The 117,511-nt window shown below is 44.8% G+C and overlaps 4 non-coding genes and 30 pseudogenes across 4 annotated transcripts; all 34 read left to right on the plus strand.

Annotated features, from left to right (window-relative positions):
• The first annotated feature begins 3,788 nt into the window (after nt 1–3,788).
• On the plus strand, nt 3,789–3,908 carry LOC141266870 (5S ribosomal RNA). Its single transcript, XR_012320891.1, has one exon. It is a non-coding gene; the product is annotated as a 5S ribosomal RNA (ribosomal RNA).
• A 7,626-nt stretch (nt 3,909–11,534) lies between these two features.
• On the plus strand, nt 11,535–11,654 carry LOC141267291 (5S ribosomal RNA; annotated as a pseudogene).
• A 941-nt stretch (nt 11,655–12,595) lies between these two features.
• On the plus strand, nt 12,596–12,714 carry LOC141268231 (5S ribosomal RNA; annotated as a pseudogene).
• A 620-nt stretch (nt 12,715–13,334) lies between these two features.
• Nucleotides 13,335–13,454, plus strand: LOC141269349 (5S ribosomal RNA; annotated as a pseudogene).
• Nucleotides 13,455–26,229: 12,775 nt separating this feature from the next.
• LOC141269057 (5S ribosomal RNA) lies at nt 26,230–26,349 on the plus strand (annotated as a pseudogene).
• A 922-nt stretch (nt 26,350–27,271) lies between these two features.
• On the plus strand, nt 27,272–27,391 carry LOC141267831 (5S ribosomal RNA; annotated as a pseudogene).
• Nucleotides 27,392–28,012: 621 nt separating this feature from the next.
• Nucleotides 28,013–28,131, plus strand: LOC141269749 (5S ribosomal RNA; annotated as a pseudogene).
• Nucleotides 28,132–29,050: 919 nt separating this feature from the next.
• LOC141266740 (5S ribosomal RNA) lies at nt 29,051–29,169 on the plus strand. Its single transcript, XR_012320766.1, has one exon. It is a non-coding gene; the product is annotated as a 5S ribosomal RNA (ribosomal RNA).
• Nucleotides 29,170–29,790: 621 nt separating this feature from the next.
• LOC141268160 (5S ribosomal RNA) lies at nt 29,791–29,910 on the plus strand (annotated as a pseudogene).
• Nucleotides 29,911–39,167: 9,257 nt separating this feature from the next.
• Nucleotides 39,168–39,287, plus strand: LOC141266989 (5S ribosomal RNA). Its single transcript, XR_012321008.1, has one exon. It is a non-coding gene; the product is annotated as a 5S ribosomal RNA (ribosomal RNA).
• Nucleotides 39,288–52,746: 13,459 nt separating this feature from the next.
• LOC141268981 (5S ribosomal RNA) lies at nt 52,747–52,866 on the plus strand (annotated as a pseudogene).
• A 938-nt stretch (nt 52,867–53,804) lies between these two features.
• LOC141269389 (5S ribosomal RNA) lies at nt 53,805–53,923 on the plus strand (annotated as a pseudogene).
• A 621-nt stretch (nt 53,924–54,544) lies between these two features.
• Nucleotides 54,545–54,664, plus strand: LOC141270265 (5S ribosomal RNA; annotated as a pseudogene).
• A 943-nt stretch (nt 54,665–55,607) lies between these two features.
• Nucleotides 55,608–55,726, plus strand: LOC141267141 (5S ribosomal RNA). The gene has a single exon (XR_012321155.1). It is a non-coding gene; the product is annotated as a 5S ribosomal RNA (ribosomal RNA).
• Nucleotides 55,727–56,347: 621 nt separating this feature from the next.
• Nucleotides 56,348–56,467, plus strand: LOC141268794 (5S ribosomal RNA; annotated as a pseudogene).
• Nucleotides 56,468–65,424: 8,957 nt separating this feature from the next.
• Nucleotides 65,425–65,544, plus strand: LOC141267458 (5S ribosomal RNA; annotated as a pseudogene).
• A 941-nt stretch (nt 65,545–66,485) lies between these two features.
• LOC141267530 (5S ribosomal RNA) lies at nt 66,486–66,604 on the plus strand (annotated as a pseudogene).
• A 620-nt stretch (nt 66,605–67,224) lies between these two features.
• On the plus strand, nt 67,225–67,344 carry LOC141268302 (5S ribosomal RNA; annotated as a pseudogene).
• Nucleotides 67,345–68,273: 929 nt separating this feature from the next.
• LOC141269189 (5S ribosomal RNA) lies at nt 68,274–68,392 on the plus strand (annotated as a pseudogene).
• A 7,375-nt stretch (nt 68,393–75,767) lies between these two features.
• LOC141269329 (5S ribosomal RNA) lies at nt 75,768–75,887 on the plus strand (annotated as a pseudogene).
• Nucleotides 75,888–76,826: 939 nt separating this feature from the next.
• On the plus strand, nt 76,827–76,945 carry LOC141268238 (5S ribosomal RNA; annotated as a pseudogene).
• Nucleotides 76,946–77,566: 621 nt separating this feature from the next.
• Nucleotides 77,567–77,686, plus strand: LOC141269123 (5S ribosomal RNA; annotated as a pseudogene).
• Nucleotides 77,687–83,364: 5,678 nt separating this feature from the next.
• LOC141269642 (5S ribosomal RNA) lies at nt 83,365–83,484 on the plus strand (annotated as a pseudogene).
• Nucleotides 83,485–85,207: 1,723 nt separating this feature from the next.
• Nucleotides 85,208–85,327, plus strand: LOC141269516 (5S ribosomal RNA; annotated as a pseudogene).
• A 943-nt stretch (nt 85,328–86,270) lies between these two features.
• LOC141268072 (5S ribosomal RNA) lies at nt 86,271–86,389 on the plus strand (annotated as a pseudogene).
• Nucleotides 86,390–92,004: 5,615 nt separating this feature from the next.
• LOC141268630 (5S ribosomal RNA) lies at nt 92,005–92,124 on the plus strand (annotated as a pseudogene).
• Nucleotides 92,125–93,053: 929 nt separating this feature from the next.
• Nucleotides 93,054–93,172, plus strand: LOC141268934 (5S ribosomal RNA; annotated as a pseudogene).
• A 1,750-nt stretch (nt 93,173–94,922) lies between these two features.
• LOC141270318 (5S ribosomal RNA) lies at nt 94,923–95,042 on the plus strand (annotated as a pseudogene).
• A 941-nt stretch (nt 95,043–95,983) lies between these two features.
• Nucleotides 95,984–96,102, plus strand: LOC141269209 (5S ribosomal RNA; annotated as a pseudogene).
• Nucleotides 96,103–96,723: 621 nt separating this feature from the next.
• On the plus strand, nt 96,724–96,843 carry LOC141269732 (5S ribosomal RNA; annotated as a pseudogene).
• A 7,635-nt stretch (nt 96,844–104,478) lies between these two features.
• Nucleotides 104,479–104,598, plus strand: LOC141269488 (5S ribosomal RNA; annotated as a pseudogene).
• A 933-nt stretch (nt 104,599–105,531) lies between these two features.
• Nucleotides 105,532–105,650, plus strand: LOC141270254 (5S ribosomal RNA; annotated as a pseudogene).
• Nucleotides 105,651–106,270: 620 nt separating this feature from the next.
• LOC141269373 (5S ribosomal RNA) lies at nt 106,271–106,390 on the plus strand (annotated as a pseudogene).
• Nucleotides 106,391–107,319: 929 nt separating this feature from the next.
• On the plus strand, nt 107,320–107,438 carry LOC141270329 (5S ribosomal RNA; annotated as a pseudogene).
• The last annotated feature ends 10,073 nt before the right edge of the window (nt 107,439–117,511 follow it).

The following is a 117,511-nucleotide window of genomic DNA, read 5'->3' on the forward strand; positions in this document are numbered from 1 at the left end:
ATTTACTCATCTGTCACCTTCACTCTGACATTCACAGATCTGTTCAACTCAAACATTCCACATATGAAGTTTTATATATATATATAAATATTTAACCCAAAATTGTTGTATCCCAATTTATTAATGCGCATTGCCATATCAATTGAATATCTTTATATTTCTTTGAATATTCCCCAAGTACATATTATATAATATGAGAGTAAGTCACTGGAATTTCAGACACTTGAAAAAACTCTTGTCTTTGATTCTTTTTTCACTGGCTGCCCGGTCTTAAGTTACATCAGTTGAAAATAGAATGAATGGGATCCTATACTATTAGCTCAAAGTTCAAAGGCCGCAGCTGTCACACGTCATGCTGTAAAGCTACTTTAATTTGCACGAACACTTCATGCACAGAAAATATTAGCAACACAAAAGAATTAATAAGTATTACATATATATTATAGTTCAACTAGATATATTGTTATTATTTTAAAATGTTATACACATAAAATCATGCATTTTTTTCACTTCCTGTGTGAATAAAGAAATAAATCCATTTTAGAGTTCTTTGATCAAATCCTGCTTTGGAATGAAAACTCTAAGGAAATATAAGAAAATAAAATTAAATATCAAATTCATACAGAAACAGAATTATTTAAATATCTTATACATATATTGGTTGATTCTAATGTAATTCAAAATATTGCTACTTAAATTTGTATATATGAAGTTCTAATTTATTAATTAATATATATATATATATTTTATAAACGTATATATAAATACAATTATACGCAATCTCTACTTAGACAAGTGTACATATATATATATATATATATATATATGAACTATTAGAAACTATGTAACTACAATTTTACTGTATAAGATTATAAATAAATATTGAGACACTGTATTACATTTTGATACAACATTATAATTACAGTTTTTCCTTAGCCACCCCCTAAACCAAATCTTCTGTCTCTCTCAAATATCTCCAGGAACGCCCTATTTAGGAAAGACATTTTTCTATCCTTCAAAACCTCAGAGAACTGCCTGTTCTTCTGTCCACATTCCATGACGTCACTGTGAGTTGGTCGTCTCACCTGTCTCTGTCCATCAGTTTCAGCCATTTTCCTTTTTAGAGAATCACAGTTCTGACTGAGAATTAACTCATTCTGTGGAGAGATGGATCTTTGCACTGGCTGATATGGCTTATAGCATATATGAAATCTTCTGTGTATTTGATAGAGTTCACTATGGGGATGACTCAGTCTAGGAGAGTTTGATATTGGCTTTTGGTAAGATTTTACCTTTCCTGGTTTTATAAATTTAGCTTGATTTATTTTCTTTTCACGATTCTCATGTTTTCTAACAAAATCCAGCATCTGCGCACATTCAAATAATGAATTTTTTTGTGATGCCATAACTTGGGAAACTGAATTTAGGAATTTGAATTTTTGTACAAAAGTTGTTATCATATGTTGTACTTTTCCATTTTTGATGAGAGCTTTGTACAACCGTTCAAATATGGACATGAATGTATATGTACATTCCTTCCTACCAATCCTTAGTTTCTGCAGATCTTCTATGTTGGGAAAATCCTTTGTGACACAATAAATCAAATATCTTAATCTGTCCGAATCATTTTCCCATCCATTAGGATAGTCATTTTCACAGGGCATTAAATGTAAACGTCTGGACAAGGTCACAGGAATCCATATTTTAAATAATTGATTCCTCTCCTCATTGAATAAATCAAACTTATCAGAGAAGCTCTCAAATGTCTCTGAATTTCTACAGGCATGGATTTTGACATCATATTTTGGCATGATTTTGTATAATTTCAGCAAATTTTTCCTTATTTTAATTTGGAGTTGAGCCTGGGTAATTCCAGAATTCTCTGATATTTTTAGTGGCTCTTGTACGTCCATTCCTCCTACGTCACTCACGTCTCCTCCCACATCACCTAGTATATCGGTTTCTCGTATGTCAGTCATGTCTCCTCCCATGTCAGGTTTCTCTATGTCCGTCTCTTGGTCAGACCCAAGGTCACCTTCAGTTACAGACACATGTCTTACTTCTTGTTCATTTTCCACATTACAGTCAGAATCAGTATCACCGTCTGACACTTCTACACTATTTTCCTGCTTAGAAATCTCTAACACAAGACTATGAAAAAAATCTACCAAATGTAGAATATTTCTCAATTTCTGTTTGTCTCTATTTACCAATTTAGAAGTTAACTGTAAATTCTGCAATTCACATTCTTTGTATAAACTGAGCCACAAAACTTCTATGTCATCTCCTACATTAACTTTGAAATTAATATTACTTTGTTTAGCAAAAGAAGAAATTATATCCATATTTTGCTTACCTTAAGATTCCTTGGCTTCTCTTTATCAGCACGTCCTGTCTTCAGTTCGTCTGATTCTTTTCCTGTGTGATTCTGTTCCTTGTTAGTACCTCTGCTTCCTGTCTTTCCTCAGTCTGTAGGTCCTTTCTGCTTCTCGTGACAAACTAGTGAATTTACTGACACGTGAACAACAGCTGTTCAGCTCGTCAGGACTCCCCCCTTGTTCACGGAAGAAATTCACTTACTTAATTTAAAAAACAAAAAAACAGGACTGGCTGGCTCACCATTGTAAAATAATACTCTTCCTGTATTATTTTTTTCTACTGAGGACTTCTCAAAGTATCAATATCTCGATATTCTTATAAAAAAATGTATCTATTTATTCTTGGATTGTCCATTAAAAAGAATCAGATTGCAGCAGGTACATAAAATAATTAGTTATAAAGTAATTGTCCATTTGTCCATAATTAGCTTAATTGTTGAGATTCACCCATCTTTCCTTGGATCCTGGCTGGTAAATCATGTCTTTGTCCAGCATGTGTCCAGGCCTACGTGTCATCTGCTTCTCAGCATGAAGATACTGTGTCTTGTGGGGTGGGCAGATCAAGAAAGCCCCCCCTTTCTGTACCATGGGCTTTTATAGCCAGTCATATGGACACCTGTTCTACATATGGTAGTGAACCAAAAATACACACACAAATAGTGCATGTCAACTAGACACGATGGCTGAGGCATAGAACTCAGAAAAATGATTATCGATTAACATTCCAAATGAATTTCCATAATTAACCATTTAACAGAGACCGCCTGGGAATGCCAGGTGCTGTAGGCTTTTGCTTTTTCCTTCCTTCCACCAGCAGGGGGCACTCTCTTCTATGCCTTTTTTCCATTCCCTTTCACAAGTGCACACATTCATTCTCTTTTCTTTTTTTCATTTGCTTTCTCTCTTGCGCTATTTCATCTCTGCAAAATACCAGCATCCTTCTGATCACTGTGGGCCTCCAGCATTGTTGCTTCTTTACTTTTAATACAAGGCTCCTTTTCACCAGGACCAGCGTCTCCCGCGTGGCTGGAGGCAACCACCGGTAACCCCAAGCAGAAGACCTTTGCAGGCAACACGACCCTCCCCCCTAAAGAGCAGCTGAAAGTCACTGGCAACCATCTCACCCTCTTCCTTCATTCACCCCTGGACGTCTCGCTCCGTCCCCAAGTTATGCGTCCAGCTTGCTCTTTCTGTCACATTACCGCGATGAAGGGTTTAGCCTGCAGGAGTCCCTGCGCCGAGACATTTTTGAAGACACCTGATGCGTCGGGTGAATCACTGCTAAACAAACCACACCTGTAGGGATGGCACAGCCTTTGCATGGACCCTTCAGAGCCCGCCCCGTCACGGCCAGATTGCTCGCCACCAAGCGATCCTGAGAAAGGCTGGCCGGGCGATGGATCAGACAGCGTCTACTGGCCATACCACCTTGGATACGCCCGATCTCGTCTGATCTCGGAAGCAAAGCAGGGCTGGGCTTGGACAGTACCTGGATGGGAGACCTCCTGGGAACACCGGGTGCTGTAGACTATTTTGATGACGTTTTGCCCTACTGCCCAGCTCGGCTAGCATGGAATGGCGCCTTGCCGGACACCGATCTTAAGTAACTTAGATGATGGAAGCCCCAAGGCCTCTGAGCCAGTTGGCAGCTAAGTACGCTACCCCGCCGCCTTCATGCAGGCCTGAAATCGAGCTCCTTGCCACGGCTAGGAGTGCTTATTGACTCCGCAGCTCGCCGTGTGGAAATGATGGCATTAAAAGCACCCGGGGACGTGAAGGGGCCAGGCTTTCAGCAGGTGCCCAGGGAAGGTTTTGGATGCCGGCCGCCTAGCGAGGGCCAGCAGAAGTAACATGTTTCTCTGCAAAGAAGCTTGTGTAACCAAGCCAGACGGCTGACAAAGAGCTAACCTCAGTGCAAGGAAGGTGCGGAAGGAATTGGGGAGGGGGGGTGATTCCTGCTAGGGCCCTGAAATCATAAAACAGGCAGGAGTGTCTGACGCATGGTGACGGAGAGGTTGTAGGGGCAGATAGGGGGTGTTGTCACGTGCAAGCACGTGTGCATGCTTGCTTGTGTGTGAGAGTGCGCTTCCTAGGTGTGGCGCGCTGCAGACAGTCAAAGGGATTGTTCCCTTTCATTAAAAGTTAATCCCTGGCTGCAGGCTATTAGAAAGCAACTAACCGCGCTCTACTCACCCTACCCGAGTCTACCGGTGAGTCTCGCCTCTGCTCCCAGCCTGTGGCATTGGCCGTGAAGCTGACGTTCCGTCGACAGCGCTGCAGCCGATCAGTGAGCTCAGCGGCTCTGATTGGGGCGTTGTGTCTACAAGACCTTTTAAGGAAGCCAGCAAAAAAATTGAAGAGAAGGGAAAGCACAAAAGGACCTGGTCTTGCTGAGCACTGGAAAGGGCAGCCGGCAGCCAGACGTCAAAGTAGAAATGCAGCAAGTGAGAGGCTTGTCTCTGCCTACGGCCACACCACCCTGAACACACCTTATCTTGGAAGCTAAGCAGGGTTGGGCCTGGTTAGTACTTGGATGGGAGACTGTAAAATAATACTCTTCCTGTGTTATTTTTTTTCTACTAAGGACTTCTCAAAGTATCAATATCACGATATTCTTATAAAAAAATGTATCTATTTATTCTTGGATTGTCCATTAAAAAGAATCAGACTGCAGCAGGTACATACAATAATTAGTTATAATGTAATTGTCCATTTGTCCATAATTAGCTTAATTGTTGAGATTCACCCATCTTTCCTTGGATCCTGGCTGGTAAATCATGTCTTTGTCCAGCATGTGTCCAGGCCTACATGTCATCTGCTTCTCAGCATGAAGATTCTGTGTCTTGTGGGGTGGGCAGAGCAAGAGAGCCCCCCCTTTCTGTACCATGGGCTTTTATAGCCAGTCGTATGGACACCTGTTCTACATATGGTAGTGAACCAAAAATACACACACAAATAGCGCATGTCAACTAGACACGATGGCTGAGGCATAGAACTCAGAAAAATGATTATCGATTAACATTCCAAATGAATTTCCATAATTAACCATTTAACATTTCCCCCTTTTTTGAGCATAAAAGGACTTTAACTGAAAAATCTCAAAAGAAGATACATTTATCAATCATTTTTTCTTTCCTTCTTCCTTGGCAATATCATTAAATTTCCATAATAATAATAATAGTAATAATAGTATCAACATCGGATTATTGTTATATAATGACGTGAATTCATGTTATGGTAAGCCGTGACTAATATTCATTTAATATGTATAATTATACTTCCCTATATCTAAATTGAAGCAATCGCGGGTTCAATCGTCATCATCTGATGTCATCGGGTCGTCGTCTCGTCTTCTTCTTGGTTCTTTTATAACACAGTCTTTAGATGAAAACTCCTTTGAAATAAATTACAGCATGTAGATATTGTACAGTCCATAATTGTGTTCATTATTGTTCTGTCCAAAACTGTACTCTTTATTAGAAAGATCATGTGTGTCAGTTGATAAGAAAACAAAGTCCATGGATGAAATGTAGCTTTAATATCTGTGCAGTGTCACCTGGACTTACGTTGGATCGTCTTTGGAATCTTCCGTGTGTCCGCACTGGTCTCGTGTCACTTTTGGAACAGATGTGACGTCTTTGGTCAGTAAAGCAAGGGTTAACTTGACACTTCCCTGCTTTATATAGCACCATAACCAGTACTCAGTCCTTTATATACAGGACACATATGCCAGGTATTACCTGTTCACCAGCTTTCATTGAAGCGTTGCAGGTGATAAGAAACCACTGGAACGTGATGAAACTTGAACACAACACAGTACATATAGGATCATCGTCCTCTGCCGTCCTGGTGATCAGTGGTGTGAATTGTATTGTATGTAATGGACTCAGTCTATTATAACACTCAGCATTCACACCTGTTACCTTCTGAGACGTCCGGATATCAGTTGCTTCTTCTTGTAACTTTTGAGAATCTCTTTGATTTATAAAAATTAAAAGTCTTTATTAAGATAGAATTCATAATTGCGATGTCTTGATTGAAGTCTTCATTCCCTAATCTGATACCAAATCTGGCAGCTTTTCCTAACCTATAATATCACAGCGTACCATAGCAATCAGTAATATCCATCTAATTATTATCAAAATATTAAAATAAATTATGTTTGGAATAATAAACAATAATAGATAATAATTCATTATCAATCAAGTTCTCCATATGATAGAACATTTTTATGTCATAGGTGTAATTACCTTTTCCAACCCATAGGTGTCAGTGTATATTGAAAAAACAAGTTTTTATATCTTTATTAAACCAATAATATCAAAGAATGTATACTCCTGAACCAAAATGAATAAATATATGAATGTATGAATGAATGAATGAATAAATGAATAAATGAATTGTTGTGTTTACTCAGAAAATGTATACATTTTTTTCCTTAGCAATATATATTTAATGAAGCAATACTCTTGTATTAGACATTACTTTATTAAATATTAATGTGTTTTCTCAATTGAGATATTGAACTGAAATAAAATCAAATGAGAATTAAAATATGAAAAAATAGAAAAATAAGAAGTATAAAGTAAGAATAAAATTTTAAAAATGAAAAATAAAATTAAGAGTAAAAATAAGAATAAAAATAAAAATAAGGCCTTTAAATTTTAATGACAAATGCAGAGTAATTATATTCTCCATAAAAAATACCCTTATAGCTCCATTATCTGGATGATTTCATATTTGTCATAACCTTGTACCACCAATAAATATTAAATTATGCAACTTTGCATGTAATACCCTTCTTAATTATACCATAGTACCTTATTATTATTTCTTCTTTATTAAAATGTGTGGAAAATAAGTATTGATCAAAAGTCATTATGTAATCAGGATCAAAAACACATTTTCCCCCTTAATACCAAAAATATTATTTATAAAATGTATGTATATATCAGAACTAAATTAAAAATAATTATTCTTCTAGAAATATTGTGCATAAATTTCATATCGATGTGTAGCATAGATTTGACTAAAGAGAGGTGTGTACCTATTTAGGTAACCATTAAAAATAATATTATAGTTATTCAAGAATATTATCATGTGGAAAATTATTCTAAATATAAATTTGCTTTGTAAACCATTTTGATGTGTGGTTGCCCTTATCCACTATTAGTTAAATCAAGAAATAATAATTATTAAAGAAATATAGAAATATATATATGTAGATAATACCTAATTATGTATTATAATTTCCTCAGAATTAAATATATTTTTGTACCTTCACATAAAGAAACATTTTTTTTTTTCAAACATACAAACATACGAGGCCTCTGTCACATCAATCACACTTAGCAGCTGCTGATTTACTCATCTGTCACCTTCACTCTGACATTCACAGATCTGTTCAACTCAAACATTCCACATAAGAAGTTTTATATATATATATATATATTTAACCCAAAATTGTTGTATCCCAATTTATTAATGCGCATTGCCATATCAATTGAATATCTTTATATTTCTTTGAATATTCCCCAAGTACATATTATATAATATGAGAGTAAGTCACTGGAATTTCAGACACTTGAAAAAACTCTTGCCTTAGATTCTTTTTTCACTGGCTGCCCGGTCTTAAGTTACATCAGTTGAAAATAGAATGAATGGGATCCTATACTATCAGCTCAAAGTTCAAAGGCCGCAGCTGTCACACGTCATGCTGTAAAGCTACTTTAATTTGCACGAACACTTCATGCACAGAAAATATTAGCAACACAAGAGAATTAATAAGTATTACATATATATTATAGTTCAACTAGATATATTGTTATTATTTTAAAATGTTATACACATAAAATCATGCAATTTTTTCACTTCCTGTGTGAATAAAGAAATAAATCCATTTTAGAGTTCTTTGATCAAATCCTGCTTTGGAATGAAAACTCTAAGGAAATATAAGAAAATAAAATTAAATATCAAATTCATACAGAAACAGAATTAATTAAATATCTTATAGATATATTGGATGGTACTAATGTAATTCAAAATATTGTTACTTAAATTTATATATATGAAGTTCTAATTTATTAATTAATATATATATATATTTTATAAACATATATATAAATACAATTATACGCAATCTCTACTTAGACAAGTGTGTATATATATATATATATATATATATATATATATATATGAACTATTATAACCAAGTAACTACAATTTTACTGTATAAGATCATAAATAAATATTGAGACATTGTATTACATTTTGATACAACATTATAATTACAGTTTTTCCTTAGCCACCCCCTAAACCAAATCTTCTGTCTCTCTCAAATATCTCCAGGAACGCCCTATTTAGGAAAGACAGTTTTCTATCCTTCAAAACCTCAGAGAACTGCCTGTTCTTCTGTCCACATTCCATGACGTCACTGTGAGTTGGTCGTCTCACCTGTCTCTGTCCATCAGTTTCAGCCATTTTCCTTTTTAGAGAATCACAGTTCTGACTGAGAATTAACTCATTCTGTGGAGAGATGGATCTTTGCACTGGCTGATATGGCTTATAACATATATGAAATCTTCTGCGTATTTGATAGAGTTCACTATGGGGATGACTCAGTCTAGGAGAGTTTGATATTGGCTTTTGGTAAGATTTTACCTTTCCTGGTTTTATAAATTTAGCTTGATTTATTTTCTTTTCACGATTCTCATGTTTTCTAACAAAATCCAGCATCTGCGCACATTCAAATAATGAATTTTTTTGTGATGCCATAACTTGGAAAACTGAATTTAGGAATTTGAATTTTTGTACAAAAGTTGTTATCATATGTTGTACTTTTCCATTTTTGATGAGAGCTTTGTACAACCGTTCAAATATGGACATGAATGTATATGTACATTCCTTCCTACCAATCCTTAGTTTCTGCAGATCTTCTATGTTGGGAAAATCCTTTGTGACACAATAAATCAAATATCTTAATCTGTCCGAATCATTTTCCCATCCATTAGGAGAGTCATTTTCACAGGGCATTAAATGTAAACGTCTGGACAATGTCACAGGAATCCATATTTTAAATAATTGATTCCTCTCCTCATTGGATAAATCAAACTTATCAGAGAAGCTCTCAAATGTCTCTGAATTTCTACAGGCATGGATTTTGACATCATATTTTGGCATGATTTTGTATAATTTCAGCAAATTTTTCCTCATTTTAATTTGGAGTTGAGCCTGGGTAATTCCAAAATTCTCTGATATTTTTAGTGGCTCTTGTACGTCCGTTCCTCCTATGTCACTCACGTCTCCTCCCACATCACCTAGTATATCGGTTTCTCGTATGTCAGTCATGTCTCCTCCCATGTCAGGTTTTTGTATGTCCGTCTCTTGGTCAGACCCAAGGTCACCTTCAGTTACAGACACATGTCTTACTTCTTGTTCATTTTCCACATTACAGTCAGAATCAGTATCACCGTCTGACACTTCTACACTATTTTCCTGCTTAGAAATCTCTAACACAAGACTATGAAAAAAATCTACCAAATGTAGAATATTTCTCAATTTCTGTTTGTCTCTATTTACCAATTTAGAAGTTAACTGTAAATTTTGCAATTCACATTCTTTGTACAAACTGAGACACAAAACTTCTATGTCATCTCCAACATGAACTTTGAAATTAATATTACTTTGTTTAGCAAAACAAGAAATTATATCCATATTTTGCTTACCTTAAGATTCCTTGGCTTCTCTTTATCAGCACGTCCTGTCTTCAGTTCGTCTGATTCTTTTCCTGTGTGATTCTGTTCCTTGTTAGTACCTCTGCTTCCTGTCTTTCCTCAGTCTGTAGGTCCTTTCTGCTTCTCGTGACAAACTAGTGAATTTACTGACACGTGAACAACAGCTGTTCAGCTCGTCAGGACTCCCCCCTTGTTCACGGAAGAAATTCACTTACTTAATTTAAAAAACAAAAAAACAGGACTGGCTGGCTCACCATTGTAAAATAATACTCTTCCTGTATTATTTTTTTCTACTGAGGACTTCTCAAAGTATCAATATCACGATATTCTTATAAAAAAATGTATCTATTTATTCTTGGATTGTCCATTAAAAAGAATCAGATTGCAGCAGGTACATAAAATAATTAGTTATAAAGTAATTGTCCATTTGTCCATAATTAGCTTAATTGTTGAGATTCAACCATCTTTCCTTGGATCCTGGCTGGTAAATCATGTCTTTGTCCAGCATGTGTCCAGGCCTACGTGTCATCTGCTTCTCAGCATGAAGATACTGTGTCTTGTGGGGTGGGCAGAGCAAGAGAGCCCCCCCTTTCTGTGCCATGGGCTTTTATAGCCAGTCGTATGGACACCTGTTCTACATATGGTAGTGAACCAAAAATACACACACAAATAGCGCATGTCAACTAGACACGATGGCTGAGACATAGAACTCAGAAAAATGATTATCGATTAAAATTCCAAATGAATTTCCACAATTAACCATTTAACAGAGACCGCCTGGGAATGCCAGGTGCTGTAGGCTTTTGCTTTTTCCTTCCTTCCACCAGCAGGGGGCACTTTCTTCTTTGCCTTTTTTCCATCCCCTTTCACAAGTGCACACATTCATTCTCTTTTCTTTTTTTCATTTGCTTTCTCTCTTGCGCTATTTCATCTCTGCAAAATACCAGCATCCTTCTGATCACCGTGGGCCTCCAGCATTGTTGCTCATTTACTTTTAATACTAGGCTCCTTTTCACCAGGAAAAGCATCTCCCGGGTGGCTGGAGGCAACCACCGGTAACCCCAAGCAGAAGACCTTTGCAGGCAACACGACCCTCCCCCCTGAAGAGCAGCTCAAAGTCACTGGCAACCATCTCACCCTCTTCCTTCATTCACCCCTGGACGTCTCGCTTCGCCCCCAAGTTACGGGTCCAGCTTGATCTTTCTGTCACATTACCGCGATGAAGGGTTTAGCCTGCAGGAGACCCTGCGCCGAGTCATTTTTGAAGACACCTGATGCGGCGGGTGAATCACTGCTAAACAAACCACACCTGTAGGGATGGCACAGCTTTTGCATGGACCCTTCGGAGCCCGCCCCGTCACGGCCAGATTGCTCGCCATCAACCGATCCTGAGAAAGGCTGGCCGGGCGATGGATCGAGCAGCGTCTATTGGCCATACCACCTTGGATACGCCCGATCTCGTCTGATCTCGGAAGCAAAGCAGGGCTGGGCTCGGACAGTACTTGAATGGGAGACCTCCTGGGAACACCGGGTGCTGTAGACTATTTTGATGACGTTTTGCCCTACTGCCCAGCTCGGCTAGCATGGAACGGCGCCTTGCCGGACACCGACCTTAGGTAACTTAGATGATGGAAGCCCCAAGGCCTCTGAGCCAGTTGGCAGCTAAGTACGCTACCCCGCCGCCCTTCACGCAGGCCTGACACCGAGCTCCTTACCACGGCTAGGAGTGCTTATTGACTCCGCAGCTCGCCGTGTGGAAATGATGGCGTTAAAAGCACCCGGTGCCGTGAAGGGGCCAGGCTTTCAGCAGGTGGCCAGGGAAGGTTTTGGATGCCAGCCGCCTAGCGAGGGCCAGCAGAAGTAACATGTTTCTCTGCAAAGAAGCTTGTGTAACCAAGCCAGACGGCTGCCAAAGAGCTAACCTCAGTGCAAGGAAGGCAAGGAAGGTGCGGAAGGAATTGGGGAGGGGGGGTGATTCCTGCTAGGGCCCTGAAATCATAAAACAGGCAGGAGAGTCTGACGCATGGTGACGTAGAGGTTGTAGGGGCAGATAGGGGGTGTTGTCACGTGCGAGCACGTGTGCATGCTGGCTTGTGTGTGAGAGTGCGCTTCCTAGTTGTGGCGCGCTGCAGACAGTCAAAGGGATTGTTCCCTTTCATTAAAAGTTAATCCCCGGATGCAGGCTATTAGAAAGCAACTAACCGCGCTCTACTCACCGTACCCGGGTCTACCGGTGAGTCTCGCCTCTGCTCCCGGCCTGTGGCATTGGCCGTGAAGCTGACGTTCCGTCGACAGCGCTGCAGCCGATCAGTGAGCTCAGCGGCTCTGAGTGGGGCCTTCTGTCTACAAGACCTTTTAAGGAAGCCAGCAAAAAAATTGAAGAGAAGGGAAAGCACAAAAAGACGTGGTCTTGCTGAGCACTGGAAAGGGCAGCCGGCAGCCAGACTACAAAGTAGAAAAGTAGCAAGTGAGAGGCTTGTTTCTGCCTACGGCCACAACACCCTGAACACGCTCGATTTCGTCTGATCTTGGAAACTAAGCAGGGTTGTGCCTGGTTAGTACTTGGATGGGAGCCTGCCTGGGAATACCAGGTGCTGTAGACTTTTGCTTTTTCCTTCCTTCCACCAGCAGGGGGCACTCTCTTCTATGGCTTTTTTCCATTCCCTTTCACAAGTGCACACATTCATTCTCTTTTCTTTTTTTCATTTGCTTTCTCTCTTGCGCTATTTCATCTCTGCAAAATACCAGCATCCTTCTGATCACCGTGGGCCTCCAGCATTGTTGCTTATTTACTTTTAATACTAGGCTCCTTTTAACCAGGACCAGCGTCTCCCGGGTGGCTGCAGGCAACAACCGGTAACCCCAAGCAGAAGACTTTTGCAGACAACACGACCCTACCCCTGAAGAGCAGCTCAAAGTCACTGGCAACCATCTCACCCTCTTCCTTCATTCACCCCTGGACGTCTCGCTCCGCCCCCAAGTTACGGATCCAGCTTGCTCTTTCTGTCACATTACCGCGATGAAGGGTTTAGCCTGCAGGAGACCCTGCGCCGAGACATTTTTGAAGACACCTGATGCGGCGGGTGAATCACTGCTAAACAAACCACACCTGTAGGGACGGCACAGCCTTTGCATGGACCCTTCGGAGCCCGCCCCGTCATGGCCAGATTGCTCGCCACCAAGCGATCCTGAGAAAGGCTGGCCGGGCGATGGATTAAGCAGCGTCTACTGGCCATAACACCTTGGATACGCCCGATCTCGTATGATCTCGGAAGCAAAGCAGGGCTGGGCTTGGACAGTAATTGGATGAGAGACCTCCTGGGAAAACCAGGTGCTGTAGACCATTTTGATGACGTTTTGCCCTACTGCCCAGCTCGGCTAGCATGGAACGGCGCCTTGCCGGACACCGACCTTAAGTAACTTAGATGATGGAAGCCCCAAGGCCTCTGAGCCAGTTGGCAGCTAAGTACGCTACCCTGCCGCCTTAACGCAGGCCTGACACCGAGCTCCTTGCCACGGCTAGGAGTGCTTATTGACTCCGCAGCTCGCCGTGTGGAAATGATGGCGTTAAAAGCACCTGGTGCCGTGAAGGGGCCAGGCTTTCAGCAGGTGCCCAGGGAAGGCTTTGGATGCCGGCCGCCTAGCGAGGGCCTGCAGAAGTAACATGTTTCTCTGCAAAAAAGCTTGTGTAACCAAGCCAGACGGCTGACAAAGAGCTAACCTCAGTGCAAGGAAGGCAAGGAAGGCAAGGAAGGCAAGGAAGGAATTGGGGAGGGGGGGTGATTCCTGATAGGGCCCTGAAATCATAAAACAGGCAGGAGAGTCTGACGCATGGTGACGTAGAGGTTGTAGGGGCAGATAGGGGGTGTTGTCACGTGCGAGCATGTGTGCATGCTGGCTTGAGTGTGAGAGTGCGCTTCCTAGGTGTGGCGCTCTGCACACAGTCAAAGGGATTGTTCCCTTTCATTAAAAGTTAATCCCCGGCTGCAGGCGATTAGAAAGCAACTAACCGCGCTCTACTCACCCTTCCCGGGTCTACCGGTGAGTCTCGCCTCTGCTTACGGCCTGTGGCATTGGCCGTGAAGCTGACGTTCCGTCGACAGCGCTGCAGCCTATCAGTGAGCTCAGCGGCTCTGAGTGGGGCGTTATGTCTACAAGAACTTTTAACGAAGCCAGCAAAAAAATTGAAGAGAAGGGAAAGCACAAAAGGACCTGGTCTTGCTGAACACTGGAAAGGGCATCCGGCAGCCAGACTTCAATGTAGAAAAGCAGCAAGTGAGAGGCTTGTCTCTGCCTACGGCCACACCACGCTGAACACGCCTGATCTCATCTGATCTTGGAAGCTAAGCAGGGTTGGGCCTGGTTGGTAGACCGCCTGGGAATGCCAGGTGCTGTAGGCTTCTGCTTTTTCTTTCCTTCCACCAGCAGGGGGTATTCTCTTCTATGCCTTTTTTCCATTCCCTTTCACAAGTGCACACATTCATTCTCTTTTCTTTTTTTCATTTGCTTTCTCTCTTGCGCTATTTCATCTCTGCAAAATACCAGCATCCTTCTGATCACCGTGGGCCTCCAGCATTGTTGCTTCTTTACTTTTAATACTAGGACCAGCGTCTCCCGCGTGGCTGGAGGCAACCACCGGTAACCCCAAGCTGAAGACCTTTGCAGACAACACGACCCTCGTCCCTGAAGAGCAGCTCAAAGTCACTGGCAACCATCTCACCCTCTTCCTTCATTCACCCCTGGACGTCTCGCTCTGCCCCCAAGTTACGGGTCCAGCTTGCTCTTTCTGTCACATTACCGCGATGAAGGGTTTAGCCTGCAGGAGACCCTGCGCCGAGACATTTTTGAAGACACCTGATGCGGCGGGTGAATCACTGCTAAACAAACCACACCTGTAGGGATGGCACAGCCTTTGCATGGACCCTTCGGAGCCCGCCCCGTCACGGCCAGATTGCTCGCCACCAAGCGATCCTGAGAAAGGCTGGCCGGGCGATGGATCGAGCAGCGTCTACTGGCCATACCACCTTGGATACGCCCGATCTCATCTGATCTCGGAAGCTAAGCGGCGTTGGGCCTGGTTAGTACTTGGATGGGAGACTAGTGTTGAGCCACCCCCGTAGTGTTCGAGTTCGGTTCGGTTCGTTGAACACCCGTGTGTTCGCCGAAATGTTCGTCGAACTGTTCGTCGAACACCTTCGTACACCGTTAAAAACAATGGCAGGCAAACAAAAACACATAGAAACACATAGAAAACACCTTCAAAGGTGTCCAAAAGCTGACAAACTGCTCAGAAGACATAACTAACACATGGAAAAGTGACAAGTACATATAGTCATGCGAAAATAAAAGAGGTGGAGGAGTAAAAGGAGGGGGAGACACAGATATAGGCATGTCATGCCCTTCTAAAATCCAAAAAGTGAGAAGCCGACACGGCCAGTCCGCTCCTGCCCGTGCCACCTCCGTGTCGCCGGGTTTGTGCCAGAGCCGCGGTGAACCCTGACGGCCAGCCCCCCTCCCCCAATACTGGTGCCTGTCCGCTGGTGGGTCGAGCGAGCCCCCCTGTGGTGGAGGCAGCTCTAAGCTTTTTAATTTAAATTGTCTCTCTAATTTGAATGAATACACTTTAAATCCATTTACAAGGATCTATTGGAGGGCAAGTCTCATGCCAGCAGCCGCGTAATTCCAGCTTCAGTAGCGTCCACTAAAGCTGCTGCAGTTAAAAAGCTTTTATAAGGATCGAGCTCGGCTGTCCACCGCAAGGCATCCTAATGCCAGTCCCAGCCCCTATGCCTTGGGGTGCCTCCTGATGCTCTTCACTAAGTATCCCATGGTCCCGAATCATTTCCTTTGAAAAATTTAAGTGTCTAAACTACAGGTGGTGTAGCTTGCTTAACAGCCGGGATAATCCGCTGACTAGCAGACACTTCTACTAGGCACAAAGTATTTCCTGGGCTAGATGCAGTTAAAAATTTGTAATTAGATACTCTCGTTGGATGCTGAGAAAGCATTCCATAGAGTCTCCTGGCACGCCATATATGATTCTCTTAAAAAGCTTGGGGTAGGGGTCTAGGGGACCCTTTTATAGCCAAAATCACGGCCTTGTATCGCAATACGTCACCTAGGCTGAAGATAAATGGAACTGTAGCACCCTGAGGGCTCGGTTGCTACAGACGTATTGCACCTCACCCAGAGGTGTGATATCTCACTCTCAGGTAAGGATGGAGTGTGGATCAGGACCCGACACCTGCATGCATTACACCACATTGCCGTGGGGCAGGGCGAACAATATGCCCCTGAGATGGGCACGACAGTCCCTGTCCCTGGCTGGAGTGGGGGGAGGGAACACTGAGGAAGGGGAACCCTGTAGTGCAGGAGCAGGGAGGAAGCAGTTCCTGGGTGCATTGAGAAGGGAGTATAAAAGGTGGGCACCATCTTAGTTCAGTGCAGAGAAGTCTGAGCAGAAGTGGCAGGGAGCAGGGGCTCTGCATGAGCTCTGCTCCGGAGGCGGGCCTAGTAACAGAGGCCCAGGCCTGGAAGAGGGAGAAGGAAGGAAGAGGAGCGGAGAAGGCTCCAGGAACGAGGAATGAAGGGATCCCAGGGGTGCGGACGGGCGAGTCGCCACCGCACGCCCGAATCCACCTGCGTGGAGGGGTCAGGCCAAAGGGGGAGACCGGTCCCCGAACTAGTGGAGGCAGGAAACGACCCTCAGCTAGAAACCGGAGGCTCTGACATTTTATGTGGCGCAGCCCCTCGCTACACCCGCTAGGAAGGCACCACATAGGGTCAGGGAAACTGGCGCCAAGTTTACCAAGAGGAGGCCCGAGGCAGCCGGACAGAAGTGTTGGTAAGAAAGGCCAGACAAAGGACACACAAAGGGGGTCCTGTGAAGTGCTCCAAAGTTATCTGGGAGTTGTCTGAGCCCCTCACCTGGTGAGCACAGTACGACGTGGGCAGCCGTTACCTGCAGACGTGGTCTGGATAATAAGAACTGTGAGTAAAGGCCCTGGACTGCATCACTGACTCCGTGTCGTTACTGCTGCTGCCCTTCACCATCACCCCCATCCTCCGCATACACTGCCCTGAGGCTATACTCCTCCCGTGGGGAGTTATGCTACGCTCTGCTGCACCCACAACACCAGCCTCAGCGGTCTGCCCTGTAGCAGCGGTTCACTCTGACCGCAATCCACGGGTGGCGTAGTCGGACATTTAAACATCAAAACCACATAAATAGTTCCGCCACTGGTTTGACCGCCCTGAGCCACGGAACCGGGTCGCCGCCACGAAGACTACAATTACCAGCATCCACCAAAAAGGGTCCGGCTCCGGGTGTCCCAAGGCCCAGGGGGTGCGTCAGAACATTTTCATCACCTTTCACAATCACCAATGGGACAAGGCAGGGATGTCCTCTGTCCCCTCTCTTATACATCCTAGTGACGGAGCACCTGCTCTCATCAATTCGCCATAACCCCAATATTAGGTGGATTGAGGTGGGAGGCACCGAGTACAAGTGCTCTCTATTTGCTGATGATGTCCTAGTATATATCACTCAATCACATATATCCATCCCTGCTGTTATGGCTGAAATAGATCACTTTGTTACATGGTCAAATTTTAAAATCAATGCAGCGAAGTCTGAGGCCCTCGATGTCTCCCTCCCCAAATCCATATAGGATTCCATCCAGTCCAACTTTCCCTTTGCCTGTCCCTCACAGGGTATCAAATACTTAGGAATTCCTATTCATAGAGACCTCTCCCATCTATGTTATCTTAATTTTGGGCCCTTTATTGAACAACTCCATACAGACCACGGTTGGCAAGTTAGAACTGTAAGATTCACTACGTGAACGGCTGGTGTTTTGTGGAAAAGCACATGTACACTGCGTTCAAAATTATTATGCAAAAAGTGTTTAGGAGTGATAAGGGAAGAATTTGTTTGTTTGTCAGTTAAACTCATTGATGGTGATGTGTGTCAGGGCTCTTTATATCACTGTAAGCAATTGCAGACACCTGTGCTAATTAGTTTGGCAGGTGTGTCCAATGAAAGGCAAGACTACTTAAGAAGGCTCTCTCACATTATTAAGCAGCCTACATTTTCTGCCAAAATGGGAAAGAAAAAGGATGTGTCGGCTGCTGAGAAGCAACAAATTGTGGAGTGTTTAGGTCAAGGCATGACTACAATCAACATTGTGCGATGATCAGGATGAAGTGTCTTGGCAATCAAGAAGTATGTAGCTGATTCACAGTACACACGTGTGCGTGCTGATAAGGGCAAATTGAGGACTCTTTCCTACAGGCAATTACGTCAGGTTGAAAGAGCAGCGGCCAAAAAGCCTTGTCATAGCAGCAGACAAGTTTTTGAAGCTGCTTGTGCCTCCAACGTCCCCCGAACAACAAGATGCAGGGTCCTTCAGAGGTTTGCAGCTGTGCATACGCCATCCTGTCGACCTCCTCTATCCACTTCACACAAGGAGAAACGGCTCCAGTGGGCCAAACATTACATGAAGACTGATTTCAAAACAGTTTTGTTCACGGATGAGTGCCGTGCAGCGCTCGATGGTCCAGATGGATGGAGTAGAGGATGGCTGGTTGATGGACACCCCACGCAAACACGGCTACAGCGCCAACAAGGAGGAGGTGGAGTAATGTTTTGGGCTGGAATCATGGGGAGAGAGATTGTCGGCCCCTTTAGGATCCCTGAAGGCGCTAAAGATGAACTCCATAATGTATGTGGATTTTCTCAAACAGCACTTCCTGCCATGGTTCAAGAAGAAGAACCGTGTATTTCACAGCAAGATCATTTTTCTGCATGATAATGCACCATCTCATGCTGCACATAAAACATCTGCATCTCTGGCTGATATGGGCATAAAAGGGGACAAACTTATGGTGTGACCCCCATGCTCCCCTGACCTCTACCCCATTCAGAACCTTTGGAGCATCATTAAAAGGAGTGTCTATGATGGCGGGAGGCAGTTCACATCTAAGCAACAGCTCTGGGAGGGTATTCTGTCCTCATGCAAAACAATTGAAGCAGAAACCATCCAAAACCTGACAAATTCAATGGACGAGAGAGTTCAGAAGCTCCTTTCGAACAAGGGGTCCTATGTGAATATGTAACATCACCTAGAATAAAGTTTTGAGTTGAAAACTGTTTGATTTCAGTTTCTAACAACCTGCTAATGCTTATAATTTCAAAAATGACCATTTTTTTGGTCTTTATTAAAATGAAAAGGTTGATCGAAAAGTTTGGGGGATCTAAGAGTGTGGCAACCCAGTAGTCATGATTACTTCGAATTCTGACAATATGAGGGTCATGCTGCAGGTAGTGCAGCAAGAAGGCACTTATGTGTCTTGCGCATCTCGGAGCCCCAAAATTATTTTCCGGGCTAGATGCAGCTAAAAATTATTTTTAATTTTAAATCTGGTGAAGCTTTAGTATAGATGGCCTAATAGGATCAGTGCTGCACACTGCTACAAAGCCCAAATTATTTTCCAGTCAAGATACAGATAAACATGATTAGTAATTTGAAAGCTTAAAACGGTTGGTAGGGTGATTTTAACCAATCATCAAGCTTTTACTCTCCCCAGGATGACACAGGGGTAGAAAAGTCGTTTCGGATCCATGATTTGTTCATCTTTATGAACGTGAGTCTGTCTACATTATCAGTGGAGAGCCGCGTGCGCTTATCTGTCAGCACACCACCAGCAGCGCTGAACACACGTTAAGACAGAACGCTGGCTGCGGGGCATGACAAGATCTCCAAGGCGTAAGTGGCTAGCTCCGGCCATTTATCCAGATTGGAAGCCCAAAAAGAGCAAGGGTCCAGTGACACAGTCATGGCTTCAATGTTTACTTGGAGATACTCCTGTACCATCGTCTCTAGGCGTTGACTATGTGTCAGACTTCTTGTCTCCTGTGGCCTTGCAAAGGATGGGCTAAAAAAGTGGTGAAATGATTCCGCAAAATTGATGTTACCAGCAGATACTGTGGTTCTGTTACGGTTTGAGTGCTGAACACTTGACGGTCCCACGGTTGGCAAGTTGGAACTGTGAGATTCACTACGTGCACCACTGGTATTTTGTGGAAAAGCACATGTAAGATTCTGCAACAGTCTCTGCTGATACTCCTGCATGCGTGCATCCCTTTCTATGGCAGGAATAATTTCTGCAAATTTACTTTTGTACCGGGGATCTAACAGTGTGGCAACCCAGTAGTCAGGATTATTTCTAATTCTCACAATTCAAGGGTCATGTTGCAGGTAGTGCAGCAAGAAGGCACTCATGTGTGTTGCGCATCCAGGAGCACCAAGTCCCTGTTGTATTGGTGGCGAGGTAACAATCATGCTTCCTTCCTCTGTCCTGTCCCCCCAACCTCGCACAACAGAAATGTGATCAAGGTCTCCCTCATCTGATGAGTCTTCCATTAGTTCGTCCTCCACTTCTTCCTGGGCTCCTGCACCTTCCTCACTAGTTTGGCTGCTACCATGCGCCCTGGTAAAACCATCTTCCCCACCCTCACATGCCTGCCGCCTTGGTGCTGCCGACCGTCTGGACCTTGCAGATGTTAGCCCTTCCGCATACAACTCCTCCTCCTCTACTTCCTCCACCTCCTCTTGTGCCACCACCTGACTCCGAATTCTGTTTAACATGTGCTCCAGCATGTAAATCACCGGAATAGTCATGCTGATAATGGCATCGTCAGCACTAAACATCTTCGTCGCCATTTCAAAACTGTGCAGAAGGGTGCATAGGTCCCTGATCTGAGACCACTCCTCCAGCGTGATTTGCCCCACCTCTGAATCTCGTTGGCCCAGGCTATACGTCAGAACGTATTGCACCAGGGCTTGTCGGTGCTGCCACAGTCGCTGCAACATGTGCAGAGTTGAATTCCACCGGGTAGGCACATCGCATTTTAGCCGGTGAAGTGGCAGGCCCAACGACTTCTGTAGAGATGTAAGTCGCTGAGCTGCGGGATGCGAACGGCGGAAGTGAGCACACAGCGACCGTGCCCTCTGCAGAAGGCCATCTAGTCTGGGATAGTGGGCTAAAAATTGCTGGACAACCAGGTTCAACACGTGAGCCATACAAGGCACGTGTGTGACATTGCCCCGGCGAAGGGCCGCACCCAGGTTTGCAGCATTATCGCACACGGCCTTCCCTGGTTTCAGGTCCAGTGGAGACAACCATTCATGAAATTGGTTCTCCAGAGCTGACCACAACTCCTCAGCTGTGTGACTCACATTTCCCAGACATTTCAATGTAAAAACCGCCTGATGACGTTGAGCCCTACTGCCAGCATAGTAAGGAGGTGTGCAGGATCCCTTCTGCGCAGTTAGAAAGCTTGTGGCATGACCAGACAGGCTTTGGGTGCAGGTGGAAGACCGAGAGGAGGTTGAGGAGGCAGAAGCAGTGGAGGGACTTTGACATAAAGAGGATTGATGCACAACTCGTGGGGACGGCAAGACTTGGACAGCAGCCCCTTGTCCTGCTGTCACCATAGTTACCCAGTGCCCAGTCAGCGACATGTAACGCCCCTGTCCATGCCTACTCGTCCAAGTGTCTGTGGTGAAATGCACCCTGTCACACACAGAGTTTCTCAAAGAAGCGGTGATGTTGTGTGCGACATGCTGGTGGAGCGCAGGCACACCTTTCTTTGAGAAGTAGTGCCGACTGGGCATCTGGTACTGGGGCACTGCGACGGACATAAGGTCTCGAAAATCCTCTGTGTCCACCAGGCGGAAAGGCAGCATTTCTGTAGCCAAGAGCTTGCAGATGGTGAAATTCAACCTCTTAGCTTTCTCATGGCTAGGAGGAAATGGTCTTTTACTTGTCCACATCTGAGGGACCGAGGGCTGGCTATTGTGCTTAGACGGGGTTGATAAGGGTGTCCCCGGCAAACTGCCGGTCTGTGAGGAAGATGCAGGTGGACATGTTAGGTTGCCTTGATCCAAAGGTGGTGCTATCGATGTCGGACAGCGCTCAACACCAGCTGGTGTTCCCAACTCCAAAGAAAATGATGACCTGCCAATCACGCTGGCTGTTGCGGGTAAAGAGGTGGCAGGTCTGCGCCCCAAAACAGGTGTGACTGCTGTACCCCCAGTCACAGAGGATGAAGAGGCCGCGGATGCACAAGATATGGCAGACGGTGGTTGGCCCGGCCGGCTAGGCCGTATTGTAGCACACTGAGCTTCCCACTGCAACTTATGCTTCATGTCCATGTGCCGGTTCATGCATGAAGTATTCAAACTATGTATTTTTTGGCCTCTACTTAGCTTTTGCTGACAAATGTTACAGATAACACGAGTTGGGTCATCTTTATCGATCTGAAAAAATGCCCAGGCTATGCAAGGCTTAGCACCCATGCGACCTGAAGAGCCACCACGACTTGTGGTGAGAGGCAGAGTTATGTTTGAGGATGCAGTTGTTGACGTGCTTTCAGTACTACGTCTCTGTCCAGGAAGGCGCAACCTGACCTCGTCGTGACTAGCATCTTCCTCCACCTCCTCTGCTGACCTCATCTCTTGGCTGACTGTGGGTTGACAGTAAGTGGGATCTCCAACCTCATCATCATCACCCTGTGTGTTATCATACCCGTCGTCCTCAGAGCCAACCTGTTCCTGCCCTGACAAAAAACTAAAGTTGTCGCTCCAATCAGGTATTTGAGTCTTATCATCGTCTTCCTCATTGTCTCCACCAACAGGAGTTACAATTTGGGAATGAGGGTCTACATTATGGTCAGAACCTTCTGCGTCTGGTCCTGGATCCGACTTATAAAGATTCTGGGCATCAGTGCAGATCATTTCCTCGTCTGGATTCACAGAAGCGCTGGAGTCGACCTCTGATTCCCAGGCTATAGTATGAGTAAACAGCTCTGCAGACTCAACCATCTGTTCTACCTCATACTCAGACGGGCAGCTGGAGATTTGGGAGCTGTGAGGAAGCAAGTGCGATTTGGGTGACACCTTTGAGGACTGGAGTATTTGTGATGTTGAAGTTGATGTGGAGGAGAGCCCACTTAAAGGAGCACTTGATATCCGTTGAAGCACCTGCTGTTTTTGTGCCTCATCTGGAATTTGTAGCGATTGGCGTGGCCGTAAGAAAGAGATCTTATCACATTGTCCGCTAAAAGAAGTAGACATTTTAGTTTGGCTGGAAGATGGTCTTTCTTCTGCAGATGTTACTGTTGCTTTAACACCTACCCCACGGACACAACCTTTTTTCCCCTTCCCAACACGCCTATTCCCCTTTCCACCAGCAGTAGGCCTTTTTCCACTCATTTTGGTGGTTAACTAATTGACAACTCTGGAGTTGTTTGCACAAAAAAACAATGGATGGTAACCGAGCAGAGCTGAGTGGCCAAACTGTGGTATTAGGCCAAAACTATTGGCTGGGTTAGATGCAGAAAAAAATTATATTCAATTTGCAACCTGATGGAGGTCAGTATAGATGGACTAATACAACAAGTCCCACACACAGCTAGAAGCCCAATATTTTTTCAGAGGTAGATGCAGAAAAATTATATTCAGTTTGCAACCTGATGGAGGTCAGTATAGATGGATTAATAGAACAAGACCCACACACAGCTAGAAGCCCAATATTTTTTCAGAGCTAGATGCAGAAAAAAATTATATTCAGTTTGCAACCTGATGGAGGTCAGTATAGATGGATTAATAGAACAAGACCCACACACAGCTAGAAGCCCAGTATTTTTTCAGAGGTAGATGCAGAAAAAAATTATATTCAGTTTGCAACCTGATGGAGGTCAGTATAGATGGATTAATAGAACAAGACCCACACACAGCTAGAAGCCCAATATTTTTTCAGAGCTAGATGCAGAAAAAAATTATATTCAGTTTGCAACCTGATGGAGATCAGTATAGATGGATTAATAGAACAAGACCCACACACAGCTAGAAGCCCAATATTTTTTCAGAGCTAGATGCAGAAAAAAATATATTCAGTTTGCAACCTGATGGAGGTCAGTATAGATGGACTAATACAACAAGTCCCACACACAGCTAGAAGCCCAATATTTTTTCAGAGGTAGATGCAGAAAAAAATATATTCAGTTTGCAACCTGATGGAGGTCAGTATAGGTGGACTAATAGAACAAGTCCCACACACTGCTAGAAGGCCAAATATTTTTTCAGAGCTAGATGCAGAAAAAAATTATATTCAGTTTGCAACCTGATGGAGGTCAGTATAGATGGATTAATAGAACAAGACCCACACACAGCTAGAAGCCCAATATTTTTTCAGAGCTAGATGCAGAAAAAAATTATATTCAGTTTGCAACCTGATGGAGGTCAGTATAGATGGATTAATAGAACAAGACCCACACACAGCTAGAAGCCCAATATTTTTTCAGAGCTAGATGCAGAAAAAAATTATATTCAGTTTGCAACCTGATGGAGGTCAGTATAGATGGATTAATAGAACAAGACCCACACACAGCTAGAAGCCCAATATTTTTTCAGAGCTAGATGCAGAAAAAAATATATTCAGTTTGCAACCTGATGGAGGTCAGTATAGATGGACTAATAGAATGATGCTATGCCCAAAAGATTTTACTTCACTAGGTGCAGTAAAAAAATTGGTATTCTATACACAGGTGGTATATCTTGCAACACAGATAGGCTACTCCACTGACTAACACACTCTGCAATAGGCCAAAAGGATTAGCTTTGCTAGATTCAGCCAAATGCTGTGAAAAAAACTTGCACAGCACTGGCACAGACCTGCCTGGCAAAAACTGATAGGAACTGATGTAACCTAGTCCTGAAAAGGACTCCAATTACAATTAGTCTTTACTCCCACAACCTATCTATTTAAGAGCACAGACCTGCCTGATAAAAGTCGTAGGAAATGCTGTAACCTAGTCCTTAAAAGGACTGCAATCACAACTATTCCCTACTCCCAAGCTATCTGTATATTTGTGCGAAAATTGGCTTGAAATTAACAAGGTATAGTGCACACAGCAACAGCGGTGCCGTCTAACACGCAGCTGCAGCAGTGAGAAAATGGTGGCGACGGGGAAAATGGCTTGGTCTTATAGGGCAAGGACATGTGACATACACTGCCAATGACACATGCCCTTGCTTGTGTGAAAAAAAACACTTCGCTCCGTGTGTGCGCTGCTGATAGGCTGACAGATTGCACCTCCCCACTGTAAATGAGGGAAAGAGAAAAAAAAATGGAGATCTTCATTGTTCCTGCAGAGATCCATCCCCTGCCCCTTCCCCCACCCCGCTGTACACTCAAACTGCGTATTAGCATTAATTTTCATCATTACTGAGAAAAAATCCAGTTATGATTTTGGTGCACGAACAGTTATCGAACATAACCTCGAACAGCCGAATTTTTCTCAAATTGTTCGTGTTCGCCGAACGGCTCGAACACCGCCCAAAACAGCTCGAATTTGAGATTGGCAAACAGTTCGAGTAGAACAACGCTCATCTCTATGGGAGACCACCTGGGAATTCCAGGTCCAGTAGGTTTTTTCTTTTTCCTTCTTTCCACCAGCAGGGGGCACTCTCTTCTATGCCTTTTTTCCATTCCCTTTCACAAGTGCACACATTCATTCTCTTTTCTTTTTTTCATTTGCTTTCTCTCTTGCGCTATTTCATCTCTGCAAAATACCAGCATCCTTCTGATCACCGTGGGCCTCCAGCATTGTTGCTTCATTACTTTTAATACTAGGCTCCTTTTCACCAGGGCCAGCGTCTCCCGCGTGGCTGGAGGCAACCACCGGTAACCCCAAGCAGAAGACCTTTGCAGGCAACACGACCCTCCCCCCTGAAGAGCAGCTCAAAGTCACTGGCAACCATCTCACCCTCTTCCTTCATTCACCCCTGGACGTCTCGCTCCACCCCCAAGTTACGGATCCAGCTTGCTCTTTCTGTCACATTACCGCGATGAAGGGTTTAGCCTGCAGGAGACCCTGCGCCGAGACATTTTTGAAGACACCTGATGCGGCGGGTGAATCACTGCTAAACAAACCACACCTGTAGGGACGGCACAGCCTTTGCATGGACCCTTCGGAGCCCGCCCCGTCACGGCCAGATTGCTCGCCACCAAGCGATCCTGAGAAAGGCTGGCCGGGCGATGGATCAAGCAGCGTCTACTGGCCATACCACCTTGGATATGCCCGATCTTGTCTGATCTTGGAAGCAAAGCAGGGCTGGGCTCGGACAGTACTTGGATGGGAGACCTCCTGGGAACACCGGGTGCTGTACACCATTTTGATGACGTTTTGCCCTACTGCCCAGCTCGGCTATCATGGAACGGCGCCTTGCCGGACACCGACCTTAAGTAACTTAGATGATGGAAGCCCTAAGGCCTCTGAGCCAGTTGGCAGCTAAGTACGCTACCCCGCCGAATTCCCGCAGGCCTGACACCGAGCTCCTTGCCACGGCTAGGAGTGCTTATTGACTCCACAGCTCGCCGTGTGGAAATAATAGCGTTAAAAGAACCCGGGGCCGTGAAGGGGCCAGGCTTTCAGCAGGTGCCCAGGGAAGGATTTGGATGCCGGCCACCTAGCGAGGGCCAGCAGAAGTAACATGTTTCTCTGCAAAGAAGCTTATATAACCAAGCCAGATGGCTGACAAAGAGCTAACCTCAGGGCAAGGAAGGAATTGGGGAGGGGGGGTGATTCCTGCTAGGGCCCTGAAATCATAAAACAGGCAGGAGAGTCTGACGCATGGTGACGGAGAGGTTGTAGGGGCAGATAGGGGGTGTTGTCACGTGCGAGCACGTGTGCATGCTGGCTTGTGTGTGAGAGTGCGCTTCCTAGGTGTGGCGCGCTGCAGACAGTCAAAGGGATTGTTCCCTTTCATTAAAAGTTAATCCCCGGCTGCAGGCTATTAGAAAGCAACTAACCGCGCTCTACTCACCCTACCCGGGTCTACCGGTGAGTCTCGCCTCTGCTCCCGGCGTGTGGCATTGGCCGTGAAGCTGACGTTCCTTCGACAGTGCTGCAGCCGATTAGTGAGCTCAGCGGCTCTGAGTGGGGCGTTGTGTCTACAAGACCTTTTAAGGAAGCCAGCAAAAAAATTGAAGAGAAGGGAAAGCACAAAAGGACCTGGTCTTCCTGAGCACTGGAAAGGGCAGCCGGCAGCCAGACGTCAAAGTAGAAAAGCAGCAAGTGAGAGACTTGTCTATGCCTGCGGCCACACCACCCTGGACACTCCCTGATCTTGTCTGATCTTGGAAGCTAAGCAGGGTTGGGCCTGGTTAGTACTTGGATGGGACACTGCCTGGGAATACCAGGTGCTGTAGGCTTTTGCTTTCTCCTTCCTTCCGCCAGCAGGGGGCACTCTCCTCTATGCCTTTTTTCCATTCCCTTTCACAAGTGCACACATTCATTCTCTTTTCTTTTTTTCATTTGCTTTCTCTCTTGCGCTATTTCATCTCTGCAAAATACCAGCATCCTTCTTATCAACGTGGGCCTCCAGCATTGTTGCTTCTTTACTTTTAATACTAGGCTCCTTTTCACCAGGACCAGCGTCTCCCGCGTGGCTGGAGGCAACCACCGGTAACCCCAAGCAGAAGACCTTTGCAGGCAACACGACCCTCCCCCCTGAAGAGCAGCTCAAAGTCACTGGCAACCATCTCACCCTCTTCCTTCATTCACCCCTGGACGTCTCGCTCCGCCCAAAAGGTACGGGTCCAGCTTGCTCTTTCTGTCACATTACCGCGATGAAGGGTATAGCCTGCAGGAGACCCTGCGCCGAGCCATTTTTGAAGACACCTGATGTGGCGGGTGAATCACTGCTAAACAAACCACACCTGTAGGGACGGCACAGCCTTTGCATGGACCCTTCGGAGCCCGCCCCGTCACGGCCAGATTGCTCGCCACCAAGCGATCCTGAGAAAGGCTGGCCGGGCGATGAATTGAGCAGCGTCTACTGGCCATACCACCTGGATACGCCTGATCTCGTCTGATCTCGGAAGCAAAGCAGGGCTGGGCTCAGACAATACCTGGATGGGAGACCTCCTGGGAACACCGGGTGCTGTAGACCATTTTGATGACGTTTTGCCCTACTGCCCAGCTCGGCCAACATGGAATGGCACCTTGCCGGACACCGACCTTAAGTAACTTAGATGATGGAAGCCCCAAGGCCTCTGAGCCAGTTGGCAGCTAAGTACGCTACCACACAGGTCTGACACCGAGCTCCTTGCCACGGCTAGGAGTGCTTATTGACTCGGCAGCTCGCTTTGTGGAAATGATGGTGTTAAAAGCACCCGGGGCCGTGAAGGGGCCAGGCTTTCAGCAGGTGCCCAGGGAAGGTTTTGGATGCCGGCCGCCTAGCGAGGGCCAGCAGAAGTAACATGTTTCTCTGCAAAGAAGCTTGTGTAACCAAGCCAGACGGCTGACAAAGAGCTAACCTCAGTGCAAGGAAGGCAAGGAAGGATTGGGGAGGAGGGGTGATTCCTGCTAGGGCCCTGAAATCATAAAACAGGCAGGAGAGTCTGACGCATGGTGACGGAGAGGTTGTAGGGGCAGATAGGGGGTGTTGTCACGTGCGAGCACGTGTGCATGCTGGCTTGTTTGTGAGAGTGCGCTTCCTAGGTGTGGCGCGCTGCAGACAGTCAAAGGGATTGTTCCCTTTCATTAAAAGTTAATCCCCGGCTGCAGGCTATTAGAAAGCAACTAACCGCGCTCTACTCACCCTTCCCGGGTCTGCCGGTGAGTCTCGCCTTTGCTCCCGGCCTGTGGCATTGGCCGTGAAACTGACGTTCCGTCGACAGCGCTGCAGCCGATCAGTGAGCTCAGCGGCTCTGAGTGGGGCCTTCTGTCTACAAGACCTTTTAAGGAAGCCAGCAAAAAAATTGAAGAGAAGGGAAAGCACAAAAGGACCTGATCTTCATGAGCACTGGAAAGGGCAGCCAGCAGCCAGACTTCAAAGTAGAAAAGCAGCAAGTGAGAGGCTTGTCTCTGCCCACGGCCACACCACCCTAAACATGCCCGATCTCGTCTGATCTCAGAAGCTAAGCAGGGTTGGGCCTGGTTAGTACTTGGATGGGAGACCACCTGGGAATACCAGGTGCTGTAGGCTTTTGCTTTTTCCTTCCTTCCACCAGCAGGGGCCACTTTCTTCTATGCCTTTTTTCCATTCCCTTTCACAAGTGCACACATTCATTCTCTTTTCTTTTTTTCATTTGCTTTCTCTCTTGCGCTATTTCATCTCTGCAAAATACCAGCATCCTTCTGATCATCGTGGGCCTCCAGCATTGTTGCTTCTTTACTTTTAATACTAGGCTCCTTTTCACCAGGACCAGCGTCTCCCGGGTGGCTGGAGGCAACCACCGGTAACCCCAAGCAGAAAACTTTTGCAGGCAACACGACCCTCCCCCCTGAAGAGCAGCTCAAAGTCTCTGGCAACCATCTCACCCTCTTCCTTCATACACCCATGGACGTCTCGCTCCGCCCCCAAGTTACGGGTCCAGCTTGCTCTTTCTGTCACATTACCGCGATGAAGGGTTTAGCCTGCAGGAGACCCTGCGCCGAGACATTTTTGAAGACACCTGATGCGGCGGGTGAATCACTGCTAAACAAACCACACCTGTAGGGACGGCACAGACTTTGCATGGACCCTTCGGAGCCCGCCCTGTCACGGCCAGATTGCTCGCTATCAAGCGATCCTGAGAAAGGCTGGCCGGGCGATGGATCAAGCAAAGTCTACTGGCCATGCCACTTTGGATACGCCCGATCTCTTTTGATTTCGGAAGCAAAGCAGGGCTGGGCTCGGACAGTACTTGGATGGGAGACCTCCTGGGAACACCGAGTGCTGTAGACCATTTTGATGACGTTTTGCCCTACTGCCCAGCTCGGCTAGCATGGAACGGCGCCTTGCCGGACACCGACCTTAAGTAACCTAGATGATGGAAGCCCCAAGGCCTCTGAGCCAGTTGGCAGCTAAGTACGCTACCCCGCCGCCTTTACGCAGGCCTGACACCGAGCTCCTTGTCACGGCTAGGAGTGCTTATTAACTCCGCAGCTCGCCGTGGGGAAATGATGGCGTTAAAAGCACCCGGGGCCGTGAAGGGGCCAGGCTTTCAGCAGGTGCCCAGGGAAGGTTTTGGATGCCTGTCGCCTAGCGAGGGCCAGCAGAAGTAACATATATCTTTGGTAAGAAGCTTGTGTAACCAAGCCAGACGGCTGCCAAAGAGCTAACCTCAGTGCAAGGAAGGCAAGGAAGGTGCGGAAGGAATTGGGGAGGGGAGGGGTGGGTGATTCCTGATAGGGCCCTGAAATCATAAAACAGGTAGGAGAGTCTGATGCATGGTGACGGAGAGGTTGTAGGGGCAGATAGGGGGTGTTGTCACGTGCAAGCACGTGTGCATGCTGGCATGTGTGTGAGAGAGCACTTTCTAGGTGTGGCGCGCTGCAGACAGTCAAAGGGATTGTTCCCTTTCATTAAAAGTTAATCCCCGGCTGCAGGCTATTAGAAAGCAACTAACCGCGCTCTACTCACCCTACCCGGGTCTACCGGTGAGTCTTGCCTCTGCTCCCGGCCTGTGGCATTGGCCGTGAAGCTGACGTTCCTTCGACAGCGCTGCAGCCGATCAGTGAGCTCAGCGGCTCTGAGTGGGGCGTTGTGTCTACAAGACCTTTTAAGGAAGCCAGCAAGAAAATTGAAGAGAAGGGAAAGCACAAAAGGACCTGGTCTTGCTGAGCACTGGAAAGGGCAGCCGACAGCCAGACGTCAAAGTAGAAAAGCAGCAAGTGAGAGGCTAGTCTCTGCCTATGGCCACACCACCCTGAACACGCCAGATCTCATCTGATCTTGGAAGCTAAGCAGGGTTGGGCCTGGTTAGTACTTGGATGGGAGACTGTAAAATAATACTCTACCTGTATTATTTTTTTCTACTGAGGACTTCTCAAAGTATCAATATCACGATATTCTTATAAAAAAATGTATCTATTTATTCTTGGATTGTCCATTAAAAAGAATCAGATTGCTGCAGGTACATACAATAATTAGTTATGAAGTAATTGTCCATTTGTACATAATTAGCTTAATTGTTGAGATTCACCCATCTTTCCTTGGATCCTGGCTGGTAAATCATGTCTTTGTCCAGCATGTGTCCAGGCCTACATGTCATCTGCTTCTCAGCATGAAGATTCTGTGTCTTGTGGGATGGGCAGAGCAAGAGAGCCCCCCCTTTCTGTACCATGGGCTTTTATAGCCAGTCGTATGGCACACCTGTTCTACATATGGTAGTGAACCAAAAATACACACACAACTAGCGCATGTCATCTAGACACGATGGCTGAGGCATAGAAGTCAGAAAAATGATTATCGATTAACATTCCAAATGAATTTCCATAATTAACCATTTAACATTTCCCCCTTTTTTGAGAATAAAAGGACTTTAACTGAAATTTCTCAAAAGAAGATACATTCATCAATCATTTTTTCTTTCCTTCTTCCTTGGCAATATCATTAAATTTCCATAATAATAATAATAGTAATAATAGTATCAATATCGGTTTATTGTTTTATAATGATGTGAATTCATGTTATGGTAAGCCGCGACTAATATTCATTTAATATGTATAATTATACTTCCCTATATCTAAATTGAAGCAATCGCGGGTTCAATCGTCATCATCTGATGTCATCGGGTCGTCGTCTCGTCTTCTTCTTGGTTCTTTTATAACACAGTCTTTAGATGAAAACTCCTTTGAAATAAATTACAGCATGTAGATATTGTACAGTCCATAATTGTGTTCATTATTGTTCAGTCCATAAACTGTACTCTTTATTAGAAAGATCATGTGTGTCAGTTGATAAGAAAACAAAGTCCATGGATGAAATGTAGCTTTAATATCTGTGCAGTGTCACCTGGACTTACGTTGGATCATCTTTGGAATCTTCCGTGTGTTCGCACTGGTCTCGTGTCACTTTTGGAACAGATGTGACGTCTTTGGTCAGTAAAGCAAGGGTTAACTTGACACTTTCCTGCTTTATATAGCACCATAACCAGTACTCAGTCCTTTATATACATGACACATATGCCAGGTATTACCTGTTCACCAGCTTTCATTGAAGCGTTGCAGGTGATAAGAAACCAGTGGAACGTGATGAAACTTGAACACAACACAGTACATATAGGATCATCGTCCTCTGCCGTCTTGGTGATCAGTGGTGTGAATTGTATTGTATGTAATGGACACAGTCTATTATAACACTCAGCATTCACACCTGTTACCTTCTGAGACGTCCGGATATCAGTTGCTTCTTCTTGTAACTTTTGAGAATCTCTTTGATTTATAAAAATTAAAAGTCTTTATTAAGATAGAATTCATAATTGCGATGCTTTGATTGAAGTCTTCATTCCCTAATCTGATACCAAATCTGGCAGTTTTTCCTAACCTATAATATCACAGCGTACCATAGCAATCAGTAATATCCATCTAATTATTATCAAAATATTAAAATAAATTATGTTTGGAATAATAAACAATAATAGATAATAATTCATTATCAATCAAGTTCTCCATATGATAGAACATTTTTATGTCATAGGTGTAATTACCTTTTCCAACCCATAGGTGTCAGTGTATTTTGAAAAAACAAGTTTTTATATCTTTATTAAACCAATAATATCAAAGAATGTATACTCCTGAACCTAAATGAATAAATATATGAATGTAGGAATGAATGAATGAATGAATAAATGAATGAATGAATTGTTGTGTTTACTCAGAAAATGTAAACATTTTTTTCCTTAGCAATATATATTTAATGAAGCAATACTCTTGTATTAGACATTACTTTATTAAATATTAATGTGTTTTCTCAATTGAGATATTGAACTCAAATAAAATCAAATGAGAATTAAAAAATGAAAAAATAGAAAAATAAGAAGTATAAAGTAAGAATAAAATTTTAAAAATGAAAAATAAAATTAAGAGTAAAAATAAGAATAAAAATAAAAATAAGGCCTTTAAATTTTAATGACAAATGCAGAGTAATTATATTCTCCATAAAAAATACCCTTATATCTCCATTATCTGGATGATTTCATATTTGTCATAACCTTGTACCACCAAAAAATATTAAATTATGCAACTTTGCATGTAATACCCTTCTTAATTATACCATAGTACCTTATTATTATTTCTTCTTTATTAAAATGTGTGGAAAATAAGTATTGATCAAAAGTGATTATGTAATCAGGATCAAAAACACATTTCCCCCTTAATACCAAAAATATTATTTTATAAAATTTATGTATATATCAGAACCAAATTAAAAATAATTATTCTTTTAGAAATATTGTGCATAAATTTCATATCGATGAGTAGCATAGATTTAACTAAAGAGAGGTGTGTACCTATTTAGGTAACCATTAAAAATAATATTATAGTTATTCAAGAATATTATCATGTGGAAAATTATTCTAAATATAAATTTGTTTTGTAAACCATTTTGATGTGTGGTTGCCCTTATCCACTATTAGTTAAATCAAGAAATAATAATTATTAAAGAAATATAGAAATATATATATGTAGATAATACCTAATTATGTATTATAATTTCCTCAGAATTAAATGTATTTTTGTACCTTCACATAAAGAAACATTTTTTTTTTTCAAACATACAAACATACGAGGCCTCTGTCACATCAATCACACTTAGCAGCTGCTGATTTACTCATCTGTCACCTTCACTCTGACATTCACAGATCTGTTCAACTCAAACATTCCACATATGAAGTTTTATATATATATATATATATATATATATATATATATTTAACCCAAAATTGTTGTATCCCAATTTATTAATGCGCATTGCCATATCAATTGAATATCTTTATATTTCTTTGAATATTCCCCAAGTACAAATTATATAATATGAGAGTAAGTCACTGGAATTTCAGACACTTGAAAAAACTCTTGTCTTAGATTCTTTTTTCACTGGCTGCCCGGTCTTAAGTTACATCAGTTGAAAATAGAATGAATGGGATCCTATACTATTAGCTCAAAGTTCAAAGGCCGCAGCTGTCACACGTCATGCTGTAAAGCTACTTTAATTTGCACGAACACTTCATGAACAGAAAATATTAGCAACACAAAAGAATTAATAAGTATTACATATATATTATAGTTCAACTAGATATATTGTTATTATTTTAAAATGTTATACACATAAAATCATGCAATTTTTTCACTTCCTGTGTGAATAAAGAAATAAATCCATTTTAGAGTTCTTTGATCAAATCCTGCTTTGGAATGAAAACTCTAAGGAAATATAAGAAAATAAAGTTAAATATCAAATTCAGACAGAAACAGAATTATTTAAATATCTTATACATACAGTGCCTACAAGTAGTATTCAACCCCCTGCAGATTTAGCTGGTTTGATAAGATGCAAATAAGTTAGAGCCTTCAAACTGCAAACGAGAGTAGGTTTTATGAACAGAAGCATAAATCTTACAAACCAAAAAGTTATGTTGCTCAGTTGAATTTTATTAAATTTTAAACATAAAAGTGTGGGTCAATTATTATTCAACCCCTATGTTTAATATTTTGTGGAATAACCCTTGTTTGCAATTACAGCTAATAATCGTCTTTTATAAGACCTGATCAGGCCGGCACAGGTCTGTGGAGTTATCTTGGCCCACTCCTCCATGCAGATCTTCTCCAAGTTATCTAGGTTCTTTGGGTGTCTCATGTGGACTTTATTCTTGAGCTCCTTTCACAAGGTTTCAATTGGGTTAATGTCAGGAGACTGACTAGGCCACTCCAACACCTTGACTTTTTCCCTCTTGAACCAGGCCTTGGTTTTCTTGGCTGTGTGCTTTGGGTAGTTGTCTTGTTGGAAGATGAAATTACGATCCATCTTAAGATCCTTTATGGAGGAGCGGAGGTTCTTGGCCAAAATCTCCAGGTAGGCCGTGCTATCCATCTTCCCATGGATGCGGACCAGATGGCCAGGCCCCTTGGCAGAGAAACAGCCCCACAGCATGATGCTGCCACCACCATGCTTGACTGTAGGGATGGTATTCTTGGGGTCGTATGCAGTGCCATCCAGTCTCCAAACGTCACGTGTGTGGTTGGCACCAAAGATCTCGATCTTGGTCTCATCAGACCATAGAACCTTGAACCAGTCTGTCTCAGAGTCCTCCAAGTGATCATGAGCAAACTGTAGACGAGCCTTGACATGACGCTTTGAAAGTAAAGGTACCTTACGGGCTCGTCTGGAACGGAGACCATTGCGGTGGAGTACGTTACTTATGGTATTGACTGAAACCAATGTCCCCACTGCCATGAGATCTTCCCGGAGCTCCTTCCTTGTTGTCTTTGGGTTAGCCTTGACTCTTCGGACAAGCCTGGCCTCGGCACGGGAGGACACTTTCAAAGGCTGTCCAGGCCGTGGAAGGCTAACAGTAGTTCCATAAGCCTTCCACTTACGGATGATGCTCCCAACAGTGGAGACAGGTAGGCCCAACTCCATGGAAAGGGTTTTGTACCCCTTGCCAGCCTTGTGACCCTCCACGATCTTGTCTCTGATGGCCTTGGAATGCTCTTTTTTCTTTCCCATGTTGACCATGTCTGAGTGCTGTTCACAAGTTTGGGGAGGGTCTTAAATAGTCAGAAAAGGCTGGCAAAAGAGATCTTTAATCCACACATGTGAAGCTCATTATTCTTGGTGCCTGAACTACTTCTTAATACTTTAGGGGGACCAAACAGAATTCTTGTGGTTTGAGGGGTTGAATAATAAATGACACTCTGAATTAACTTTTAACGTTTTAAAAAAACAAAAAAACAAAAAAAAAGTTGCTGCAGTGCATTTCCCACTTCCAGGCTGATCTACAGTACAAATGTCACAATGCCAAGTTAATTCCGCATGTGTCAACCACCTAAATCTGCAGGGGGTTGAATACTACTTGTAGGCACTGTATATTGGTTGGTTCTAATGTAATTCAAAATATTGCTACTTAAATTTATATATATGAAGTTCTAATTTATTAATTAATATATATATATATATATATATTTTATAAACGTATATATAAATACAATTATACGCAATCTCTACTTAGACAAGTGTATATATATATATATGTATATATATATATGAACTATTAGAAACTATGTAACTACAATTTTACTGTATAAGATTATAAATAAATATTGAGACATTGTATTACATTTTGATACAACATTATAATTACAGTTTTTGCTTAGCCACTCCCTAAACCAAATCTTCTGTCTCTCTCAAATATCACCAGGAACGCCCTATTTAGGAAAGACATTTTTCTATCCTTCAAAACCTCAGAGAACTGCCTGTTCTTCTGTCCACATTCCATGACGTCACAGTGAGTTGGTCGTCTCACCTGTCTCTGTCCATCAGTTTCAGCCATTTTCCTTTTTAGAGAATCACAGTTCTGACTGAGAATTAACTCATTCTGTGGAGAGATGGATCTTTGCACTGGCTGATATGGCTTATAACATATATGAAATCTTCTGCGTATTTGATAGAGTTCACTATAGGGATGACTCAGTCTAGAAGAGTTTGATATTGGCTTTTGGTAAGATTTTACCTTTCCTGGTTTTATAAATTTAGCTTGATTTATTTTCTTTTCACGATTCTCATGTTTTCTAACAAAATCCAGCATCTGCGCACATTCAAATAATGAATTTTTTTGTGATGCCATAACTTGGGAAACTGAATTTAGGAATTTGAATTTTTGTACAAAAGTTGTTATCATATGTTGTACTTTTCCATTTTTGATGAGAGCTTTGTACACCCGTTCAAATATGGACATGAATGTATATGTACATTCCTTCCTACCAATCCTTAGTTTCTGCAGATCTTCTATGTTGGGAAAATCCTTTGTGACACAATAAATCAAATATCTTAATCTGTCCAAATCATTTTCCCATCCATTAGGAGAGTCATTTTCACAGGGCATTAAATGTAAACGTCTGGACAATGTCACAGGAATCCATATTTTAAATAATTGATTCCTCTCCTCATTGGATAAATCAAACTTATCAGAGAAGCTCTCAAATGTCTCTGAATTTCTACAGGCATGGATTTTGACATCATATTTTGGCATGATTTTGTATAATTTCAGCAAATTTTTCCTCATTTTAATTTGGAGTTGAGCCAGGGTAATTCCAGAATTCTCTGATATTTTTAGTGGCTCTTGTACGTCCGTTCCTCCTACGTCACTCACGTCTCCTCCCACATCACCTAGTATGTCGGTTTCTCGTATGTCAGTCATGTCTCCTCCCATGTCAGGTTTCTGTATGTCCGTCTCTTGGTCAGACCCAAGGTCACCTTCAGTTACAGACACGTGTCTTACTTCTTGTTCATTTTCCACATTACAGTCAGAATCAGTATCACCGTCTGACACTTCTACACTATTTTCCTGCTTAGAAATCTCTAACAAAAGACTATGAAAAAAATCTACCAAATGTAGAATATTTCTCAATTTCTGTTTGTCTCTATTTACCAATTTAGAAGTTAACTGTAAATTCTGCAATTCACATTCTTTGTATAAACTGAGCCACAAAACTTCTATGTCATCTCCAACATTAACTTTGAAATTAATATTACTTTGTTTAGCAAAAGAAGAAATTATATCCATATTTTGCTTACCTTAAGATTCCTTGGCTTCTCTTTATCAGCACGTCCTGTCTTCAGTTCGTCTGATTCTTTTCCTGTGTGATTCTGTTCCTTGTTAGTACCTCTGCTTCCTGTCTTTCCTCAGTCTGTAGGTCTTTTCTGCTTCTCGTGACAAACTAGTGAATTTACTGACACGTGAACAACAGCTGTTCAGCTCGTCAGGACTCCCCCCTTGTTCACGGAAGAAATTCACTTACTTAATTTAAAAAACAAAAAAACAGGACTGGCTGGCTCACCATTGTAAAATAATACTCTTCCTGTATTTTTTTTTCTACTGAGGACTTCTCAAAGTATCAATATCACGATATTCTTATAAAAAATGTATCTATTTATTCTTGGATTGTCCATTAAAAAGAATCAGATTGCAGCAGGTACATACAATAATTAGTTATAAAGTAATTGTCCATTTGTCCATAATTAGCTTAATTGTTGAGATTCACCCATCTTTCCTTGGATCCTGGCTGGTAAATCATGTCTTTGTCCAGCATGTGCCCAGGCCTACATGTCATCTGCTTCTCAGCATGAAGATTCTGTGTCTTGTGGGGTGGGCAGAGCAAGAGAGCCCCCCCTTTCTGTACCATGGGCTTTTATAGCCAGTCGTATGGACACCTGTTCTACATATGGTAGTGAACCAAAAATACACACACAAATAGCGCATGTCAACTAGACACGATGGCTGAGGCATAGAACTCAGAAAAATGATTATCGATTAACATTCCAAATGAATTTCCGTAATTAACCATTTAACAGAGACCGCCTGGGAATGCCAGGTGCTGTAGGCTTTTGCTTTTTCCTTCCTTCCACCAGCAGGGGGCACTCCCTTCTATGCCTTTTTTCCATTCCCTTTCACAAGTGCACACATTCATTCTCTTTTCTTTTTTTCATTTGCTTTCTCTCTTGCGCTATTTCATCTCTGCAAAATACCAGCATCCTTCTGATCACCGTGGGCCTCCAGCATTGTTGCTTCTTTACTTTTAATACTAGGCTCCTTTTCACCAGGACCAGCGTCTCCAGCGTGGCTGGAGGCAACCACCGGTAACCCCAAGCAGAAGACCTTTGCAGGCAACACGACCCTCCCCCCTGAAGAGCAGCTCAAAGTCACTGGCAACCATCTCACCCTCTTCCTTCATTCACCCCTGGACGTCTCGCTCCGCCCCCAAGTTACGGGTCCAGCTTGCTCTTTCTGTCACATTACCGCGATGAAGGGTTTAGCCTGCAGGAGACCCTGCGCCGAGACATTTTTGAAGACACCTGATGCGGCGGGTGAATCACTGCTAAACAAACCACACCTGTAGGGACGGCACAGCCTTTGCATGGACCCTTCGGAGCTCGCCCCGTCACGGCCAGATTGCTCGCCACCAAGTGATCCTGAGAAAGGCTGGCCGGGCGATGGATCAAGCAGTGTCTACTGGCCATACCACCTTGGATATGCCCGATCTCGTCTGATCTCGGAAGCAAAGCAGGGCTGGGCTCGGACAGTACTTGGATGGGAGACCTCCTGGGAATACCGGGTGCTGTAGACCATTTTGATGACGTTTTTACCTACTGCCCAGCTTGGCTAGCATGGAACGGCGCCTTGCCGGACACCGACCCAAAGTAACTTAGATGATGGAAGCCCCAAGGCCTCTGAGCCAGTTGGCAGCTAAGTACGCTACCCCGCCGCCTTCACGCAGGCCTGACACCGAGCTCCTTGCCAAGGTTAGGAGTGCTTATTGACTCCGCAGCTCGCCGTGTGGAAATGATGGCGTTAAAAGCACCCGGGGCCGTGAAGGGGCCAGGCTTTCAGCAGGTGCCCAGGGAAGGTTTTGGATGCCGTTCGCCTAGCGAGGGCCAGCAGAAGTAACATGTTTCTCTGCAAAGAAGCTTGTGTAACCAAGCCAGACGGCTGACAAAGAGCTAACCTCAGGGCAAGGAAGGCAAGGAAGGTGCGGAAGGAATTGGCGAGGGGGGGGTGATTCCTGCTAGGGCCCTGAAATCATAAAACAGGCAGGAGAGTCTGACGCATGGTGACGGAGAGGTTGTAGGGGCAGATAGGGGGTGTTGTCACGTGCGAGCATGTGTGCATGCTGGCTTGTGTGTGAGAGTGCGCTTCCTAGGTGTGGCGAGCTGCAGACAGTCAAAGGGATTGTTCCCTTTCATTAAAAGTTAATCCCCGGCTGCAGCCTATTAGAAAGCAACTATCCGCGCTCTACTCACCCTACCCGGGTCTACCGGTGAGTCTCGCCTCTGCTCCCGGCCTGTGGCATTGGCCGTGAAGCTGCCGTTCTGTCGACAGCGCTTCAGCTGATCAGTGAGCTCAGTGGCTCTGAGTGGGGCGTTGTGTCTACAAGACCTTTTAAGGAAGCCAGCAAAAAAATTGAAGAGAAGGGAAAGCACAAAAGGACCTGGTCTTGCTGAGCACTGGAAAGGGCAGCCGGCAGCCAGACGTCAAAGTAGAAAAGCAGCAAGTGAGAGGCTTGTTTCTGCCTACGGCCACACCACCCTGAACCTGCCCGATCTCATGTGATTTAGGAAGCTAAGCAGGGTTGGGCCTGGTTAGTATTTGGATGGGAGACTGTAAAATAATCCTCTTCCTTTATTATTTTTTTCTACTGAGGACTTCTCAAAGTATCAATATCACGATATTCTTATAAAAAAATGTATCTATTTATTCTTGGATTGTCCATTAAAAAGAATCAGATTGCAGCAGGTACATACAATAATTAGTTATAAAGTAATTGTCCATTTGTCCATAATTAGCTTAATTGTTGAGATTCACCCATCTTTCCTTGGATCCTGGCTGGTAAATCATGTCTTTGTCCAGCATGTGTCCAGGCCTACATGTCATCTGCTTCTCAGCATGAAGATTCTGTGTCTTGTGGGGTGGGCAGAGCAAGAGAGCCTCCCCTTTTTGTACCATGGGCTTTTATAGCCAGTCGTATGGACACCTGTTCTACATATGGTATTGAAACAAAAATACACACACAAATAACGCATGTCAACTAGACACCATGGCTGAGGCATAGAACTCAGAAAAATAATTATTGATTAACATTCCAAATGAATTTCCATAATTAACCATTTAACATTTCCCTCTTTTTTGAGAATAAAAGGACTTTAACTGAAAAATCTCAAAAGAAGATACATTCATCAATCATTTTTTCTTTCCTTCTTCCTTGGCAATATCATTAAATTTCCATAATAATAATAATAGTAATAATAGTATCAATATCGGATTATTGTTATATAATGATGTGAATTCATGTTATGGTAAGCCGTGACTAATATTCATTTAATATGTATAATTATACTTCCCTATATCTAAATTGAAGCAATCGCGGGTTCAATCGTCATCATCTGATGTCATCGGGTCGTCGTCTCGTCTTCTTCTTGGTTCTTTTATAACACAGTCTTTAGATGAAAACTCCTTTGAAATAAATTACAGCATGTACAGTGCCTACAAGTAGTATTCAACCCTCTGCAGATTTAGCTGGTTGACACATGCGGAATTAACTTGGCATTGTGACATTTGTACTGTAGATCAGCCTGGAAGTGGGAAATGCACTGCAGCAAATTTTGTTTTTGTTTTTTTTTGTTTTGTTTTTTTTAAAACTTTAAAAGTTAATTCAGTTTGTCATTTATTATTCAACCCCTCAAACCACAAGAATTCTGTTTGGTCCCCCTAAAGTATTAAGAAGTAGTTCAGGCACCAAGAATAATGAGCTTCACATGTGTGGATTAAAGATCTCTTTTGCCAGCCTTTTCTGACTATTTAAGACCCTCCCCAAACTTGTGAACAGCACTCAGACATGGTCAACATGGGAAAGACAAAGGAGTATTCCAAGGCCATCAGAGACAAGATCGTGGAGGGTCACAAGGCTGGCAAAGGGTACAAAACCCTTTCCAAGGAGTTGGGCCTACCTGTCTCCACTGTTGGGAGCATCATCCGTAAGTGGAAGGCTTATGGAACTACTGTTAGCCTTCCACGGCCTGGACAGCCTTTGAAAGTGTCCTCCCGTGCCGAGGCCAGGCTTGTCCGAAGAGTCAAGGCTAACCCAAGGACAACAAGGAAGGAGCTCCGGGAAGATCTCATGGCAGTGGGGACATTGGTTTCAGTCAATACCATAAGTAACGTACTCCACCGCAATGGTCTCCGCTCCAGACGAGCCTGTATGGTACCTTTACTTTCAAAGCGTCATGTCAAGGCTCATCTACAGTTTGCTCATGATCACTTGGAGGACTCTGAGACAGACTGGTTCAAGGTTCTATGGTCTGATGAGACCAAGATCGAGATCTTTGGTGCCAACCACACACGTGACGTTTGGAGACTGGATGGCACTGCATACGACCCCAAGAATACCATCCCTACAGTCAAGCATGGTGGTGGCAGCATCATGCTGTGGGGCTGTTTCTCTGCCAAGGGGCCTGGCCATCTGGTCCACATCCATGGGAAGATGGATAGCACGGCCTACCTGGAGATTTTGGCCAAGAACCTCCGCTCCTCCATCAAGGATCTTAAGATGGGTCGTAATATCATCTTCCAACAAGACAACGACCCAAAGCACACAGCCAAGAAAACCAAGGCCTGGTTCAAGAGGGAAAAAGTCAAGGTGTTGGAGTGGCCTAGTCAGTCTCCTGACCTTAACCCAATTGAAAACTTGTGGAAGGAGCTCAAGAATAAAGTCCACATGAGACACCCAAAGAACCTAGATAACTTGGAGAAGATCTGCATGGAGGAGTGGGCCAAGATAACTCCACAGACCTGTGCCGGCCTGATCAGGTTTTATAAAAGACGATTATTAGCTGTAATTGCAAACAAGGGTTATTCCACAAAATATTAAACATAGGGGTTGAATAATAATTGACCCACACTTTTATGTTTAAAATTTAATAAAATTCAACTGAGCAACATAACTTTTTGGTTTGTAAGATTTATGCTTCTGTTCATAAAGCCTACTCTCGTTTGCAGTTTGAAGGCTCTAACTTATTTGCATCTTATCAAACCAGCTAAATCTGCAGGGGGTTGAATACTACTTGTAGGCACTGTAGATATTGTACAGTCCATAATTGTGTTCATTATTGTTCAGTCCATAAACTGTACTCTTTATTAGAAAGATCATGTGTGTCAGTTGATAAGAAAACAAAGTCCATGGATGAAATGTAGCTTTAATATCTGTGCAGTGTCACCTGAACTTACGTTGGATCGTCTTTGGAATCTTCCGTGTGTCCGCACTGGTCTCGTGTCACTTTTGGAACAGATGTGACGTCTTTGGTCAGTAAAGCAAGGGTTAACTTGACACTTTCCTGCTTGATATAGCACCATAACCAGTACTCAGTCCTTTATATACAGGACACATATGCCAGGTATTACCTGTTCACCAGCTTTCATTGAAGCGTTGCAGGTGATAAGAAACCACTGGAACGTGATGAAACTTAAACACAACACAGTACATATAGGATCATCGTCCTCTGCCGTCCTGGTGATCAGTGGTGTGAATTGTATTGTATGTAATGGACACAGTCTATTATAACACTCAGCATTCACACCTGTTACCTTCTGAGACGTCCGGATATCAGTTGCTTCTTCTTGTAACTTTTGAGAATCTCTTTGATTTATAAAAATTAAAAGTCTTTATTAAGATAGAATTCATAATTGCGATGTCTTGATTGAAGTCTTCATTCCCTAATCTGATACCAAATCTGGCAGTTTTTCCTAACCTATAATATCACAGCGTACCATAGCAATCAGTAATATCCATCTAATTATTATCAAAATATTAAAATAAATTATGTTTGGAATAATAAACAATAATAGATAATAATTCATTATCAATCAAGTTCTCCATATGATAGAACATTTTTATGTCATAGGTGTAATTACCTTTTCCAACCCATAGGTGTCAGTGTATTTTGAAAAAACAAGTTTTTATATCTTTATTAAACCAATAATATCAAAGAATGTATACTCCTGAACCAAAATGAATAAATATATGAATGTATGAATGAATGAATGAATGAATGAATAAATGAATGAATGAATTGTTGTGTTTACTCAGAAAATGTAAACATTTTTTTCCTTAGCAATATATATTTAATGAAGCAATACTCTTGTATTAGACATTACTTTATTAAATATTAATGTGTTTTCTCAGTTGAGATATTGAACTCAAATAAAATCAAATGAGAATTAAAAAATTAAAAAATAGAAAAATAAGAAGTATAAAGTAAGAATAAAATTTTAAAAATGAAAAATAAAATTAAGAGTAAAAATAAGAATAAAAATAAAAATAAGGCCTTTAAATTTTAATGACAAATGCAGAGTAATTATATTCTCCATAAAAAATACCCTTATATCTCCATTATCTGGATGATTTCATATTTGTCATAACCTTGTTCCACCAAAAAATATTAAATTATGCAACTTTGCCTGTAATACCCTTCTTAATTATACCGTAGTACCTTATTATTATTTCTTCTTTATTAAAATGTGTGGAAAATAAGTATTGATCAAAAGTGATTATGTAATCAGGATCAAAAACACATTTTCCCCCTTAATACCAGAAATATTATTTTATAAAATTTATGTATATATCAGAACCAAATTAAAAATAATTATTCTTCTAGAAATATTGTGCATAAATTTCATATCGATGAGTAGCATAGATTTGACTAAACAGAGGTGTGTACCTATTTAGGTAACCATTAAAAATAATATTATAGTTATTCAAGAATATTATCATGTGGAAAATTATTCTAAATATAAATTTGCTTTGTAAACCATTTTGATGTGTGGTTGCCCTTATCCACTATTAGTTAAATCAAGAAATAATAATTATTAAAGAAATATAGAAATATATATATGTAGATACAGTAATACCTAATTATGTATTATAATTTCCTCAGAATTAAATATATTTTTGTACCTTCACATAAAGAAACATTTTGTTTTTTTTCAAACATACAAACATACGAGGCCTCTGTCACATCAATCACACTTAGCAGCTGCTGATTTACTCATCTGTCACCTTCACTCTGACATTCACAGATCTGTTCAACTCAAACATTCCACATATGAAGTTTTATATATATATATATATATTTAACCCAAAATTGTTGTATCCCAATTTATTAATGCGCATTGCCATATCAATTGAATATCTTTATATTTATATACTGGATTTTGGCTGTTGGAGCTGAAAAGAGGACATCGGTAAACCAGGGGAGGAGTCCTGAGGAGATAATTTGCATATTCCCACTGCATTTTTGGGTAAGTGAAGAGTCTCCGCGAGCTCAAAGAACACTTGATTTTGGCTGTTGGAGCTGAAAAGAGGACATCGGTAAACCAGGGGAGGAGTCCTGAGGAGATAATTTGCATATTCCCACCGCATTTTGGGGTAAGTGAAGAGTCTCCGCGAGCTCAAAGAACACTGGATTTTGGCTGTTGGAGCTGAAAAGAGGACATCCTGCTACATGTTCACAGACTTGCCAGTGGAAAAGCCAAACTTCACATGCCAGAAATGCAAGCTTGTGTCCCTGTTGGAGGAGAAGTTGCGAAATCTAGAAGAGAGGTTAACTACCTTGAAAATCATTAAGGAAGGTGAAGAGTTCTTAGACAGAGCAGAATTATCTCTTCATGATTCAGAAAGAGAAGAAATTTGAACTGCACCTGACGAAACAGAGGAATGGAAGCATGGGACCCAGAGAAGCAGGAGGATCGAGAGGCAGTCAGAACCCATACTGCTCAGGAACCAGTACCAGGCTCTCACGCAGGAGAACCATGAAGAAATACAGCAAAATAAGACTTTGCCAGCAATGAATAACCTTGTAAGCCCTCAGAATCCTCCTGGATGGAAAAAGAAGAATGTTGTGAAGAAAAAACGGAGAGTGGTGGTCATGGGGGATTCCCTGTTAAGAGGAAAAGAGGCCGCTATCTGCAGACCAGACATAACCTCAAGAGAAATGTGCTGTCTTCCAGGAGCAAAAATTAAAGATGTGTCTGACAGGATATCAAGACTCTTCAGACCTACAGATCACTACCCATTCCTGCTAATACATGTGGGGACAAATGACACCGCAAGATAGGACCTGGAAACCATCTGCAGTGACTTTGAAGACTTAGGCAAGAAAGTGAAAGAATTGGGAGCGCAGGTGGTCTTCTCATCCATCCTCCCAGTGGATGGCCATGGAACAATGAGGTGGAATAAGATTCTACAGGTGAACAACTGGCTACGTCGATGGTGCCGTCAACAAGGATTTGGATTTCTGGATCACGGAATGAATTACCTATACGATGGACTACTTGCTAGAGATGGGGTGCACCTTACGAAGACTGGAAAACATGTATTTGGAAGTCGCCTTGCTACACTCATCAGAAGAGCTTTAAACTAGAACAATGTGGGAAGGGAAGCAAAAGGCCAGAAAAAGCCATACAGCTGACAAATACTATTGAGATCTCTGCTACTGGAACTGGAAAGGAAGAACAAAGACAAAACAATTTAAATAATAAAAATATGGGAGGAAGAGAAACCAATCACAAACTAAAATGTTTTTATACAAATGCACAAAGCATGGGCAACAAACAAGGAGAATTGGAACTACTAACGCAGGAAAAGGAATATGATGTCATTGGAATCACTGAAACTTGGTGGGACGATACACATGATTGGAATAAAAGGCTAAAAGGATACAACTTATTTGCAAGAAACAGACTTGATAAACGAGGAGGAGGTGTTGCATTGTATGTTAGAAAAGCGTATATCTGCACAGAGATTGAAGCTTCAGAGACTGGGAGTTCTGTGGAAACTGTTTGGGTAAGAATACAAGGAGAGAACAACGGAAAGGACACCATTGTAGGCATTTACTACAGGCCACCTGGGCAAGCTGAAGATATGGATGAACTCTTTATGTATCAAATGACCAAGTTCTTCAAAAAATATGACGTAGTGGTCATGGGAGATTTCAACTATCCAGACATTTGTTGGGAATCTCTGTCAAGTAAAACTAACAGGTCAAGCAAATTCTTATCCTCTCTTGCTGACAACTTTATCTTGTAGGGGAGAAAACAAGGGGATCTGCTACTTTGGATCTAATCCTTATAAACAGGGAGGAAATGGTTGAGGAGGTAAAGGTGGCTGGGACCCTAGGAGGCAGCGATCATGCTATTATAGAATTTTGGATAACTAGGGGAGGAAGACATGTGAAGACTCAAACTTCAAGGTTAGATTTTAGAAAGGCAGATTTTAAGAGACTCAGAAAGAGAATAGGAGGGATCCAATGGCTGGATGTCCTTAAGGACAAAAATGTCCAGGAAGGATGGGAAATTTTTAAAAATGAGATTCTCAAAGCACAATCATTAACAATCCCGAAAAGTAGGAAGAATGGGAAGCATTTAAGGAAACCAGGATGGATGAACACAGAACTTAAACACATGCTAAAAAGAAAGAAAGAAATGTTTATTAAATGGAAAGAGGGAGGCATATCTAAAGAAGATTATAATGCAGTCTGCAGATCCTGTAGGGCACGTATCAGGTTAGCTAAAGCTGACAATGAATTAATGCTTGCAAGAGATGTCAAAAGCAATAAAAAAGGATTTTGGGGGTATGTCAAAAGTAAAAGAAAAGTCAAAGATGCTATAGGATTTTTACAGGATGAAAATGGAGAAATGGTAAGAGAGGATGTTGAGAAGGCCGAACGTTTTAATTCTTATTTTGCATCTGTTTTCTCTCAGAAAGAAAATGTAACATCAACTGATCTCCACTGTCCTTTTAAAGGAATAGAGGAATCCAAGTTATCTGTAAACAGAAAGATTGTGAGGGAATATTTAGCTAACATAAATGAGTTCAAGTCTCCAGGTCCAGATGAATTACACCCCAGAGTACTGAAGGAGATCGTAGAAGAAATTTTAGAACCACTCTCCATAATCTTTGAAAATTCTTGGAGAACAGGAGAAGTCCCAGAAGACTGGAGAAGAGAAAATGTTGTTTCTATCTTCAAAAAGGGGAAGAAGGTGGACCCAGGGAACTATAGGCCGGTGAGTCTGACTTCTATACCAGGAAAGATCTTTGAACAAATTATTAAACAACATGTATGTAAGTACATGGATAAGAATGAAGTGATTAACCAGAGTCAGCATGGGTTTGTAACTAACAAGTCATGTCAGACTAACTTAATTTCCCTCTATGACAGAATCACTGACTGGGTGGATCAGGGAAATGCTGTAGATATAGTATATCTTGACTTCAGCAAAGCATTTGACAAAGTATCTCACACCATCCTTATTGAAAAAATGACCAAGTATGCAATGGACCAGGCAACTGCTGGTGGATTCATAACTGGCTTAGTGATCGGACTCAAAGGGTGGTTGTAAATGGCTTCACATCCAGCTGGATGAATGTCTCAAGTGGGGTACCACAGGGCTCCATCCTGGGACCTGTATTGTTCAACATCTTTATCAATGATTTAGATGAAGGAATTGAGGGTAAACTGATTAAATTTGCTGATGACACAAAGCTAGGAGGGATAGCTAATACTAGAGAAGAGAGAGAGAGGATTCAAAAAGACCTAAATAAACTGGAGCAGTGGGCAGCAACCAACAGAATGGTTTTTAACAGGGAAAAATGCAAAGTACTACATCTGGGCAATCAAAATGAAAAAACCATATACAGAATGGGAGGAATAGAGCTAAGCAACAGTACATGTGAAAAAGACTTAGGTATACTAATAGATCATAGACTGAACATGAGTCAACAGTTTGATGCAGCAGCAAAAAAGGCAAATACAATTCTGGGATGTATTAACAGAAGCATACAGTCTAGATCACGTGAAGTAATTATCGGTCTTTACTCCTCTTTGGTCAGACCTCATCTGGAATACTGTGTACAGTTTTGGGCACCACATTTTAAAAAAGACATAGACAAACTGGAGCAAGTTCAGAGAAGAGCGACCAGAATGGTGACTGGTCTGCAAACCATGTCCTATGAGGAACGGTTGCAGGATTTGGGAATGTTTAGCTTGCAAAAAAGAAGACTGAGAGGAGACTTAATAGCTGTCTACAAATATGTCAAGGGCTGTCACATTGTAGAAGGATGATCTTTATTCTCATTTGCACAAGGAAAGACTAGAAGCAATGGGATGAAACTAAATGGGAGGAGACACAGATTAGATATTAGAAAAAACTTTTTGACAGTTAGGGTGATTAATGAGTGGAACAGGCTGCCACGAGAGGTGGTGAGTTCCCCTTCAATGGACGTCTTCAAACAGAGGCTGGACAGACATCTGTCTGAGATGATCTAGTGAATCCTGCTTTGAGCAGGGGGTTGGACCAGATGACCCAGGAGGTCCCTTCCAACTCTACCATTCTATGATTCTATGATTCTATTTCTTTGAATATTCCCCAAGTACATATTATATAATATGAGAGTAAGTCACTGGAATTTCAGACACTTGAAAAAACTCTTGTCTTAGATTTTTTTTTCACTGGCTGCCCGGTCTTAAGTTACATCAGTTGAAAATAGAATGAATGGGATCCTAAACTATTAGCTCAAAGTTCAAAGGCCGCAGCTGTCACACGTCATGCTGTAAAGCTACTTTAATTTGCATGAACACTTCATGCACAGAAAATATTAGCAACACAAAAGAATTAATAAGTATTACATATATATTATAGTTCAACTAGATATATTGTTATTATTTTAAAATGTTATACACATAAAATCATGCAATTTTTTCACTTCCTGTGTGAATAAAGAAATAAATCCATTTTAGAGTTCTTTGATCAAATCCTGCTTTGGAATGAAAACTCTAAGGAAATATAAGAAAATAAAATTAAATATCAAATTCATACAGAAACAGAATTATTTAAATATCTTACACATATATTGGTTGGTTCTAATGTAATTCAAAATATTGCTACTTAAATTTATATATATGAAGTTCTAATTTATAAATTAATATATATATATATATATATATTTTATAAACGTATATATAAATACAATTATACGCAATCTCTACTTAGACAAGTGTATATATATATATATATATGAACTATTAGAAACTATGTAACTACAATTTTACTGTATAAGATTATAAATAAATATTGAGACATTGTATTACATTTTGATACAACATTATCATTACAGTTTTTCCTTAGCCACTCCCTAAACCAAATCTTCTGTCTCTCTCAAATATCTCCAGGAACGCCCTATTTAGGAAAGACATTTTTCTATCCTTCAAAACCTCAGAGAACTGCCTGTTCTTCTGTTCACATTCCATGACGTCACTGTGAGTTGGTCGTCTCACCTGTCTCTGTCCATCAGTTTCAGCCATTTTCCTTTTTAGAGAATCACAGTTCTGACTGAGAATTAACTCATTCTGTGGAGAGATGGATCTTTGCACTGGCTGATATGGCTTATAACATATATGAAATCTTCTGTGTATTTGATAGAGTTCACTATGGGGATGACTCAGTCTAGGAGAGTTTGATATTGGCTTTTGGTAAGATTTAACCTTTCCTGGTTTTATAAATTTAGCTTGATTTATTTTCTTTTCACGATTCTCATGTTTTCTAACAAAATCCAGCATCTGCGCACATTCAAATAATGAATTTTTTTGTGATGCCATAACTTGGGAAACTGAATTTAGGAATTTGAATTTTTGTACAAAAGTTGTTATCATATGTTGTACTTTTCCATTTTTGATGAGAGCTTTGTACAACCGTTCAAATATGGACATGAATGTATATGTACATTCCTTCCTACCAATCCTTAGTTTCTGCAGATCTTCTATGTTGGGAAAATCCTTTGTGACACAATAAATCAAATATCTTAATCTGTCCGAATCATTTTCCCATCCATTAGGAGAGTCATTTTCACAGGGCATTAAATGTAAACGTCTGGACAATGTCACAGGAATCCATATTTTAAATAATTGATTCCTCTCCTCATTGGATAAATCAAACTTATCAGAGAAGCTCTCAAATGTCTCTGAATTTCTACAGGCATGGATTATGACATCATATTTTGGCATGATTTTGTATAATTTCAGCAAATTTTTCCTCATTTTAATTTGGAGTTGAGCCTGGGTAATTCCAGAATTCTCTGATATTTTTAGTGGCTCTTGTACGTCCGTTCCTCCTACGTCACTCACGTCTCCTCCCACATCACCTAGTATGTCGGTTTCTCGTATGTCAGTCATGTCTCCTCCCATGTCAGGTTTCTGTATGTCCGTCTCTTGGTCAGACCCAAGGTCACCTTCAGTTACAGAAACGTGTCTTACTTCTTGTTCATTTTCCACATTACAGTCTGAATCAGTATCACCGTCTGACACTTCTACACTATTTTCCTGCTTAGAAATCTCTAACACAAGACTATGAAAAAAATCTACCAAATGTAGAATATTTCTCAATTTCTGTTTGTCTCTATTTACCAATTTAGAAGTTAACTGTAAATTCTACATTTCACATTCTTTGTATAAACTGAGCCACAAAACTTCTATGTCATCTCCTACATTAACTTTGAAATTAATATTACTTTGTTTAGCAAAAGAAGAAATTATATCCATATTTTGCTTACCTTAAGATTCCTTGGCTTCTCTTTATCAGCACGTCCTGTCTTCAGTTCATCTGATTGTTTTCCTGTGTGATTCTGTTCCTTGTTAGTACCTCTGCTTCCTGTCTTTCCTCAGTCTGTAGGTCCTTTCTGCTTCTCGTGACAAACTAGTGAATTTACTGACACGTGAACAACAGCTGTTCAGCTCGTCAGGACTCCCCCCTTGTTCACGGAAGAAATTCACTTACTTAATTTAAAAAACAAAAAAACAGGACTGGCTGGCTCACCATTGTAAAATAATACTCTTCCTGTATTATTTTTTTCTACTGAGGACTTCTCAAAGTATCAATATCACGATATTCTTATAAAAAAATGTATCTATTTATTCTTGGATTGTCCATTAAAAAGAATCAGATTGCAGCAGGTACATACAATAATTAGTTATAAAGTAATTGTCCATTTGTCCATAATTAGCTTAATTGTTGAGATTCACCCATCTTTCCTTGGATCCTGGCTGGTAAATCATGTCTTTGTCCAGCATGTGTCCAGGCCTACATGTCATCTGCTTCTCAGCATGAAGATTCTGTGTCTTGTGGGGTGGGCAGAGCAAGAGAGCCCCTCCTTTCTGTACCATGGGCTTTTATAGCCAGTCGTATGGACACCTGTTCTACATATGGTAGTGAAACAAAAATACACACACAAATAGCGCATGTCAACTAGACACGATGGCTGAGGCACAGAACTCAGAAAAATGATTATCGATTAACATTCCAAATGAATTTCCATAATTAACCACTTAACAGAGACCGACTGGGAGTGCCAGGTGCTGTAGGCTTTTGTTTTTTCTTTCCTTCCACCAGCAGGGGGCACTCTCTTCTGTGCCTTTTTTCTATTCCCTTTCACAAGTGCACACATTCATTCTCTTTTCTTTTTTTCATTTGCTTTCTCTCTTGCGCTATTTCATCTCTGCAAAATACCAGCATCCTTCTGATCACCGTGGGCCTCCAGCATTGTTGCTTCTTTACTTTTAATACTAGGCTACTTTTCACCAGGACCAGCGTCTCCCGCGTGGCTGGAGGCAACCACCGGTAACCCCAAGCAGAAGACCTTTGCAGCCAACACGACCCTCCCCCCTGAAGAGCAGCTCAAAGTCACTGGCAACCATCTCAACCTCTTCCTTCATTCACCCCTGGACGTCTCGCTCCGCCCCCAAGTTACGGGTCCAGCTTGCTCTTTCTGTCACATTACCGCGATGAAGGGTTTAGCCTGCAGGAGACCCTGCGCCGAGACATTTTTGAAGACACCTGATGCGGCAGGTGAATCACTGCTAAACAAACCACACCTGTAGGTACGGCACAGCCATTGCATGGACCCTTCGGAGCCCGCCCCGTCACGGCCAGATTGCTCGCCACCAAGCGATCCTGAGAAAGGCTGGCCAGGCGATGGATCAAGCAGCGTCTACTGGCCATACCACCTTGGATACGCCCGATCTCGTCTGATCTCGGAAGCAAAGCAGGGCTGGGCTCGGACAGTACTTGGATTTGAGACCTCCTGGGAACACTGAGTGCTGTAGACCATTTTGATGAAGTTTTGCCCTACTGCCCAGCTCGACTATCATGGAACGGCGCCTTGCCGGACACCGACCTTAAGTAACTTAGATGATGGAAGCCCCAAGGCCTCTGAGCCAGTTGGCAGGTAAAGTACGCTACCCCGCCGCCTTCACGCAGGCCTGACACCGAGCTCCTTGCCACGGCTAGGAGTGCTTATTGACTCCGCAGCTCGCCATGTGGAAATGATGGCGTTAAAAGCACCCGGGGCCGTGAAGGGGCCAGGCTTTCAGCAGTGCCCAGGGAAGGTTTTGGATGCCGGCCGCCTAGCGAGGGCCAGCAGAAGTAACATGTTTCTCTGCAAAGAGGCTTGTGTAACCAAGCCAGACGGCTGACAAAGAGCTAACCTCAGTGCTAGTAAGGCAAGGAAGGTGCGGAAGGAATTGGGGGGGGGGTCATTCCTGCTAGGGCCCTGAAATCATAAAACAGGCAGGAGATTCTGACGCATGGTGACGGAGAGGTTGTAGAGGCAGATAGGGGGTGTTGTCACGTGCGAGCATGTGTGCATGCTGGCTTGTGTGTGAGAGTGCGCTTCCTAGGTGTGGCGCGCTGCAGACAGTCAAAGGGATTGTTCCCTTTCATTAAAAGTTAATCCCCGGCTGCAGGCTATTAGAAAGCAACTAACCGCGCTCTACTCACCCTACCCGGGTCTACCTGTGAGTATCGCCTCTGCTACCGGCCTGTGGCATTGGCCTTGAAGCTGACGTTCTGTCGACAGCGCTGCAGCCGATCAGTGAGCTCAGCAGCTCTGAGTGGGGTGTTGTGTCTACAAGACCTTTTAAGGAAGCCAGCAAAAAAATTGAAGAGAAGGGAAAGCACAAAAGGACCTGGTCTTGCTGAGCACTGGAAAGGGCAGCCGGCAGCCAGACGTCAAAGTAGAAAAGCAGCAAGTGAGAGGCTTGTCTCTGCCTACGGCCACACCTCCCTGAACATACCCGATCTTGTCTGATCTCGGAAGCTAAGCAGGGTCAGGCCTTGTTAGTACTTGGATGGGAGACCGACTGGTAATACCAGGTGCTCTAGGCTTTTGCTTTTTCCTTCCTTCCACCAGCAGGGGGCACTCTCTTCTATGCCTTTTTTCCATTACCTTTCACAAGTGCACACATTCATTCTCTTTTCTTTTTTTCATTTGCTTTCTCTCTTGCGCTATTTCATCTCTGCAAAATACCAGCATCCTTCTGATCACCGTGGGCCTCCAGCATTGTTGCTTCTTTACTTTTAATACTAGGCTCCTTTTCACCAGGACCAGCGTCTCCCGCGTGGCTGGAGGCAACCACCGGTAACCCCAAGCAGAAGACCTTTGCAGGCAACACGACCCTCCCCTCTGAAGAGCAGCTCAAAGTCACTGGCAACCATCTCACCCTCTTCCTTCATTCACCCCTGGACGTCTCGCTCCGTCCCCAAGTTACGGGTCCAGCTTGCTCTTTCTGTCACATTACTGCGATGAAGGGTTTAGCCTGCAGGAGACCCTGCGCCGAGACATTTTTGAAGACACCTGATGCGGCGGGTGAATCACTACTAAACAAACCACACCTGTAGGGACGGCACAGCCTTAGCATGGACCCTTTGGAGCCCGCCCCGTCACGGCCAGATTGCTTGCCATCAAGCGTTCCTGAGAAAGGCTGGCCGGGCGATGGACCGAGCAAAGTCTATTGGCCATGCCACTTTGGATACGCCCAATTTCTTCTGATTTCAGAAGCAAAGCAGGGCTGGGCTCGGACAGTACTTAGATGGGAGACCTCCTGGGAACACCGGGTGCTGTAGACCATTTTGATGACGTTTTGCCCTACTGCCCATCTCGGTTAGCATGGAAAGATGCCTTGCCGGACACCGACTTTAAGTAACTTAGATGATGGAAGCCCCAAGGCCTCTGAGCCAGTTGGCCGCTAAGTACGCTACCCCGCCGCCCTTCACGCAGACCTGACACCGAGCTCCTTGCCACGGCTAGGAGTGCTTATTGACTCCGCAGCTCGCCGTGTGGAAATGATGGCGTTAAAAGCACCTGGGGCCGTGAAGGGGCCAGGCTTTCAGAAGGTGCCCAGGGAAGGTTTTGGATGCCGGCCGCCTAGCGAGGGCCAGCAGAAGTAACATGGTTCTCTGCAAAGAAGCTTGTGTAACCAAGCCAGACGGCTGCCAAAGAGCTAACCTCAGTGCAAGGAAGGCAAGGAAGGTGCGGAAGGAATTGGGGAGGGGGTGGGTGATTCCTGCTAGGGCCCTGAAATCATAAAACAGGCAGGAGAGTCTGACGCATGGTGACGGAGAGGTTGTAGGGGCAGATAGGGGGTGTTATCACGTGCGAGCACGTGTGCATGCTGGCTTGTGTGTGAGAGTGTGCTTCCTAGGTGTGTCGCGCTGCAGACAGTCAAAGGGATTGTTCCCTTTCATTAAAAGTTAATCCCCGGCTGCAGCCTATTAGAAAGCAACTAACCGCGCTCTACTCACCCTACCCGGGTCTACCGGTGAGTCTCGACTCTGATCCCGGCCTGTGGCATTGGCCGTGAAGCTGACGTTCCATCGACAGCGCTGCAGCCGATCAGTGAGCTCAGCGGCTCTGAGTGGGGCGTTGAGTCTACAAGACCTTTTAAGGAAGCCAGCAAAAAAATTGAAGAAAAGGGAAAGCACAAAAGGACCTGGTCTTGCTGAGCACTGGGAAGGGCAGCCGGCAGCCAGACGTCAAAGTAGAAAAGCAGCAAGTGAGAGGCTGGTTTCTGCCTACGGCCACACCACCCTGAACACGCCCGATATTGTCTGATCTTGGGAGCTAAGCAGGGTTGGGCCTGGTTAGTACTTGGATGGGAGACCACCTGGGAATACCAGGTGCTGTAGGCATTTGCTTTTTCCTTCCTTCCACCAGCAGGGGGCACTCTCTTCTATGCCTTTTTTCCATTACCTTTCACAAGTGCACACATTCATTCTCTTTTCTTTTTTTCATTTGCTTTCTCTCTTGCGCTATTTAATCTCTGCAAAATACCAGCATCCTTCTGATCACCGTGGGCCTCCAGCATTGTTGCTTCTTTACTTTTAATACTATGCTCCTTTTCACCAGGACCAGCGTCTCCCGCGTGGCTGGAGGCAACCACCGGTAACCCCAAGCAGAAGACCTTTGCAGCCAACACGACCCTCCCCCCTGAAGAGCAGCTCAAAGTCACTGGCAACCATCTCACCCTCTTCCTTCATTCACCCCTGGACGTCTCGCTCCGCCCTCAAGTTATGGGTCCAGCTTGCTCTTTCTGTCACATTACCGTGATGAAGGGTTTAGCCTGCAGTAGACCCTGCGCCGAGACATTTTTGAAGACACCTGATGCGGCGGGTGAATCACTACTAAACAAACCACACCTGTAGGGACGGCACAGCCTTTGCATGGACCCTTCGGAGCCCGCTCTGTCGCGGCCAGATTGCTCGCCACCAAGCGATCCTGAGAAAGGCTGGCCGGGCGATGGATTGAGCAGCATCTACTGGTCATACTACCTTGGATACGCCTGATCTCATCTGATCTCAGAAGCAAAGCAGGGCTGGGCTCGGACAGTGCTTGGATGGGAGTCCTCCTGGGAACACCGGGTGCTGTAGACCATTTTGATGACGTTTTTACCTACTGCCCAGCTCGGCTAGCATGGAACGGCGCCTTGCCGGACACCGACCTTAAGTAACTTAGATGATGGAAGCCCCAAGGCCTCTGAGCCAGTTGGCAGCTAAGTACGCTACCCCGCCGCCCTTCACTCAGGCCTGACACCGAGCTCCTTGCCACGGCTAGGAGTGCTTATTGACTCCGCAGCTCGCCGTGTGGAAAGGATGGCGTTAAAAGCACCCGGGGCCGTGAAGGGGCCAGGCTTTCAGCAGGTGCCCAGGGAAGGTTTTGGATGCCGACCGCCTAGCGAGGGCCAGCAGAAGTAACATGTTTCTCTGCAAAGAACCTTGTGTAACCAAGCCAGACGGCTGACAAAGAGCTAACCTCAGTGAAAGGAAGGAAAGGAAGGTGCGGAAGGAATTGTGGAGGGGGGGGTTGATTCCTGCTAGGGCCCTGAAATCATAAAACAGGCAGGAGAGTCTGATGCATGGTGACGGAGAGGTTGTAGGGGCAGATAGGGGGTGTTGTCACGTGCGAGCACGTGTGCATGCTGGCTTGTGTGTGAGAGTGCGCTTCCTAGGTGTGGCGCGCTGCAGACAGTCAAAGGGATTGTTCCCTTTCATTAAAAATTAATCCCCGGCTGCAGGCTATTAGAAAGCAACTAACCGCGCTCTACTCACCCTACCTGGGTCTACCGGTGAGTCTCGCCTCTGCTCCCGGCCTGTGGCATTGGCCGTGAAGCTGACGTTCCGTCGACAGCGCTGCAGCCGATCAGTGAGCTCAGTGGCTCTGAGTGGGGCGTTGTGTCTACAAGACCTTTTAAGGAAGCCAGCAAAAAAATTGAAGAGAAGGGAAAGCACAAAAGGATATGGTCTTGCTGAGCACTGGAAAGGGCAGCCGGCAGCCACACGTCAAAGTAGAAAAGCAGCAAGTGAGAGGCTTGTCTCTGCGTACGGCCACACCACCCTTAACATGCCCAATCTCATCTGATCTCAGAAGCTAAGCAGGGTCAGGCCTGGTTAGTACTTAGATGGGAGACTGTAAAATAATACTCTTCCTGTATTTTTTTTTTTCTACTAAGGTCTTCTCAAAGTATCAATATCACGATATTCTTATAAAAAAATGTATCTATTTATTCTTGGATTGTCCATTAAAAAGAATCAGATTGCAGCAGGTACATACAATAATTAGTCATAAAGTAATTGTCCATTTGTCCATAATTAGCTTAATTGTTGAGATTCACCCATCTTTCCTTGGATCCTGGCTGGTAAATCATGTCTTTGTCCAACATGTGTCCAGGCCTACATGTCATCTGCTTCTCAGCATGAAGATTCTGTGTCTTGTGGGGTGGGCAGAGCAAGAGAGCCCCCCCTTTCTGTACCATGGGCTTTTATAGCCAGTCGTATGGACACCTGTTCTACATATGGTAGTGAACCAAACATACACACACAAATAGCGCATGTCAACTAGACACGATGGCTGAGGCATAGAACTCAGAAAAATGATTATCGATTAACATTCCAAATGAATTTCCATAATTAACCATTTAACATTTCCCCCTTTTTTGAGAATATAAGGACTTTAACTGAAAAATCTCAAAAGAAGATACATTCATCAATCATTTTTTCTTTCCTTCTTCCTTGGCAATATCATTACATTTCCATAATAATAATAATAGTAATAATAGTATCAATATCGGATTATTGTTATATAATGATGTGAATTCATGTTATGGTATGCCGTGACTAATATTCATTTAATATGTATAATTATACTTCCCTATATCTAAATTGAAGCAATCGCGGGTTCAATCGTCATCATCTGATATCATCGGGTCGTCGTCTCGTCTTCTTCTTGGTTCTTTTATAACACAGTCTTTAGATGAAAACTCCTTTGAAATAAATTACAGCATGTAGATATTGTACAGTCCATAATTGTGTTCATTATTGTTCAGTCCATAAACTGTACTCTTTATTAGAAAGATCATGTTTGTCAGTTGATAAGAAAACAAAGTCCATGGATGAAATGTAGCTTTAATATCTGTGCAGTGTCACCTGGACTTACGTTGGATCGTCTTTAGAATCTTCCGTGTGTCCGCACTGGTCTCGTGTCACTTTTGGAACAGATGTGACGTCTTTGGTCAGTAAAGCAAGGGTTAACTTGACACTTCCCTGCTTTATATAGCACCATAACCAGTACTCAGTCCTTTATATACAGGACACATATGCCAGGTATTACCTGTTCACCAGCTTTCATTGAAGCGTTGCAGGTGATAAGAAACCACTGGAACGTGATGAAACTTTAACACAACACAGTACATATAGGATCATCGTCCTCTGCCGTCCTGGTGATCAGTGGTGTGAATTGTATTGTATGTAATGGACACAGTCTATTATAACACTCAGCATTCACACCTGTTACCTTGTGAGACGTCCGGATATCAGTTGCTTCTTCTTGTAACTTTTGAGAATCTCTTTGATTTATAAAAATTAAAAGTCTTTATTAAGATAGAATTCATAATTGCGATGTCTTGATTGAAGTCTTCATTCCCTAATCTGATACCAAATCTGGCAGTTTTTCCTAACCTATAATATCACAGCGTACCATAGCAATCAGTAATATCCATCTAATTATTATCAAAATATTAAAATAAATTATGCTTGGAATAATAAACTATAATAGATAATAATTCATTATCAATCAAGTTCTCCATATGATAGAACATTTTTATGTCATAGGTGTAATTACCTTTTCCAACCCATAGGTGTCAGTGTATTTTGAAAAAACAAGTTTTTATATCTTTATTAAACCAATAATATCAAAGAATGTATACTCCTGAACCAAAATTAATAAATATATGAATGTATGAATGAATGAATGAATGAATAAATGAATGAATGAATTGTTGTGTTTACTCAGAAAATGTAAACATTTTTTTCCTTAGCAATATATATTTAATGAAGCAATACTCTTGTATTAGACATTACTTTATTAAAAATTAATGTGTTTTCTCAATTGAGATATTGAACTGAAATAAAATCAAATGAGAATTAAAAAATGAAAAAATAGAAAAATAAGAAGTATAAAGTAAGAATAAAATTTTAAAAATGAAAAATAAAATTAAGAGTAAAAATAAGAATAAAAATAAAAATAAGGCCTTTCAATTTTAATGACAAATGCAGAGTAATTATATTCTCCATAAAAAATACCCTTATAGCTCCATTATCTGGATGATTTCATATTTCTCATAACCTTGTACCACCAAAAAATATTAAATTATGCAACTTTGCATGTAATACCCTTCTTAATTACACCATAGTACCTTATTATTATTTCTTCTTTATTAAAATGTGTGGAAAATAAGTATTGATCAAAAGTGATTATGTAATCAGGATCAAAAACACATTTTCCCCCTTAATACCAAAAATATTATTTTATAAAATTTATGTATATATCAGAACCAAATTAAAAATAATTATTCTTCTAGAAATATTGTGCATAAATTTCATATCGATGAGTAGCATAGATTTGACTAAAGAGAGGTGTGTACCTATTTAGGTAACCATTAAAAATAATATTATAGTTATTCAAGAATATTATCATGTGAAAAATGATTCTAAATTTAAATTTGCTTTGTAAACCATTTTGATGTGTGGTTGCCCTTATCCACTATTAGTTAAATCAAGAAATAATAATTATTAAAGAAATATAGAAATATATATATGTAGATAATACCTAATTATGTATTATAATTTCCTCAGAATTAAATATATTTTTGTACCTTCACATAAAGAAACATTTTTTTTTTTTCAAACATACAAACATATGAGGCCTCTGTCACATCAATCACACTTAGCAGCTGCTGATTTACTCATCTGTCACCTTCACTCTGACATTCACAGATCTGTTCAACTCAAACATTCCACATATGAAGTTTTAGATATACAGTACAGACCAAAAGTTTGGACACACCTTCTTATTTAAAGATTTTTCTGTATTTTCATGACTATGAAAAGTGTACATTCACACTGAACGCTTCAAAACTATGAATTAACACATGTGGAATTATATACTTAACAAAAAAAGTGTGAAGCAACTGTAAATATGTCTTCTATTCTAGGTTCTTCAAAGTAGCCACCTTTTGCATTGATGACTGCTTTGCACACTCTTGGCATTTTCTTGATGAGCTTCAAGAGGTAGTCACCGGAAATGGTTTTCACTTCACAGGTGTGCCCTGTCAGGTTTAATAAGTGGGATTTCTTGCCTTATAAATGGGGTTGGGACCTTCAATTGTGTTGTGCAGAAGTCTGGTGGATACACAGCTGATAGTCCTACTGAAAAGACTGTTAGAATTTGTATTATGGCTAGAAAAAATCAGCTAAGTAAAGAAAAACGAGTGGCCATCATTACTTTAAGAAATTAAGGTCAGTCAATCTGAAAAATTGGGCAAACTTTGAAAGTGTCCCCAAGTGCAGTTGCAAAAACCATCAAGCGCTACAAAGAAACTGTCTCACATGAGGACCGCCCCAGGAAAGGAAGACCAAGAGTCTCCTCTGCTTCTGAGGATAAGTTTATCCGAGTCACCAGCCTCAGAAATCGCAGGTTAACAGCAGCTCAGATTAGAGACCAGGTCAATGCCACACAGAGTTCTAGCAGCAGACATATCTCTTCAACTACTGTTAAGAGGAGACTTTGTGCAGCAGGCCTTCATGGTAAAACAGCTGCTAGGAAACCACTGCTAAGGACAGGCAACAAGCAGAAGAGACTTGTTTGGGCTAAACAACACAAGGAATGGACATTAGACCAGTGGAAATCTGTGCTTTGGTCTGATGAGTCCAAATTTGAGATCTTTGGTTTCAACCACCGTGTCTTTGTGCGACGCAGAAAAGGTGAACGGATGGACTCTACATGCCTGGTTCCCATCGTGAAGTATGGAGGAGGAGGTGTGATGGTGTTGGGGTGCTTTGATGGTGACACTGTTGGGGATTTAATCAAAATTGAAGGCATACTGAACCAGCATGGCTACCACAGCATCTTGCAGCGGCATGCTATTCCATCCTGTTTGCGTTTAGTTGGACCATCATTTATTTTTCAACAGGACAATGACCCCAAATACACCTCCAGGCTGTGTAAGGGATATTTGACCAAGAAGGAGAGTGATGGGGTGCTAGGCCAGATGACCTGGCCTCCACAGTCACCAGACCTGAACCCAATCGAGATGGTTTGGGGTGAGCTGGACCGCAGAGTGAAGGCAAAAGGGCCAAAAAGTGCTTAGCATCTCTGGGAACTCCTTCAATATTGACGGAAGACCATTTCCGGTGACTACCTCTTGAAGCTCATCAAGAGAATGCCAAGAGTGTGCAAAGCAGTCATCAAAGCAAAAGGTGGCTACTTTGAAGAACCTAGAATATAAGACATATTTTCAGTTGTTTCACACTTTTTTGTTAAGTATATAATTCCACATGTGTTAATTCATAGTTTTGATGCCCTCAGTGTGAATGTACAATTTTCATAGTCAAGAAAATACAGAAAAATCTTTAAATGAGAATGTGTGTCCAAACTTTTGGTCTGTACTGTATATATATATATTTAACCCAAAATTGTTGTATCCCAATTTATTAATGCGCATTGCCATATCAATTGAATATCTTTATATTTCTTTGAATATTCCCCAAGTACATATTATATAATATGAGAGTAAGTCACTGGAATTTCAGACACTTGAAAAAACTCTTGTCTTAGATTCTTTTTTCACTGGCTGCCCGGTCTTAAGTTACATCAGTTGAAAATAGAATGAATGGGATCCTATACTATTAGCTCAAAGTTCAAAGGCCGCAGCTGTCACACGTCATGCTGTAAAGCTACTTTAATTTGCACGAACACTTCATGCACAGAAAATATTAGCAACACAAAAGAATTAATAAGTATTACATATATATTATAGTTCAACTAGATATATTGTTATTATTTTAAAATGTTATACACATAAAATCATGCATTTTTTTCACTTCCTGTGTGAATAAAGAAATAAATCCATTTTAGAGTTCTTTGATCAAATCCTGCTTTGGAATGAAAACTCTAAGGAAATATAAGAAAATAAAATTAAATATCAAATTCATACAGAAACAGAATTATTTAAATATCTTATACATATTTTGGTTGGTTCTAATGTAATTCAAAATATTGCTACTTAAATTTATATATATGAAGTTCTAATTTATTAATTAATAGATATATATATATTTTATAAACGTATATATAAATACAATTATACGCAATCTCTACTTAGACAAGTATATATATATATATATATATATATATACATGAACTATTAGAAACTATGTAACTACAATTTTACTGTATAAGATTATAAATAAATATTGAGACATTGTATTACATTTTGATACAACATTATAATTACAGTTTTTCCTTAGCCACTCCCTAAACCAAATCTTCTGTCTCTCTCAAATATCTCCAGGAACGCCCTATTTAGGAAAGACAGTTTTCTATCCTTCAAAACCTCAGAGAACTGCCTGTTCTTCTGTCCACATTCCATGACGTCACTGTGAGTTGGTCGTCTCACCTGTCTCTGTCCATCAGTTTCAGCCATTTTCCTTTTTAGAGAATCACAGTTCTGACTGAGAATTAACTCATTCTGTGGAGAGATGGATCTTTGCACTGGCTGATATGGCTTATAACATACAGTATATGAAATTTTCTGCGTATTTGATAGAGTTCACTATGGGGATGACTCAGTCTAGGAGAGTTTGATATTGGCTTTTGGTAAGATTTTACCTTTCCTGGTTTTATAAATTTAGCTTGATTTATTTTCTTTTCACGATTCTCATGTTTTCTAACAAAATCCAGCATCTGCGCACATTCAAATAATGAATTTTTTTGTGATGCCATAACTTGGGAAACTGAATTTAGGAATTTGAATTTTTGTACAAAAGTTGTTATCATATGTTGTACTTTTCCATTTTTGATGAGAGCTTTGTACAACCGTTCAAATATGGACATGAATGTATATGTACATTCCTTCCTACCAATCCTTAGTTTCTGCAGATCTTCTATGTTGGGAAAATCCTTTGTGACACAATAAATCAAATATCTTAATCTGTCCGAATCATTTTCCCATCCATTAGGAGAGTTATTTTCACAGGGCATTAAATGTAAACGTCTGGACAATGTCACAGGAATACATATTTTAAATAATTGATTCCTCTCCTCATTGGATAAATCAAACTTATCAGAGAAGCTCTCAAATGTCTCTGAATTTCTACAGGCATGGATTTTGACATCATATTTTGGCATGATTTTGTATAATTTCAGCAAATTTTTCCTCATTTTAATTTGGAGTTGAGCCTGGGTAATTCCAGAATTCTCTGATATTTTTAGTGGCTCTTGTACGTCCGTTCCATTCTTTGTATAAACTGAGCCACAAAACTTCTATATCATCTCCTACATTAACTTTGAAATTAATATTACTTTGTTTAGCAAAACAAGAAATTATATCCATATTTTGCTTACCTTAAGATTCCTTGGCTTCTCTTTATCAGCACGTCCTGTCTTCAGTTCGTCTGATTCTTTTCCTGTGTGATTCTGTTCCTTGTTAGTACCTCTGCTTCCAGTTTTTCCTCAGTCTGTAGGTCCTTTCTGCTTCTCGTGACAAACTAGTGAATTTACTGACACGTGAACAACAGCTGTTCAGCTCGTCAGGACTCCCCCCTTGTTCACGGAAGAAATTCACTTACTTAATTTAAAAAACAAAAAAACAGGACTGGCTGGCTCACCATTGTAAAATAATACTCTTCCTGTATTATTTTTTTCTACTGAGGACTTCTCAAAGTATCAATATCACGATATTCTTATAAAAAAATGTATCTATTTATTCTTGGATTGTCCATTAAAAAGAATCAGATTGCAGCAGGTACATACAATAATTAGTTATAAAGTAATTGTCCATTTGTCCATAATTAGCTTAATTGTTGAGATTCACCCATCTTTCCTTGGATCCTGGCTGGTAAATCATGTCTTTGTCCAGCATGTGTCCAGGCCTACATGTCATCTGCTTCTCAGCATGAAGATTCTGTGTCTTGTGGGGTGGGCAGAGCAAGAGAGCCCCCCCTTTCTGTACCATGGGCTTTTATAGCCAGTCGTATGGACACCTGTTCTACATATGGTAGTGAACAAAAAATACACACACAAATAGCGCATGTCAACGAGACACGATGGCTGAGGCATAGAACTCAGAAAAATGATTATCGATTAACATTCCAAATGAATTTCCATAATTAACCATTTAACAGAGACCGCCTGGGAATGCCAGGTGCTGTAGGCTTTTGCTTTTTCCTTCCTTCCACCAGCAGGGGGCACTCTCTTCTATGCCTTTTTTCCATTCCCTTTCACAAGTGCACACATTCATTCTCTTTTCTTTTTTTCATTTGCTTTCTCTCTTGCGCTATTTCATCTCTGCAAAATACCAGCATCCTTCTGATCACCGTGGGCCTCCAGCATTGTTGCTTATTTACTTTTAATACTAGGCTCCTTTTCACCAGGACCAGCGTCTCCCGGGTGGCTGGAGACAACCACCGGTAACCCCAAGCAGAAGACCTTTGCAGGCAACACGACCCTCCCCCCTGAAGAGCAGCTCAAAGTCACTGGCAACCATCTCACCCTCTTCCTTCATTCACCCCTGGACGTCTCGCTCCGCCCCCAAGTTACGGGTCCAGCTTGCTCTTTCTGTCACGTTACCGCGATGAAGGGTTTAGCCTGCAGGAGACCCTGCGCCGAGCCATTTTTGAAGACACTTGATGCGGCGGGTGAATCACTGCTAAACAAACCACACCTGTAGGGACGGCACAGCCTTTGCATGGACCCTTCGGGGCCCGCCCCGTCACGGCCAGATTGCTCGCCATCAAGCGATCCTGAGAAAGGCTGGCCGGGCGATGGATCGAGCAGCGTCTACTGGCCATACCACCTTGGATACGCCCGATCTCGTCTGATCTCGGAAGCAAATCAGGGCTGGGCTCGGACAGTACTTGAATGGGAGACCTCCTGGGAACACCGGGTGCTGTAGACCATTTTGATGACGTTTTGCCCTACTGCCCAGCTCGGCTAGCATGGAACGGCGCCTTGCCGGACACCGACCTTAAGTAACTTAGATGATGGAAGCCCCAAGGCCTCTGAGCCAGTTGGCAGCTAAGTACGCTACCCCGCCGCCCTTCACACAGGCCTGACACCGAGCTCCTTACCACGGCTAGGAGTGCTTATTGACTCCGCAGCTCGACGTGTGGAAATGATGGCGTTAAAAGCACCCGGGGCCGTGAAGGGGCCAGGCTTTCAGCAGGTGCCCAGGGAAGGTTTTGGATGCCGGCCGCCTAGTGAGGGCCAGTAGAAGTAACATGTTTCTCTACAAAGAAGCTTGTGTAACCAAGCCAGACGGCTGCCAAAGAGCTGACCTCAGTGCAAGGAAGGCAAGGAAGGCAAGGAAGGAATTGGGAAGGGGGTGTGATTCCTGCTAGGGCCCTGAAATCATAAAACAGGCAGGAGAGTCTGACGCATGGTGACGTAGAGGTTGTAGGGGCAGATAGGGGGTGTTGTCACGTGTGAGCACGTGTGCATGCTGGCTTGTGTGTGAGAGTGCGCTTCCTAGGTGTGGCGAGCTGCAGACAGTCAAAGGGATTGTTCCCTTTCATTAAAAGTTAATCCCCGGCTGCAGCCTATTAGAAAGCAACTAACCGCGCTCTACTCACCCTACCCGGGTCTACCGTTGAGTCTCGCCTCTGCTCCCGGCCTGTGGCATTGGCTGTGAAGCTGACGTTCCGTCGACAGCGCTGCAGCCGATCAGTGAGCTCAGCGGCTCTGAGTGGGGCGTTGTGTCTACACGACCTTTTAAGGAAGCCAGCAAAAAAATTGAAGAGAAGGGAAAGCACAAAAGGACCTGGTCTTGCTGAGCACTGGAAAGGGCAGCCGGCAGCCAGACTTCAAAGTAGAAAAGCAGCAAGTGAGAAGCTTGTCGCTGCCTATGGCCACACTACCCTGAACATGCCTGATCTTGTCTGATCTCAGAAGCTAACCAGGGTTGGGCCTGTTTAGTACTTGGATGGGAGACTGCCTGGGAATACCAGGTGCTGTAGGCTTTTGCTTTTTCCTTCCTTCCACCAGCAGGGGGCACTCTCTTCTATGCCTTTTTTCCATTCCCTTTCACAAGTGCACACACTCATTCTCTTTTCTTTTTTTCATTTGCTTTCTCTCTTGCGCTATTTCATCTCTGCAAAATACCAGCATCCTTCTGATCACCGTGGGCCTCCAGCATTGTTGCTTCTTTACTTTTAATACTAGGCTCCTTTTCACCAGGACCAGCGTCTCCAGCGTGGCTGGAGGCAACCACCGGTAACCCCAAGCAGAAGACGTTTGCAGGCAACACGACCCTCCCCACTGAAGAGCAGCTCAAAGTCACTGGCAACCATCTCACCCTCTTCCTTCATTCACCCTGGACGTCTAGCTCCGCCCCCAAGTTACGGGTCCAGCTTGCTCTTTCTGTCACATTACCGCGATGAAGGGTTTAGCCTGCAGGAGACCCTGCGCCGATCCATTTTTGAAGACACCTGATGTGGCGGGTGAATCACTGCTAAACAAACCACACCTGTAGGGACGGCACAGCCTTTGCATGGACCCTTCGGAGCCCGCCCCGTCATGGCCAGATTGCTCGCCACCAAGCGATCCTGAGAAAGGCTGGCCGGGCGATGGATCAAGCAGCGTCTACTGGCAATACCACCTTGGATACGCCTGAACTCGTCTGATCTCGGAAGCAAAGCAGGGCTGGGCTCGGACAGTACTTGGATGGGATACCTCCTGGGAACACCGGGTGCTGTAGACCATTTTGATGACGTTTTGCCCTACTGCCCAGCTCGGCTAGCATGGAACGGCGCTTTGCCGGACACCGACCTTAAGTAACTTAGATGATGGAAGCCCCAAGGCCTCTGAGCCAGTTGGCAGCTAAGTACGCTACCACGCAGGCCTGACACCGAGCTCCTTGCCACGGCTAGGAGTGCCTATTGACACCGCAGCTCGCCGTGTGGAAATGATGGCGTTAAAATCACCCGGGGCCGTGAAGGGGCCAGGCTTACAGCAGGTGCCCAGGGAAGGTTTTGGATGCCGGCCGCCTAGCGAGGGCCAGCAGAAGTAACATGTTTCTCTGCAAAGAAGCTTGTGTAACCAAGCCAGACAGCTGACAAAGAGCTAACCTCAGTGCAAGGAAGGCAAGGAAGGCAAGGAAGGGATTGGGGAGGGGGGGTGCTTCCTGCTAGGGCCCTGAAATCATAAAACAGGCAGGAGAGTCTGACGCATGGTGACGGAGAGGTTGTAGGGGCAGATAGGGGGTGTTGTCACGTGCGAGCACGTGTGCATGCTGGCTTGTGTGTGAGAGTGCGCTTCCTAGGTGTGGCGCGCTGCAGACAGTCAAAGGGATTGTTCCCTTTCATTAAAAGTTAATCCCCGGCTGCAGGCTATTAGAAAGCAACTAACCGCGCTGTACTCACCCTACCCGGGTCTACCGGTGAGTCTCGCCTATGCTCCCGGCCTGTGGCATTGGCCGTGAAGCTGACGTTCCGTCGACAGCGCTGCAGCCGATCAGTGAGGTCAGTGGCTCTGAGTGGGGCGTTCTGTCTACAAGACCTTTTAAGGAAGCCAGCAAAAAAATTGAAGAGAAGGGAAAGCACAAAAGGACCTGGTCTTGCTGAGCGCTGGAAAGGGCAGCCGGCAGCCAGACTTCAAAGTAGAAAAGCAGCAAGTGAGAGGTTTGTCTCTGCCTACGGCCACACCACCCTGAACACGCTTGCTCTCATCTGATTTCGGAAGCTAAGCAGGGTCAGGCCTGGTTAGTACGTGGATGGGAGACCACTTGGGAATACCAGGTTCTGTGGGCTTTTGCTTTTTCCTTCCTTCCACCAGCAGGGGGCACTCTCTTCTATGCCTTTTTTCCATTCCCTTTCACAAGTGCACACATTCATTCTCTTTTCTTTTTTTCATTTGCTTTCTCTCTTGCGCTATTTCATCTCTGCAAAATACCAGCATCCTTCTGATCACCGTGGGCCTCCAGCATTGTTGCTTCTTTACTTTTAATACTAGGCTCCTTTTCACCAGGACCAGCGTCTCCCGCGTGGCTGGAGGCAACCACCGGTAACCCCAAGCAGAAGACCTTTGCAGGCAACACAACCCTCCCCCCTGAAGAGCAGCTCAAAGTCACTGGCAACCATTTCACCCTCTTCCTTCATTCACCCCTGGACGTCTCGCTCCGCCCCCAAGTTATGGGTCCAGCTTGCTCTTTCTGTCACATTACCGCGATGAAGGGTTTAGCCTGCAGGAGACCCTGTGCCGAGACATTTTTGAAGACACCTGATGTGGCGGGTGAATCACTGCTAAACAAACCACACCTGTAGGGACGGCACAGATTTTGCATGGACCCTTCGGAGCCCGCCCCGTCACGGCCAGATTGCTCGCTTTTATGCACACGCCCGGACTGACTGGCGTGAGTGGGAGTAGTGGTTCCACGGGACCATGAACTGGAGAGTGCCTGGAGGAGCGTGACTAAGTATCTGGCCGATCCGACCAAGGTGGCACGACGGCATACGACGCCAGTGCACCAAGGAGAAACCGGGCAGAGGGACCAGGTGCTACTCCAGGTCAAACTCCGGACACGGGGGTTGACCCACACAGGGATTACTGGAACAGGCAGGTTAGGCTGGCACAGACTGGTGGATATAAGCGAACACGGCAGGTATGCAGACGGGTGGATACAGGCGAGTATGCAGGCGGGGAGGTACTGGCCGAAAGGACGGGCTGGAGCACAGAGAGGACAAGACCCAGTACAGACTGGGTCACAGAAACAGAACCGCAGATGCAGTAGACAAAAACACAGCAGAGAGGGAATGCCCGAAGCGGTGGGCAAGAGCAGAGCAGGACGGGACTGCCGGAGCAGTGAGCGCAAGCAGAGCAGGACAGGACTGCCGGAGCAGCGAGCAGATGCAGAGCAGGACGGGACTGCCGGAGCAGCGAGCAGAAGCAGAGCAGGACAGGACTGCCGGAGCAGCGAGCAGATGCAGAGCAGAAACCGCAGGAGCGGCAAGCAAGGCAAGAGCAGAGTGGAAACCGCAAGAGCGGCAAGCTAAGCAGGAGCAGAGCGGAAACCGCAGAGCGGTAAACAAGGCAGGAGCAGAGCGGAAACCGCAGAGCGGTAAACAAGGCAGGAGCAGAGCGGAAACCGCAGAGCGGTAAACAAGGCAGGAGCAGAGCGGAAACTGCAGAGCGGCTAAGTAGGCAGGAGCAGAGCGGAAACCGCAGAGCGGCAAACAAGGCAGGAGCAGAGCAGAAACCGCAGAGCGGCAAACAAGGCAGGAGCAGAGCAGAAACCGCAGGAGCGGCAAGCAAGGCAAGAGCAGGGCAGAAACCGCAAGAGAGGCAAGCTAAGCAGGAGCTGAGCGGAAACCGCAGAGCGGTAAACAAGGCAGGAGCAGAGCGGAAACCGCAGAGCGGTAAACAAGGCAGGAGCAGAGCAGAAACCGCAGAGCGGTAAACAAGGCAGGAGCAGAGCGGAAACCGCAGAGCGATAAACAAGGCAGGAGCAGAGCGGAAACCGCAGAGCGGCAAACAAAGCAGAGCAGGGGGGACAGGGCTCTGTTCACACGGAACAGACAGGAAGAGAAAGGCAGAGCCAGATACCCACAGGGTACTTGCAGTGAAGTAGCGAGTGGACCACAAACTCACAAACGGGAGTACAGAGACAACAATCAGGAGTTAGGTACGAGTTCAGACTCTGCAGAAAAAGGAAGGGAACGGACATAGAGGCAAAACAGGTAAAGGATAGGAGAGAGTTCAGACTGGAACTGAGTGTACGGAGGAGACCGACACTGCAGTGGGATACAGGAGCGGGTCTGGGAATACGGCCCCCAGAGAGGCGGGACGAACAGGCAAGGAGCGTGTTCAGACAGGACAGACAAGATACAGGAGCGGGTCTAGGTAATCGGCCCCTAGTAGGCGGGAGGAACAGGCTAGGAGCGTGTTCAGACAGGACTGGAAATACAGCCTCCAGGAGAGGCAGCAGGCAAGAGTACACAGACAGGACTCAGTTCAGACACGGGAACTGATACCGCAAGGCAGGAGACATAGACAGGACTCAGTTCAGACACGGGAACTGATACCGCAAGGCAGGAGACAAAGACAGGACTCAGTTCAGACACGGGAACTGATACCGCAAGGCAGGAGACATAGACAGGACTCAGTTCAGACACGGGAACTGATACCGCAAGGCAGGAGACAAAGAACGGGACCTGGCACCTTCAGAGTGCAAGCACACACTGAATGAAACACTATGCTCAGGCAGGGATAGATGGGAGCAGCTGAGCTATATACCAGGTGACAGACAGCAATAGGCTAAGGACGCACAAGGGGTGTGACCCACAGCAGGTACAAAAAGCAGGAAGTGATCGGGCGCCGCCCTTAAGCAGCAGAAACAGACACAAACAGACAGCATGGAGGGAAGCCAGAAAGACATTCTGGACAGGAGATCAAGTGCGCGCTCTTGCACAGTGGGAGATGGTCCACTATGCAAGGACGCCGCCAGGTATGTTACAGTACCCCCCCCTTACGCCCCCTCTTCTTCAGGCCTGCCAGAATCTCCCGCAGGGAATTTGAGGGCCAATTCTTCCCTTCGAAGAGATCACTTCCACTGTCCACCGGAAAAACTGGTCTCCTCTGGGTAGCTAGGATGCTACCTCCCATCCAGCCACCCTTAGCAACAGACGAAATGGGTGGAGTACCAGGAACAGCACACAAGGAAGTCTCACTCCACATACATTCAGGGGGCATCCCAGAGGGTACAGGAGACAACTGGAAGTCCTCCACCGGGTTGGAGGGGGACAGAGACTTGGGGGTAATCTCTGCTTCGAGGTACATCTTGTCAAGCTCACAGGAAGAAATAGACGGGTTATCAGGTACAGGATGAGGAAAAGTCACTGCCTCTTTGTTATCTGGTGGTACCCCGGAGGATTCAGGAAACAACTGGAGGTCCTCCGCCAGGTCAGAAGAGTGCAGAGGCTCAGAGAAAACATCTGCTTCAGAGTACACAAGGTCGGACTCACTGGACGAAGCAGGCGAGGTATCGGGTACCGAGTATAGGAAAGTCTCTGTCCATTCACCACCAGGTGGCGCCCCGAAGGGTTCTGGAGACAACTGGCGGTCCTCCGCCTGGTCAGAGGGGTGTAGAGACTCACGGGTAACCTCTGCTTCAGAGTACACTAGGTCGGACTCACTGGACGAAGCAAGCGAGGTATCAGATCCAGGATATAGGAAAGTCTCTGTCCATTCACCACCAGGTGGCACCCCGAATGGTTCTAGAGACAACTGGAGGTCCTCTGCCTGGTCAGAGGGGTGTAGAGACTCATGGTTAACCTCTGCTTCGGAGTACACTAGGTTGGACTCACTGGATGAAGCGAGCGAGGTATCAGGTACAGAGTATAGGAGAGTCTCTGTCCTTTCGCTACCAGGTAGCACCCCGAAGGGTTCAGGAGACAACTGGAGGTCCTCTGCCTGGTTGGAGGGTTGTAGAGACTCGGGGGTAACTACCACTTTGGGGTACCCATTGTCAGGCTCACAGGACGAAGCGGACAAAGTATCGAGTACCGGGTGTAGAGAAGTCTCTCTCCATTTGTTATCGAGTGGTATCCCGGAGGATTCAGGAGGCAACAGGGGGTCCTCCACCAGGTAGTAGAGGTGCACAGACTCTGAGGTAACCACAGCTTTGGAGCATCCTTGGACATGCACACCGGTTAAAGTGGGTGAAGCATCTGATGCCGGGTGCAGGAAGTTCTCCTGTGTGGAGTCTGGATGGGCAGAAGTCTCTTAGGGCAGGAGAACTGGTGCACTACCCACGCACATTACCCGTTGGGGCTTCTCCGGGATACAGGGAGATGAAGCTTCAGTAGGGACTTCAAGGTTGGGGTCAGGAGGTCTCAGGGAGGACAGACCCTGGCGTGACGGCTTGCCTCTACGACTAGCACGTCTGGACTGCCTCTTGAGGTTGGGAGAAGTATTCCGGAAAGCGTAGTCACCCTGTGAGGATTCTGGGTGGGCAGTAGTCTCATTGGGCTGGAGGACTATTGCGCTACCCACACACATTACCCATCGGGGCTGCTCCGGGATATTGGGAAGTGAAGCTTCAGCAGGGGCTTCAGGGTTAGGGTCCTGGAAGACCACACGAAAGGCCACCAGAAAGGCCTGCAGGTCAAGGACGACAGGATCCCATGCTTCCCATAGGGGGGTGACCCATTTCAAGGCATCACCCGCTAGGTAGTCAATCATAAAGGCCACTTTAGCCCAATCGGAAGGAAAATAGAGAGGGTAGGCCTTAAAGTGTAGCATGCATTGCTCCACAAATGCACGACACTGTCTTGGATCCCCATAGTATCGTGGCGGATCCGCAGGAACGAGAGCTGATAGATCAATCTGGACGGTGCGTAATTCGCCTGGAACTCAGCTAAGGGAAAAAAAAATTTATCTATTTATTTTTAATACATGTATTCACTAGAAAACGTCTCAGAGAGCGAAGGCCGTGGGGCTCAACCGGAACCATGGCCTGAGCATGCTGTTATGCACATGCCCGGACTGACTGGCGTGTGCGGGAGTAGTGGTTCCACTGGACCATGAACCGGAGAGTGCCTGGAGGGGCGTGACTAAGTATCTGGCCGATGCGACCAAGGTGGCACGGCGGCATACGACGCCAGTGCACCAAGGAGAATCCGAGCAGAGGGACCAGGTGCTACTCCAGATCAAACTCCGAACACGGGGGTTGACCCACACAGGGATTACTGGAACAGGCAGGTTAGGCTGGCACAGACTGGTGGATATCAGCGAACATGGCAGGTATGCAGACGGGTGGATACAGGCGAGTATGCAGGCGGGGAGGTACTGGCCGAAAGGATGGGCTGGAGCACAGAGAGGACAAGACCAGGTACAGACTGGGTCACAGAAACAGAACCGCAGATGCAGCAGCCAAACACAGCAGAGAGGGAAAGCCCGAAGCGGTGGGTAAGAGCAGAGCAGGACGGGACTGCCGGAGCAGCGAGCGCAAGCAGAGCAGGACAGGACTGACGGAGCAGCGAGCAGATGCAGAGCAGGACGGGACTGCCGGAGCAGCGAGCAGAAGCAGAGCAGGACAGGACTGCCGGAGCAGCGAGCAGATGCAGAGCAGAAACCGCAGGAGCGGCAAGCAAGGCAAGAGCAGAGTGGAAACCGCAAGAGCGGCAAGCTAAGCAGGAGCAGAGCGGAAACCGCAGAACGGTAAACAAGGCAGGAGCAGAGCGGAAACCGCAGAGCGGTAAACAAGGCAGGAGCAGAGCGGAAACCGCAAAGCGGTAAACAAGTCAGGAGCAGAGCGGAAACCGCAGAGCGGCTAAGTAGGCAGGAGCAGAGCGGAAACCGCAGAGCGGCAAACAAGGCAGGAGCAGAGCGGAAACCGCAGAGCGGTAAACAAGGCAGGAGCAGAGCGGAAACCGCAGAGCGGCTAAGTAGGCAGGAGCAGAGCGGAAACCGCAGAGCGGCTAAGTAGGCAGGAGCAGAGCGGAAACCGCAGAGCGGCAAACAAGGCAGGAGCAGAGCAGAAACCGCAGGAGCGGCCAGCAAGGCAAGAGCAGGGCAGAAACCGCAAGAGCGGCAAGCTAAGCAGGAGCAGAGCGGAAACCGCAGAGCGGTAAACAAGGCAGGAGCAGAGCGGAAACCGCAGAGCGGTAAACAAGGCAGGAGCAGAGCGGAAACCGCAAAGCGGTAAACAAGTCAGGAGCAGAGCGGAAACCGCAGAGCGGCTAAGTAGGCAGGAGCAGAGCGGAAACCGCAGAGCGGCAAACAAGGCAGGAGCAGAGCGGAAACCGCAGAGCGGTAAACAAGGCAGGAGCAGAGCGGAAACCGCAGAGCGGCTAAGTAGGCAGGAGCAGAGCGGAAACCGCAGAGCGGCTAAGTAGGCAGGAGCAGAGCGGAAACCGCAGAGCGGCAAACAAGGCAGGAGCAGAGCAGAAACCGCAGGAGCGGCCAGCAAGGCAAGAGCAGGGCAGAAACCGCAAGAGCGGCAAGCTAAGCAGGAGCAGAGCGGAAACCGCAGAGCGGTAAACAAGGCAGGAGCAGAGCGGAAACCGCAGAGCGGTAAACAAGGAAGGAGCAGAGCGGAAACCGCAGAGCGGTAAACAAGGCAGGATCAGAGCGGAAACCGCAGAGCGGCAAACAAAGCAGAGCAGGGGGGACAGGGCTCTGTTCACACGGAACAGACAGGAAGAGAAAGGCAGAGCCAGATACCCACAGGGTACTTGCAGTGAAGTAGCGAGTGGACCACAAACTCACAAACGGGAGTACAGAGACAACAAGCAGGAGTTAGGTACGAGTTCAGACTCTGCAGAAAAAGGAAGGGAACGGACATAGAGACAAAACAGGTAAAGGATAGGAGAGAGTTCAGACTGGAACTGAGTGTACGGAGGAGACCGACACTGCAGCGGTATACAGGAGCGGGTCTGGGAATACGGCCCCCAGAGAGGCGGGACGAACAGGCAAGGAGCGTGTTCAGACAGGACAGAAAAGATACAGGAGCGGGTCTAGGTAATCTGCCCCTAGAAGGCGGGAGGAACAGGTTAGGAGCGTGTTCAGACAGGACTGGAAATACAGCCTCCAGGAGAGGCAGCAGGCAAGAGTACACAGACAGGACTCAGTTCAGACACTGGAACTGATACCGCAAGGCAGGAGACATAGACAGGACTCAGTTCAGACACGGGAACTGATACCGCAAGGCAGGAGACAAAGACAGGACTCAGTTCAGACACGGGAACTGATACCGCAAGGCAGGAGACATAGACAGGACTCAGTTCAGACACGGGAACTGATACCGCAAGGCAGGAGACAAAGAACGGGACCTGGCACCTTCAGAGTGCAAGCACACACTGAATGAAACACTATGCTCAGGCAGGGATAGATGGGAGCAGCTGAGCTATATACCGGATGACAGACAGCAATAGGCTGAGGACGCACAAGGGGTGTGACAAACAGCAGGTACAAAAAGCAGGAAGTGATCGGGCGCCGCCCTTAAGCAGCAGAAACAGACACAAACAGACAGCATGGAGGGAAGCCAGAGAGACATTCTGGACAGGAGATCAAGTGCGCGCTCTTGCACAGTGGGAGATGGACCACTATGCAAGGACGCCGCCAGGTATGTTACACTCGCCACCAAGCGATCCTGAGAAAGGCTGGACGGGCGATGGATCAAGCAGCGTCTACTGGCAATACCACCTTGGATACGCCCATTCTCGTCTGATCTCGGAAGCAAAGCAGGGCTGGGCTCAGACAGTACTTGGATGGGAGACCTCCTGGGAACACCGGGTGCCGTAGACCATTTTGATAACGTTTTGCCCTACTGCCCAGCTCGGCTAGCATGCAACGGCGCCTTGCCGGACACCGACCTTAAGTAACTTAGATGATGGAAGCCCCAAGGCCTCTGAGCCAGTTGGCAGCTAAGTACGCTACCCCGCCGACTTTACGCAGGCCTGACACCGAGCTCCTTGTCACGGCAAGGAGTGCTTATTGACTCCGCAGCTCGCCGTGTGGAAATGATGGCATTAAAAGCACCCGGGGCCGTGAAGGGGCCAGGCTTTCAGCAGGTGCCCAGGGAAGGTTTTGGATGCCGGCCGCCTAGCGAGGGCCAGCAGAAGTAACATGTTTCTTTGCAAAGAAGCTTGTGTAACCAAGCCAGACGGCTGACAAAGAGCTAACCTCAGTGCAAGGAAGGTGCGGAAGGTGGTGAAGGGATTGGGGAGGGGGGGTGATTCCTGATAGGGCCCTGAAATCATAAAACAGGCAGGAGAGTCTGACGCATGGTGACGGAGAGGTTGTAGGGGCAGATAGGGGGTGTTGTCACGTGCGAGCACGTGTGCATGCTGCCTTGTGTGTGAGAGTGCGCTTCCTAGGTGTGGCGCGCTGCATACAGTCAAAGGGATTGTTCCCTTTCATTAAAAGTTAATCCCCGGCTGCAGGCTATTAGAAAGCAACTAACCGTGCTCTACTCACCCTACCCGGGTCTACCGGTGAGTCTCGCCTCTGCTCCCGGCCTGTGGCATTGGCCGTGAAGCTGACGTTCCGTCGACAGCGCTGCAGCCGATCAGTGAGCTCAGCGGCTCTGAGTGGGGCGTTGTGTCTACAAGACCTTTTAAGGAAGCCAGCAAAAAAATTGAAGAGAAGGGAAAGCACAAAAGGACCTGGTCTTGCTAACACTGGAAAGGGCATCCGGCAGCCAGACGTCAAAGTAGAAAAGCAGCAAGTGAGAGGCTTGTCTTTGCCTACGGCCACACCACCCTGAACACGCCTGATCTCATCTGATCTTGGACGCTAAGCAGTGTCAGGCCTGGTTAGTACTTGGATGGGAGACAGCCTGGGAATACCAGGTGCTGTAGGCTTTTGCTTTTTCTTTCCTTCCACCAGCAGGGGGCACTCTCTTCTATGCCTTTTTTCCATTCCCTTTCACAAGTGCACACATTCATTCTCTTTTCTTTTTTTCATTTGCTTTCTCTCTTGCGCTATTTCATCTCTGCAAAATACCAGCATCCTTCTGATCACCGTGGGCCTCCAGCATTGTTGCTTCTTTACTTTTAATACTAGGCTCCTTTTCACCAGGACCAGCGTCTCCCGCGTGGCTGGAGGCAACCACCGGTAACCCCAAGCAGAAGACCTTTGCAGTCAACACGACCCTCCCCCCTGAAGAGCAGCTCAAAGTCACTGGCAACCATCTCACCCTCTTCCTTCATTCACCTCTGGACGTCTCGCTCGGCCCCAAAGTTACGGTTCCAGCTTGCTCTTTCTGTCACATTACCGCGATGAAGGGTTTAGCCTGCAGGAAACCCTGCGCCGAGACATTTTTGAAGACACCTGATGCGGCGGGTGAATCACTGCTAAACAAACCACACCTGTAGGGACGGCACAGCCTTTGCATGGACCCTTCGGAGCCCGCCCCATCACGGCCAGATTGGTCACCACCAAGCGATCCTGAGAAAGGCTGGCCGGGCGATGGATCGAGCAGCGTCTACTGGCCATACCACCTTGGATACGCCTGATCTCGTCTGATCTCGGTAGCAAAGCAGGGCTGGGCTCGGACGGTACTTGGATGGGATACCTCCTGGGAACACCGGGTGCTGTACACTATTTTGATGACATTTTGCCCTACTGCCCAACTCGGCTAGCATGGAACGGCACCCTGCCGGACACCGACCTTAATTAACTTAGATGATGGAAGCCCCAAGGCCTCTGAGACAGTTGGCAGCTAAGTACGCTACCCCGCCGCCCTTCACGCAGGCCTGACACCGAGCTCCTTGCCACGGCTAGGAGTGCTTATTGACTCCGCAGCTCGCCGTGTGGAAATGATGGTGTTAAAAGCGCCCGGGGCCGTGAAGGGGCCAGGCTTTCAGCAGGTGCCCATGGAAGGTTTTGGATGCCGGCCGTCTAGCGAGGGCCAGCAGAAGTAACATGTTTCTCTGCAAAGAAGCTTGTGTAACCAAGCCAGACGGCTGACAAAGAGCTAACCTCAATGCAAGGAAGTCAAGGAAGGTGCGGAAGGAATTGTGGAAGGGGGGGGTGATTCCTGCTAGGGCCCTGAAATCATAAAACAGGCAGAAAAGTCTGACGCATGGTGACGGAGAGGTTGTAGGGGCAGATAGGGGGTGTTGTCACGTGCGAGCACGTGTGTATGCTGGCTTGTGTGTGAGAGTGCGCTTCCTAGGTGTGGCGCGCTGCAGACAGTCAAAGGGATTGTTCCCTTTCATTAAAAGTTAATCCCCGGCTGCAGGCTATTAGAAAGCAACTAACCGCGCTCTACTCACCCTACCCGGGTCTACCGGTGAGTCTCGCCTCTGCTCCCGGCCTGTTGCATTGGCCGTGAAGCTGACGTTCCGTCGACAGCGCTGCAGCCGATCAGTGAGCTCAGCGGCTCTGAGTGGGGCATTCTGTCTACAAGAACTTTTAAGGAAGCCAGCAAAAAAACTGAAGAGAACGGAAAGCACAAAAGGACCTGGTCTTGCTGAGCACTGGAAAGGGCAGCCGGCAGCCAGACGTCAAAGTAGAAAAGCAGCAAGTGAGAGGCTTGTCTCTGCCTACGGCCACACCACCCTGAACACGCCCAATCTCATCTGATCTCAGAAGCTAAGCAGGGTTGGGCCTTGTATTAGACATTACTTTATTAAATATTAATGTGTTTTCTCAATTGAGATATTGAACTCAAATAAAATCAAATGAGAATTAAAAAATGAAAAAATAGAAAAATAAGAAGTATAAAGTAAGAATAAAATTTTAAAAATGAAAAATAAAATTAAGAGTAAAAATAAGAATAAAAATAAAAATAAGGCCTTTAAATTTTAATGACAAATGCAGAGTAATTATATTCTCCATAAAAAATACCCTTATATCTCCATTATCTGGATGATTTCATATTTGTCATAACCTTGTACCACCAAAAAATATTAAATTATGCAACTTTGCATGTAATACCCTTCTTAATTATACCATAGTACCTTATTATTATTTCTTCTTTATTAAAATGTGTGGAAAATAAGTATTGATCAAAAGTGATTATGTAATCAGGATCAAAAACACATTTTCCCCCTTAATACCAAAAATATTATTTTATAAAATTTATGTATATATCAGAACCAAATTAAAAATAATTATTCTTCTAGAAATATTGTGCATAAATTTCATATCGATGAGTAGCATAGATTTGACTAAAGAGAGGTGTGTACCTATTTAGGTAACCATTAAAAATAATATTATAGTTATTCAAGAATATTATCATGTGGAAAATTATTCTAAATATAAATTTGCTTTGTAAACCATTTTGATGTGTGGTTGCCCTTATCCACTATTAGTTAAATCAAGAAATAATAATTATTAAAGAAATATAGAAATATATATGTAGATAATACCTAATTATGTATTATAATTTCCTCAGAATTAAATATATTTTTGTACCTTCACATAAAGAAACATTTTTTTTTTCAAACATACAAACATACGAGGCCTCTGTCACATCAATCACACTTAGCAGCTGCTGATTTACTCATCTGTCACCTTCACTCTGACATTCACAGATCTGTTCAACTCAAACATTCCACATATGAAGTTTTAGATATATATATATTTAACCCAAAATTGTTGTATTCCAATTTATTAATGCGCATTGCCATATCAATTGAATATCTTTATATTTCTTTGAATATTCCCAAAGTACATATTATATAATATGAGAGTAAGTCACTGGAATTTCAGACACTTGAAAAAACTCTTGTCTTAGATTCTTTTTTCACTGGCTGCCCGGTCTTAAGTTACATCAGTTGAAAATAGAATGAATGGGATCCTATACTATTAGCTCAAAGTTCAAAGTCCGCAGCTGTCACACGTCATGCTGTAAAGCTACTTTAATTTGCACGAACACTTCTTGCACAGAAAATATTAGCAACACAAAAGAATTAATAAGTATTACATATATATTATAGTTCAACTAGATATATTGTTATTATTTTAAAATGTTATACACATAAAATCATGCAATTTTTTCACTTCCTGTGTGAATAAAGAAATAAATCCATTTTAGAGTTCTTTGATCAAATCCTGCTTTGGAATGAAAACTCTAAGGAAATATAAGAAAATAAAATTAAATATCAAATTCATACAGAAACAGAATTATTTAAATATCTTATACATATATTGGTTGGTTCTAATGTAATTCAAAATATTGCTACTTAAATTTATATATATGAAGTTCTAATTTATTAATTAATATATATATATATATTTTATAAACGTATATATAAATACAATTATACGCAATCTCTACTTAGACAAGTGTATATAGATATATATATATATATGTACTATTAGAAACTATGTAACTACAATTTTACTGTATAAGATTATAAATAAATATTGAGACATTGTATTACATTTTGATACAACATTATAATTGCAGTTTTTCCTTAGCTACTCCCTAAACCAAAACTTCTGTCTCTCTCAAATATCCCCAGGATCGCCCTATTTAGGAAAGTCATTTTTCTATCCTTCAAAACCTCAGAGAACTGCCTGTTGTTCTGTCCACATTCCATGACGTCACTGTGAGTTGGTCGTCTCACCTGTCTCTGTCCATCAGTTTCAGCCATTTTCCTTTTTAGAGAATCACAGTTCTGACTGAGAATTAACTCATTCTGTGGAGAGATGGATCTTTGCACTGGCTGATATGGCTTATAACATATATGAAATCTTCTGCGTATTTGATAGAGTTCACTATGGGGATGACTCAGTCTAGGAGAGTTTGATATTGGATTTTGGTAAGATTTTACCTTTCCTGGTTTTATAAATTTAGCTTGATTTATTTTCTTTTCACGATTCTCATGTTTTCTAACAAAATCCAGCATCTGCGCACATTCAAATAATGAATTTTTTTGTGATGCCATAACTTGGGACACTGAATTTAGGAATTTGAATTTTTGTACAAAAGTTGTTATCATATGTTGTACTTTTCCATTTTTGATGAGAGCTTTGTACAACCGTTCAAATATGGACATGAATGTATATGTACATTCCTTCCTACCAATCCTTAGTTTCTGCAGATCTTCTATGTTGGGAAAATCCTTTGTGACACAATAAATCAAATATCTTAATCTGTCCGAATCATTTTCCCATCCATTAGGAGAGTCATTTTCACAGGGCATTAAATGTAAACGTCTGGACAATGTCACAGGAATCCATATTTTAAATAATTGATTCCTCTCCTCATTGGATAAATCAAACTTATCAGAGAAGCTCTCAAATGTCTCTGAATTTCTACAGGCATGGATTTTGACATCATATTTTGGCATGATTTTGTATAATTTCAGCAAATTTTTCCTCATTTTAATTTGGCATTGAGCCTGGGTAATTCCAGAATTCTCTGATATTTTTAGTGGCTCTTGTACGTCCGTTCCTCCTACGTCACTCACGTCTCCTCCCACATCACCTAGTATGTCGGTTTCTCGTATGTCAGTCATGTCTCCTCCCATGTCAGGTTTCTGTATGTCCGTCTCTTGGTCAGACCCAAGGTCACCTTCAGTTACAGACACGTGTCTTACTTCTTGTTCATTTTCCACATTACAGTCAGAATCAGTATCACCGTCTGACACTTCTACACTATTTTCCTGCTTAGAAATCTCTAACACAAGACTATGAAAAAAATCTACCAAATGTAGAATATTTCTCAATTTCTGTTTGTCTCTATTTACCAATTGAGAAGTTAACTGTAAATTCTGCAATTCACATTCTTTGTATAAACTGAGCCACAAAACTTCTATGTCATCTCCTACATTAACTTTGAAATTAATATTACTTTGTTTAGCAAAAGAAGAAATTATATCCATATTTTGCTTACCTTAAGATTCCTTGGCTTCTCTTTATCAGCACGTCCTGTCTTCAGTTCGTCTGATTCTTTTCCTGTGTGATTCTGTTCCTTGTTAGTACCTCTGCTTCCTGTCTTTCCTCAGTCTGTAGGTCCTTTCTGCTTCTCGTGACAAACTAGTGAATTTACTGACACGTGAACAACAGCTGTTCAGCTCGTCAGGACTCCCCCCTTGTTCACGGAAGAAATTCACTTACTTAATTTAAAAAACAAAAAAACAGGACTGGCTGGCTCACCATTGTAAAATAATACTCTTCCTGTATTATTTTTTTCTACTGAGTACTTCTCAAAGTATCAATATCACGATATTTTTATAAAAAAATGTACCTATTTATTCTTGGATTGTCCATTAAAAAGAATCAGATTGCAGCAGGTACATACAATAATTAGTTATAAAGTAATTGTCCATTTGTCCATAATTAGCTTAATTGTTGAGATTCACCCATCTTTCCTTGGATCCTGGCTGGTAAATCATGTCTTTGTCCAGCATGTTTCCAGGCCTACATGTCATCTGCTTCTCAGCATGAAGATTCTGTGTCTTGTGGGGTGGGCAGAGCAAGAGAGCCCCCCCTTTCTGTACCATGGGCTTTTATAGCCAGTCGCATGGACACCTGTTCTACATATGGTAGTGAACCAAAAATACACACACAAATAGCGCATGTCAACTAGACATGATGGCTGAGGCATAGAACTCAGAAAAATGATTATCGATTAACATTCCAAATGAATTTCCATAATTAACCATTTAACAGAGACCGCCTGGGAATGCCAGGTGCTGTAGGCTTTTGCTTTTTCCTTCCTTCCACCAGCAGGGGGCACTCTCTTTTATGCCTTTTTTCCATTCCCTTTCACAAGTGCACACATTCATTCTCTTTTCTTTTTTCATTTGCTTTCTATCTTGCGCTATTTCATCTCTGCAAAATACCAGCATCCTTCTGATCACTGTGGGCCTCCAGCATTGTTGCTTATTTACTTTTAATACTAGGCTCCTTTTCACCAGGACCAGCGTCTCTCGCGTGGCTGGAGGCAACCACCGGTAACCCCAAGCAGAAGACCTTTGCAGGCAACACGACCCTCCCCCCTGAAGAGCAGCTCAAAGTCATTGGCAACCATCTCACCCTCTTCCTTCATTCACCCCTGGACGTCTCGCTCCGTCCCCAAGTTACGGGTCCAGCTTGCTCTTTCTGTCACATTACCGCGATGAAGGGTTTAGCCTGCAGGAGACCCTGCGCCGAGCCATTTTTGAAGACACCTGATGCGGCGGGTGAATCACTGCTAAATAAACCACACCTGTAGGGACGGCACAGCCTTTGCATGGACCCTTCGGAGCCCGCCCCGTCACGGCCAGATTGCTCGCCACCAAGCGATCCTGAGAAAGGCTGGCCGGGTGATGGATCGAGCAGCGTCTACTGGCCATACCACCTTGGATACGCCTGATCTCGTCTGATCTCGGAAGCAAAGCAGGGCTGTGCTCGTACAGTACTTGGATGGGTTAACTCCTGGGAACACCGGGTGCTGTAGACCATTTTGATGATGTTTTGCCCTACTGCCCAGCTCGGCTAGCATGGAACGGCGCCTTGCCGGACACCGACCTTAAGTAACTTAGATGATGGAAGCCCCAAGGCCTCTGAGCCAGTTGGCAGCTAAGTACGCTACACTGCCGCCTTCACGCAGGCCTGACTCCGAGCTCCTTGCCACGGCTAGGAGTGCTTATTGACTCCGCAGCTCGCCGTGTGGAAATGATGGTGTTAAAAGCACCCGGGGCCGTGAAGGGGCCAGGCTTTCAGCAGGTGCCCAGGGAAGGTTTTGGATGCCGGCTGCCTAGCGAGGGCCAGCAGAAGTAACATGTTTCTCTGCAAAGAAGCTTGTGTAACCAAGCCAGACGGCTGCCAAAGAGCTAACCTCAGTGCAAGGAAGGCAAGGAAGGTGCGGAAGGAATTGGGGAGGGGGGGGGTGATTCCTGCTAGGGCCCTGAAATCATAAAACAGGCAGGAGAGTCTGACGCATGGTGACGGAGAGGTTGTAGAGGCATATAGGGGGTGTTGTCACGTGCGAGCACGTGTGCATGCTGGCTTGTGTGTGAGAGTGCGCTTCCTAGGTGTGGCGCGCTGCAGACAGTCAAAGGGATTGTTCCCTTTCATTAAAAGTTAATCCCCGGCTGCAGCCTATTAGAAAGCAACTAACCGCGCTCTACTCACCCTACCCGGGTCTACAGGTGAGTCTCGCCTCTGCTCCCGGCCTGTGGCATTGGCCGTGAAGCTGACGTTCCGTCGACAGCGCTGCAGCCGATCAGTGAGCTCAGCGGCTCTGAGTGGGGCGTTGTGTCTACAAGACCTTTTAAGGAAGCCAGCCAAAAAATTGAAGAAAAGGGAAAGCACAAAAGGACCTGGTCTTGCTGAGCACTGGAAAGGGCAGCCAGCAGCCAAACGTCAAAGTAGAAAAGCAGCAAGTGAGAGGCTTGTCTGTGTCTTCAAAGTAGAAAAGCAGCAAGTGAGAGGCTTGCCAGTGCCTACCGCCAATCCACCCTGAACACACCCGATCTTGTCTGATCTTGGAAGCTAAGCAGAGTTGGGCCTGGTTACAAATTGGATGGGAGACCACCTGCAAATACAAGGTGCTGTAGGCTTTTGCTTTTTCCTTCCTTCCACCAGCAGGGGGCACTCTCTTCTATGCCTTTTTTCCATTCCCTTTCACAAGTGCACACATTCATTCTCTTTTCTTTTTTTCATTTACTTTCTCTCTTGCGCTATTTCATCTCTGCAAAATACCAGCATCCTTCTGATCACCGTGGGCCTCCAGCATTGTTGCTTATTTACTTTTAATACTAGGCTCCTTTTCACCAGGACCAGCGTCTCTCGCGTGGCTGGAGGCAACCACTGATAACCCCAAGCAGAAGACCTTTGCAGGCAACACGACCCTCCCCCCTGAAGAGCAGCTCAAAGTCATTGGCAACCATCTCACCCTCTTCCTTCATTCACCCCTGGACGTCTCGCTTCGTCCCCAAGTTACGGGTCCAGCTTTCTCTTTCTGTCACATTACCACGATGAAGGGTTTAGCCTGCAGGAGACCCTGCGCCGAGCCATTTTTGAAGACACCTGATGCGGCGGGTGAATCACTGCTAAATAAACCACACCTGTAGGGACGGCACAGCCTTTGCATGGACCCTTCGGAGCCCACCCCGTCACGGCCAGATTGCTCGCCACCAAGCGATCCTGAGAAAGGCTGGCCGAGTGATGGATCGAGCAGCGTCTACTGGCCATACCACCTTGGATACGCCTGACCTCGTCTGATCTCGGAAGCAAAGCAGGGCTGGGCTCGTACAGTACTTGGATGGGATAACTCCTGGGAACACCGGGTGCTGTAGACCATTTTGATGACGTTTTGCCCTACTGCCCAGCTCGGCTAGCATGGAACGGCGCCTTGCCGGACACCGACCTTAAGTAACTTAGTTGATGGAAGCCCCAAGGCCTCTGAGCCAGTTGGCAGCTAAGTACGCTACCCCGCCGCCTTCACGCAGGCCTGACACCGAGCTCCTTGCCACGGCTAGGAGTGCTTATTGACTCCGCAGCTCGCCGTGTGGAAATGATGGTGTTAAAAGCACTCGGGGCCGTGAAGGGGCCAGGCTTTCAGTAGGTGCCCAGGGAAGGTTTTGGATGCCGGCTGCCTAGCGAGGGCCAGCAGAAGTAACATGTTTCTCTGCAAAGAAGCTTGTGTAACCAAGCCAGACGGCTGCCAAAGAGCTAACCTCAGTGCAAGGAAGGCAAGGAAGGTGCGGAAGGAATTGGGGAGGGGGTGGGGTGATTCCTGCTAGGGCCCTAAAATCATAAAACAGGCAGGAGAGTCTGACGCATGGTGACGGAGAGGTTGTAGGGGCAGATAGGGGGTGTTGTCACGTGCGAGCACGTGTGCATGCTGGCTTGTGTGTGAGCGTGCGCTTCCTAGGTGTGGCGCGCTGCAGACAGTCAATGGGATTGTTACCTTTCATTAAAAGTTAATCCCCGGCTGAAGCCTATTAGAAAGCAACTAACCGTGCTCTACTCACCCTACCTGGGTCTACCGGTGAGTCTCGCCTCTGCTCCCGGCCTGTGGCATTGGCCGTGAAGCTGACGTTCCGTCGACAGCGCTGCAGCCGATCAGTGAGCTCAGCGGCTCTGAGTGGGGCGTTGTGTCTACAAGACCTTTTAAGGATGCCAGCAAAAAAATTGAAGAGAAGAGAAAGCACAAAAGGACCTGGTCTTGCTGAGCACTGGAAAGGGCAGCCGGCAGCCAGACATCAAAGTAGAAAAGCAGCAAGTGAGAGGCTTGTCTCTGCCTATGGCCACACCACCCAGAACACACACGATCTTGTCTGATCTTGGAAGCTAAGCAGGGTCAGGCCTGGTTTGTACTTGGATGGGAGACCGCCTGGGAATACCAGGTGCTGTAGGCTTTTTCTTTCCTTCCACCAGCAGGGGGCACTCTCTTCTATGCCTTTTTTCCATTCCCTTTCACAAGTGCACACATTCATTCTCTTTTCTTTTTTTCATTTGCTTTCTCTCTTGCGCTATTTCATCTCTGCAAAATACCAGCATCCTTCTGATCACCGTGGGCCTCCAGCATTGTTGCTTCTTTACTTTTAATACTAGGCTCCTTTTCACCAGGACCAGCGTCTCCTGCTTGGCTGGAGGCAACCACCGGTAACCCCAAGCAGAAGACCTTTGCAGGCAACACGACCCTCCCTCCTGAAGAGCAGCTCAAAGTCACTGGCAAACATCTCACCCTCTTCCTTCATTCACCCCTGGACGTCTCGCTCCGCCCCCAAGTTACGGGTCCAGCTTGCTCTTTCTGTCACATTACCGCGATGAAGGGTTTAGCCTGCAGGAGACCCTGCGCCGAGACATTTTTGAAGACACCTGATGCGGCGGGTGAATCACTGCTAAACAAACCACACCTGTAGGGACGTCACAGCCTTTGCAGGGACCCTTCGGAGCCCGCCCCGTCACGGCCAGATTGCTCGCCACCAAGCGTGTTACAACTCTCCTGTTAGGTTTTTTTTTGTTTTCTGGTCACATGACCATTTTGCCTATTTAATCCGGCTCCGTCCTCCTGGCTTTGCTGGACTTCATTTGTATTTACTACTGTTGAGCTAGCTTGTTGCTCTGTTGCCGTTCTCTGTTAGTTTTGCTAGGTCTTCTGACCCCTATGCCTTTTTGTTGTGTGTTTGTCTTTGACTGCTACTATTTCTGCTAGGAGGTGTCCAACTTTTCCCAGTCCCTAGATCTTGTAGGGATCCCTCCCTCACATCTATAGGTCTGCGTTCAGACTAGCCGAGGACTTTAGCGGGTCTGATCGCAGGATCAGGTTCCCGTTACATCATAGGGATCTAGTTTAGTTCTATTGTAGGGATAGATCTCCTTTCTTTCCATAGTCTCTGTAGCAGATCATAACAGTAATTCCAGCCATAAAAAAAAAAAAAAAAAAAATTTCTCTAAGGAAAGACCTCCAATTTTCCATCATGGTCTCGGTGCAAGATTTGTCTCAACGCTTGCAGGGACTCTCTCTGGAGGTGACCAAGCTCCAACAACACGTGAGTAGCTGTTCTGGAGCGCATTTTGTGGAACCTAAGGTATGTCTGCCTGATCTATTTTTTGGCAAACAACAAGATTTTTTTTTGTTTTAAAAATGCTTGTCTATTATATTTTCGTTTGAGACCCGGATCCTCTGGTGATGAATCACAGCGCATAGTGATCATAATGTCACTTTTGCGCAAAGATCCTCAGGGATGGGCCTTCTCTCTCCAACCTAGTGATCCGTGCTTTAGATCAGTGGATAGTTTTTTTTCTGCTTTGGCTTTGTTGTACGATGATCCTGATCGTGTCTCATCTGCTGAGTCTGAATTAAGACGTTTGAGGCAGGGATCAGGTAATGTGGAAAAATATTGTTCTCACTTCCGTCGGTGGTCTGCCCAGGTGGGGTGGAACGATTCTGCTTTGAAAAGCTTGTTTCTTGCAGGGCTATGTGAAAGGGTAAAGGATTTACTGATTGCTTATCCCACACCTGGAAACTTGCAGGAGGCAATGCAATTAGCTATACGGGTGGACAGGAGACTGCGTGAAAGGGTTAATGAGAGCAAATCCTCTGCTATGTCAGCTTCGAGTCCTGAGAGGTTCTGTGCTGACAATGGAGAGCCGATGGAAATTGGGGCGATGGCACCCCGCTCTCAGGAAAAAGACCGCCGACTTTCTGAAGGCTTGTGTTTCTATTGCGGAAATTCTGGTCATTTTATTAAGAGCTGTGTGCTTCGTAAGAAGAAAGAAAAAAAAATGGTCAGTCATGCTCGTATTGCCTGTTTAAATTCTAAGGGAGTATTCCTATCTGCCACTACTGCTGCTCAGGATGAATTAATTGAATTTCGGGTATTTGTGGATTATGGATCTACTCTGAATGTGATTGATGGGGGATTCTTGGAAAAACTTAGATTAGAACCTAAAACTTTGTCATCCCCTATTGCTGTGGTTTCTGTCGATGGCTCTCCCTTGAAGAGTGTTACTCACAAGGTCTGTGAACTTCCCCTCACTATAGATGGTATTCATCAAGAGAATTTGGATTTGGTGGTATTGGATAATTTGCCTTCTCCAGTAATATTGGGGTTACCCTGGTTAAAATTGCACAATCCTGTACTGGATTGGTCTACCAATGAAATTAAGTCCTGGAGCCCTAAGTGTTATGACAAGTGTTGTAACGGGCGCATTGCTGCTGTGGATAGAGGGGAATTGCCTGTACCTATTCAGGATTTTTGGAGAGTTTTTTCTGAGGAGGAGTCGCAGGTTTTGCCTCCCCATAGAGACTATGATTGTACCATTGAATTTGTCCCTGGCGCGACTCTTCCTAAGAGTCGTTTATTTAATCTTACTATTCCTGAAAGAAAGGCTTTGGAAGAATACATACAGACAAGCTTGGCCGCCGGTCACATTAGGCCTTCCAAGTCTCCTGTGGCTGTTGGATTTTTTTTTGTAAAAAAAAAAGATGGCGGTTTACGTCCTTGTCTGGACTTTCGTGAGATTAATAAAATTACTGTACGCAATCCTTACCCACTGCCATTGATTCCTGATTTATTTAACCAGTTTGTGGGGGCCAAGTGGTTCTCTAAAATTGATCTCCGGGGGGCATACAATTTGTTGCGCATGAAGGAGGGTGATGAATGGAAGACTGCTTTTAACACTCCTGTGGGTCATTTTGAGAATCTGGTTATGCCTTTTAGTCTCACCAATGCTCCAGCATTTTTTCAGAATCTTATTAATGATATCCTTAGACCTTTAATCGGCAAAAATGTGGTTGTGTATTTGGATGACATTTTGATTTATTCGCCGGATCTGGAGTCTCATTGGCGGAGCGTACGAGAGGTATTAAAGTTATTAATGGACAATTCGCTTTTTGCTAAGCTGGAGAAATGTGAGTTCGCTGTACAGAGAATTAGTTTTTTGGGCTACATTATCTCCAGTGAAGGTTTTGAGATGGACCCGGTTAAAGTTCAAGCTGTGCAGGAATGGCCTAGGCCTATTGGTTTGAAATCGATACAGAGGTTTTTGGGTTTCGCCAATTATTACAGAAAATTCATAAAAAAATTTTCTATTATTGTCAAACCGCTGACTGATCTCACCAGGAAAGGTGCTAATGCGGTTCAGTGGACTTCTGAGGCCATTGAAGCTTTTGTGTTTCTAAAGGAGAGGTTCACCTCTGCTCCCATCCTTATGCAGCCTGATGTGACTAAGCCGTTTTTGGTTGAGGTTGATGCTTCTTCGGTGGGGGTTGGTGCGGTGTTGTCTCAGGAAAACAAGGATGGAGTACATCCCTGTGCCTTTTTTTCAAAAAAATTTTCCGAGACTGAACCTAATTACGATATTGGTAATCGGGAATTGCTGGCGATTAAACTCGCATTTGAACACTGGCGTCATCTCTTGGAAGGTGCTGAATTTCCTATTCAGGTTTTCACTGATCATAAAAATCTGATCTATCTTGATGCTGCCAAGCGCTTGAATGCCCGTCAGGCTAGGTGGGCACTTTTTTTCTCGCGGTTTAATTTTTCCGTTACTTACATCCTGGGTACCAAGAATGTTAAAGCGGATGCTTTGTCTCGCAGCTTTTCTCCCATGGTCGGTGTTGAGGAGGAAGAGGAGACCATTTTACAAGAAGGTGTTGTGATTGCTGCTTTGGACTCCGTTTTGGAGGATGAGATTCTTAAAGCACAGGAGAATGCCCCATCTAACACTCCCCATGGGAGGTTGTTTGTGCCTAGGACCTTTAGGAGAGATTTGTTTGTTGAGTGTCATGAGTCTCGGTTGGCAGGTCATCCAGGAATTTCTGAGACCAAGAGACTTGTGGGTCACAGTTTTTGGTGGCCTGGATGGCAGAAGGAAGTCATTAAGTGGGTGCGCCAATGTACTGTGTGTGCAAGATCCAAGTCTTCGCATGCTCCTGCTGCGGGGTTGCTTTGCCCTCTGGAGGTTCCTAGTGCACCTTGGACACATCTGGCTATGGACTTTATTACTGACCTTCCTCCCTCTGAAGGTTTCACGGTCATCTGGGTGGTCGTGGACCGTTTTAGCAAGATGTGTCACTTGGTTCCCTTCATCAAACTGCCTTGCGCTAAGACACTCGCTAAGGCCTTTGACAAGGAGATTGTCAGACTACATGGTGTTCCTACTGACATTGTTTCTGATAGGGGACCTCAGTTCGTGGCTCGTTTTTGGCGTGCCTTTTGTGACAGGTTGGGAGTTCATTTGTCGTTTTCATCCGGATATCATCCTGAGTCTAATGGCCAGACAGAAAGGAAGAACCAGGATGTTGAGCAGTTCTTGCGTTGTTTTGTGGCAGACAATCAAGAGGGGTGGTCTGAGTTTCTGCCACTTGCTGAATTTGCTCTTAACAACCATACATCCTCTTCTGCTGGGTGTTCGCCTTTTTTTTGTTGTTCTGGGAGACATCCGTCTTTTGGGTCATTTTCCAAATTGGTTTCGGCTGTGCCTGAGGAGGAGAGTTTTTCCGGTGATTTGGAGAGAGTTTGGATGGATGTGCGTGGTAATCTTCAGGAGGCTAACAAAAAATATAAGAGGTACTTTGATAGGAAACGGCAAGAGGTTTTGTTTGCAGTTGGTGACATGGTTTGGTTGTCCTCTAAGAATCTGCGATTGAGGATTCCTTCTAAAAAATTGGGTCCCAAGTTCGTAGGGCCCTTTAAGGTACTTCAGATAGTTAACCAATCTGCTGTTAGGCTGGAGGTTCCTACGTCCTGGAGGATTAATCCGGTGTTTCATGTTTCTCTGTTGAAAAAAGCTGATGTGTCGGATGGTGACGCCTCTGCCACTGTTCCTCCGGTGGTGGAGGACGGGGAATATGAAATTTCCCGCATCCTAAATTCTAGACGGTATAGAGGGAGTTTGCAGTATCTCGTCGCTTGGAAGGGTTTCAGACCTGAGGATAACTCAGGGGTGAGAGCGGATTATGTTTCTGCCCCCAAACTTGTCCGAGCGTTTCACAGGAGGTTTCCTGGTAAGCCTGGGCCTAGGGGATCCGGAGAATTCTCTTAGAAGAGGGGGTACTGTTACAACTCTCCTGTTAGTTTTTTTTTAGTTTGCTGGTCACATGACCATTTTGCCTATTTAATCCGGCTCCGCCCTCCTGGCTTTGCTGGACTTCATTTGTATTTACTACTGTTGAGCTAGCTTGTTGCTCTGTTGCCGTTCTCTGTTAGTTTTGCTAGGTCTTCTGACCCCTATGCCTTTTTGTTGTGTGTTTGTCTTTGACTGCTACTATTTCTGCTAGGAGGTGTCCAACTTTTCCCAGTCCCTAGATCTTGTAGGGATCCCTCCCTCACATCTATAGGTCTGCGTTCAGACTAGCCGAGGACTTTAGCGGGTCTGATCGCAGGATCAGGTTCCCCGTTACATCGTAGGGATCTAGTTTAGTTCTATTGTAGGGCTAGATCTCCTTTCTTTCCATACTCTCTGTAGCAGATCATAACAAAGCGATCCTGAGAAAGGCTGGCCGGGCGATGGATCAAGCAGTGTCTACTGGCCATACCACCTTGGATACGCCCGATCTCGTCTGATATCGAAAGCAAAGCAGGGCTGGGCTCGGACAGTACTTGGATGGGAGACCTCCTGGGAACACCGGGTGATGTAGACCATTTTGATGACATTTTGCCCTACTGCCCAGCTCGGCTAGCATGGAACGGCGCCTTGCCGGACACCGACCTTAAGTAACTTAGATGATGGAAGCCCCAAGGCCTCTGAGCCAGTTGGCAGCTAAGTACGCTACCCCTCCGCCTTCACGCAGCCTGACACCGAGCTCCTTGCCACGGCTAGGAGTGCTTATTGACTCCGCAGCTCGCCGTGTGGAAATGATGGTGTTAAAAGCACCCGGGGCCGTGAAGGGGCCAGGCTTTCAGCAGGTGCCCAGGGAAGGTTTTGGATGCCGGCCGCCTAGCGAGGGCTAGCAGAAGTAACATGTTTCTCTGCAAAGAAGCTTGTGTAACCAAGCCAGACGGCTGACAAAGAGCTAACCTCAGTGCAAGGAAGGCAAGGAAGGAATTGGGAGGGGGGGTGATTCCTGCTAGGGCCCTGAAATCATAAAACAGGCAGGAGAGTCTGACGCATGGTGACGGAGAGGTTGTAGGGGCAGATAGGGGGTGTTGTCACGTGCGAGCACGTGTGCATGCTGGCTTGTGTGTGAGAGTGCGATTCCTAGGTGTGGCGCGCTGCAGACAGTCAAAGGGATTGTTCCCTTTCATTAAAAGTTAACCCCCGGCTGCAGGCTATTAGAAAGCAACTAACCGCGCTCTACTCACCCTACCCGGGTCTACCGGTGAGTCTCGCCTCTGCTCCCGGCCTGTGGCATTGGCCGCGAAGCTGACGTTCCGTCGACAGCGCTGCAGCCGATCAGTGAGCTCAGCGGCTCTGAGTGGGGCGTTCTGTCTACAAGACCTTTTAAGGAAGCCAGCAAAAAAATTGAAGAGAAGGGAAAGCACAAAAGTACCTGGTCTTGCTGATCACCGGAAAGGGCAGCCGGCAGCCAGACTTCAAAGTAGAAAAGCAGCAAGTGAGAGGCTTGTCTACGCCTACGGCCACACCACCCTGGACATCCCCGATCTTGTCTCATCTTGGAAGCTAAGCAGGGTTGGGCCTGGTTAGTACTTGGATGGGAGACTGCATGGGAATACCAGATGCTGTAGGCTTTTGCTTTTTCCTTCCTTCCACCAGCAGGGGGCACTCTCTTCTATGCCTTTTTTCCATTCCCTTTCACAAGTGCACACATTCATTCTCTTTTCTTTTTTTCATTTGCTTTCTCTCTTGCGCTATTTCATCTCTGCAAAATACCAGCATCCTTCTGATCACCGTGGGCCTCCAGCATTGTTAGAATCATAGAATCATAGAATCATAGAATGGTAGAGTTGGAAGGGACCTCCTGGGTCATCTGGTCCAACCCCCTGCTTAAAGCAGGATTCACTAGATCATCTCAGACAGATGTCTGTCCAGCCTCTGTTTGAAGACGTCCATTGAAGGGGAACTCACCACCTCTCGTGGCAGCCTGTTCCACTCATTAATCACCCTAACTGTCAAAAAGTTTTTTCTAATATCTAATCTGTGTCTCCTCCCATTTAGTTTCATCCCATTGCTTCTAGTCTTTCCTTGTGCAAATGAGAATAAAGATGATCCTTCTACAATGTGACAGCCCTTGACATATTTGTAGACAGCTATTAAGTCTCCTCTCAGTCTTCTTTTTTGCAAGCTAAATATTCCCAAATCCTGCAACCGTTCCTCATAGGACATGGTTTGCAGACCAGTCACCATTCTGGTCGCTCTTCTCTGAACTTGCTCCAGTTTGTCGATGTCTTTTTTAAAATGTGGTGCCCAAAACTGTACACAGTATTCCAGATGAGGTCTGACCAAAGAGGAGTAAAGACCGATAATGACTTCACGTGATCTAGACTGTATGCTTCTGTTAATACATCCCAGAATTGTATTTGCCTTTTTTGCTGCTGCATCACACTGTTGACTCATGTTCAGTCTATGATCTATTAGTATACCTAAGTCTTTTTCACATGTACTGTTGCTTAGCTCTATTCCTCCCATTCTGTATATGCTTTTTTCATTTTTATTGCCCAGATGTAGTACTTTGCATTTTTCCCTGTTAAAAACCATTCTGTTGGTTGCTGCCCACTGCTCCAGTTTATTTAGGTCTTTTTGAATCCTCTCTCTCTCTTCTCTAGTATTAGCTATCCCTCCTAGCTTTGTGTCATCAGCAAATTTAATCAGTTTACCCTCAATTCCTTCATCTAAATCATTGATAAAGATGTTGAACAATACAGGTCCCAGGACGGAGCCCTGTGGTACCCCACTTGAGACATTCATCCAGCTGGATGTGAAGCCATTTACAACCACCCTTTGAGTCCGATCACTAAGCCAGTTATGAATCCACCTAACAGTTGCCTGGTCCATTGCATACTTGGTCATTTTTTCAATAAGGATGATGTGAGATGTGTTGCCTCTTTACTTTTAATACTAGGCTCCTTTTCACCAGGACCAGCGACTCCCGCGTGGCTGGAGGCAACCACCGGTAACCCCAAGCAGAAGACCTTTGCAGGCAACACGACCCTCCCCCCTGAAGAGCAGCTCAAAGTCACTGGCAACCATCTCACCCTCTTCCTTCATTCACCCCTGGACGTCTCGCTCCGCCCCCAAGTTACGGGTCCAGCTTGCTCTTTCTGTCACATTACCGCGATGAAGTGTTTAGCCTGCAGGAGAACCTGCGCAAAGCCATTTTTGAAGACACCTGATGCGGCGGGTGAATCACTGCTAAACAAACCACACCTGTAGGGACGGCACAGACTTTGCATGGACCCTTTGGAGCAAGCCCCGTCACGGAGAGATTGCTCGCCACCAAGCGATCCTGAGAAAGGCTGGCCGGGCGATGGATCGAGCAGCTTCTACTGGCCATACCATCTTGGATACGCCCTATCTCATCTGATCTCAGAAGCAAAGCAGGGCTGGGCTCAGACAGCACTTGGATGGGAGACCTCCTGGGAACTTCGGGTGCTGTAGACCATTTTGATGACGCTTTTACCTACTGCCCAGCTCGGCTAGCATGGAACGGCGCCTTGCCGGACACCGACCTTAAGTAACTTAGATGATGGAAGCCCCAAGGCCTCTGAGCCAGTTGGCAGTTAAGTACGTTACACCGCCGCCTTCACGCAGGCCTGACACCGAGCTCCTTGCCACGGCTAGGAGTGCTTATTGACTCCGCAGCTCGCCGTGTGGAAATGATGGCGTTAAAAGCACTCGGGGCCGTGAAGGGGCCAGGCTTTCAGCAGGTGCCCAGGGAAGGATTTGGATGCCGGGCGCCTAGCGAGGGCCAGCAGAAGTAACATGTTTCTCTGCAAAGAATCTTGTGTATCCAAGCCAGACGGCTGACAAAGAGCTAACCTCAGTGCAAGGAAGGCAAGGAAGGTGCGGAAGGAATTGGGGAGGGGGGGGTGATTCCTGCTAGGGCCCTGAAATCATAAAACAGGCAGGAGAGTCTGACGCATGGTGACGGAGCGGTTGTAGGGGCAGATAGGGGGTGTTGTCACGTGCGAGCACGTGTGCATGCTGGCTTGTGTGTGAGAGTGCACTTCCTAGGTGTGGCGCGCTGCAGACAGTCAAAGGGATTGTTCCCTTTCATTAAAAGTAAATCCCCGGCTGCAGGCTATTAGAAAGCAACTAACCGCGCTCTACTCACCCTACCCGGGTCTACCAGTGAGTCTCGCCTCTGCTCCCGGCCTGTGGCATTGGCCGTGAAGCTGACGTTCCGTCGACAGCGCTGCAGCCGATCAGTGAGCTCAGCGGCTCTGAGTGGGGCGTTCTGTCTACAATACCTTTTAAGGAAGTCAGCAAAAAAATTGAAGAGAAGGGAAAGCACAAAAGGACCTGGTCTTGCTGAACACTGGAAAGGGCATCCGGCAGCCAGACTTCAAAGTAGAAAAGCAGCAAGTGAGAGGCTTGTCTCTGCCCATGGCCACACCACCCTGAACACGCCCAATCTTGTCTGATCTTGAAAGCTATGCAGGGTTGTGCCTGGTAAGTACTTGGATGGGAGACCACCTGGGAATACCAGGTGCTTTAGGCTTTTGCTTTTTCCTTCCTTCCACCAGCAGGGGGCACTCTCTTCTATGCCTTTTTTCCATTCCCTTTCACAAGTGCACACATTCATTCTCTTTTCTTTTTTTCATTTGCTTTCTCTCTTGCGCTATTTCATCTCTGCAAAATACCAGCATTCTTCTGATCACCGTGGGCCTCCAGCATTGTTGCCTCTTTACTTTTAATACTAGGCTCCTTTTCACCAGGACCAGCGACTCCCGCGTGGCTGGAGGCAACCACCGGTAACCCCAAGCAGAAGACCTTTGCAGGCAACACGACCCTCCCCCCTGAAGAGCAGCTCAAAGTCACTGGCAACCATCTCACCCTCTTCCTTCATTCACCCCTGGACGTCTCGCTCCGTCCCCAAGTTACGGGTCCAGCTTGCTCTTTCTGTCACATTACCGCGATGAAGTGTTTAGCCTGCAGGAGAACCTGCGCCAAGCCATTTTTGAAGACACCTGATGCGGCGGGTGAATCACTGCTAAACAAACCACACCTGTAGGGACGGCACAGACTTTGCATGGACCCTTTGGAGCAAGCCCCGTCACGGCCAGATTGCTCGCCACCAAGCGATCCTGAGAAAGACTGGCCGGGCGATGGATCGAGCAGCTTCTACTGGCCATACCATCTTGGATACGCCCGATCTCATCTGATCTCAGAAGCAAAGCAGGGCTGGGCTCAGACAGCACTTGGATGGGAGACCTCCTGGGAACTCCGGGTGCTGTAGACCGTTTTGATGACGCTTTTACCTACTGCCCAGCTCGGCTAGCATGGAACGGCGCCTTGCCGGACACCGACCTTAAGTAACTTAGATGATGGAAGCCCCAAGGCCTCTGAGCCAGTTGGCAGTTAAGTACGCTACCCCGCCGCCTTCACGCAGGCCTGACACCGAGCTCCTTGCCACGGCTAGGAGTGCTTATTGACTCCGCAGCTCGCCGTGTGGAAATGATGGCGTTAAAAGCACTCGGGGCCGTGAAGGGGCCAGGCTTTCAGCAGGTGCCCAGGGAAGGATTTGGATGCCGGGCGCCTAGCGAGGGCCAGCAGAAGTAACATGTTTCTCTGCAAAGAATCTTGTGTAACCAAGCCAGACGGCTGACAAAGAGCTAACCTCAGTGCAAGGAAGGCAAGGAAGGTGCGGAAGGAATTGTGGAGGGGGGGGTGATTCCTGCTAGGGCCCTGAAATCATAAAACAGGCAGGAGAGTCTGACGCATGGTGACGGAGCGGTTGTAGGGGCAGATAGGGGGTGTTGTCACGTGCGAGCACGTGTGCATGCTGGCTTGTGTGTGAGAGTGCACTTCCTAGGTGTGGCGCGCTGCAGACAGTCAAAGGGATTGTTCCCTTTCATTAAAAGTTAATCCCCGGCTGCAGGCTATTAGAAAGCAACTAACCGCGCTCTACTCACCCTACCCGGGTCTACCGGTGAGTCTCGCCTCTGCTCCCGGCCTGTGGCATTGGCCGCGAAGCTAACGTTCCGTCGACAGCGCTGCAGCCGATCAGTGAGCTCAGCGGCTCTGAGTGAGGCCTTCTGTCTACAAGACCTTTAAAGGAAGCCAGCAAAAAAATTGAAGAGAAGGGAAAGCACAAAAGGACCTGGTCTTGCTGAGCACTGGAAAGGGCATCCGGCAGCCAGACTTCAAAGTAGAAAAGCAGCAAGTGAGAGGCTTGTCTCTGCCTACGGCCACACCACCCTGAACACGCCCGATCTCATCTGATCTCGGAAGCTGAGCAGGGTCAGGCCTGGTTAGTACTTGGATGGGAGACTGTAAAATAATACTCTTCCTGTATTATTTTTTTCTACTGAGGGCTTCTCAAAGTATCAATATCACGATATTCTTATAAAAATCTATTTATTCTTGGATTGTCCATTATAAAGAATCAGATTGCAGCAGGTACATACAATAATTAGTTATAAAGTAATTGTCCATTTGTCCATAATTAGCTTAATTGTTGAGATTCACCCATCTTTCCTTGGATCCTGGCTGGTAAATCAAGTCTTTGTCCAGCATGTGTCCAGGCCTACATGTCATCTGCTTCTCAGCATGAAGATTCTGTGTCTTGTGGGGTGGGCAGAGCAAGAGAGCCCCCCCTTTCTGTACCATGGGCTTTTATAGCCAGTCGTATGGACACCTGTTCTACATATGGTAGTGAACCAAAAATACACACACAAATAGCGCATGTCAACTAGACACGATGGCTGAGGCATAGAACTCAGAAAAATTATTATCGATTAACATTCCAAATGAATTTCCATAATTAACCATTTAACATTTCCCCCTTTTTTGAGAATAAAAGGACTTTAACTGAAAAATCTCAAAAGAAGATACATTCATCAATCATTTTTTCTTTCCTTCTTCCTTGGCAATATCATTAAATTTCCATAATATTAATAATAGTAATAATAGTATCAATATCGGTTTATTGTTATATAATGATGTGAATTCATGTTATGGTAAGCCGTGACTAATATTCATTTAATATGTATAATTATACTTCCCTATATCTAAATTGAAGCAATCGCGGGTTCAATCGTCATCATCTGATGTCATCGGGTCGTCATCTTCTTGGATCTTTTATAACACAGTCTTTAGATGAAAACTCCTTTGAAATAAATTACAGCATGTAGATATTGTACAGTCCATAATTGTGTTCATTATTGTTCAGTCCATAAACTGTACTCTTTATTAGAAAGATCATGTGTGTCAGTTGATAAGAAAACAAAGTCCATGGATGAAATGTAGCTTTAATATCTGTGCAGTGTCACCTGGACTTACGTTGGATCGTCTTTGGAATCTTCCGTGTGTCCGCACTGGTCTCGTGTCACTTTTGGAACAGATGTGACGTCTTTGGTCAGTAAAGCAAGGGTTAACTTGACACTTTCCTGCTTTATATAGCACCATAACCAGTACTCAGTCCTTTATATACAGGACACATATGCCAGGTATTACCTGTTCACCAGCTTTCATTGAAGCGTTGCAGGTGATAAGAAACCAGTGGAACGTGATGAAACTTGAACACAACACAGTACATATAGGATCATCGTCCTCTGCCGTCCTGGTGATCAGTGGTGTGAATTGTATTGTATGTAATGGACACAGTCTATTATAACACTCAGCATTCACACCTGTTACCTTCTGAGACGTCCGGATATCAGTTGCTTCTTCTTGTAACTTTTGAGAATCTCTTTGATTTATAAAAATTAAAAGTCTTTATTAAGATAGAATTCATAATTGCGATGTCTTGATTGAAGTCTTCATTCCCTAATCTGATACCAAATCTGGCAGTTTTTCCTAACCTATAATATCACAGCGTACCATAGCAATCAGTAATATCCATCTAATTATTATCAAAATATTAAAATAAATTATGTTTGGAATAATAAACATTAATAGATAATAATTCATTATCAATCAAGTTCTCCATATGATAGAACATTTTTATGTCATAGGTGTAATTACCTTTTCCAACCCATAGGTGTCAGTGTATTTTGAAAAAACAAGTTTTTATATCTTTATTAAACCAATAATATCAAAGAATGTATACTCCTGAACCAAAATGAATAAATATATGAATGTATGAATGAATGAATGAATGAATAAATGAATGAATGAATTGTTGTGTTTACTCAGAAAATGTAAACATTTTTTTCCTTAGCAATATATATTTAATGAAGCAATACTCTTGTATTAGACATTACTTTATTAAATATTAATGTGTTTTCTCAATTGAGATATTGAACTGAAATAAAATCAAATGAGAATTAAAAAATGAAAAAATAGAAAAATAAGAAGCATAAAGTAAGAATATAATTTTAAAAATGAAAAATAAAATTAAGAGTAAAAATAAGAATAAAAATAAAAATAAGGCCTTTAAATTTTAATGACAAATGCAGAGTAATTATATTCTCCATAAAAAATACCCTTATATCTCCATTATCTGGATGATTTCATATTTGTCATAACCTTGTACCACCAAAAAATATTAAATTATGCAACTTTGCATGTAATACCCTTCTTAATTATACCATAGTACCTTATTATTTCTTCTTTATTAAATGTGTATAAAATAAGTAATGATCAAAATTGATTATGTAATCAGGATCAAAAACACATTTTCCCCCTTAATACCAAAAATATTATTTTATAAAATTTATGTATATATCAGAACCCAATTAAAAATAATTATTCTTCTAGAAATATTGTGCATAAATTTCATATCGATGAGTAGCATAGATTTGACTAAAGAGAGGTGTGTACCTATTTAGGTAACCATTAAAAATAATATTATAGTTATTCAAGAATATTATCATGTGGAAAATTATTCTAAATATAAGTTTGCTTTGTAAACCATTTTGATGTGTGGTTGCCCTTATCCACTATTAGTTAAATCAAGAAATAATAATTATTAAAGAAATATAGAAATATATATATGTAGATAATACCTAATTATGTATTATAATTTCCTCAGAATTAAACATATTTTTGTACCTTCACAAAAAGAAACATTTTTTTTTTTTAAACATACAAACATACGAGGCCTCTGTCACATCAATCACACTTAGCAGCTGCTGATTTACTCATCTGTCACCTTCACTCTGACATTCACAGATCTGTTCATCTCAAACATTCCACATATGAAGTTTTATATATATATATATATTTAACCCAAAATTGTTGTATCCCAATTTATTAATGCGCATTGCCATATCAATTGAATATCTTTATATTTCTTTGAATATTCCCCAAGTACATATTATATAATATGAGAGTAAGTCACTGGAATTTCAGACACTTGAAAAAACTCTTGTCTTAGATTCTTTTTTCGTTGGCTGCCCGGTCTTAAGTTACATCAGTTGAAAATAGAATGAATGGGATCCTATACTATTAGCTCAAAGTTCAAAGGCCGCAGCTGTCACACGTCATGCTGTAAAGCTACTTTAATTTGCACGAACACTTCATGCATAGAAAACATTAGCAACACAAAAGAATTAATAAGTATTACATATATATTATAGTTCAACTAGATATATTGTTATTATTTTAAAATGTTATACACATAAAATCATGCAATTTTTTCACTTCCTGTGTGAATAAAGAAATAAATCCATTTTAGAGTTCTTTGATCAAATCCTGCTTTGGAATGAAAACTCTAAGGAAATATAAGAAAATAAAATTAAATATCAAATTCATACAGAAACAGAATTATTTAAATATCTTATACATATATTGGTTGGTTCTAATGTAATTCAAAAATATTGCTACTTAAATTTATATATATGAAGTTCTAATTTATTAATTAATATATATATATATATATATATATATATATATATATATATTTTATAAACGTATATATAAATACAATTATACGCAATCTCTACTTAGACAAGTGTATATATATATATATATATATGAACTATTAGAAACTATGTAACTACAATTTTACTGTATGAGATTATAAATAAATATTGAGACATTGTATTACATTTTGATACAACATTATAATTACAGTTTTTCCTTAGCCACTCCCTAAACCAAATCTTCTGTCTCTCTCAAATATCTCCAGGAACGCCCTATTTAGGAAAGACATTTTTCTATCCTTCAAAACCTCAGAGAACTGCCTGTTCTTCTGTCCACATTCCATGACGTCACAGTGAGTTGGTCGTCTCACCTGTCTCTGTCCATCAGTTTCAGCCATTTTCCTTTTTAGAGAATCACAGTTCTGACTGAGAATTAACTCATTCTGTGGAGAGATGGATCTTTGCACTGGCTGATATGGCTTATAACATATATGAAATCTTCTGCGTATTTGATAGAGTTCACTATGGGGATGACTCAGTCTAGGAGAGTTTGATATTGGCTTTTGGTAAGATTTTACCTTTCCTGGTTTTATAAATTTAGCTTGATTTATTTTCTTTTCACGATTCTCATGTTTTCTAACAAAATCCAGCATCTGCGCACATTCAAAAAATGAATTTTTTTTGTGATGCCATAACTTGGGAAACTGAATTTAGGAATTTGAATTTTTGTACAAAAGTTGTTATCATATGTTGTACTTTTCCATTTTTGATAAGACCTTTGTACAACCGTTCAAATATGGACATGAATGTATATGTACATTCCTTCCTACCAATCCTTAGTTTCTGCAGATCTTCTATGTTGGGAAAATCCTTTGTGACACAATAAATCAAATATCTTAATCTGTCCGAATCATTTTCCCATCCATTAGGAGAGTCATTTTCACAGGGCATTAAATGTAAACGTCTGGACAATGTCACAGGAATCCATATTTTAAATAATTGATTCCTCTCCTCATTGGATAAATCAAACTTATCAGAGAAACTCTCAAATGTCTCTGAATTTCTACAGGCATGGATTTTGACATCATATTTTGGCATGATTTTGTATAATTTCAGCAAATTTTTCCTCATTTTAATTTGGAGTTGAGCCTGGGTAATTCCAGAATTCTCTGATATTTTTAGTGGCTCTTGTACGTCTGTTCCTCCTACGTCACTCACGTCTCCTCCCACATCACCTAGTATGTCGGTTTCTCGTATGTCAGTCATGTCTCCTCCCATGTCAGGTTTCTGTATGTCCGTCTCTTGGTCAGACCCAAGGTCACCTTCAGTTACAGACACGTGTCTTACTTCTTGTTCATTTTCCACATTACAGTCAGAATCAGTATCACCGTCTGACACTTCTACACTATTTTCCTGCTTAGAAATCTCTAACACAAGACTATGAAAAAAATCTACCAAATGTAGAATATTTCTCAATTTCTGTTTGTCTCTATTTACCAATTTAGAAGTTAACTGTAAATTCTGCAATTCACATTCTTTGTATAAACTGAGCCACAAAACTTCTATGTCATCTCCTACATTACCTTTGAAATTAATATTACTTTGTTTAGCAAAAGAAGAAATTATATCCATATTTTGCTTACCTTAAGATTCCTTGGCTTCTCTTTATCAGCACGTCCTGTCTTCAGTTCGTCTGATTCTTTTCCTGTGTGATTCTGTTCCTTGTTAGTACCTCTGCTTCCTGTCTTTCCTCAGTCTGTAGGTCCTTTCTGCTTCTCGTGACAAACTAGTGAATTTACTGACACGTGAACAACAGCTGTTCAGCTCGTCAGGACTCCCCCCTTGTTCACGGAAGAAATTCACTTACTTAATTTAAAAAACAAAAAAAACATGGATCACCATTGTAAAATGATACTCTTCCTGTATTATTTTTTTCTACTGAGGACTTCTCAAAGTATCAATATCACGATATTCTTATAAAAAAATGTATCTATTTATTCTTGGATTGTCCATTAAAAAGAATCAGATTGCAGCAGGTACATACAATAATTAGTTATAAAGTAATTGTCCATTTGTCCATAATTAGCTTAATTGTTGAGATTCACCCATCTTTCCTTGGATCCTGGCTGGTAAATCATGTCTTTGTCCAGCATGTGTCCAGGCCTACATGTCATCTGCTTCTCAGCATGAAGATTCTGTGTCTTGTGGGGTGGGCAGAGCAAGAGAGCCCCCCCTTTCTGTACCATGGGCTTTTATAGCCAGTCGTATGGACACCTGTTCTACATATGGTAGTGAACCAAAAATACACACACAAATAGCGCATGTCAACTAGACACGATGGCTGAGGCATAGAACTCAGAAAAATGATTATCGATTAACATTCCAAATGAATTTCCATAATTAACCATTTAACAGAGACCGCCTGGGAATGCCAGGTGCTGTAGGCTTTTGCTTTTTCCTTCCTTCCACCAGCAGGGGGCACTCTCTTCTATGCCTTTTTTCCATTCCCTTTCACAAGTGCACACATTCATTCTCTTTTCTTTTTTTCATTTGCTTTCACTCTTGCGCTATTTCATCTCTGCAAAATACCAGCAACCTTCTGATCACCGTGGGCCTCCAGCATTGTTGCTTCTTTACTTTTAATACTAGGCTCCTTTTCACCGGGATCGGCGTCTCCCACGTGGCTGGAGGCAACCACCGGTAACCCCAAGCAGAAGACCTTTGCAGGCAACACGACCCTCCCCCCTGAAGAGCAGCTCAAAGTCACTGGCAACCATCTCACCCTCTTCCTTCATTCACCCCTGGACGTCTCGCTCCGCCCCCAGGTTACAGGTCCAGCTTGCTCTTTCTGTCACATTACCGCGATGAAGGGTTTAGCCTGCAGGAGACCCTGCGCCGAGACATTTTTGAAGACACCTGATGCGGCTGGTTAATCACTGCTAAACAAACCACACCTGTAGGGACGGCACAGCCTTTGCATGGACCCTTCGGAGCCCGCCCCGTCACGGCCAGATTGCTCGCCACCGAGCGATCCTGAGAAAGGCTGGCCGGGCGATGGATCGAGCAGAGTCTACTGGCCATACCACCTTGGATACGCCCGATCTCGTCTGATCTTGGAAACAAAGCAGGGCTGGGCTCGGACAGTACTTGGATGGGAGACGTCCTGGGAACACTGGGTGCTGTAGACCATTTTGATGACGTTTTGCCCTACTGCCCAGCTCGGCTAGCATGGAACGGCGCCTTGCCGGACACCGACCTTAAGTAACTTAGATGATGGAAGCCCCAAGGCCTCTGAGCCAGTTGGCAGCTAAGTACGCTACCCCGCCGCCTTCACGCAGGCCTGACACCGAGCTCCTTGCAATGGCTAGGAGTGCTTATTGACTCCGCAGCTCGCCATGTGGAAATAATGGTGTTAAAAGCACCCGGGGCCGTGAAGAGGCCAGGCTTTCAGCAGGTGCCCAGGGAAGGTTTTGGATGCCGGCCGCCTAGCGAGGGCCAACAGAAGCAACATGTTTCTTTGCAAAGAAGCTTGTGTAACCAAGCCAGACGGCTGACAAAGAGCTAACCTCAGTGCAAGGAAGGCAAGGAAGGAATATTGGAGGGGGGGCGTGATTATTGCTAGGGCCCTGAAACCATAAAACAGGCAGGAGAGTCTGACGCATGGTGACGGAGAGGTTGTAGGGGCAGATAGGGGTTGTTGTCACGTGCGAGCACATGTGCATCCTGGCTTGTGTGTGACAGTGCGCTTCCTAGGTGTGGAGCGCTGCAGACAGTCAAAGGGATTGTTCCCTTTCATTAAAAGTTAATCCCCGGCTGCAGGCTATTAGAAAGCAACTAACCGCGCTCTACTCACCCTACCCGGGTCTACCGGTGAGTCTCGCCTCTGCTCCCGGCCTGTGGCATTGGCCGTGAAGAAGACGTTCCGTCGACAGCGCTGCAGCCGATCAGTGAGCTCAGCGGCTCTGAGTGGGGCGTTGTGTCTACAAGACCTTTTAAGGAAGCCAGCAAAAAAATTGAAGAGAAGGGAAAGCACAAAAGGACCTGGTCTTGCTGAGCACTGGAAAGGGCAGCCGGCAGCAAGACTTCAAAGTAGAAAAGCAACAAGTGAGAGGCTTGTTTCTGCCTACGGCCACACCACCCTGAACACGCGCTATCTTGTCTGATCTTAGAAGCTAAGCGGGATTGGGCCTGGTTAAAACTTGGATTGGAGACTTCCTGGGAATACCAGGTGCTGTAGGCTTTTGCTTTTTCCTTCCTTCCACCAGCAGGGTCACTCTCTTCTATGCCTTTTTTCCATTCCCTTTCACAAGTGCACACATTCATTCTCTTTTCTTTTTTTCATTAGCTTTCTCTCTTGCGCTATTTCATCTCTGCAAAATACCAGCATCCTTCTGATCACCGTGGGCCTCCAGCATTGTTGCATCTTTACTTTTAATACTAGGCTCCTTTTCACCAGGACCAGCGTCTCCCGTGTGGCTGGAGGCAACAACCGGTAACCCCAAGCAGAAGACCTTTGCAGGCAACATAACCCTCCCCCCTGAAGAGCAGCTCAAAGTCACTGGCAACCATCTCACCCTCTTCCTTCATTCACCCCTGGACGTCTCGCTCCGCCCCCAAGTTACGGGTCCAGCTTGCTCTTTCTGTCACATTACCGCGATGAAGGGTTTAGCCTGCAGTAGACCCTGCGCCGAGACATTTTTGAAGACACCTGATGCGGCGGGTGAATCACTGCTAAACAAACCACACCTGTAGGGACGGCACAGCCTTTGCATGGACCCTTCGGAGCCCGCCCCGTCACGGCCAGATTGCTCGCCACCAAGCGATCCTGAGAAAGGCTGGCCGGGCGATGGATCGAGCAGCGTCTACTGGTCCTACCACCTTGGATATGCCTGATCTCGTCTTATCTCAAAAGCAAAGCAGGGCTGGGCTTGGACAGTACTTGGATGGGAGACCTCCTGGGAACACCTGGTGCTGTAGACCATTTTGATGACGTTTTGCCCTACTGCCCAGCTCGGCTAGCATGGAACGGCGCCTTGCTGGACACCGTCCTTAAGTAACTTAGATAATGGAAGCCCCAAGGCCTCTGAGCCATGAGCCAGTTGGCAGCTAAGTACGCTATCACGCAGGCCTGACACCGAGCTCCTTGTCACGGCTAGGAGTGCTTATTGACTCCGCAGCTCGCCATGTGGAAATAATGGCGTTAAAAGCACCCCGGGCCGTGAAGGGGCCAGTCTTTCAGCAGGTGCCCAGGGAAGGTTTTGGATGCCGGCCGCCTAGCGAGGTCCAGCAGAAGTAACATGTTTCTCTGCAAAGAAGCTTGTGTAACCAAGCCAGACGGCTGACAAAGAGATAACCTCAGTGCAAGGAAGGCAAGGAAGGAATTGGGAAGGGGGGGTGTGATTCCTGCTAGGGCCCTGAAATCATAAAACAGGCAGGAGAGTCTGACGCATGGTGACGGAGAGGTTGTAGGGGCAGATAGGGGGTGTTGTCACGTGCGAGCACGTGTACATGCTGGCTTGTGTGTGAGAGTGCGCTTCCTAGGTGTGGCGCGCTGCAGACAGTCAAAGGGATTGTTCCCTTTCATTAAAGGTTAATCCCCGGCTGCAGGCTATTAGAAAGCAACTAACCGCGCTCTACTCACCCTACCCGGGTCTACCGGTGAGTCTCGCCTCTGCTCCCGGCCTGTGGAATTGGCCGCGAAGCTGACGTTCCGTCGACAGCGCTGCAGCCAATCAGTGAGCTCAGCGGCTCTGAGTGGGGCCTTCTGTCTACAAGACTTTTTAAGGAAGCCAGCAAAAAAATTGAAGAGAAGGGAAAGCACAAAAGGACCTGGTCTTGCTGAGCACTGGAAAGGGCAGCCGGCAGCCAGACGTCAAAGTAGAAAAGCAGCAATTGAGAGGCTAGTCTCTGTCTATTCCCACAGCACCCTGAACAGGCCCAATGTCGTCTGATCTTGGAAGCTATGCATGGTTGGGCCTGGTTAGTACTTGGATGGGAGACCGCCTGGGAATACCAGGTGCTGTAGGCTTTTGCTTTTTCCTTCCTTCCACCAGCAGGGGGCACTCTCTTCTATGCCTTTTTTCCATTCCCTTTCACAAGTGCACACATTCATTCTCTTTTCTTTTTTTCATTTGCTTTCTCTCTTGTGCTATTTCATCTCTGCAAAATACCAGCATCCTTCTGATTAGTGTTGAGCCACCCCCGTAGTGTTCGAGTTCGGTTCGGTTCGTTGAACACTCGTGTGTTCGCCGAACTGTTCGTCGAACACCTTCGAACACCGTTAAAAACAATGGCAGGCAAACAAAAACACATAGAAACACATAGAAAACACCTTCAAAGGTGTCCAAAAGCTGACAAACTGCTCAGAAGACATAACTAACACATGGAAAAGTGACAATTACATATAGTCATGCGAAAATAAAAGAGGTGGAGGAGTAAAAGGAGGGGGAGACACAGATATAGGCATGTCATGCCCTTCTAAAATCCAAAAAGTGAGAAGCCGACACGGCCAGTCCGCTCCTGCCCGTGCCACCTCCGTGTCGCCGGGTTTGTGCCAGAGCCGCGGTGAACCCTGACGGCCAGCCCCCCTCTCCCAATACTGGTGCCTGTCCGCTGGTGGGTCGAGCGAGCCCCCCTGTGGTGGAGGCAGCTCTAAGCTTTTTAATTTAAATTGTCTCTCTAATTTGAATGAATACACTTTAAATCCATTTACAAGGATCTATTGGAGGGCAAGTCTCATGCCAGCAGCCGCGTAATTCCAGCTCCAGTAGCGTCCACTAAAGCTGCTGCAGTTAAAAAGCTTTTATAAGGATCGAGCTCGGCTGTCCACCGCAAGGCATCCTAATGCCAGTCCCAGCCCCTATGCCTTGGGGTGCCTCCTGATGCTCTTCACTAAGTATCCCATGGTCCCGAATCATTTCCTTTGAAAAAATTAAGTGTCTAAACTACAGGTGGTGTAGCTTGCTTAACAGCCGAGATAATCCGCTGACTAGCAGACACTGCTACTAGGCACAAAGTATTTCCTGGGCTAGATGCAGTTAAAAATTTGTAATTAGATACTCTCGTTGGATGCTGAGAAAGCATTCCATAGAGTCTCCTGGCACGCCATATATGATTCTCTTAAAATTCTTGGGGTAGGGGTCTAGGGGACCCTTTTATAGCCAAAATCACGGCCCTGTATCGCAATACGTCACCTAGGCTGAAGATAAATGGAACTGTAGCACCCTGAGGGCTCGGTTGCTACAGACGTATTGCACCTCACCCAGAGGTGTGATATCTCACTCTCAGGTAAGGATGGAGTGTGGATCAGGACCCGACACCTGCATGCATTACACCACATTGCCGTGGGGCAGGGCGAACAATATGCCCCTGAGATGGGCACGACAGTCCCTGTCCCTGGCTGGAGTGGGGGGAGGGAACACTGAGGAAGGGGAACCCTGTAGTGCAGGAGCAGGGAGGAAGCAGTTCCTGGGTGCATTGAGAAGGGAGTATAAAAGGTGGGCACCATCTTAGTTCAGTGCAGAGAAGTCTGAGCAGAAGTGGCAGGGAGCAGGGGCTCTGCATGAGCTCTGCTCCGGAGGCGGGCCTAGTAACAGAGGCCCAGGCCTGGAAGAGGGAGAAGGAAGGAAGAGGAGCGGAGAAGGCTCCAGGAACGAGGAATGAAGGGATCCCAGGGGTGCGGACGGGCGAGTCGCCACCGCACGCCCGAATCCACCTGCGTGGAGGGGTCAGGCCAAAGGGGGAGACCGGTCCCCGAACTAGTGGAGGCAGGAAACGACCCTCAGCTAGAAACCGGAGGCTCTGACATTTTATGTGGCGCAGCCCCTCGCTACACCCGCTAGGAAGGCACCACATAGGGTCAGGGAAACTGGCGCCAAGTTTACCAAGAGGAGGCCCGAGGCAGCCGGACAGAAATGTTGGTAAGAAAGGCCAGACAAAGGACACACAAAGGGGGTCCTGTGAAGTGCTCCAAAGTTATCTGGGAGTTGTCTGAGCCCCTCACCTGGTGAGCACAGTACGACGTGGGCAGCCGTTACCTGCAGACGTGGTCTGGATAATAAGAACTGTGAGTAAAGGCCCTGGACTGCATCACTGACTCCGTGTCGTTACTGCTGCTGCCCTGCACCATCACCCCCATCCTCCGCATACACTGCCATGAGGCTATACTCCTCCCGTGGGGAGTTATGCTACGCTCTGCTGCACCCACAACACCAGCCTCAGCGGTCTGCCCTGTAGCAGCGGTTCACTCTGACCGCAATCCACGGGTGGCGTAGTCGGACATTTAAACATCAAAACCACATAAATAGTTCCGCCACTGGTTTGACCGCCCTGAGCAACGGAACCGGGTCGCCGCCACGAAGACTACAACCACCAGCATCCACCAAAAAGGGTCCGGCTCCGGGTGTCCCAAGGCCCAGGGGGTGCGTCAGAACATTTTCATCACCTTTCACAATCACCAATGGGACAAGGCAGGGATGTCCTCTGTCCCCTCTCTTATACATCCTAGTGACGGAGCACCTGCTCTCATCAATTCGCCATAACCCCAATATTAGGTGGATTGAGGTGGGAGGCAGCGAGTACAAGTGCTTTCTATTGGCTGATGATGTCCTAGTATATATCACTCAATCACATATATCCATCCCTGCTGTTATGGCTGAAATAGATCACTTTGTTACATGGTCAAATTTTAAAATCAATGCAGCGAAGTCTGAGGCCCTCGATGTCTCCCTCCCCAAATCCATATAGGATTCCATCCAGTCCAACTTTCCCTTTGCCTGTCCCTCACAGGGTATCAAATACTTAGGAATTCCTATTCATAGAGACCTCTCCCATCTATGTTATCTTAATTTTGGGCCCTTTATTGAACAACTCCATACAGACCACGGTTGTCAAGTTAGAACTGTAAGATTCACTACGAGAACCGCTGGTGTTTTGTGGAAAAGCACATGTACACTGCGTTCCAAATTATTATGCAAAAAGTGTTTAGGAGTGATAAGGGAAGAATTTGTTTGTTTGTCAGTTAAACTCATTGATGGTGATGTGTGTCAGGGCTCTTTATATCACTGTAAGCAATTGCAGACACCTGTGCTAATTAGTTTGGCAGGTGTGTCCAATGAAAGGCAAGACTATTTAAGAAGGCTCTCTCACATTATTATGCAGCCTACATTTTCTGCCAAAATGGGAAAGAAAAAGGATGTGTCGGCTGCTGAGAAGCAACAAATTGTGGAGTGTTTAGGTCAAGGCATGACTACAATCAACATTGTGCGATGATCAGGATGAAGTGTCTTGGCAATCAAGAAGTATGTAGCTGATTCACAGTACACACGTGTGCGTGCTGATAAGGGCAAATTGAGGACTCTTTCCTACAGGCAATTACGTCAGGTTGAAAGAGCAGCGGCCAAAAAGCCTTGTCATAGCAGCAGACACGTTTTTGAAGCTGCTTGTGCCTCCAACGTCCCCCGAACAACAAGATGCAGGGTCCTTCAGAGGTTTGCAGCTGTGCATACGCCATCCTGTCGACCTCCTCTATCCACTTCACACAAGCAGAAACGGCTCCAGTGGGCCAAACATTACATGAAGACTGATTTCAAAACAGTTTTGTTCACGGATGAGTGCCGTGCAGTGCTCGATGGTCCAGATGGATGGAGTGGAGGATGGCTGGTTGATGGACACCCCACGCAAACACGGCTACAGCGCCAACAAGGAGGAGGTGGAGTAATGTTTTGGGCTGGAATCATGGGGAGAGAGATTGTCGGCCCCTTTAGGATCCCTGAAGGCGCTAAAGATGAACTCCATAATGTATGTGGATTTTCTCAAACAGCACTTCCTGCCATGGTTCAAGAAGAAGAACCGTGTATTTCACAGCAAGATCATTTTTCTGCATGATAATGCACCATCTCATGCTGCACATAAAACATCTGCATCTCTGGCTGATATGGGCATAAAAGGGGACAAACTTATGGTGTGACCCCCATGCTCCCCTGACCTGTACCCCATTCAGAACCTTTGGAGCATCATTAAAAGGAGTGTCTATGATGGCGGGAGGCAGTTCACATCTAAGCAACAGCTCTGGGAGGGTATTCTGTCCTCATGCAAAACAATTGAAGCAGAAACCATCCAAAACCTGACAAATTCAATGGACGAGAGAGTTCAGAAGCTCCTTTCGAACAAGGGGTCCTATGTGAAAATGTAACATCACCTAGAATAAAGTTTTGAGTTGAAAACTGTTTGATTTCAGTTTCTAACAACCTGCTAATGCTTATAATTTCAAAAATGACCATTTTTTTGGTCTTTATTAAAATGAAAAGGTTGATCGAAAAGTTTGGGGGATCTAAGAGTGTGGCAACCCAGTAGTCATGATTACTTCGAATTCTGACAATATGAGGGTCATGCTGCAGGTAGTGCAGCAAGAAGGCACTTATGTGTCTTGCGCATCTCGGAGCCCCAAAATTATTTTCCGGGCTAGATGCAGCTAAAAATTATTATTAATTTTAAATCTGGTGAAGCTTTAGTATAGATGGCCTAATAGGATCAGTGCTGCACACTGCTACAAAGCCCAAATTATTTTCCAGCCAAGATACAGATAAACATGATTAGTAATTTGAAAGCTTAAAACGGTTGGTAGGGTGATTTTAACCAATCATCAAGCTTTTACTCTCCCCAGGATGACACAGGGGTAGAAAAGTCATTTCGGATCCATGATTTGTTCATCTTTATGAACGTGAGTCTGTCTACATTATCAGTGGAGAGCCGCGTGCGCTTATCTGTCAGCACACCACCAGCAGCGCTGAACACACGTTCAGACAGAACGCTGGCTGCGGGGCATGACAAGATCTCCAAGGCGTAAGTGGCTAGCTCCGGCCATTTATCCAGATTGGAAGCCCAAAAAGAGCAAGGGTCCAGTGACACAGTCGTGGCTTCAATGTTTACTTGGAGATACTCCTGTACCATCGTCTCTAGGCGTTGACTATGTGTCAGACTTCTTGTCTCCTGTGGCCTTGCAAAGGATGGGCTAAAAAAGTGGTGAAATGATTCCGCAAAATTGATGTTACCAGCAGATACTGTGGTTCTTTTACGGTTTGAGTGCTGAACACTTGACGGTCCCACGGTTGGCAAGTTGGAACTGTGAGATTCACTACGTGCACCACTGGTATTTTGTGGAAAAGCACATGTAAGATTCTGCAACAGTCTCTGCTGATACTCCTGCATGCGTGCATCCCTTTCTATGGCAGGAATAATTTCTGCAAATTTACTTTTGTACCGGGGATCTAACAGTGTGGCAACCCAGTAGTCAGGATTATTTCTAATTCTCACAATTCGAGGGTCATGTTGCAGGTAGTGCAGCAAGAAGGCACTCATGTGTGTTGCGCATCCAGGAGCACCAAGTCCCTGTTGTGTTGGTGGCGAGGTAACAATCATGCTTCCTTCCTCTGTCCTCTCCCCCGAACCTCGCACAACAGAAATGTGATCAAGGTCTCCCTCATCTGATGAGTCTTCCATCAGTTCGTCCTCCACTTCTTCCTGGGCTCCTGCACCTTCCTCACTAGTTTGGCTGCTACCATGCGCCCTGGTAAAACCATCTCCCCCACCCTCACATGCCTGCCGCCTTGGTGCTGCCGACCGTCTGGATCTTGTAGATGTTAGCCCTTCCGCATACAACTCCTCCTCCTCTACTTCCTCCACCTCCTCTTGTGCCACCACCTGACTCCGAATTCTGTTTAACATGTGCTCCAGCATGTAAATCACCGGAATAGTCATGCTGATAATGGCATCGTCAGCACTAAACATCTTCGTCGCCATTTCAAAACTGTGCAGAAGGGTGCATAGGTCCCTGATCTGAGACCACTCCTCCAGCGTGATTTGCCCCACCTCTGAATCTCGTTGACCCAGGCTATACGTCAGAACGTATTGCACCAGGGCTTGTCGGTGCTGCCACAGTCGCTGCAACATGTGCAGAGTTGAATTCCACCGGGTAGGCACATCGCATTTTAGCCGGTGAAGTGGCAGGCCCAACGACTTCTGTAGAGATGTAAGTCGCTGAGCTGCGGGATGCGAACAGCGGAAGTGAGCACACAGCGACCGTGCCCTCTGCAGAAGGCAATCTAGTCTGGGATAGTCGGCTAAAAATTGCTGGACAACCAGGTTCAACACGTGAGCCATACAAGGCACGTGTGTGACATTGCCCCGGCGAAGGGCCGCACCCCGGTTTGCAGCATTGTCGCACACGGCCTTCCTTGGTTTCAGGTCCAGTGGAGACAACCATTCATGAAATTGGTTCTCCAGAGCTGACCACAACTCCTCAGCTGTGTGACTCACATTTCCCAGACATTTCAATGTAAAAACCGCCTGATGACGTTGAGCCCTACTGCCAGCATAGTAAGGAGGTGTGCAGGATCCCTTCTGCGCAGTTAGAAAGCTTGTGGCATGACCAGACAGGCTTTGGGTGCAGGTGGAAGACCGAGAGGAGGTTGAGGAGGCAGAAGCAGTGGAGGAACTTTGACATAAAGAGGATTGACGCACAACTCGTGGGGACGGCAAGACTTGGACAGCAGCCCCTTGTCCTGCTGTCACCATAGTTACCCAGTGCCCAGTCAGCGACATGTAACGCCCCTGTCCATGCCTACTCGTCCAAGTGTCTGTGGTGAAATGCACCCTGTCACACACAGAGTTTCTCAAAGAAGCGGTGATGTTGTGTGCGACATGCTGGTGGAGCGCAGGCACACCTTTCTTTGAGAAGTAGTGCCGACTGGGCATCTGGTACTGGGGCACTGCGACGGACATAAGGTCTCGAAAATCCTCTGTGTCCACCAGGCGGAAAGGCAGCATTTCTGTAGCCAAGAGCTTGCAGATGGTGAAATTCAACCTCTTAGCTTTCTCATGGCTAGGAGGAAATGGTCTTTTACTTGTCCACATCTGAGGGACCGAGGGCTGGCTATTGTGCTTAGACGGGGTTGATAAGGGTGTCCCCGGCAAACTGCCGGTCTGTGAGGAAGATGCAGGTGGACATGTTAGGTTGCCTTGATCCAAAGGTGGTGCTATCGATGTCGGACAGCGCTCAACACCAGCTGGTGTTACCACCTCCAAAGAAAATGATGACCTGCCAATCACGCTGGCTGTTGCGGGTAAAGAGGTGGCAGGTCTGCGCCCCAAAACAGGTGTGACTGCTGTCCCCCCAGTCACAGAGGATGAAGAGGCCGCGGATGCACAAGATATGGCAGACGGTGGCTGGCCCGGCCGGCTAGGCCGCATTGTAGCACACTGAGCTTCCCACTGCAACTTATGTTTCATGTCCATGTGCCGGTTCATGCATGAAGTACTCAAACTATGTATTTTTTGGCCTCTACTTAGCTTTTGCTGATAAATGTTACAGATAACACGAGTTGGGTCATCTTTATCGATCTGAAAAAATGCCCAGGCTATGCAAGGCTTAGCACCCATGCGACCTGAAGAGCCACCACGACTTGTGGTGAGAGGCAGAGTTGTGTTTGAGGATGCAGTTGTTGACGTGCTTCCAGTACTACGTCTCTGTCCAGGAAGGCGCAACCTGACCTCGTCGTCACTAGCATCTTCCTCCACCTCCTCTGCTGACCTCATCTCTTGGCTGACTGTGGGTTGAGAGTAAGTGGGATCTCCGACCTCATCATCATCACCCTGTGCGTTATCACACCCGTCGTCCTCAGAGCCAACCTGTTCCTGCCCTGACAAAAAACTAAAGTTGTCGCTCCAATCAGGTATTTGAGTCTTATCATCGTCTTCCTCATTGTCTCCACCAACAGGAGTTACAGTTTGGGAATGAGGGACTACATTATGGTCAGAACCTTCTGCGTCTGGTCCTGGATCCGACTCATAAAGATTCTGGGCATCAGTGCAGATCATTTCCTCGTCTGGATTCACAGAAGCGCTGGAGTCGACCTCTGATTCCCAGGCTATAGTATGAATAAACAGCTCTGCAGACTCAACCATCTGTTCTACCTCATACTCAGACGGGCAGCTGGAGATTTTGGAGCTGTGAGGAAGCAAGTGCGATTGGGGTGACACCTTTGAGGACTGGAGTATTTGTGATGTTGAAGTTGATGTGGAGGAGAGCCCACTTAAAGGAGCACTTGATCTCCGTTGAAGCACCTGCTGTTTTTGTGCCTCATCTGGAATTTGTAGCGATTGGCGTGGCCGTAAGAAAGGGATCTTATCACATTGTCCGCTAAAAGAAGTAGACATTTTAGTTTGGCTGGAAGATGGTCTTTCTTCTGCAGATGTTACTGTTGCTTTAACACCTACCCCACGGACACAACCTTTTTTCCCCTTCCCAACACGCCTATTCCCCTTTCCACCAGCAGCAGGCCTTTTTCCACTCATTTTGGTGGTTAACTAATTCACAACTCTGGAGTTGTTTGCACAAAAAAACAATGGATGGGAACCGAGCAGAGCTGAGTGGCCAAACTGTGGTATTAGGCCAAAACTATTGGCTGGGTTAGATGCAGAAAAAAATTATATTCAATTTGCAACCTGATGGAGGTCTGTATAGATGGATTAATAGAACAAGTCCCACACACAGCTAGAAGCCCAATATTTTTTCAGAGGTAGATGCAGAAAAAAATATATTCAGTTTGCAACCTGATGGAGGTCAGTATAGATGGACTAATACAACAAGTCCCACACACAGCTAGAAGCCCAATATTTTTTCAGAGCTAGATGCAGAAAAAAATATATTCAGTTTGCAACCTGATGGAGGTCTGTATAGATGGATTAATAGAACAAGTCCCACACACAGCTAGAAGCCCAATATTTTTTTAGAGGTAGATGCAGAAAAAAATATATTCAGTTTGCAACCTGATGGAGGTCTGTATAGATGGATTAATAGAACAAGTCCCACACACAGCTAGAAGCCCAATATTTTTTCAGAAGTAGATGCAGAAAAAAATATATTCAGTTTGCAACCTGATGGAGGTCAGTATAGATGGACTAATACAACAAGTCCCACACACAGCTAGAAGCCCAATATTTTTTCAGAGGTAGATGCAGAAAAAAATATATTCAGTTTGCAACCTGATGGAGGTCAGTATAGATGGACTAATACAACAAGTCCCACACACAGCTAGAAGCCCAATATTTTTTCAGAGGTAGATGCAGAAAAAAATATATTCAGTTTGCAACCTGATGGAGGTCAGTATAGATGGACTAATACAACAAGTCCCACACACAGCTAGAAGCCCAATATTTTTCAGAGGTAGATGCAGAAAAAAATATATTCAGTTTGCAACCTGATGGAGGTCTGTATAGATGGATTAATAGAACAAGTCCCACACACAGCTAGAAGCCCAATATTTTTTCAGAGCTAGATGCAGAAAAAAATATATTCAGTTTGCAACCTGATGGAGGTCTGTATAGATGGATTAATAGAACAAGTCCCACACACAGCTAGAAGCCCAATATTTTTTCAGAGGTAGATGCAGAAAAAAATATATTCAGTTTGCAACCTGATGGAGGTCAGTATAGATGGACTAATACAACAAGTCCTACACACAGCTAGAAGCCCAATATTTTTTCAGAGGTAGATGCAGAAAAAAATATATTCAGTTTGCAACCTGATGGAGGTCAGTATAGATGGACTAATACAACAAGTCCCACACACAGCTAGAAGCCCAATATTTTTTCAGAGGTAGATGCAGAAAAAAATATATTCAGTTTGCAACCTGATGGAGGTCTGTATAGATGGATTAATAGAACAAGTCCCACACATAGCTAGAAGCCCAATATTTTTTCAGAGGTAGATGCAGAAAAAAATATATTCAGTTTGCAACCTGATGGAGGTCAGTATAGATGGACTAATACAACAAGTCCCACACACAGCTAGAAGCCCAATATTTTTTCAGAGGTAGATGCAGAAAAAAATATATTCAGTTTGCAACCTGATGGAGGTCAGTATAGATGGACTAATACAACAAGTCCCACACACAGCTAGAAGCCCAATATTTTTTCAGAGGTAGATGCAGAAAAAAATATATTCAGTTTGCAACCTGATGGAGGTCTGTATAGATGGATTAATAGAACAAGTCCCACACACAGCTCGAAGCCCAATATTTTTTCAGAGGTAGATGCAGAAAA

The sequence above is a fragment of the Phyllobates terribilis genome, unplaced genomic scaffold (assembly GCF_046119375.1).
Source record: "Phyllobates terribilis strain yellow unplaced genomic scaffold, ASM4611937v1 Scaffold_4__5_contigs__length_816908805, whole genome shotgun sequence".
NCBI classification, from domain to species: Eukaryota; Metazoa; Chordata; class Amphibia; order Anura; family Dendrobatidae; genus Phyllobates; species Phyllobates terribilis.